Here is a 121,134-nt window from a genome sequence, read left to right as displayed (position 1 = left end):
ACACATGCCTAAAACCAATGGGAGGTTAGTTATTGTAGTTTGGCAGTTGCAGCAGCAGTGGTTGTGACACATAGCACTAAGAGGCAATTAAGGTACTTCAGGCGGTCACACTGCCTTGAGGTCATAACTCTGTCAAATTTGAACATACAGACACAATACACACATTTTAATTCAGTGTGACTTATACTTTTTGAATATTGGTGGGGGGTTGCAGTTGTCTCGATTTTGTCTGAGCACAGTGTCAGACTTTGGAAACCCCTTTACTAAGATAAGCTAACCGTTTCCTGGCTGTAGCTTCATATTTAGCGCACAGATGATCAATCTTCTCATCTAAATCTTGGGAGAAAAGTGTACTTCTCAAAATTTTGAAGTACACTTACATGCCATTCGTCTTTTTTGCCTTTTCGATCTACATGGTAGAAAAAGTTCTCACATCCTCTGACTTCTGCTTCCCTACATACATAACACCGGCTTTCCTGCCTGTAATTAAGTCAGCTCAGTTATTGACAAGAGAAAGCTAGCGTGGGAGCTTACTGAGCAGCAAGAACCTCAATCCCTGTCTCTTTTCTTACAAAGCTGGCTTCACAGCACAGCACGCTAGATTTGCTTTGGACTCTGCTGATCAATGACATTTTCACGGCTCTCACCATGAAATATGACAAATCACTTTATTAGATAGTTTAGTGCTAAAAGTGCATCCTGAAGCACTACAGGATCAAATACACATAACTTTGATGCTTGTTTGAGTATCAGTAATTCCCATTTATTCTCACAACATCCTTGATATAAAAGTATATATAAACGGCCTTAGGAGAATTTTATCAGAGACTGGCTCCCTTCTTTCAAGACTTTTTGTCTATAAATATACCGGACCATCTTTTCAGAGGGTGCTTTCTCTCTACTGAAGGTTCATGTGATGTGCAGGAAGACTTGCATGGTGCTTAATAATGCCCTCTTCCCCAAATCAGTTGGTGTAGCACAAAATGTTCCTTGGAATATGTAAATGTCTTTGTCAAGGCTAGCTAGGTGCTACAGTGTTGAAAAAAAGTATACATAAATATGTATGTATCTCTACTATCACCTCACTTTGTCTTAATACATTTCTCTATTGTAATAAAGTGAAAATTGGTGATTAAAACACAACAGTCTCCATAAATCTTAATTGTATTAAGACTCCAAATGACTCCAAACTTTCTTGTTATAGTCACAGCTGTTCTGTCTTCCCATGTAATTCTTCCTGTCTTCCTGTCTGAGTGTTTTTATTCTCTATACCTCACCTGTCCTACTGGCGCCCTCACTGGTCTCTCTTGTGATTTACACCTGCTGCTCATTTGTAATCGGCTCTCATCTGCTGCCTGCCTCCCCAGCTGCACTTCATTTCCATTTAGAGGGTAGTTTGTGCGTGATTTTATCATGTCATCATATCATGTTGTTTGTAAAGTTCTGGTTGTCTGACAATTCTGTTTCGTTACCCTGATTACAGTTGCCACTTGTAACCCTGAAATTGTATTATGTACCTGCGTTTAATCCCGTCTGCCAAGTCTGTCTGCATTTAGGTTTTCATTCCTATTGCAAAGTTCATGGATTGTGAGACTTTCTGTTGCAACAGTTTCAGATCGTTGCACCTATCTAGACATGTGTAAAACAATATTTTGTACACTTCTTTTCTTGACCCAGGAAACTATTTATAAACCATCACAGAGTAGAAAGCACTTTTCCCACCACCAAAAGACATCGTCATTGGATCACCAATGAAAACCTACCTTTACAACTATATTAAACTTCACAAATTGATTTTACAGTGAGTCCATTTACAAAAATTGCGAGCCTCGAGTCCTTAAGTCCACTGTGTGCCACATCACACACTTGCACACTTATTCATTTATTCAGTCAGCCAGCATGGGACGTTCACTCTTCTTGACGGGCTCTTTGGTCTGGTCAGTAAAAATATTTGGCTGCTCGCTCTCTACTGAAATATGACGCTTCATGTGCAACCTGGCAGTGATACTGATGTGCTGGGGAAGCTGCCAGTTGTTGTGTTTAATTTAAACCCCTTGTATATTTTTTGATCTGCCTGAATGTGTATTTCTTTGTCTGTTTAGTCTTGCTTTGCAGTTGAAAAACAGAGCTTCGGCATTTATCTTTGTGCAAATAAACTACCAATTACACTTTGTGACCTGTGCTGGTAGGTTATAAGCACTGAGAATAAGGCCATACTCAGACCAAATCAGGCGGTGCGGCGCACAGCCACAGGGTTGAACTGAGGTGTGGGCGTGTTTATGTGTGCTCAAGAACGTAACCTTTGTTAAACAATCAGAAAATAGCGTTTTATTGATCTGATTCACCGGCTGTCTCGCTACCAATACTCCCTCTCTTCATTTTCTCTCTAGCTCACTTGACGATAGCTGCTCTTGCTCTCTCTCTCTCTCTCGCTTGTGCTCTCAGCTCTCTCTCTCTTGTCTTTTTTTTAAATGAGTTAGGAAGCCAACAACAAAGTCTAACTTTACTTTTAATGTTATCAAACGAAGAGAAATGTCCTCTCCTCGTCCTAGTAACATCTTTGTCCTCTCTCATGGTTTACAGCTCTGATCAGTCTGATCTCCGGCTGTGATTGACCCCCGCAGCCTTCAGCCGCAGTGATGTTGAGTTGCATTTCTCCAAAAGTTGATTCTGGCTCAACTTTTCAGCTGCAGTCTGGTGCGACACCACTGCGACTAAAACGCCCGCAGCCAAAACACACTACCCCCATTCAAATGAATGGGAGGACCGGTGTTAACACCGCACCGCCTGATTTGGTCTGAATACAGCCTTAGGAAGATGACATTCTTACAACTTACATCACTGGCTTATTGATTACACTATCATATTGAATTATTGGAAGTTGGCTTATTGGAAGTTTACATGTAATTATTTAGACCAGAGGAATCCTATCAAGAAGAGACAGGAAAGAAGATAGAGGGGATGAAAGATGAAAACACACACACACACACATACACATTAGCAGGGGTATCTTTTAGCAGACCTGCTATGATCCACAGACATATCTTTGTCTAGCTGTAAGGGTCAAAAATGGTTCATGTGGCGGTCACCCAACCATGATGACCTCAGACAGCCCTGGTTACAGAAACTCAGTTTGAGAGAGAGAGAAAGGAAAGACTGAAGGGACTAGCATGACAATAAAGGCTGAGGGATGTGAGAGACCAACACTACATATGCTAACAGGTACAATATTTTGGGTATGCGGAGAGATGGCTGGAGCTGGTTGCTGAGGATTGTATGAGCAAGCAGGTAATGTGGGTGTGTGACAACCCTGGCAATCTTGCACATTCTGCCTGTGACTCAATTATCAAACTAAACCACTAATAATGTTCTTTCATGGAAGGGTTGGTGGTACAAAAGAATAACGCAGGCTCAAAATGGTAGCAGGGAGATATGGAGGGAAAGTGATTGTTGCCACAGCAGGGGACTTTGGCCAATCACTCCCACTTCAGGCAACAGAACAAGTCCCCTGAAACAACCCTTTGGTTTGATAGAAGGCTCCGTAACTGGATAAATTCCTGTGGAAGAAATCCTTTTAGAGCAATGTCTGACATCCTAATTGGGCCCCCTGTTGGATTATTACATTTACACTTTAGGCATTAAACTGATATTCTTAGCATGTGGCCTGATATTCCGATGGCCACATGCCTGCTATCTGATGACTGCTATCTCACCAGCAGTGGGTTCACTGCTTCCAAACAATGACTCATCATAAAGGATGTTTGAATAGGAAATTCAAGATGCATGACTTTATGAGACTTTGAATGCATTGTTTGGTAATCAAACCTGGTCTTTCAGAATTTACAAGATACAATCTGGAGACCATATGTAGAAATCCATCTTTTAACATCAACTCACAAATCCCTGGAATGGATATGCTTCAGGTCATATTCCACCGTGGTAAGCTATGAACACCAAGACAAGGTTATAGTGGGCTCAACAAAAACAGACACTACGAGTGGAAATATGCCACCTCATCGGACGAATCACACTTTCTGTTGTGGCAATAAAAGTGTACTGTATGTGCAAATGTAAGGAATGCGTAGCAAGTGATGAATGTACAAATCCTTTCCTCTCTGTTGGCGCGAAAAAAATATCCAGAGCACAGACAGTTGACAGCAGCAGTGACATCTGGTGGTTTGTAGAGGATATAGCAGCTGTTTAATCATTCCCTAAGCTTAAAGGATAGGTTTACAATTTTTCAAGTCTGTCTTAAAACAACAGTCAGGTTCCCAAATGAACATTGAAACAGCTTTTGTTTGCTGTAATCATTCCTCCTGTTACCATACTGCAATTAGAAGATCTCCTTCCAATGCGCTTTCGATGTAAATAATGGGAGACAAAATCCACAGTTGTTTTGATCAATAATGTATTTAAAAGTTTATTTGAAGATATTGAAGTGAAGTGGAAATACATAAGTCAAATAAAGTGGATGTCTTCCACACTTAGTAGTAAAAAATTCCCTCTTTGTGTCTGGACGGACAGTGTTTTCCTGTTCAGCTGCAGTGGAAGTATAGTAAAAAAAAATGGGAATTTGGCACTAAAAAGACTGTAGCTGATAGATATTGACTTGATTTGACTAACTCAGACAACTAAAGCCTCATATTAGCTTCAAATAAACTTTTGAACAATTTTTTTTTCATGGAAGGAGGGCTGTGAATTTTGTCTCTCATCACTTACACTGAAAGTACATTATGAACAGATCTCTTAATGACCAGTATGATTATAAAATTGTGAACCTATCTTTTAACCTTTGCCTAACCTGCCCTATACCATAACTATTTGAACCTTAACCATACCATTGTTGCCATCCCCAGAGTCACCACCTCAATATAATAAAGATGAATGGAGTTTATCTTATGGTTCTCACAGCTTTGAGAAATAGAGATATAAGTCTATTTTCTCCCATTTTCTGTATGTAACTGCTACAGTGATTGTATATTAGGCCAAAACGTGGCTGACCGGCATAACAGTAATGTGTCTGTATGCATCTTGTGCTGTGTAGAGACTTACAGAGGACTGAAGTTGCTGATGCTGCACTGCTGACATGCTGCTTTCACTACACTACCTGTATAGAAACTGTTTGGTTTTGGCATCAGCCTATATCATCATACAGTAGAGCCGTGCCTGCCCATGGCTCAGCGACATCTGAAACTTCAGATGTTATCATTGCAGGATAATTCATTATTTAATCCAAGCTCCAACTGTGTTGCGGCGATAAGCTTTGCAGGGCTGAAACAAGCATTGATACCTCTGTATCAAGCAGCCATCGTTGTATTGGCAAAAACTTGACAGCTACAGCATGATGCTGTTAAATCAGCACAGACCTAAATCTACAAGGAGCATTTCTAGCATTTGTTGAATCCCCGCTACAATATAACTCCAACTAAGTATAAAAGTATTTGCGTTGTTTCCCAGAAACAATTGTAATTTGTATGACTGATGCACAGCACAATTCATTCTCTGATGTTCTCATCTCCTTCCTGGTAATCGCTGTCTGACAATCAGAGAACCATTTACTTCCTTTAGAGCAGAAGCTGACTTGATTGCATTTCTTCGCTTTATTTTCCTCCATTTTGAGCCTGCATTATTCTTTTGTACCACAAACCCTTTCATCAAAGAACGTTATTAGTGGTTCAGTTTGACAGATGAGTCACAGGCAGAGTGGGCGAGATTGCCAGGGTTGTCACACACCCACATTACCTGCTCAGCAGGAGAGCGGCCACATCTGTAGACCTCCCACAAATACTAAAAAAACAGAACTAGGAATAGAATAAAGAGGATGGTGAATGTGGGATGAGTACTTGAGCAACTTTCTTGTTTGAAATAAGTAGCATCACCCAGTCAAAATCCTCCCATCACTTTCTAGAGAGCCAGGGTTTGACTGTCCCCATCTGTCACTCGGTGTCTCTTTTCAACTCATATTTGTCTGTGTGGCTGAGAGTGCTCAAGATCTTGGTCTGAGATCAGTTGGTGGCTGATGTAAGAATTTCAAAGAGCCAAGGGAGCGAGTTGGGCCACGTTTAGCAAAGATTGCTTTCTCATATTTTTGGAGGGGGGCTTGAACATTAAAGAATTTTTATGAAAAATCTTAGGTCACAACACATTTATTACAATATTATACTTGGGTAGTTGTGTGACACTGGGAGTAGAAACACATGTCAGTGATCTGGCGCACTGAAAATGAAGTGAAGCCTGTAAACTAGTCCAGGCAGTCAACTCTTCTCACTGTAATATGTATCCAACACACCATTTTGATTATCAAGCTGCTATAGTAGCAGTTCCCCTCTCCTCTAGAGCTTTATAACATCTTTCAGCTCATTTTTTGGATTTACAGCCCACAACTTAACTGTTTGTTTCACTCTGACCACTATTATCAGCATTGTTTCCAGATGCCCAGCACCAAACAACACACAAACAACCCAGCCGGCATTTCATTGTTTATTCACGAGTGAATCAATGTTGTGGATCAAGGTTGAATCACTGTTGAATTTTGTTTCGATTTTGTAAAGTTGTCTCAAAATCTTACTTTTCAGCATGAGTAAATTAAGGTCTTGTGTTATTGTTGAATTAACACTGAATTAAGTATTGATTTTGCAAACCGAATCAACGTTGAAATTGCAACTTTGTTTCAAGGTCTTACTTTTCAACATGGTATAAACTATAGATTGCGTTTCCTTTTTCTTTTGCATTCAATTATATTGTAACCTAGTTTGTGATTGGATCAACATAGTGAATGACACTACTGACTGTATCAGTGATTTATACATTCCATGTTTTCAATGCATTGTTCAAGTTTTGAATATGCAACTTGCTGTGCATACCTTGCAATTCTACTATCCCTATACCATATACACAAAAATAAACACCTCTAAATAACTCACTGGTAAAGCTTGAATGGGATCAAATGAGACTCCCTGGAATTAGAGATTATGGCACCTTCCTGAATAAATGTGAGGGAAAGCAGCTGTTACAATTTATCTTTCATAGATGGAAAGACGTTCTTTCACTGACAATAGTCAGACTTCCAAACTGCTCTATCTATAGTACAGGAATGAAATGTTCCATATTGTATGGGATAAAAAAAATTGTATAAGGTGCCAGAATGAAAAATGAAAACACAAACCACTTTTTTAGAATATATATATATATATATGGATAAATATTTTTTTATTCAGAGAGGGAGGAACTGCACAGGCGACAACAGTGAAACATGAAACTGTAACAAAACAAACAAAAAGAAGTTCCACTCTAGGCAATTATTTTGTGCAAAAATGGTATGTGGGAAAATATACTACAACAGCTAAATCCTGACTTTTGTTTACCCTGTGAATGCCTGAATGTTGTTAAAGCTAAATTTTAAACTGTTTAACACCAACATTAAAAGGAGACAAATATGGGTCTTTAAACCTTTAAAAAATATGTAAGTGGTATGGGTCTTTAAAGGAGAGTTTTCATTTCTTACAGCCACCACTACCCATCCTCTCTGGTGCATACTTGAGGTATTTTGCCATGGTATCCATTACTTTTGTGTGTGTTGTTTTGTATGTGCTGATGGCAGTGTCAGGAAAAACAAGCCACAGATTAGATCATAGTCAAAAATACTGTACGTTGTAGTCCATGTATAAAAAATCCTGCGTAGTGTATGTAGTTGTCAACCATTTTTCAAAGCTGTACCAACGTTGTTAAAGCAGGATTACATTTAGATCACATTTTGCATGTTAAGAAGCGCAAAGTGCGCAAACTTTCTTGATTTGTGAAGCCAGAAAACCACTTTGTTGTTGCTAGGTAACCACACTCCACTCAAATATGTCACTTGGATAGCTTCAACAGCATTTTTAGCCAGTTTCATTAAAACTTTGATCTATTATTGATCCAAAACTTGGATGGGAAGAAGACTCTCTTGGATAGTGTGTGACAAGTTCAAAAGTAAGGATTGATTGACAACCAGTTGATGAAGGGTGGTTTTCCATACATGTCAAATTAGGACCATGTTCTACTCACTGCACACCAAAAATGGCGGGGTGCCCAACCAAGAAACCTGTCTATTTGACTGCATGTATTAATGATAGAACTTCTTTTCATCAAAATTCATGGTTTTAATGTTTTTTAATGAGACGCATTTAAGCATGAATTAAAAGACCGCCATTAATTTAAGTTATGCTGAAGTTATATCACTGATGGGAAACTACAATTTGGGACTACTTAGTGAAATTGCATGTCATTTGGATAAGCACAGCCTGAATTATCACTAAAAACAGACACAAATGTCCTTAGGAGTTTTCCTCCTGCTCTTATTTTCAATTAACATTTTTTAAACTTACCACAGATGATCTGGCAAAGCAGAGACTGGGAAAATGGCAGCTTCCCACATTTTCCCTGTAAACTCATCTTAGCATACTTAATACTTAGGAGATTTTTTTTAATCATTCCCATGTCATCTGCACCTCCCAATCTTTTCAAATGTGCAAGTGTATGTGTGTGAGTAAAATACAAATATAAATAAATAAATAAAATAAAATCAGCTGGTCTGTAAGATGAGTGCTACCGGTACAACCAGTTTCTTTTCTTTCTAGTGATCATACTTGACCACTTGGGGCTCCAGCATAATGTGAAATTTGTTCATTGGAAACTCAAGATTTTAAAGTGGCCAACAGTTTAACACAATATATTATTACTCTTCTACTGCTGTCCCACTGGATTAGTGCATGTCAGGAGAATACAAGTAGTCAGAGAGTGGAGATTGTACATTTTGGCCTGAGGGTGATGCTTGAGGAAAAGTCATAGGTCATCAAAACTGAGAAGTTTCATCCACTGAGGACCGTGAAGTTGCTCACTAATTTTTGTGGTAATCCACCAAATAGATTTGAAATAGATATATTGTCCTGGAGTAAAGTGCTAAATGGACAACTGACACAGACATCTTTAGGCCCTGTGTGAGGAAACTCTTGCATTGTTGCAATATTTCCTATATATTCATGTGTAGAGTTAATTAAGACTGTGGACCAGATGAATTGTAGCTACACAAAAACATACAATACTAGGTGGCTTTATTCGCTTCACCTGAATATATATGCACAAAGATGATCATGAAGACGAATCATTTAGCTGGCTTTATCTGAAATGCTGTCTCATGAGTGGATCTGAAAGCAATTTTTATTTAATCTCTTATTTCCATGAGGATCTGAAACACTTCCTTCTGGAATTCTAGGATAAAGGGAAGTGATACAGATGTTATTTGGAAATGTAAGAATGTTATTTTTATTTGCACAAAAAAGGCACTTTTTTGGGTACTTAACACAACTTTAACGTACAACATAAAACCAAGTAGGGTGGGGGGGTAATACACTATCATTAACTCCTATAGGTACTATATACCTTAATACTCTGAAGGCTCAGTGAAGAGCAACACAAACACCACCTTGTGTTGGAATATGGTTCACAGCAGATATCACAGATTCAGCCTTTAAATACCCATTAAAACTTATCAAGCAAGTTTTTTCTTCATAATTTTGACAAACGTGGTGGTCAGTAGTACCATTTACAACGGCTACATTTCAGTAAATTCTAACAGTAACAAAATTTGGATACAACTCTGTGACCAAGTATAAGAAAACATTACCCAACAAGAGTCTGACACTAATTTCATTATTACGAGTCAGTAAAAGAGTGACTACTTACTTTCATCTGACAGAGGAAAGTTTGACGCCTTCAGTTTTGTGGTTGAGGTCTGTTGGCACACTTTAGAGCGAGCAGGCTCTGATCTGGCCTCATTGTTTTGGTATGGCATACACCGTGTGGACCTCACTCTTATCTTCTTGGACTTAAGTGGTGGGTGACTAATCGGATGCTACCTCAGGCTTCTCTCTAAACTCTTTGTACTCTGGCTGCCACTTATGGGGGGAAAAAACATCAATATACCAACAAATGTTTTAAAATAGGTCATGGTCTAAGAATTGTAAGGAGGCTGTTGTTAAAACAGTCAATTGAAATAATGGCTTAGCTCAGACTATTCACTGCTCTAAAGGCAGACACTATCTTACAAAGTTGCCAACAAATCTATACTGAGATGTATCTTTGGTGTATGCTTCTACATGTGGCTGTTGTGGATCCATCTAACTATCTAACTCTAAAGGAGGGAATCTCTGTATGTCTGTTTGTGTGTGTGTCCTTTGCGTATCTCGACAGTTCTCCATCTGATCAACTTCACACTTGGCAGGTGTATTGCTGGGCACCCAAGGAAGTGCAGTGTCAAGTCTGAAGTTGTTTGGATGAGTGGTTCTCGAGAAATATATAAAAATACCCTATAAACAACGTTGCCTCTGCTTCTACTTCTGCCTGTGGAGTCACAGGAGAAAAAAACAGGCAGAGGCAATAAAATTAGCCAATGGAAGAAGCGCAGACATATTTGATTAGCAGCAGAATCAACCACTGGAAGACCGTTAGCTGCTTGTGCGGTTCAACCTCAGTTTAGTCTCACAGGTGAAGTTTCTGTCTGGATTAAAACTATTTCATTTATTGATTCCTTATCATTTTAATCGATACGTTTGTCAATTGATACATATATATGTGGTTCTCAAGAAATAATAAGCAATCGGCCTGTTCCGAACAGGCATGTTTTGAATGGGTGCTGCACTAGTATTTAAAAATTCAGGAAGGTTTTCATCATAAAAATAACAAATGGAGTCGTCAGCACTCACAGATAAGTATATCTCACTTCTTTAATGATACACAGCAGAAAAAAAACTGACACATTTCAGCTCTAGGTTTTCCTCAGCATTACTGACACCACTGCAGGTTTGAACTCTATTAAACAGCAGCCAGGAACCTGCTGGTGATTAAAACCATCTGATACAAATTGTCCAAACAGGCATCATCAGAAAACTAGTACTAATAAAAAAAAGAAGAAAATTTAAGACAATTTAAGCCACCTGAGGAGATGTATCACATTATCTGATTGCAACAACCAAATAATGATTTATTTACATACTAACAATAAAAATACCATGTATGTGGGTCTACATATGTGACCTCATGATGTGCGGCATCTCCATAATAAATAACCTACAAATGCATGTACATAAATATTAACAACCATCCTCAAGAGACAAATATTAGTCAGAAAATTGGTAATAAAAATAGTAATATGATAAGAGGAAATATATCGCATTCTGTGATCACAACGGCCAGATAAGTACCAATAGAGCTACTCAATATTGTCATATAGGTTTTTGTCATATGTCAACACAGTGTTCCAGCGACAGGCTCACGTCTTACTGCCCTCTCTGTATTTATCACAGGAGGCCAATTTACTGCTGCAAATTTTGCTTCACCTGCATAAAAAGGTGTGCAGACCTGTATGGTTAGTTAGTATGGAAAATCAAATCTTACAATGACTGAATAACTTAAAATTGTGTTTTTTTTCTGCTTTTAATGTGTTTTGCCAGCTCAACCACTACTATACTGATGTACTCTTTGTGTTCCACTTATCATAAAGCGTTTTTGTTTCATTGTGGTAAAAATGATACTTCCATGTTGCACTCACAGAAATCAGGATTGATGCAGATACACTAACTGGCCGGTGATGTAACCAGTCGTAAGCCTCAGATCTCTATCAGTAACCAATCGCAGTCTGCTCACTCATTCATGTGTAAGCAGCTTCAGAATCGATCTCCGGATTGAACATTATTGACTGAATTACACCAATATTACCTCTCAGATGGATTCTTAACCTATGCTGTGGACTGATTATTACCCATAGTTCCAACATTCACAGTAAAGCATTTGACACAACATGCAGACACACACATGCATATCAATAAACTCTGTTGCAGCATCTAAGAATCTCCAGTCTCTTCTAGTCTGTTTTATTTTTATGTCAGTGGCTGTTATTTGAGACTATCCATTTATTTATGGACTAGCGTGTACAGTATTAATCGGCGGCTAGATCCCTGAAGCCAGATGCATTTCAGAACCTCCTTTCCCCGTGGGGGGACACACACCGCAGATTTCGATTACACCGAAATAAGCCTTTTTCAGCCTACTCAGAATGTCTTCCCAAGGTTGTAATCCCACTGATGGATTTTATCTGTGCCAGGCCACAACCCAAAGTTGCCCAAGAAAAATTTACTTGAAATTTACTAACCAACCACTGACATCAGTTTTTAATTTAACCTATCAGACTACACATCGAATTAAACCATTTTTCAGCTCACTTGATTTCTCTCTTTTCTGCATTTACAAACTTTATCAGTTTTGATGTCAGGGTGTCTGCGCACATGGTAACGCGCAGTCAGTACTCCCCAGACACTGAAATCTCATCTTATTCAAATATCAGATGTTTGCTGCCAAATTGCAGAAAATATAGTTTCTCTATGATTTTGTCAAACAAAGACATGGCAAGACAAAATTTCTCCAAAAAACAAGAACAAGAAGAAGAAGAACAACAAGAAAAAGGCAAATGCAAGCTTATAAAGTGTCCAACCAGAACTCAGATGGCAAAAGTAATTATTTGGAAGTCGAATATTAGGTCAATGTTGGAAAACAAGTAAAATGAGAAACTTGTATACAGTCTTAATAAAGAGCAGGACATATTTTTGTTTGTTTGTTTGCTGTTAACTGAACAGTTTTACGATTTGCCTAGCTTCATTCTTGTCACTGAATCACACTGTATCCAGAGGAGACTAATGCCCCACAGTTACAGTGGTGAGTATTGTATATTGCCAACCAACTGGTATTTTGTCCAGTACTATGACAATTTGAAGCAGCAAAATGGTATGGAATGGATCAGTGGATTCAATGGAACTTTTCTTTAAGAAGCTTCAGTCATATGATTTCTCATGTTCACAACTATATCACTGACGAAAACACGTCATATTCTTCATAAGATCACAAAATGCACCACTCACGTTTTTGATTTTTCTATTATTCTCAATCTACTCAATGTATGAGGCAGCCTTTTCAATTTATTCCATAATTGTCTCCTTTTAGAAGTCTAGGTTTTCCAATTATGTGAGCTATCGGATTATTTTGGGATTTCTACGACAAGCCCTCAACCACAGCTCCTCTCCTCCTATTGTTAGTATCTATATCAAGTCTTTAGACAGAGGAAATGTGAAATAGTGACTCAGAGGTGTACAAGAAAAGACCAGACAATGTGTTCAATAGCTTTCAATTTTTGAAGTGTGATTGTTTGAAGATCCCAGCTAAGCTTGGTGTCTGTCTGGAGGCTTAGTGAGTGGCACTTAGTGTGATAGAGGCTACAGGTTTTCTGGCCTTCATCTTCACTGGATTGCAGCATCTGCAGTCAGGCCACTGACTTTAATTTAAAGCTTTCAGGACACACTTTCACTTTCACATCAACCTAATGTTGCAGGGATGTTGTCAAGATGGTGTAAGTCAAGTCCAAGACAAGTCCAACACCAAACACAATCAAGTTTGAGTTACTGTTAGACCAAGTCAAAAACGGGAGACAGAAAAATCAAAATCTCTTTCAAGATTTCAAATTACCAAACAAGAACTGGAATTTTATTAATTTGTGGGTTTGATTCACCTATGAAGGGAAACCAACACAGGATGCATCCCAAGTCTTTCCACTTACGATGCAAAGAAGAGTTACATAGCTGTGAGGACAAAGTAATTGTTGAAATGACCCATCCTTTGCTCTCAAGATGTTGTGTAGCACTAATTTAGTAGCCTAAATATCAATGGAAAGTAAAGTGATAGGTACAGTAATTCTTAATAGAAAAGTGTTTCTGGGGTTTGCTTTCCGTATTCTAAGACAACTCAGCATCCACTATGGCAGTTGCTATAAGAAATGGAAAACTTTGTGATTTTAACAAGTTACTTTGTGAGCACAGAAAAAACAACAGCCCTCATAAAAAAACTACAAGCACAGCAGTGCAGGTACTTACATTATCCAAACTCAGTTTCGTCCACATCTGTAAAACTTACCAATGCTCTCTGCTATCTACAAACTTCTCCAGCGTTTGTTTCTCTCTGTGCTGCTGTTATTACAGACATGTCTGAACTAACCACGACCCCTTGACTCGCTCATGGACGCACCTTGCCGTTTATGCCGCATTCATGTCATGTTAGACTTACAGGAATTATGAGTTTCTGACTTGTACACAGTGTTCACGTCAACCTCCAAGTTGTAATTATGACTGGGAAACTGGCCTTCTTCTGACAGCTCTGATATATCCAACTTGGCACTTATAATACGGGTAGTGCCTGAAAACCAAGCAAATGTAGATGTCTCACATCAGCCAAAGTCTGTCACTCAGTGTAATGAAACCTTAATTTAATGGATATAATGTAATTTTGTCAATGCATAGTATTTTAAACCTTAAAACACATCCTATCTCCTTTTCCTATATTAAACCAAAATCATGATTTTTCCCTCACTTTAACAAAGTGCCTCAACATAACCAGAAAAACTGCTTAAGTTCTTTAGTTCAGGGGTTCTCAAACTTTTTGGGGCCAATGACCCTTACAGGGAAAGACCCCCTCATAACTGTAATACAGATCAAGCATATGCTTACTATCATTTGGAGTTCGTATATAGTATTGGAACTATTTGTATTCTAAATCTTTTCAACCTAAATACTTAAGACCTGTTTCATAGTGATAAACAGAAACACATTTCAATTTAAATCATGTTAATACCACTTATATACACTTTTAAACAGAGGGCTTCTTACTTTTAGCAATCCGTTGAACCACCAAATAAGAAGCACTCTGTGCTTTCTCTTCAGTTGTGGCCAGGTTCACCATACGTGTTTTCTAGCAGGTGTATTCCTCACTCTTTTGATAGAAAAATTATTTTGTTTTGCCCTCATATTCTGGGTGCTTTATAATCAAATGTTGCTTTTCCTTGGCTAGCTTCTTTGGCTTTGTTCGCTAGCACCTGAATACACATGATGCATTTTGGTTTCCTGTTGCTGTTCTCAATAAAACCAAACTTGATATAACTGTCGTCATTTTCTCAATTTAGCTAGTTCGGGCATCACTTGACAATGTGGACAGACTCAAATATTTCTCCATGCTCACAGGCTAGCTAGCTAGCTGGCTAATAAGCCATGCTAAGCAGCAGCAGGAATAGTTTGTTGTGCCTTGAGTTAAGTGAGTGATTCATGACAGACTGACATGACGTGTCACAATCATATCAGCGTTTCTATTGGCCCAAAGCTAACGTGGGTGGGATTAATGGACACAACACTGGTTATGTACGGTAATCCCAGATTCTATGAGTATAGGTTTACTCTATTGCACAGCTTGGGGCAAGTAGTCCCTATTTGTAGATATGCACTTTTTCATGATACAGCACAATTTTATTATTCATAACAAATTATTTTGTCTAATTATTTTGTTGTTTGTCCACTCTGAGAACCACTGCTTTAGTTGCTACAAGGAGATGTTGTAGAGCAAAAGCGGATATCATCAGGATTAGGGTTTTTACATTAATACACTGTCACTAAATATTTTGGAAATGTGTTCATTATCAACATTTTGTGATTTACCAGATTCATTATACTGATGAAAAACTATCTGATATTACATTTCTTTCAAAACACATTTGCTGTTAGAGATTAGTAGTATTTAAATGTAATTCCTAAGAGACAGCTTTGTTTTTTTGTTTTTTTTGAATATATAGCAGCAATGTATAACAGGAATGTTCTAAATACAGTCTAGTTTGTAATACAGTGGAATATGGTGATCACAGTTACAGTGATCAACCGCTTATATGGATCAAAAAGCTTGGGACAGAATCATTCCAATACAAATGCTGTTTAAATAACTTGCTTATAGTAATCAAGTAGTCTGCTGAAAGTGTTCGGTTATAATAATAATCAGCTTATAGTGATCATTTTGACCCGGACAGATGTGATCACTATAAGAGATTTCCATTGTACAAGTGAAATTCTGTTAGAAAAAGTAGTATTGAGGAATAAAAATGAATCAAGGCATGCAGAAGAGCTCTTTTCTTTGTGATTTAGCAGATGATTTTATTGTAACAGTGAATCAGCAAACAAAATATTTTAAGGAGAAACAATATTACACCTGAGTAGTTATGGATATTTGTCTTTTTGCACCATTTCACAAAACTGTGTTATAGTTTTAAGTCAGCCCTCTGTGATTTATCAGATCAGCAGCAACCAATTGCTAAGAGATTTCCAATGAAGCTGTGTGCCTACCTGATAAAGACTCTTGGCTCCCATCAATTTCTGGAACACATGAGGAGAACGGAGTGAAGAGATGAAAAAAGACAGAGGGTGAACCCACAGAGAGGCTGAGCTGTGGAACCAGTGATACATCAGAGAGAGCTGTGGACAGATAAGAGTGTTTACAGGGGGGCTTCCGAGGGCTGCAGGTGGGAATTAAAGCTGGGCATTTGTATGGTGGCGATGACAACATGGATGATGATGATGACAATGATGGAGATAAGGTGAAGATTGCGAGGGGCAGGTGAAGTCAAGAGAGCCAAACAAGAGACAGAATTATCGTCCCTGCAGCGCATTTTGAGCTAACCACCACAACCTGTAAAAAGGAAAAACTGGCCATTGGAAGCTGTGCCAGCCAAAGTAACCTTTAATAATCCACAAGTTTCATAAATGTCTGTTCATTAAAGCTGAAACTGCTGATCAGGAACAGTTAGAGATGAGTAGATGTTTACCTCTGACTCACAGGAAACTTCTACGTTTTAAGACGGAACTATAGATTTTATAGAAATGTGTCCATCTTCAGCTTAAAACTTCAACGCAAAATTGCTCAGAGGATAAGAAGTAACCTTAAACTCAAATTGTACTTTCTGCATTTGCATAGGCACAGAGGTGTGACATATTATCCCATTAGCTCATATCCATGAGGGTCTTGCACATGTGTGAGCATGTTTACACATGCAGACACACAATCTAGTATAGACAGAAGCATGTCTGTGGTTGGTCCATTCATAACATCCTGTGTTTTAAAATGCTCGGGTTTCCAGTGACAGCAGCCATTTCTGTCCTCAACCTTCAAACTTTTTGTAGTTGCTTTTTAGTTACTTTGGTAATTGCTAATTTGTGAGATCTGATTACAAGTACATTTGTAAAATTTGTAAATGGAATACAACACATTTTGTGAATATCACTGAAGCTGTAGGGGCAATCTGGTTTTCTCCTCTTTTGCTTCATCCCAGGGAGTAAAAATCTTCTTGTTTGTTTGTTTTGCATTAAGTCAGAGGAGACAGATTCATTTGTTTGTTCTTTTGGCCTTGGTTCACCTTGAATTATACTGATACATTGAATTCATTATATTGATACCATTTTACTTTTTTGTTGTAGTAAATTATTTATCTTTAATTGTAATTCAGTGTTCAGATTATGGTTTGGGGACTGGAGAGGGCATGACCTTTAAATTTGATGTCGCCTACCTGGAGGCGTAACACGAAGTCTGTCTTCTTTTTTTGTGCTACCTGCTTTTGATGATTAGTAAGTTGCTTCTTCTTTTGCTTTTGGTTGGAATTTTTTCTTTGTGTGTGGGGTTACAGTATGGAATTTTAATTGGCTGAATTCACAATAGTTCCACCATTGAAAAGTTGGACCGATTCACAAAAGGTGACTTGATTTTGATGGCAAGTTTCTTTGACATCTCAGTTCCATTGAACGCACACAAGGCAGAGATCGAAATTCTTGTCAGAGAAGTTGCTAAGTGTGGACACATTCCACTTGTGCCACAGTCCAACCCTATTTCCAGACAAGAATGTCAATATAAAGCGATTCTGCAGAACCCAAATTTGATCCAATACCAACATTCTTGCTCTCTACAATATTGTATAAGTTTGTTTTGTGTTTTTGCAGCAAACTTAGCAGCTGCAACTGCATGCTAAATGGTATTGTACAGTTCTGGAAATTCAGAAACACAACTAGTTTTTTGTCTATCTTTCCGCTCAAGCAGAGGTCAACAGCAATTTGGCTGCACCCACAAAGGTCAGCACGCCAAAGTTGAACAAATTTGAGCTTTTCAGCGCACCACTCGGCACGCTGCGGACATCTGTGCAGAGATGTCGCAACATACCGCATGCACAATGCTGGAGGCGATGATGTGAATCCTCCTTTGCTGCAAAAGGATACACTTCCTGCAATGGATGTAAATTTTGAGGTGTGGGTTCATCCAACATGAACAAAATTCCTTAGATACTGGGGTGTACAGTCTGCGCAGTCATAGATTTTGCTGGGGAAACCTTTGAACTTTAGCAGCTGATGAAATTTACATTCATGCACAGCCTCGCAGTCACATGGATGTGGAAATTACTTCACAAGAGTTAATAAAACAGGATGATTTGTTGAAGTTTGTGGAGCTGCTGTTAGTGCTGTGACATTAAACTACTGGAGCAAAACTGTAGCAAAGTGATCACTGGAAGAACTCTCAAACATTTCAATTTTTTAATATGTTTTTTCACGACTCATAAAAACAGGGATGATCTTAATAGTAATTACACTTTGCACAATTACACAGCGTTGTTGGATCAAAGATCTGTGTTGAGTTTATGAAAACTCAATGTTTTGCTCCATAAAATTTCCCCTGTCAGTTCCAGTTAACAGAACAAGGCTTCTCAGAACCAACATGAGGTTGCTCTTTTAAGGGAATGTGTTACAACACCAAGGTGTTTATTCTTTTTTACATCAGAACTGAGTCTAATAGTGTCAGGTTAGATTAGATCAAAAGAAAGCAGCCTGGCATTGTTTCGGGGTGACTATATGAGAAAGGATTGAGGGGATGTGTAATGGTACCAGCTTCGGTTATTTGATTACAAGACCTTGTATGGGGTTATGTGTGAATATGTGTCCAGTGAAATTATCCATAGTAAATTGATCTATTCAAGCATGAGCACAAACTATGGAATGCTTTCAAAGTCAGCCTGCTTTTCTTCACCAAGAGCAAATGATGAATAGAAGTACTGTCATCTGATGCCATCCTCAGAAAGACAAGAGATCCAAAAAAAGTACCACCACCAAGCCCCTGACCATCTGTAAGTGTTATTTAAGTTGCTGAGCTAAAAGGAGTAGAGTCCTGTTGTGTTATTAATGAGATGCTATACCACAGCAGCTTGCAATCCAAAAGACCACAGTTCATAAGGGAGACAAAAACTGAACATGAAACAGGAAGATGTGATCATGTCCTTTATGTAAGCTGACAACTGCTTTCCTTTTTTAGCTCTGAGGACAAGGCAGAAAGGATGGAGAGGTGGAGATTGAACTTTATTGGTTTGCATGTGGGAGAAGAAGTTTGATAAGATGAAACCTCACAGAAAACAACTTCAGGGTGCATTCCTACTCACCTCAGTAAGCATTATTAAAATACTGTGGGAGTGATATTAAAGGGAGTCGGATCAAATTGCAACATTAAAATAGGTCTCTATCCTACAGACATACGTTCCTTTTTATCCCATAATTTCATTTCAGTCTTGTACATCTTTAAAGTCCCTCCAGGTTTAAGATAAATTTACATTGCATATATCTCTGCTCTTTGTTAGATGATCTGTTGGCTATTGTCTTTAATATCCTCCCTCAGTCCAAAGACAAGAGAAATGTTGTTCTGCTTCCTCTTATTTTAATGCCAGTTTTATTGTGAATGCCCAGTCACGTCTTTCGGAGTGTTTTCAAACCTGTAGCTTATTTGCTGTGGTTGGAATCAGTGGATGAGTTGTTAAACATGTTGCATTTTTCCCCTTGATTTGGTTTCTTTTCACACAGGAAAAAGTTGAAGTGAACCAAAATGCATCACTAAAAGCTAACTGAAAACATTCACCTCATTGGTCAGATATGACTGGAGCAGGAGGAAGATTGATAACACAGAAAGAAGGTCCTGAAGAAAGTCCTATCTGCTCAAATATCAAGAAGGCACATGCCCTGTTGCTAGTCCAGGTTGGACCATGATTCATCCCAGTATGCAAAGCACACCTGGCTATGGGAGTCATTTAGCTGAAATTTGCAGAGTTCACCTTGAAGTTGGGTTGGATCGAGGTCGGACCATATTCCTACCACAAACTGCTCTAGAATATGTTTATGACTGAACTGACACCACTTCCTGTAAAGTTTTAAGAAAAAAAATATTTAAAAGTTTATCTTAAGATAATATCTGAGTCATCTGAGTTAGTTGAATAAGGTGGATATCTTCCAAAGTTAATCTTTTTAGGAGAAAAACAATTCTTCTTTGTGTTTCCTCAGACAGTTTCCTGTTCAGCTGCAGTGTAAGGATCATAACAAAAAAGAGGGAATTTGGCACACAAATGACTGTAACTTTGAAAGATATTGATATATTAATTATTGAGATACTTGACTAGTTTGGATGGCTGAAGCTTCATATAAGCCTCAAATAAATTTTTGCATGTAAGGAGGACTATGGATTTTGTCCCCCATCACTTACATTGTAAGTGCATTTTAAAGGGATCTTCTAATGGCCAGTATGAACAGGAGGAATGATTACATGAAGAAAAACTTGTGAACACGTCCTTTAAGGCTTATTTCACTACAGAGTTGGGCAGCCTTGACAGCAAAACCTTTAGACTTAAATTTAGATACAGGAAAAGTTTTAGAGGTACTGGAAGGCAGATTTTATTACCTTTGGACAACGCCTGGCTAGCTGTTTCCCCCTGTTTCCGGTCTTTATGCTAAGCTAAGCTAACCAGCTGCCAGCTCCAGCGTCATATTTACAGACATGAAAGTGAAATCAACCTTGTCACCTAACTCTCGGTTGTCCTTCCAGCTTTTATTCCCTTGTTGTAGTACAGGCAAACTAAGAACCGTGCTGCTTATATGCATATACTTGCTTGCTTAGTGTGTCCCCCCTAAAACCAGACAAAAGCTGTTCAGCATTTCTTGTGTTTGTCTTACCAGAGGCAGGATTCACCATCTAATCATCTACATAATATGTAATTTATCCAGAGCCACATCCTCAGTAATAGCCACCTTTGAGGTAGGAGACTGGCCCACATGTGGATATAGTGCTAGTTAATCCGGTGGTTGACAGGCAGGGAAGCTCTCATTAAGAAACCAGCCTCAGGATCCCAATGTGTCTGTAAGTGATCAGTTATCGTTAAAAAATCCATCAGTCAGATATTGAATCATGTCAGATCAGATGGAATGAATCAAAGCTATTAATCTCTTTGGAGACTGAGACACATACATGCTTACGTGTCTGAATGCAGGCATACGAGAACACAGGATCATACATATTCATACACAGAAGATAGACCTTGAGAGTTCTCAATTGCCACAGCTATCAAGAAAGTTTTGTGACTGTGCCATTATTAATTAACTCAGTTAAATGAGATGAGAAGAGATGGGGGTAATTGGAGAGGAAGTTTGGCCTTAAAACTCTGCTTCCACGTTTAGGCACCTCGAGAAAAAAAATTAATTGATGGATCCTCTCAGGAAAGCAGGTCCCCTCTGCAAGATTAAGGCCCTGAGGGAACACAATGGGTTCAAGGGTGGACATTTCATGAAGATCAGCCACTGCAGTTTCATTACGGACTTAAATTCCCAGGTGTCATTTAACTTTGGGCCAGCTAAAGGAAAAAAGGTGGTGCTGCTGGCAAATTCATCAGTCCTGGAGAGCTGTCTAGAGGATGTCAGGTTTTATAGCCCAGGAGCATTTGTAGGTGAAGGTCAAACACATGGTTATACATAACTAATATATGTCTGAAGCGTATCTGAAAAGTATCAGATGCTCTTAAAGTTCAGCTTTGCATGCACTTATGTGTAATTTAGGCTTTCAGTTTTGTTCCTTTGGCGGGTGGAACAGACGGAGAGCAATTAGGTTTCCTGCTGTTGCTGAGAGAAAACATTCAAACTCAGATTCTCCCAAAGGAATCCTGAACCACACAGGCACTAAAGTACACACAGCCGCTCACTGCATAGCAATTCTCTATAACCTACAGGTCTAGCACCCACTCACGTAATGGTCTGGTTTTTGTGTAGCTGTTGGTTTGCAGACTCTTTGTGCAGGAAAATGTTTTCTTTTTCTTCATATTTACTGAACACTTACCTTGTAAAAATTTAAATTTCCCAGAGAAAAAGGTCCAGGGGTTTCTTATCAGGAAATTGGTAAAATCTTATTTAATTTAAATGTCTAATAGCTAATGGGAAGTCCCTGCAGCTAGTTGTCATGGCAGCACGACCTGCAGTCAGAGCAGAGTGCTTTGATTGGTTTAAGTTTGTGGAAAAGGGAATGGGGAGTTGGCAAAGTGTGACAAATACTTGTTGAAGTTGTAATAGGAAGAATGAGAGTCATTACTGTCAAATCAATGGGATTCGTGTCAGGTTTTGGAAGAGTGGAAGAAGGAAAATAACCAGGGTGACAAAGGATATACAGCAATTTAGCTTAGCCCCAGAAGGTCCTACTTTTACTGCATTTCTAAAGACCAATAGTGAAATTGGGTGGTTTCATATGACAACAAAGTTTGCCAGATGAACTAATATTTTATTTCATATTTATTCCAATGTGAAGTTGATGAAATAATCAGTTCATTGAGACCCAAACATAATTCCTTAAACAGAGATCACTAAATCTCTATGTGATGTGCGTGACAACATAATGAAATACAACAGCAGATAACGAGACCCTGACTGCTTTTCCTTCCATAAATCTCTGTGCTGTAGTGCTGTGCTTTGAAAACCCCCAATGACCCATCATGACGTTTGCTTACAGTGGAGAGGAATTCACTGCTGCTGTTTTGTGGTTACAAATTATCCAGCTGGCTCGTTGGATGGGACTGATAATACAGATCTAATTTAAAGGGGTGTCTGATTTACAGGTCAGAGTAGCACCGTTTTGGGTCCTGAAGCACAGATCCTGCAGCAAAGTTTATAACTTGCATAGTTGTAAGAAACCCCAAAGTGATCACTATTAACTAAATAAATGTATTGTAAAGCAAATGAAAAAACAGTGAACTGACAGACATTAATATCAGTGAACCCCTTATCATGAAATGTTATGTTATCGTTTTTACACTATTTTCATTTTCATTTTTATTAGAATTTCCTTTTATTTAATCTATACTTATCTCAAGATAGAAAGCTAAATAACTGCTAATAAATTTAGCCAGTTAATTTCTGTTAGCTAGAGCAACAGAGGCTAAGTAATTCTGACTGAACCAACCAGCTGCCACTATAAACAAACAAGGTACATGGACACAATAACTTACTTGTCATTTTACTTAGCTTACAAAGGCTGTGCATGCTATCTGCCTAGCAAGCTAACTAATTAATCAAACTAAAAAGCCAGTATTAACGGCAGCAGTCAACTGGTTAATTCAGTTACCTTAGCAGTATTAATTTTAAAAATGTTTTTCAGTGAGAGACATGTCTTTCCCTGTGGTCACTCTAACCAGGAGCTAGCTAGCTAGCTGGCCACTAACACTCTCACAAAACATTTTGGAATAAAACATGCATTTCATGTTCAAACATTTAATGATTTATTGTTTATGCTATATTATTAGTTATATAGCTATTCATATGCTTATTTATTTGATAATATTAATTCAATATTGAACACTATGGAGCTATTTTTTTCTGGGAGGGACAATTTTTGCCTACTTTCCATGCTTATTACTACATTTTCTGAATTTTGTGATTACTTCCCCTGTTAATTCTATAACTGTATAAGCATGCATATAATAGGTGCATATGTTCAGCAGGCACATTGATACATATAACTATGGTATATTTTTCTCTTTTTTTACATTCAGATAACATAATCTTCACTGTTGCAACACTTCTGTTGTTGTGCTTTCTGAAACAACCTGCAAATTCCTCATCTGAAGACGAAATCTACTGTATCTTTCCTAATTTTTCCTCCTAATAAACTTATTTGTATTAACTTGCCACATTAACTTTCATTGAGATTAACAATTGCCATAGCAAAACATGAAAAAGAAAAATAGATGGCATATATTACAACAACACAGCAATAAACACAGAACATTGCAGGCCCTTCACATCAGTCATACTGTAAACGTGATATTTTCAGAATCTCATTGTCTGTTCTGAAAGTGTCTCAGAAGTGTGTACACCTATAGCATCAGCTCAAATAGCTACTTGAGTCCTGTTAGCGGCAGTGACTGCTTGACCACTTACATCTGACACTGATGACCTGCCATTATTTTTCTCTAACCACTTGGCTCTGAATGATACTTTGCTGTTACAGTACAGGCCTGTGTGGCTCTTACAGAAAATAGAAAATACAGAAAACATTGTATCAATAAAACTTGGGACCCTATTAAGATTGTGCTATATATAACTTATCATAATATATACATAACTTTATTTATATATCACTTCTCAAGTTACAAAGTGCTTTACAATAAAATCCAGACAGTATAAAAACACAATGAGATGAGCTACCATTGTAATGCATTGAAATGTTGATTTGGAAGCTGGGGATGAAGGAGGTTGAATATTGAATTGACACATGACTTTAGTTTTTTGAATGTTGACCTGGAGACCAAAGTACTGGTATAAGCTAGATATTGTGATTAGGGCATGCTCCATGGACTTTGGGCTATGTGCCAAAACAGCGCAGTCATTTGTGTATTGAAGCTCACAGATTAGGCAGGTCTTTGTCTTTGTATGGGCCCGGAGTCGCTGGATGTTCAGTAGACTTCCATCAAGACGATACTCCAGGTGAACTCCATCTCTGTGTCCCAGGGCATGGTGGAAGAGGCGGGTAATGGCTGAGAGAAGGAGAGAGAGATGCTCAGACAGTTGCAGCTTGCCACCTGGGGCTGGGAGGAGCAGACAATTTTTGGACCACCTTTTCCAGGTCCTTCCCTGTCAGTGGTGAGTAATGCAATTGAAGCTGCAGAGAAGACACCCTGCTCCATCCTGCAATCTCAGTGACCATCAAACCATTGCCGCCTGTGAGCATGGTTTGGCTTGGCACTCCTAGCCCCATCCTTGGCGTGTACCTGCCACCATTCCATATCGCCACAGGGCTTAAGGGGGGGTTTACAAGGGGCTAACGCAAGGAAATGATTAGAATGAGGGTGCACAGTCCTCATTCCCACCATCTTCACACTGCCACATAGACTTCCAGTGACATGAGCAGCCCATGACGACCTTCATCTGGCTGGAGCTGCAGGGAACTGTTGGTGGTCCAGTCTGTTGGACTCCGCCTGTGCCTATCCCCAACTGCTGATTTAAGCTCAGGGTTTGCTCCCCTAGCCATCATACCTCCCAGGGTTTACCCACATGACAGTGGGGCAGTGGTTGGTGGAACCATGTGGGTGGGTTCCTGTCTGAAAAATGATGTCAATGCAGAAGTGCCTTAAACTTGCATTCTTTCTAATGGCCAGCAGGGGGCAACTCCACTGGTTGCAAAGAGAATTCCTATTGTATGGAAGTCTATGAGAAAATGACCCTACTTCTCACTTGATTTATTACCTTGGTAAACACCTAAGTTTATTGTCTCAATCTCTAGTTTCAAGTCTTTTTGAATACAGCATGATGTTCATTTTGTAAATTCTGGTCCAATTTACAGCAAAATAGACAATAAAGCAGGGTATTTTATAGGGCGTGGCTACTTTGTGATTGACAAGTTGCTACCCCAATGACAACACTGATTATGTAACGTAACCATAGCGTAACCCCAGATTCACAGGGTATAGGCATAGCTGCCACTATTTCACAGTGTGTTTTCAGTTCATGAAAATTAATTGTAACATTTTAGTCAGTAATGCAGGTACAGGTCCGGAGCTTCAGTTAATGTTCACATCAAACATCGGAATGGGAAAACATTTCATCACAGTGATTTTGATGGTGGCATAATTGTTGATGCCAGATGGGCTAGTGTGACTATTTCTGAAACTACTGATCTACTGGGATTTTCACACACAACAGTCTCTAGAGTTTACTCAGGATGGTGCGAAAAATAAAAAACGTCCATGAGTGGCAGCTTTGTGGACGGGACCACCTTGTTCATGAGAAAGGTCAGAGGAGAATGGTCAGTGTCATGGAAATTTCTGTAATAAAGATGGATTCACAATGAGCAAACTGTCTTTCAGAGTTTATTGAACACATATGCAGATATGGACTCAAACTCTAAATCAGACTAAGAGCCCCAAACACAGTCAAGCAGACATACTTATACTTGCAGCCACGTCCACACAGAATGCTCTGGAACATCCCTTGACCTGTCAGTTACATGATCTCCGGCTGCATCCTTGCTTATTGCATCCCGTGCTGGTACTTGTCAGCAATTGTCAAACCACAAGATCAAATATCAGGCTGACATCCTCTAACAGGTTTCCGCTTCTGCATTCTTTCAGAGTCACAATATTGTGACTCTGCATCTGCATTCTTTCAAAGTCACAATATTAAGTTCCTTTTATTCTAATCACATTTGAATACAGAACATCTTCAGACATGGGAGTACACAATGATCGTTCAAGTTAAAATTGTCCATTACACATGCACATCTGACTACTAAACACATGTGTCACAAAGTATTACCATATAAGGAGCAAATTTTCCATTACACCGGACTGACAGAAAGGCTACAACAGTGGTGAGCAGAAAAGCATCTCAGAATGCACAACACATCCAACCTTGAAGCGGATGGGCTACATCAAGAGAAGACCATGGCGGGTTCCAACCCTGTCAGCCAAAAACAGAAATCTGAGGCTGCAGTGGGCACAGGATCGCTAAAACTGAACAGATGAAGACTGGAAAAATGTAGTCTGGTCTGATGAATCTCGGTTTCTGCTGAGGCACACAGATGGTAGGTCCAGAATTTGGCGTCAACAGCATGAATCCATGAACCTAACCTGCCTTGTGTCAACAGTCAAGGCTGGTGATGGTAGTGTAATGGTGTTTTCTTGGCACACTTTGGACCCCTTAATATCAATCAATCATCATTTTAATACCACAGTAATACCGTCTGAGTATTGTTGCTGATAATGTACATCCTGTTACCTGTCTTTGAATGGCTGTTTCCAGAATGATAATGCACCATTTCACAAAGTCTTAAACTGGTTTCATGAACATGTCAATGAGTTCAGTGTACTTTAATGGCCCCCACTGAATCCAATTGAAAACCTTTGAGATGTGGTAGAAAGGGAGATTCACAGCATGAATGTGCAGCTGACAAATCTGCAGAAATTATGTGATGCAATCATGTCAACCTGGACCAGAATCTCAGAGGAATTTTTATAACATCTTGTGGAATCCAAACCATGAAGAATAGAGGCTGTTTTGAGAGCAAAGGAAGGCTCTACCCAGAATTAGTATGGTGTTCCTAATTAAGTGCTTGGTGAATGTATACTGAACACATTTTCACATTTAATCTTTCTCAAATAAACAATAAATGCTCAATAATTTGTTTGCATTCAGCCCTGATGTGGTATTTGAACTCCTCCACATTTGTTTCTAGGAAATCCACATTTCATTACAATAAATCAAATATTTCAAATGTCAATATACCTCAAATAGAAAAATTTCCAAGGGTTTCCAAGCAACATCATCCATGAGATGCACGCTCAGGTGGGAAGCAGAGAGCAAACCAGAGCTTATGAGAAGATCAACACTATATCAGTGCTACTAGCTGCTGTTTCTCACTGGAATATGTGTCACATGTAGGTAAGAAGAGCTGACAGGTGTCTGTCAAAGGTAGCTGTGTGCAATCTGCCCACTGTTTAAAAACCTTAAAGCTTTTATAATCCCATATTCCTGCCGCATAATCTAAGACAAGACAGACACATGTTTGGATACGGTTTGGAAGTTGTAAAATAGACCATATCTCTCAGCATTTTAGTTTTTCCCATAATACCTCCCAAGGCCCTACTTGTGAAGTCTGTTAGAACTGATGCACCATGTAAAAATGACATCTAGAGAGACATTCTTTCATCTGCTTATATCTCTCTGTAAACTCAAGTTTTCACTCACCAACACAGAAGTGAAAACTACTTCTTTCCTTATGGTTTTCGAAAAAATATATGTTTTTTCCTGATTGATGCTGTGTCCACATCATCCAACACGTATCATCACTTGTAAATCTTCCTCACCAGCAAAATAATACCAATATAATAAAGAAGGAGAGAAGGAAGGATAGAAAGAAGGATTTAAGTACATGACCACATAATACCCCTTTCCCCAGCTGCTTTAGCTCTCCTGCCAGATCATTAATCATTAATAAAAACAGCAAATAACGTTGGTGATAAAACATCAACCTGTTGAACTAATAGTCATTTACTTTTGCACAGGCAACAGGAGCTCTACACAAACAAGCACTTACAACTCAACCTTTGCATCAGGCCTCGTGGAGTTTTGAAAAGAGCAAAATAACCACCAAGAATAAGGCCATAAGTATTTAAATATTTATGTAAATGTCTGTATGAGTGAGTGTGAGTGCATGTTTGTAGGCATTTAAGACCATCACTGACTCAAAGGTTGTTAATTGTCTCATTGCTACGAATTCAGATGTTATAAAACTTGTGCCAAGTTGAACACCTGTTCCTCTTCACGTTCCACCTGGCCATCTGCAAATCATTTTAACACAGATGAGAATTTATATCTAGTGGTCAAATATACTTGTCATCTTTTTGGGCCTGATCATTTATATTATATTGCATGTTGTGTTTGGAGTACCTGCACTCACAAGGCTATGATAAAGAGACTGATTGTTTTCATCACTCTGCATTTGTTACCAAGGCAGCCATATCCGAGAAACAGCGCCAGCAGGAAAAAACTTTATTCACAGACTGACAGAATGGCTTAATGCTGCTCAGTCATTGCCAGAGGAATTTAAGAAATTAGGGATTTTTTAAAACCTTTATTTAGGAAAAGTCATCTTAGGCTGGGTGTCATAGCTTTTCCCCAGACACACGGATAAATCTGAAAAATCTGGATTGTTTAAATACAGCATTTGTTTCCATATATCTCCCAGATCCCCCCACCCAGATATCCTTACTCCACCTGACAAATCTCTTTAACTCTTCTCTATATGTCTGGTTTCTGGAATTTGACTTATCCAAAGACAGAAAATATTTTAAGATCACAGACACTACACTGCAAATTACTTTTAGGATGTCACAAGATTTAACTGTAATATTTCACAATAAATCATACTATTATCACTTTATAGGCTTTACCTGTGATATTTCACAATATAATATTGTATTCTGAATTTTACTGTGCGTCCTTGCAGGCATTGATGTTACATAGGAAGTTACTGTGAAATCTGAATTTGAACTTCACTGCACAGCACTGTGGGATTGACATCGTCATTTGGGACTTTAGTTCAGATACAGTGAGTAACGAAATCAGGTTTATTATCTAATTAACTGACAAGATAATGTATATTATTTTACCCTGTAATGGAATACTTGTAACAATGTTACATACTTGGGATTCAGAAAAAAAAGACATAATCAGATTACTGTTACATTTAGTAAAATTATTAGCAGAATTACAATTTGCTGATCATCCACGGTTTGACAATCTGTTAACAAGCCATGGACGGTTGGCAAGAGCACTTGTGCTTGCAGCCATGTCTCTCGCTCTGTCATCATGAAAGCTGCAGCGTGTAGTTGGCACGCCCACTATGCCTGCAGAGAGTGGAAGCAGACCGCTGCACACACACTGACGCACCAACAGTAGCTAACGTTATAGTAACTGCATGAGAAGATGTATTCCGTTTATTTGCTAAGTTTAAAGTAGTTTAAAATAAATAAACCTCTGACTCTGCTGTCATCTGCTGGCTGAACACTGAAACACACACTTAATAAAATTAAGTTAAACACAGAATTAGGTAAAAGTCATCTTATTGATATTTATTCTCTCTTTATCTGCATATTTGGTATTGAAGTAATACAAGAGTAACGGAAAGTAATCAAGTTACTTTACTATTATGATACTTGGATTAGGTTACTTATTATGTTTTTTAACAGGTAATTAGTAATTGTATTGGATTACATTTTAAAAGTAGCCCTCCCAACTCTAGCTGTTTGCCGTATGTGTATTTTTGAAGCTGGAGTGAAGAGTTAGCACATGGAGATATGGTAGCTAAGCTAACTGTCATCCGGTTAGCGTGAGCGCACTCACTTTTAAATAGGCTCATGTCTAACGTTATCTGCAACGTTAACCTAACTTTATTATGGTTTGTAGTAAAGAAATATTATCTAGCTAATCTGATTTTGGAAGCTCATTTTGAATGTTTTGAACATCATCTGTTAGCTTGTGTCAGTGCTGGCAGCATTCTCTCCTGCTGTTGTCCTCGTTACTGCAGCGCTTGACCCTGTGGAAACTGAAGACCGCTGGCTAAGGTAAGCAGAAAATTTAATGTTACGTAACGAGATTCAGCTTAACAATGTTAATTCTGGAGTGTGGGACTTTTGTCTTCCCCTTCTGGCAGTGAGAGTAAAAACACTGTTGACACGCGCTTACATCATGGGCTCCGCCATTGCCTACTCCGTTGCTACCGCTTTAGGTGTAAAACCGTGGATAAACTGTTTCGAGCATCACAACCCCCCCAAAATTACTTACTATCACTATCAGAATTTGATCCATTCGGTCCAATAACATTAGGAAAGTCTAGAAGAGCTGCACAATTAAATTATTTTATCCCCATTCAATTTATCAGAGGGCCAACCGGAAGTAAGCCAGCTCAGCCGGCAGAAGTCTCTAGTGCACATGTCCTGCCCATAGAGCATAGAGATTTAAAAACTCCATGTACTGTGATAGGCTTAATCAGCATTATGTGAATTCGTTTGGCAAGGGCTTGAATGTAACGGACATCCATTTAGATCCTTTAATATTTTGTAAAAGTTCCACACTGCAGGTTTAACACTAGTGCTTGTTCGAAGCTCCGTCCGCTGTGAGCGTGCGTGTGTGTGTGTGTGCTATGGCACAACTGCTGCTCTGTCTTATTAACTGAAAGGATGATCTTTCTGTTAAAGATATTTCTGAATTAAGTCTCCTGGTCTCTGTGGTGGAAAATCCCACCGCAGCAGATGTGCCACACGCCAGAAGTTTTCTGCCATATAAGGTTTCACCAAACTGCAGCTGTGTTTGGTTTGCAAATGCAAGAACTTAATCACTGAGTTTGACTTGTAGTTATTTGTGGCTGTTCAGATTTGTAATTATTGGGTTTTTTATCAGCTATTGTGACGCTATTATGTATGTTAAAGTCATCTTACAGCCGTATTGACCAGACTGGTGATGAAGTAATCTATTCAGCCGCCATGCTTGACTGCTGGTGAAATACAACTGTTAACAACAGTTGTCTGGTAGAGATCTCATGTGTCTCTCAAGTTCTGTAAATGCATATGCTGGTTCACTTTTAACTGGCTCAGTATTTTTTGGTATTTTTGCTTTGGGATCCCACTCTGTTTCAACTTGGTGTTATTTAGGCAAAGCTAAAAGCAGCTCTATATTCTAAGGTAAATGCTAAAATACCATATGTGCAGAATGTCACAGTTCAGTTTTATTTTGCAGGCTAGTGCCACAGCCACTGATGTCCAGTGTACTGTGGCAGCAGGTAAACCTAGCTTTATTGTCCAAGGTAATGTTGATATTTAATATATACCTCATATTGCCAGTCTTTGCATAGTAAGATAAGATGGGTACATCCTGTTTAGTTTAAAAGGTCATAATGAAGCTGAGGGCTTGGATGACATCTATTGAAGGTCAAGTGCTTGTGGGACCTCAGGACTTCACCAGTGGTTTGGCACCTTCTTTGCAAGCTACTACAATTTCATTCTGCACTATGCCGAAGATGCCTCATGCACTTAGAATTCATCAAAAGGTAATGTAATAATCTTTAAAATAATATTGTACTTTGAGTGCTGGCTAGTTCTCTTAACATTCCAGCTTACGTTTCCACTGCTTTTGGCTTGCTGCTAACTATGAGTTGGTTGGTTGTTGGTTGGTAGGGGTGGCTGGATGACTGGCTTTCTTTGTGGCATTCAGTCCTGACATTTAGAACAGAGTAATTCAGTCCTGACATTTAGACCAGAGTAATTATCACCACATAACTTTTGCTCTGTTGTTGTCCAAAAACTATGAAAAGCACGTCAGTGAGCCACACCGCTATACTGGGTAACGTGTTCCTTCATCACTGAAGACAGTGGCTATGGTAGCTTGTTTAGAAACGGCTTCAAAGACTAAAAATCATCACCCACAACAGTGTGGCTCATGAAGTTCTTTTAATAGTTTTTTTGGAAAAAAAATTGAGCTCTGCAGCACAGGTGAATAAGATAGATCAGGCTTTGGATACACACATGACACTTGTAAGTAGGATGAATTCATTGTTGGTTTGGCTCCACATATGAAATTTGTTGACAATAAAATCTAGCTGGTCAAGGAGCATGAACCAGTTAGTAGTGACCTTCATCTGATTAGATGTCACTCTTAACCCTTTCATGTATAGTGGTCACTACAGTGGACAGATATTCAAAAGCTGTTTTCTTGTATATGCATGGGTTTTGATGGTATAGTTGTACATTAGCCACCACAGTGGATACTATTGCATCATCCTGTACCCTGCCCCCCACTGGCCAGCCGTTGTAAGTGCAACATAAATTTCTCAAAACCAAGATGGCCGACAGACAGCCAGGAAAATATCTTGTCAATCCTTCTATAGTAGGAGACCTTTGCAGGTAAATAAAATATGGTAACATCAAGTAACAACTTAGGAGTAAAACAGTTGTTGAATTATAGTATTGATAAGTATTAAGTAAATTAAGTATTGATTTTATGTTGGGAGAAAACTATGATTAATCATCTGGACATCATGCATCACTGGCTATTTTTCAGCTACAATTCATACTATTACTACAACTTTGTTGTTCTTTGAAAAAAATTCATTTGCAGTAATTTTTTGACTAATATCATTTTTTTCTGAACCAATTGATTTATGTTACAGTATTATAATGTAACTTGCATGTTTTTTTTTTTAAACAAAAACAATATGTTAGGTAGATTTGTTCCATTATGTGAGTAACAGTTAGTGTCTTTATATTTTGTAGAGGTCAAGCACAGTGCATGATAGAAAGGCCTACAGGATAGTGGCACAAGTACCATCTGAGTCAAGTGAGGATGATGCTAGCGGCAGTGATGATGACTGGCTGCCAGAAAAAAAAGGATTAGCAAATGCCAGCAGTAGTGACAGTGGAGATGAGGATACTGAGGGAGCTGAGAATGTTGACGGAACGGAGGATGTGCCACCTGACAGAGCTCAAGGACAGAAAAGAAGCAGAATGTCTGGAAAAACAAAGACAATCAATATGAGGGATACTTGCCTCCTTTTTTAGGAGAGCGTAAAGTGAATGTTGAGGGAATAGAGCCAATAGATTTCTTTATTTATCTATTTCCTGAAGACCTAATAAATGAAATAGTGCACAATACAAATCTGTGTGCACTCCAAAATGGAAAAGAAAATCTGGCCTTGACAAAAGAAGAAATGAAGAAATTTCTAGGAGTCAATATGGTCATGTCATACCTCAGATACCCAAGATCAAGAATGTGCTGGTCATCTGAGGAAGGGCTGCGTCTTGATTTGATAGCAAATGCCATGCCAGTGAACAGAGTTGAGCAGATTCTGAGGTACATTCACTTTGTTGATAATTACTCAAAGGAGCCAAGCAATGCTGATAAGCTGTTCAAGCTCAGACCAGTGTTAGATACACTCGAGAAAACCTTCCATTCAGCAGTCGATCCTGAAGAATTTCAATCAATTGATGAGCAGATCGTTCCTTTCAAGGGCCACCTGTCTCTCAAGCAGTACATTCCCCAAAAAACCAAACCCTGGGGTGTGAAAGTGTGGGTGTGAGCAGGGACCTCTGGATACATGTACAGATTTGAAGTGTATCAGGGTTCAGCTGGACGTGGTCAGGTCAGTCAGTTGGGAATGGCTGCAGATGTAGTCATGCGCCTTTGTGATGATATACAGCACAAAAATCGAAGGTGTTTTTTGACAACTTCTTTTGCACCATTCCGCTCCTTCAGGCATTGCAACAACAGGGCATCTATGGCACTGGCACATGCAGAATCAACAGACTGCAGAGAGCACAACTGAAACTGAAGAGTGAAAAGCAACTCAACAATGAAGGAAGAGGAGCTTGCTCTGTTGTCAGCTATGCTTAAAACATCACTGCCACACATTGGCTGGATAGTTCAGTGATACACATGGTCTCTTCCAGATTTGGCCCAGAGATGGAGCAAGAAATAAAAAAAGATGCTTGACATCCAAAGGCCATTTTCCGTGAAGCTGTACAATCAGCATATGGGAGGAGTAGATCTCATGGATCAGTGTGTCGCAATGTATCCCCACAGACGCAAAAAAAACAAAAAATGGTGGTGCTTACGAGTGTTCTTTCACTTCTTGGATGTGACCATTGTGAATGCCTGGCACCTCTACAGAATGTCTGGATTGGAAAAGAGGAATCTTTTGCATTTCAAGGTATCTGTAGCCCGTGCGCTAATAAATGCAGGTTCCATCCAGACACACACAAGAAGAAGACCCAGTGCCACCCCACCTCCTTTGAAGCACAGAGCAGTGTCCAAAGCACCCGCTGAGATCAGGTTTGGCTCTGGAAACCACTGGCCCTTGTCTTTTGTTAACAGGTCCTTCTTGGGCCCACAGACAGACAAGCTCAAAGTTAAAGAGGCAGCATGGACACATTAACTAATAAGTACATTAATTAGAAAAGCTATTGACTTTGAGTGGATGTCATTGTAGACATGCCGTAACAGGACAGTGCAGACTTGCATGTAACACAAGATTTCTTCTTTTGGTGTTTTGTCAGAATGAGTGGTTTAAAGATTATATATATGGTTGTTTTTGTGTGTTTCATAATTTCACTGTTCACTTTTCTTGAATGAACTCTGAATGATCAATTGGCAGTACCTAAACCCCTTAAAGCTTTATTAGGGGAGTGCGTGACCACTAAGCTGATTCAAAAACAAACTCATAGCAACAGCCCTGATAAATACTGATACCTGACCCTGATACTCCATGAAGTCACAGCATACTGCAGCTTTCTGGATAGGCAGGCTTTTGAAATTAGAGGGTGCCGTTTGATTTAGTGTTCATTTAAAACGTATTTAATAGAGGATGATAGTGAGGCTCAGCTTCAGTTTCATTTAGTGTTTACTGAGAGTGAAAGCAAGATGGAACAGGAACAGCAGCAACTCTGTGTTGCTGCTTTTCTTGGCCAGGTCTCCCTTGTAAGAGATATTTGATCTCAATGGGACAGACCTGGTTAAATAAAGGCTAAAAAAACAGGTTGATGAAAAACTGCAAAAATATTATTGAGGATATTAACTAATTCATCCTTTTTCAGTTATTTATATCTTATTTTATTTTCTTATTTTATAACTTTAATGAATATTTCAGACTTAGTAGAGAACTATGTTGTTAATCAGTTTCCTTCCAGACATACACAAGGCACATCTTACACTGCCCAGCATCAGGTCTGAAAGGATATGTTCACATTTTTCAAGTCTGTCATTAAACAATACTGACATGTCCTTGTTGTTATGGAATTTTCCATCTTTAGGGGTTACAAATTGAGTTATATTGGGTCAAGCCTGGGCCTTGGGGTCACACTGTAATTCTTAATCAGGAAGGAGATATTTTCTCCTCTCCTTGAGACTTCAGCTGTCTTTGATGTTTTGGGGAAAGCAGAAACCTCTCTGATAGAGGATGAATCAGCGTTGCCATGGTCACCAAGGTCAGAGGAGACTTTCCTAGACAACACAGATAGGTGGATGCGTAGATTCAATTGACACAGTCAGACATTCAAACCTAAACTGCTGAAGTTCCATGCAACGTGACGTGAGCTGACACGGGAAAAATGCAGTTCCTTGTTTAGAAACTAGTGAACCAATTAGACTATTTTTTCATATTGTACGCTGATAAAGACTAGGACTCAGACCTTCAGAGGACAGAACGGAAAGAGACAGCATCCGAGTTGCAGATGACTTTGACGTTCGCTATTTCAGTTCTCCTTGATCAAATACTTCAATAAACCTTTTCAGCGTTAAGACGTCAAAGGCTCGTGTCCACCTTTCTCCACTGAGGTGCTGACCATCGCTCAAAATATCCACAACACTTGTGTATCTTGAAAAAGCTGTTGGTTGTTTTAATTCTTCCCTCTGTCCACACTGGAAGAGAAGAGATTCTAAAGCAATTCCTATGAAAGTGATGGAGGACAAAGAGGGAATTTTGTACTAACTCATACTGATGAATTCTCATATTATCTTCAGCTGAACTTTGGAAGTAGTTCCTGCACAGAATGAGGACTTTGGATTTGTCCCTCATGTCTTGTATTGCAATTATATCAGGAGGGGATTTTTTCATGGCCAGTGTAGACAGGAGGAATGGGTACAGCGCACAATAACTCAAAGTACTGCAATATACAAATGGTTATGTGAGAATTGTTTTCAGACTTGAAAAATGTGAACCTATCCTTTCATTTATGGTACATTCAATTTTACTGTGACTGCAAATAGTTTTATATTGCGTTGGTAAATACCTTTCCAAATTGAAAACACAGTAAAACAGTATTTGGGAGAGTGACTGATTGAAAGAGATTCACATTTATTCTCTATTTTGTTTACAAAAAAACAGAACTGCATTAACCTGTTGATGTTCTTGCAAATTGTCACACTCACAAGCCAGTGGAATTGTTTACGGCATGTGTGCACATGACACAAACCAGCGCAGAATATCTAACAACAGAGCATTGCTCAGCTTTAGCTTATAGTTCAGAGTGACAGATCAAACTTTGGGATTCCAAATGATGGTATAACAACGGTAAGATAAGTATTATTGGTTGTTGAATGTTCCATCAGTGAAAATGAGTTAACATAAATGATGAATAGATAGATAATGGTTTGCTACAGGTGGTAGCTGGCCAGCTAATCTTAGATTTGTGCTCAGCAAGTACACGTTTAGCCTATGAATTCAAAGTAATGTAAATGTGAAAAAGGTTACTCCAGTCTCCCGACAACAGACTCCAGTCTGACTGGTTTCACATAAAATAATCTTCAGACCTGGTCTACATGATGGAGTGAGGTGTGTTCATTATGGCTAATGTTAGTCCAGCTGCTGGAAACAGCTGCTCAGCTGCAACAGATGGACAAATAGTGCTGCTCCAACTTTGTCAGCCCACTTACTGCATTTCTACTCAGAGCAGGGGAGTGTTGCTTACACAGTTCATCACTTTTGTGTTGATTTCGTTGGAAGCAAGTGTAGTCCTGGAGTCCTGCTGTCTGACACTCAACTCTCAGCCTGCATTAACTGAGCAGCTGCTTCTATTCAAGATGCTAGTTTAGTGTTAGCCTCAGATAGCTAAACCGCAAAGCCACCAGACAAAAACTCTGTGGAGTTTTCACAACTTTATGCTTCAGAGTTCATCAACACAACTACCACAGTGAGGCACACTGCGACTTTTTTCTTCCTCCAAAGGCAGGGAAGGTAGTTTGTTTTATAGTTTGTGCGGCCCTTATGGGTGGTCACTCAACACACCTGTAACTCAATCTCATTAAAAAAGTAAGAGGCTGCACCTGGTGGCACAACTGCATACTGCAGCAAATCAATGCTACCTCGTACCTCGTCTGCTGCATTATTGGTTAATATATTTTTAATCGGTTGAATTATTAACAGCAATTAACCATTATCAACCCCAGTTAATAAATCTTGTATTTCTATCAGAATGAAACTTACTAATAGACCCACATACAATATATTTCTGTATGATAACCTTTATTTTTTATCATGAAAATATGCAAATTAGGCAAAGTCATGAAATAAGTCAGAACAAATATGGTAATTTCAGGTGTGTTGTCTTCCCTTAATCTTATATATATAATAGTTAATAAGAAAGATAAAAACTTATGTACTGAAAAGTTATGTGGCTGTTTGATTATCTGAAAGAGTAAAAACTGAGGTAATCTTTGCAAAAAAGAAAAAGTATCAGTTTCAGTTCAGAGACAAAAAAGAAAAAAAACACCTTGACTTAAAACACTACTGCTCGAGTATTTAAACTTCATGGCTGCATTAGAGATCATGGTCATGTGTGGAGTGGTGCTGAAATCTCAATTTTACATATTGTGTTATTTGTTAAGCAGGCGTCAAGTAGTGTGACCTGTAACATGTTTTACAGATCGCAGATGGGGAATATGCTGCGCTGGAAAAAAGATTTCAGTCAAAAGATTCTTTTTTTTTTTTTTTGCTTTAATCTCTCTCTCTCTCTGTCTGTCTGTCTGTCTGTCTGTCTTTCTTTCTCTTCTAAAATATAACATAAGCTGTGTTTTCTATCTGATTTGTCAGTTGTTGTGCATATTGTGTTTTCATTTTGTTTGATGTACTTTATTGTATAGTGGATGCAATGCACTTTCCATCTTTGTCACCTCTTTCACCCCTGATGAGCTTGCACCCCTGATTATTATTCAGTCTGACATTCTGAGGTCTGGAGATAGATAAACCTAGACACAAGGTATTGTACAACTGTGGAGGTAAACAAGACTTCGAGTGTGTTCCAATAGTGGATCAACAAGCCCTCACTGACTTCCACTTAGCACTTTCCCTTGGGGGAGTTCCTCTCAGCATCTTAAGTAACATTCCAATACTCAAGTGGACTTGTGTGAAAGTGATCTTAAGAGGTCTGAAGGACTGTGTGAACAAGTGTTTAAAGGATAATTCTATTATCCTACTATTATAAACCAGGTTTTATTTAAAGGTGGCCTTTGTTTTTAATGGTTGTGATAACACTGTAGCCTACTCACCAAAATAAATGCTAAGATTTGTGACATCACTACATCAAACTCCAAAGAGGTGAGGAATAACTTTACTTGGGGGTTAAACCAAGTTGGCGCAAGCAAAATGTTGCTAACAAGCCCTCATCCCAAAACTGTTTGCACTACACTACAGCAGGTATGAAGAGTCAAAGTTTAACCAAGATGTTAGTCTGCAAACATTGATAGATGTTTAAGATGGCAGCTTGAGTAATAATTTCAATTTTTTATTTATTTATTTAAATCTACAATAACCTTTTGATATGGAGCAACATTAGCATTTAATTGGAGTTGTGTTTGTGTCCATGTGATCAACGTAGCTGTGATTTGCTCTCCACCAACCCTTGAGAAAAGCAGGGGCACTGAAATAATGAGCTGAAAAAGCTATATACTCTGTAGAGCTGAGGTGATGATTATCTCTCAGTTTTTCACTAGGAGTAATCCCTTTCACATTATACTTTGTCACGTCTGTACAAATAACTGAATCAACAAGTAAATTGAAACTGATGCTGACAGCTGATCCATTGATACTGACAAATGATGCAATGTAATCTCCAGTAAATGCCCACTGACAGGTTTCCTTGCTGGCAAAAATCATAAGTTCTTTAAAAGTATAATGTGTAGGAATTACACATTATACCCCCCACACACCACCCCATCACCAATATCACTCTCTGAATATAGAGTCAAGACATCAAAATGCTACGGAGACGTTAGAGCCAGCAGTAAATTACCAAAAAGCTGCATAGATGAGAAAGCGGCTGCACCACAGAGATAAGTTACATCATAATGTTAAGTTACAACTAGATAGTTACAGACACGCCCCTAGGATAGGTATAAATCATACAATGTCACAGAACTCACTAATGGTAAAATTGCTGCCATTTTACCCCACAGTAATCCAATAGAGACCTAATTTATTGATATATTTCAATATGGATCCAGCTAACTACAATGTGCTATGATGCCAAATGGCTCATCCCAGTTTACACATAGCTGGTGCATCGGATCATTTGACATGACCACGTGGTGTCTCCCCATTTGCAGCAGCAGCCTGCTGCTCCGACGTCGGTGCAACTTTCCAAATAGGCGTTATTTGGATAAACTGACCACATACTGGGAGTCTACATGGTTATTTTCCTGCCTGAAAATATATTAAAATTTAACGAAGTGACATATTAACAGTCCTGTGGCAAAAATTTCAACAGCATTCAGCCTGGTTCCACCATTACTGCTCTGGCTCTGGACAGCTGTACTTCTTCCTCCTCTCATGTTGGACTGTGGGCAGACCGGACGCGACAGTGACTCACCATCATCCCTCAGTTACAAAGTGGTATTAAGAGACAGTACAGGCCGAAGCTAGCTGGTTAGCATGCTAACTTCAGTAGATATCTCTGCAACACAATACATATAGGTCTATGACATAACGTCTGATCTGTTATTTTGTCACATTCTCTTGGTAATTTTAGGGAATGTTTTGAACTAAAATTCTAGGCAGTTAAGGTCCAATGCTAGGAGATAAGTGCAAGACTGTTCAGTCTGTCCTGGGACATTGCTAATCCCAGGTTGTTTGAACTTGCTGAAAACCCATTCAACCTCAGCAGCAGTCACAGAGTACAATACAAACTCTGTAGTTGCATCTTACAGTTAGCATTAAGTTTAGTTCAAGAGGAGACAGTGTATTTGGAAATGTGGCTTTATATATTGTTTTTAGGTGGAGTGTTTTTGTTTCATTTTCTAAGTCTGCTTTGAGATCCTTCTGATATTTTCTTATCAGTGCCCTGCATGTTTTCCTTCTGTTAAGCTTTAAAATGGGGGCAAATTTTTCGCAAGTGTTCACTGTGATCCAGAACCTTGCACTCAAGTCACTGATGATGCTGTCAATCGCAGCAAAGAATATGTTATTTTCTGAATGCACTCTCATCTTCTGTTATGCCATCATGCATGCGTTTCCTTTTCCTTTTTCTTTTCTTTGAAACTTAACAGATTTCCATTGAGTTTGCAGCTAGAGAAGTCACAGCAACCAGGGAGTCCCATTCATTGTGAATATGTGACATTTCCTCTTGGAGTGAGTTAATGTTTGCAGCCTCAATATCCAAAGAAATAAGAATAAGAATCAGGTTTCGTTTCTCAATGCACTGTTCAACTTTTACCCACACAGTGATAAGGACAATAGCGTCAAAGGTCTGGTGATAATTCTTCAGCCCATTTGCTTCAGACTTTGCATGACTAGTCAAATTGTATGTGGTTAAGCCACATTCTAGTGCTTCAGTAATTGAGGGTAAGTGATTTGCCACAAGTTGTACAACAGCAATTCGGGCCCATTGAGTGTCAGAGACAGTGAAGAGAACATCCTGTTTTTTTCCTGTAAGACGGCCCATTGCTCTGGACTACCACTTAAAAAGACTGTAGAGACAGTTCACAGAGCCAAAAAAGCTGAGACCTCAGAACATGTCTAAGCTGCATGGACACCTACCTGATTGAGGGTACTGGACACACAGAGGAAGTATGTCGTAAGTGGATTGGCTTTTAAAACCTGAGTTTGCAGTCCTTGACTCCATTGTCTAACTTTGTCCATTACATTCTTCCAGTGGCATACCACTTTCTTGTAATGTTTCTTCAGTCATCTCTGAGATTTCTTCGCTGGCCTTTTTGTAAGTCTTCAAACTGAATAAACCTTTCAGTTATCCTCCACATGCAACTGTCTTTGTCTTGATGTATACCTCACCAACAGCATAATTTCTTCAGTGTGGGGTATGTCACATCTGCTGCCTTCTTTTATCTTACTTTTTCTAAGTGCTCGTAAAAGGGGACCATGATGGGACAACAACTCTGGAGCGCTGAGATAACTACCATTATGAACATTATCTAAATCTGAGAATTTCTTGACACCAAGCAAAGGGTCACATCCAGCTGAAGACTTTTGCTTTGGAAATAGTACTGTTAATGGGGTTTGTGTATGTGTGAGTGAGAGAGAGAGAGAGAGAGAGAGAGAGAGAGAGAGAGAGAGCAGTGGTGGCAGAGTCTCTGTGTAGTGAATGAATAGAGGGAGTGGCGGTAGCGAGAACAAAGCAGTGAGTCACACAAATAAAACATTTTCTGATTGTTTTGGAAGGTGCAGCATTGCCAGATTTTGTGTGAATGCAGAGCATCATCCTGTCCACTGTGGTCTCTCTGCTCTGCCCTCTCTTTATACATCCAGGACACAGAGAAAGGGAGCGGAGCAGAGGAGAGAGATGAAGACAGCAATGTAACCTGGTCACTTCTCTACGAGTCCCGACCTCAGACCGTGCATTGCTGGGCGCTACACAGCCACTGCCCAAAGGATGATGCCCAGAAGTATCCCCAGCACAGCAAACTAATAAGAAAATACAGGCAGAGGGCAGGGTGTCTGTAGATACATACACCGCCACACACTTCTAGTGGGTCGTAAGTGATGATTGAGAGGGATTATACATTGTTTATATGTTTATATATGTTTTCTATACATTGTTTTTTTTAGGAAAATCCTTTGATTAACACCCTGCTGTTCAGTGCATTTGTGGATGACTATCTGTTCATGAGAGAAACAAAGACAAGGGATGCAGTACAAAGTCTGTACACTCACTATAAATAATCAACCAATCAGCTGACTAGTTCATTTCTCTTCCACATTTCGGTTAAATCTACTTTTTCTGCATTTCTGTTAGGAAGTTTTTGGACAGTTATATTGGACAATTAAGCAATTGGACAAATACTCTTTGTTGAGCAGAAAACAAAAAAATAAACCGCTGTGCAGTGTTTTGGCGTCTGATAAGCCTTATACACATTAAAGGTAGAAACAGTCATTACAGAGAAAGATTGTTGATATTTGAACTAAACTCCCAAACAAATACACCCCTCCCCTCATGCTCTTTCAGAAGCTCCACCACCCTATATTCATGGATGCGCATTGCCAAGGCGACGACAATAAGAGAAATACGGTGGAATTCAGAGCAATGGTCAGCTGTAGAGTCACTTCTGCACCTCTTACATTATCATGAGTGGAAAAACAATTTTGTCTCATATGAGCACAACAGTCCATCCGCACTCTCCGCCTCTCTGCAGCCTCCCCACTCGACCTGCGTTCAGCATCTCTGTCCACTGAAGCAGCCGTCTGTCAGCTGCAGCGCTTGGGGAGCTGAGAGGACAGTGGCTGGCCGGCCAGCTGACAGACAGCAGGAAATGTTATGCTAGTCACCCCTCTATATCAAAGAGCCACTAGAAATCTCTCATTTTCCTTTACACAGACTTTAAAAGCCCTAGCCTTTTATCTGAAGAGCAGCTCCATGAAACACTTCGAGGTTACAAGCCTTGATCAAGGGTGTCTTGAGTTACTGAAGGAGGAGTGAGCATTAATTTACTTAGTTGTTTTCCCCAACAACATTTTAGCTCCCACATCAGACCACCAAACCCTCAAGGCCATGTGTTTGGATCACGTGTACCTGCAAGTTTACCTAACCTCATGTGTACTATAGTTACACATATGAGGGCATAGATTATTTGCCTGAGTGCATGTATTGTGCCCAGCATGGTGATGAAGTGTGTCTAGTAACCAATTTAAAGTAGCTCATTAGAGCTGTAGCTGAATATTTGCTCATCTCCACTGGGGATTGGCTGTCAATATCACTTATTGCAGTATAATATTGAGCTATGCTCCATTTTAATGGTATAAGTTCTTTGCTTGCAGGTTAATTAACGGTGAATATAGTAACTATAGCATGTGGAGGTGTTGAACCAGGCAAACAACCAGCAAAGCCATTGCCCTATGAATCCAAATTACATTGATCAGATGTAGTTAATTTTGTTCTATTTTCTGCTTCAGACCTGTAAAGTTACTGTAGAGCATGCATGGTCCGGAAATGCTGATCAGCACTGTATCCCTTGGGATGCCAGTTAAAAGACTGCACTCAGCAAAGACAGAGAGAGAGAGCACTCAGCACTTTGTGCTATAAAGTTGAGCACACTTTGCATGAAGTAAATTTATCTGTTACGCTTTGTTTTGCTAATGCCTCGTGATAAAAAGTGATATGCTGGAGCTGCTCAGGCTTATATGGCTTTTCATGTTAATTATATCTTTGCTCTTGGCATCAGAAATATACTTTAGTTTTCCATCTGGTCATAATATACAATCTGAATAAATCACATTAACTATTGCTACATTTACATCCATCACATTAATTTGACAGATATCTAAAATTCCTTACATGCTGCTGGGTATTCATGATTAAGACAACACCAATACATCAAGTGAAGGCAAAGAAATAATGCCAATGATTAAAATCTACAGGCTATGGGCTATGGCTAGTCCCTGTACTCTGGGATCACATGTACATCATATTAGCTCCAGTCCACTCCATCCATCTAAGGACAATATCACGAAAACATGTGACCCGGTTTCTCCAAAACTTAGAGGATTATACTCAGGTGCGCCCCCCTCTGCTTTTATCCCTTTGTATATGTTGATAGTCACCTTGCAGCCTCCAACAATAACCCGCTGGCTTGCCGTAGGGCCCCCCTCAAACTCCTTTCTCTTTCAGGAGCCTGGTGGTTGATTTGGCCACAAAACCTTTGCAACCCACCTCCACTGGGAGCATTCATGCTCTTCAGCCTCGCTGCACAGCTTCAGCTGATATATATGTGTATTTCAATTTTTGACGGTCATACGCTTCACCCACTGCGGCCTCCCATGGCACAGTTACCCTGTGTTTTGACAGCAAGCATATCAAACACGTTTTTTACGTGCAAATCAGACACAGCAGATACACTCTCATTGCAATAAATGCAGCTGTCTGCACCAGCTCCATGCAGGCTTGTGTCTCATGGGCATACCACAACCTGCAGCATCTATTTGCGCGACAAGTATATTTTTTCGACAATATATATATGTGCATAAACACAAGTTTGATGCCCAATAAAAAGGCACTGAATAAATATAGTTATCTACATTTTGCAACCTAGGCTATCCGTTATTTCAAACTGCATGGGTGTACTTCAGTTTACTGTATATTTTAAGGTTTTATCATTGTAATAATTAAACTTTTATCACATTATCTTCATTTTCCTGTTATTATGTGACCTTGGTCTATGATTTTATTGTTTCTGATGGCATTGTTTTCTCCATTATTGCGGTTTATTTATGTGTTGTGTAATCCTTATCGAAAATTTTTCGAAAAGTATAATTGACATAGGCCTAATTTACATTCATCATTGTTTGATTATAGACAAGAGCCTATTTATGGGTCCTCTTGATTCCTTATGATTTTCTCTCTTCTCTCAAACTTTATCAGAGACTATAGGATTATGAGGGGAAACATTGTCTAAATGTGAGATTATCATCTAGCGGTCAAAATAATGAAGGCCTACTTGCCCAGGCTCAGAGAAAGCTGCCCCCCAACACACGCACACACACACACACACACACACCTGTTTTGCAGCATGTGCAATAAAGGGGATGGGGATGGGTGAAAAAAGCACAGAATCCCAAACCTAATCAACCATGGACAATGTGAAATTGATTGTCGAAGTGGAGACGTACAAAGTGTTGTACGACCCAAAGAACCCATTCTACAAAGACAATACCAGGAAAGATGTGGCATAGAATGCCATTGCAGCAGTGCTTGAAGCAGCAGCTGAGTACCTTTGTGATGGAAAGTCGTTATTACTTTAGCGACCTAGCCTACATAGCAGTCAGACAGGTGTGCACAGATCACAGGGCATCAGCTTGATTACAAAAGGCAATTATGTCACAGCTTCTTACAATATATGTTATATAGATGCTGATTAGACGTCAGTTTCTAAACTGTCTGGCTTGTCTGGTAACACCTGTTATCAAGCACTTATTTATTTTAGGGTTTATGCTCTTAAATTCTGCTTCACTTACGATGTTGATTGCTGTTATGTTTGACGCATTTCAGGATTCACTGTTTAAATACTGAGTTTTTATGTTGCTGTACCCTGCCCCGTCTAACTTAAATAAATGAAACTTGTAGGCCCACACATACGCTATCAAATAAGGACTGACATCACTGACATCACGTCCATTCAGAGTATGTGGCTCTGTGAATATCATGTACACAACTTATTTGTGGCCCCTCAGTTAAGCAAAGAAACTAACAGTAATGTCACAAAGTATCACTAAAATGTACAGGCCTTGTAAATGCCAATTTCAAATATAACAAACACAAGAAATAACTCTGATCAAATCACAGAACGATTTTACTATGACAATACAAAAGAAGGCATGAAATGATAACAGTGTTGCCAATATGGATTATTACAAAAGGAAAAACTATGACATTCAGAACTTAAACTCAACCTACTCATAATGCTATTTACATATTTAGAGCAGTCACCAGTCCCTTTGCCAACACATTTCACCTGTTTTATCATACTGTCCTGCCATGACACACTGCCCTGTGGTGAGTTAAAATATGTACAAGATCTCCCTTACATCAAAGGCAGCCATTTAGCCCCCATTTCCCCCCATGTTTTTGACAGTACGCATCTGCATCCCCATCTGCTGTCCTTCATTTAATAGTCTTTGTGAGTCACTTGGTGTCAGCAAGAAGTTATGGAGGATGCAAGCAGCCATAAGAAGTGTGTTCACTCTGTCAGGTTTCAGCTTGATTCTCTGGTAGTATACCCTCCACCTTGATGCCAAATGCATTCTCAACCACCATTCGTGCCTGAGACAACCGATAGCTGAACATCCTCTTCTCTTTTGTGAGGTTGTGGCAAGGGTACGGTCTCATAAGATACTGTTTCAGTGGGAAAGCAGTGTCTGCCACTATGGTGAATGGCACATCACCAAGTCTGTCTGCACCAGGCATAGGGCAATTGGTGGCACATGAAGGGATCCTCCGCAAGTCTCCAACTTGGATCACTATCAGCCGTAATTTATAGTCTGCATCAACAAAATTTCTTCTTGTAGTCGAAAAACTTGCTGCCTGACAGAGACGGTGTCTGCATCTGCACATTTTTTCCATCCACCCATTGCCCCAAGGCAATTTGGGAAGTTCCAATTCTCCCAAAACCTGCAATGCTACTCCATGTCTCTTCATTTGGCTTAGGTAGATCAATATTCATAAATGTTTCTATGGCCTCACACACCAGGTGTACTGAGTCTGCTACAGTCTGAACACCAAGTCATTAGCTGAAAGCAAGGCTCCAAAATGACTCCTGTAGCAATGAACCTAGAGAGGAAAAATGGGGGGGAGTTAATTATGCGTGTATTCACACTTTTTTGTTCACTTTCAGCAGCTGACTGCAAGATTAGATGGAAGTGTCTCAGAGATGCACCTGTCCACAAAAAAGATCCTGCCAAGTGGGTTGGGGGTAGACACACAGAAAGAGTGGCCATACTTCTAGGTGATGTCTTCCCTGCTGCCCTATTTGCAGCCAAGAAAGTAAATGTGCTCTTTATGAGTTGCAACACTAAATTATTTGTAATCATAATTCTGTACAATATAGAATATAACATAATGAAATATATAAACACACCTCTCTGTCTCTCTTTATCTCTCTGTATGTGGCCCCAGTGAACAACAGGCTGATGATGAGGAAAGAAAAAGAAATACTACTTTGTCCTTAGTTTGGTGCCAATATTAAACCAGGTAGACTGAGAGGGTAAAATGAGGCAAAAATCAGGATTTTAAATTTGCTGGATGACACTGAGTCATCCTCCTCCACCCTTGCCCAAGTTCCTGCTGCTCACCCACCTCCATTACAGCACTGGCAACAGTATAAATTCCAGCCAATTCCCAGTACCTCTTCTGTAAATTACCCATGTGTTCCAATAGAACCTATGACAAGGCAACTGCTAGTCCCAAGTGGGCCTGGGAAGTACAGGACTTAAGCAAAGACTGTGGGAGATTGTAAAGGCTGTGCCTAATATCTTTTTTAATGCTGTGTAGTGCCCTTCGATGTATATTTTGCAATGTAAATAGTTATTATTTCATGTAAATAGTTATTCTATGTGTTTATGATGCCCTCAACTTATTTTCCACATTGTTTAAAATGAAATAATTTTTAAGGGCTGTTTTATATTTGGTTTATAACAAGGCTATGGTAATATGATATGTTTTTATAGCTATGACAGACGAATTGCTTTTGTAAACAGTAGCCTCTGGCTTTATAATGTAGGTTAAAATATGAAAATAGCCCGTGTCACTGTCAGGTTCAGTGTAAAATTATGAATAACTTAAGTGTCAACCATATGCATCAGTGTTGATGGCAAAATAGATCAGGAATACTCACACATATCAAAGGAAAACTGCACACTGCAAGTTTGGCTGCTCCTTTGCTGCTTGACGCTTTGAAGTGCACAGACAAGATGGACCCAGTATAGACAGTCACTTCAGTGATGCGTGAACACTGTTGTCACTGACGTGACACGTGCTGTCTAGACACAGGGTTAGCTCCACAATGCATAGAGCCCTTAGTAAGGTAGACAACAAGACCAGCTCTGGCCTGAGATTTGTTATATCATGTTTGTCATGATCTCTGGTGGAAAGATGAGCTTGTGGCAGGCTTGCTTCCTTCCTTGTAGTGGAAGCTTTGGGAGTCGTCCTGCTGGTACGAGGGTAGTGGTGTGCCAGTTGTTTGGGGAGATAGAGCATTGGCAACAATTCTCTTTTGCACCAGGATGTTTGCCAGTTGCTGGAGAACCTGATTGTGTTTCCAGGTATAGTGGCCTTGGGAAAGACTGGTTTTGCTGCCGGTAAGGATGTGCCTTAGAGTTGCCTTTTTTTTCAGAACGGACATGATGGCACCATAAAGCACCATTGTTAAGCATGAAGGTTTCACATCTGCTCTGGTTTTCTTTTCATGTAGCAGAAACATGGCAACAAATGGTTTCTTAAAGAGGAAAAGAAAACCAGTGACACAGTCTTGACAAATATATAAAAAACAAAAACAGCTCTTGTTTATCTACTTTTTATTGTAATTTCTTTTACAATGACTGAGAATAAATGCAGTGTGATTTATTGCTGCATCTCATTTTCTTTTTTCATCATCATCTTCAAATTTGTTTCTGCATTTCGTAGTCTCTCTCAGAGCAATTGTGCTTTTCTCTGTGATTTTTATTTCCTTCTCTCCAGTCAGACGTCAGCACATCTTGGCTGGATACGTGATAATGAAGAATACTTCATAGGACATTTTTTGTTGCACCATTATGGATGCTGAGCGGGTTTCTTCAGATAACCCCTCACTGGTACAATGTAAAATAAGAATTATGATTAACCCAATTAATTACAGAGATTAACATCTGTTCTACCAAGGACACAGAGACACTGAGTCAGAGAGGTCAAACAGGTTTTTTAATAAGAGCGCACATAATTTACATCACTCGTTGTCTTTAGTTATAACAGAATAACAGCATCAGTTTGCACTATAGCTCCAGGTATTATGTCATCCACAGGGAGAATGCAATTAAAGATAAATACAACATCAGCCAAGGGCAGACAAAACCCTCGTGACCCGACTGTGTGTCTATTCCTTTATTTTCTCCTAATACAGCCTAATTAAATAGGATTAGATTTACTCAGTGTACTAAAGAGTTGTCTGCAGCAAATATTAGCAGTTTCAAGCTGAATGTCCCCAGTGACTATTAACATGCATGGAGAGGTGTTCTTAAGCCTGTTGTTCATGCAGCCCAAAATTGTTTTGGTAGAGATATAAACCATATATGGTAGCTGAAAAAACCAGCTTAAGCATTGTGCAACATTGTTGGGAAACCTGGCTGAAAGACTGGAAAATTCCTTCTGTAACTATTTTTGGCTTGAAGGGGATTTGATTGACGAGTGGGTCTTAATTTAACCACATATGACATTAACTATTAGTTGGAAGTTTTATTTTGAAGAGAAAAGCTGGAAAATTGTTATAACAATATATTTAGCACTGATGCTATTCTTCATTAACAATCGGTTCTGCAGCTCTGTGCAACCTTTAGCTCATTTGGGTTTTGCCACACATAGTATGATTGAGTGTCCGCTCTCATCAGTCACCTTGAATTAAAGTGTAGTCATTTCCAGCAAACAAGCTCAGACAGAGAACTCTACCTGCTCAGCAACAAAATGGCAGAGAGCTTAAGAACATGAGTTACTGGTGAAGAAGAAGCAGTTACTGTCAATAGGAGGATAGTTGCTCTGTGTCTGCTGTATGTATTAGCCAAGCAGGGTTTTCTAACCGTAGTGCTATTTTTTTCTCTTGCCTCCAAGTAATCAAGAATAACTAAATACAGCCTGAGATTAAAGGTACCCCATGGAGTTTTCTTGTAAACAAACAGTGCGGTGTTTCTCACCAAAATAGGCTACCAACTGTGTTGAGTGCATGTCCTTCCTGTAAAACATTTAGCCTACAAATCCAGCAATAATTACAGCTATGTTTGCTTGTTAGCATTCTTTTCTCTTCACAGTTTTCTTTTTTTTGTGACATTACTTCATTTGTTGTTTGTCAGCAGAATAGTGTGTAACAGACAATAGGATGTGAATTGTGTTGCTTTCACATGTGTCCTTGTGCATATGCATGATGCAAACAAAAAGGGGACCCACTTGTCAAAACATTGCTCCATAGATTGGTAGAAAATTCCACAGGGTACCTTTAACTGTATGTCTTTTCTCATTCTTTGTGTTTCTTTCTTTCTTTCTCTCTCTCTTTTTTTTTTTTTTTTTTTTTTAAAAAAAGCACACTATGAAGAGATTCAATTCTTTCAGAAAGTTAAAATGTATAGCCGGACAGCTTTCTGATATGGTGGCTTCTAACTTGTCATGATGATGCTGACTCACTCAGAGATCTCAGGAGCATAATGGAAATTAATGTAACTAAACAAGGTTTGGATGAAACATCTGCAATTTTTTAAAAAAACAGTAAGTTACAGCAGCAGAACAAAAGTGCTGATTTTGGTCCATTGTAGAGGACAATTTCCTCTAAATCAAATAAGCCAAATCTATTGTATAAAATAATGTATTATAATCTATGATAAAGTAGAAATTGATTTACAACAAACAGTTTAATTGATAAATTGAAATGCATGTAATTTGCGCTTAAAGAGGTGTTGAGTTGTGCAGGTGGTTTTCAAAAGTTCTCTGCATAAATGGACTACATCTACAAAGCGCCTTTCTACCGTCATGGACAAAGAGCTTTACAATGTACTTCTCAATCACCCACACACACTCATACACCAATAGCTTTGGAGCTACTGTGCATTGTGCTGGCCTGTCCATTGGGACTCAGTGCCCTCAGGGATCAGTTTCCCCCTGAAGGACATGTGGACAGGACTGAACCACCAGCCCTGCTTTTAGTGGACGACCTGATCTATCTGCTGAGCCACAACCACCCTAATAAATGTAATTATATGGATTTCTCTTGGGCAGGTTATGGTAGGTCACTGGTTATGCAACTTGTTGTTAATGGTTGTTAATGAAACAGTGTCACAAGGCCTTGCATGAATAATAATGCGGACATTACATGGTGTAGAATTTACAGTTTTGTTTTATATCCGTGACAATGCAGGTACAAACCAAATTGTATGCGTTTAAAGTATATGTAAGATTTACAGCTCAGTTATTCAGATGCAAGGAATGAGGCTCAGGACTACTGTTAGGATTATCACTCATTTTCTTGTATTCCAAGTAACCTACTGCTCCATCACAGAGGATAGAAAGCAACCAAACCTTTTCATTCTTTTTGGCTGACAGGCAGTTGAATGGCCAAAAGATATTGTGTAAATTGGTTTATTTACAACGTGGGAGACTCAATCACTTTGAGTCACATATGAAATCTGGCTTTACTCCAGTATATATCAGCATAGCCAGTGTTGGTTTCTCACGTGTCTATATACAGTACAGTGTGCATGTATACAAAGCCAGCAGCCTACATCTAAAGGCTTTTGAACATATTTAGATCCCATGGTGAGATCTGTGTAAATTTCACCAATTTTTAAAGCTCCTGCATACAAATCCTCTCAAATCCAAGAACACGATTTCTTCAGAGGATACAATGGTTAAAAATGCATCATTCAAGCAATGTTTGTAGCTTGTCTCCTGCTGCTCTGGGAGTTCAATCAATAGAGATGTAACAACTTGGCTCCTACCTGCAACTCTGCCTACGCTCTTTGTATTCTTTTTTGTATTCAAATTGAAGCCATAACATGATCAAACTGGTCAAGGATGACACCAGAGGTCTCAGAGGAGCCTAACGGATCTGAGAAAACACACAAAAAGCGTGTTCGGCTTTTCAGCTTTTAGTTTGGATGTTGTAGAAATCTGTGGTATTGCACAGTAGCATTAAATAGCAATATTGACATGCAAAAGGAATTAAAATATCTGTAAACGGATGAAACACATCAGATGAAATACACCAGCAACAATATTTATACGGGGGAAATTGTTTTTTTCCTCAACCAATATATTAAATTTTGATTTCTTTTTTTTTTTTTACAATTTCTTTAAAAATATTCAAAGCAAGGTGAGGACAAGGCTGGCATTATTTCATATTTCCCTATTTTCTCGACAAATCTCATGAAAAGACCAAACCCACAATGTGTGTCAGTCTGTCTCTTAATACTTTACGACTTCCCCACACTGTCTGTGGCACTCAGCCTCAAACACATTCTTTCCAACTGAAGACATAAATCTTTAAAAACAGGTCTCAGATATATTATCATATAACATTATATTTTTAAAAAGCCTCAATAATTTCCTAAAACAGTCGGGCACTGTAGTTTTTAGCTAACTACTTTCAGCTGCGGATTAGTACATATTTTCTAATAAGTAATTATTTACAGCACCAGGACAGTGAAGAGTATGTGAGATTGACTCAAAATAAACTACAGAGCCTAAGTTTATGGTAATGAAGGAACATTGAAGACTGTTACCCAGTGCAACAGTGTGGCTCATTAATGTATTTTTAATCGTTTTTTAGCTGAGCTAAAGGTATGGTTCCAAAGATGGCAATTTTGGTCTGTCAGTCTACTGTATAGACAATACACATAGGATCAATTCATTGTTGGTTTTGGTCTTTCCATTGGATTTGTTGACAATAAGAAAAAAAAAACAAACAGAATATCCCCAGCTCTTCCGGGAGTTCAGACTGAAAACAGCACTGCGTTAAAAAAGTACAAGGGGCTGCGTTAGTAGCATAGTGTTTCTTCAGGCACTGGAGACATACTATAATGTAATCTAGAAAGTCTGACCAATAGATCAATGTGTAATCAAGGCTAATCGGACTCTATTAATTATGACTCTTGAAAGTCATCACGGTGATGAACATCTGTCGTTGTGACGATCATCAGGTAAACTGCAGAAATCTGGCATTCATATTATAAAGACCCCATTTACATTAAGTCACTTCATGCGTGTTTGGAGGATGGAATAACTATCTGTTATCTAAAAAAAAATAAAAAAAAATTTGATAATTATTTAATCATTCTGAGTCATTTTTTAAGAAAAAATGTCAAAATTCTCTGGTTCCAGCTTCTTAAGTGTGAATATTTTCTGGGGGTTTTTTGTCTTCTTTGATAATAAACAGAATATCTTTGGGATATGGACTGTTGACTGGGACACAAAAAGATGTGTGACGACGTCACCTTGGGCTTTGGGAAACAGTGATCTCCATTTTTCACCATTTTCTTACATCGTATCATATTGTATCGCTTCTATTGTATAGCCTGTAGTTTGTTGCATGGTCTGTTGACATAGCCTTTGGAAGTCTGAGGGGATGCTTCCAAAGCTGGCCAATCAGAAGAGAGTGGGCTCATCGAGAGGGGGGCCTTAAAGAGACAGGAGCTAAAAAAACCTGTTGAAGACAGATGCTGAACTAAGGGGCTGCAGAGTATTTTTAAACTGTAAACCATGCAAAGATATTCCAATAGAGCCCCAGATGAAATATATAGACCTGGACATGTACATAATATAGCCCCTTTAATCTTCTGCCATTTTTGGCAGAAACCAAACAGCTTCAAGTGTATTACCACTTCCATCTGGACTGGAGTAGAGTTAAACCTGATTTGCGGCTAGTCTGGGTCTGGAAAAATCAACATAGATTGCAATCAAATTTGTGACACATACCGTATATGTGGTTAAACTTAAATTAAAGTGTTCTAAATCTCATATGGATTTTATCTAGATACTTGAAGACACATGAAATGACAAGTGTAAATGGGGCCAAAGTAATCTACCAGGACTGTGTGCTTGCTTTTATGTAATCAGCAGAGTTGTGCCAGCTTCAACTTTTTTGCTTGACGACTCTGCGGTCGATGCAGTGATCCCATTCAAAAGAATGAGGGGGGCTGTGTGTTTTTTATGCAGTGCTGTTGTCTGCCTGAACACTGCTTTGCCCTTAAAATAAGAAAGGTATGTCCCAGTATGTCCTCCAAAAGCAATCATCTGCTACCACTGCAGCAATCATGCACTTTTTATCCGTCATGAATTAAAAACATCACATGCCAGACTCGACTGACATTACCATATGATAATCTTTTTTTGTAAATCAAACCACTGATGGCTCGATACTGTTGTCCTTACCTCACTTGTGCGTCAACAGCATTACTCCCCTATTGTTACTGTGTACACAATTGCCCTCAATCACCAAAAAAAGACAATTTCAGAGACACTTTCACATGCAGGCCCACACAATGCACCGTGAGAAGGAGGGGGTAAACATTAGAGTTAGCATAAAAGTTGAAAAGTCTTTCCCTCATGTCACAAGAAGTTCTGGGAGCGACAAATAAATACAGACATGAGGGGATCTACTTTGTACACAGTCTCAAACAGCAGCAGCTCCTGGCTTCTTGTTCCGTTTCCGCTGGTGCTCATACATGTGATTGTGTCCACATGTATTGAACTGCAGCTACGTCTTCTTTCACAGTTGTGGTGATGAAGAGTTCAGGGTCTGCTGCTGTTTGTGTCATCTTCTTTCCTTTCTTCCTCTTCCTCAGCCAGAACAGCTCAGTCACATCTATCAGGGAGAGACAGGACACAGCGTGCCTATTAATACTGTGGTTGTAATTGCTCTAAACACACACACACACACACACACACACACACACACACACACACACACACAAACATTTAAAGAGCATGTACTGTTAGGAAACAGCATGCGGGTAAAAATAGAAAAGAATCAGTTATCAGTTCCTGTGTGCATTTAGGAAGGTATGCATAGTTTATTTTGGATTGCCCAAACACACACACACACACACACACACATATATATATACACAGTATTCAATCTCAAAGACATCATTATAGTGTGATTTAGAGAGCATGGTTAACAGGATTGCCTGGCAGTATCAGATTAGCTGTGAACAGTGTCTGAGGTGTCTTTGGTTTCACTGCCATCATCCCTCAGGTATCATTTTTATACCAAAACATAGTTTATCCTCATGCATTACGACATTATAACTGCCTCAGATGAACCAAATCTCTCCAGAATGGAGTTTTTCTAGTCGTAATACAGTCTTTGCATCAAACTCAGATGTCCCTATGTGAGTTTTTTTCAGACAGAAGAAAATGTATCTCTTGTTGTTAGTTTCTCAAACTTTTATCTCAAAATACTGATCCACATTTTATGTGGGTTGGATCACAGAGTTTCAAAGGCTGGCTCCTACTGGGTGCTTCGTAAGACTGGAATTGAAAAGAAATTTATCATAAGGGCTCTCAACCTGTGTTGCTTAGTGCGGTTGTATGGGACTCTGGTTGGTTCTCCCCCTTTGTGTCATTCATTTGGGCACATCTGAACACTGCAATTGTACGCATGTGTGAACCAAAACAACCACACTGAGACCATTAAGGGGAAGTGGTCTCGGTGTGGTCACAGACGAATCTTGGAGCAGTTTGTTTGTGTTAGGAATGCGATCCGACCTTGATCTGATCCAACTACAAGATGTACTCTGTGAGTTTGAGATAAAAGGCTCCTGTAGCCAGGTGCGCTTCGCATATTGGTCTGATCTGGACTAGCAATGAAGTACGTTTCCTCCTTGATTATGGGCAGATACGACCTTCCTCGGGATCTTCTTTCTGTGTTTATGTTCTCGCTTTCATCCGAGACACATCTGAGCAATGAGCACAGTGAACATTCTCACCTGGCTTTTAGTGATGCAGTTTGGTTTGCTTGAGTTTTTAGGCTTTTTTTAAAAAAAGAGTTTGGGGTCTATGCTGCCCTCAGATGGTTAGGAAGGCTGTTCCACAAGTGTAGTGCAGCAGAGCAGAAGGCTCAATCCTGGGTCCAGGGTGGGCTTTTGAAGTGGGGGCGGATGACTGTGACCTTGAGGGCAGATGGACCACTACCAGTTTGAGGGGAGAGGTTGACAGTTTGAGTGATCATGGGGCTGAGAATGGGGATGTATGATTTGAGCAGAGCTGTGGCAATGGGGTCCAGGGCACAAGTATAGGTTTACCAACTCATCCATTGATTTTGATGTGGACAGGTGTGGAAATCTGTCAATATAACTCTGGTGCAGACTAAACAAGACCACTGAAAAAAAGTTGTGCGGACCAACCACAGGACTGTGTGTGAGTAGTTATGTCATTTCAGCATGAATTCAAAAGATAAACTACGATTAAATCTATCTGCTAGTCGTGAATTGAAAAGAGGGATCTTTCCATCTGTAGGCTATAAGCATTGTATAGCCTATATCTGTGCAAGAACATTTGGTAACCATGGTAACATATGCATGAGTATGGGGATTTTTCCATGGTCAATGAGAAAATAAAAAGACATCAAAATAGAGGTTTGTCGAGCTTGTGTCCTCTTTTAGCAGTTAGTGAGTAAAACGCAACATATAGTGACCCTCCCCCTAATATTATGATACAAAATGCATCTTTATTGTTCTATTTCTATCAGTTCATTACAATATATACACTATATGATATACGAGGTCCAGCTGCAGTCTCAACTAATAATTCTAATCATTTAGTGTATTTCTCCATGAGTACATTGTCATGCCACTGAAGATAATTATATACATCAGGTTCACTTAAGTGCTGCACGGCTCGCTGTCAGTCACAGCAAATTGATTTCCCCTCATGGGTCCATGTCCAATCAATGAATTACTTGTCAGTCCATATGTCTTCATGCCTACATCTCTGGGTTTGTTTGTAATAACCCAGCTGTGAACATGCTATATGAGAGAAAAAAAAATCTGGTGGTGAGCATTATTAATTCGAGACTGCAACTCAATTCTCAAGATCACAGTTAAACAATTGAATTTAAAAAAAAAGATATGCCGCTTACCCAGATTGCTTATAAGATCACTGTCATTGACAGTTCACTCTCACTTTTAGGATTGACGGGTAGTTTAGCTTTTTATTTCGTTCTAAAATCACATATCTACTATCATAAAATCCTGTGGTCTGTTTTGCTTTCAGACCACACAGAACTGCACCCGAGTCTGTGTGGAAGCAAGCCGAGACCATCCTTTTCAGTTTCGGTCCAGTTCTTTACTCTGCATCACGCTGCCAGCTTTCACACCAGCCCCGACAAAACCAACATAATGGACAAAGTCACCAAAGTTTGTCGTAAAGAACGGGTTACGAGTGAAAGCACCGTACATCATCCTGCCTGAGGAAAGTTGGTCTAATTCTGTATCACAACTTTAAATGTCCTCTCACAGCTCACTTTTATGCAACTGTGTCTGCATATTACAACTCCCTCTTGCTTATTCAAATCAAATGGAAATGGGTCAGATGCAAATTCATTCATTCAGTAATCATCCCTCTTTTTCACAAGAATCATTCCCACTACATAAATAGTAAACCAACAGTCTCTCGATTTGAAATGCACAAATGCTAGTGTGTGCAATGCCTTCTCACATCGAACATTATCAACTATTAATCAACAACAGTACCTTCTGTATAATAAGAAACTGGAAAAAAATTAATGAAATGCCAATTGACATTAGTCATTTTAGGTATTGCTGCTGGATATATTTAGGACCCATCTAATTTCTGGTTCTATTTCTGTCAGCGGGGTTCAAGTCAGATCATTTCAATCAAAGAACAGGTACATATCGCTACGCTTCCTTTTGATCACAGGAACTCTTAAGTGAAATGAAATTGGAGTGCAATAACGGAAACCTCAGACATATTAATTCATTTACTGATTGCTGCACTTCAGTGAAGCAATTCATTAATGAAAGGGGGTTGTTTCTTTCAACATCTGCAAAAAAGCATGATAATATAATCAACACTCCAGACAAGAAAAAAAGGGCTAAGATGGATGATCACCATATTGATTTGAATAATATTTGTCCTTGATATGCAGTTTAAGTTTAATATTGCTCAGTTAATTTCATCACTGCATGAGATTGTAAAATAAATAATAAATAAAAGAAAGGATCTGTCATTATTTCTGTTAATGAAAAACTAAATTGCAAAGATACAACTGGAAAAAGGGTGTACAAAGTATTAATGATGATGATGATGTTGGGTATTGCTGCACTGGTCTAATTTCTGGCTCTACTTCCTTTAGCTGGACTCATGTCTGGAATTTTCCTAGTTGAACAAAGGTACCTATTATTTAGTGTTTGAAACATATATTCCATTAGCAACACTCAATATGATGGTACCACTCTCATGTGTGTATTTTAAACATGTAGACCAGCATAAAGGCTGGAAACAGCTAACTGGTTGCTGGAAGTAGCTTCATATTTAGTGTACAGACATGAGAGTGGTATCAATCTTATATCAAATAAGCATATTTCTCAAAATGTCGAACCATTCCTTTAAGTTCAACGGCAATACATAACATTGTTCACAAATCAGAAGAGAATTAAACGAAAGAACAATTAACTGATGTTTTGAACTGCATACTGGGCTCTCTGATTCATCACTTATATATCTCTCAAAATCTTATTTTTCCTCAGCACACTCGTTTTGTCTGCCTCTCCCTCCTCCCACACAAACATTTATGGAATCGTTATGTCTCCCAAAGACATCAAATCACTCTGGCATTAACTATTGCACAGTGACTGACTCGTGCCTTTATCCTCCCTGATATTCAATACAATTTGGAGTTGAAAGAACTGGAGTTATGACTCAGATGTGTTTTAGCCACACAAAGTCTCCCTCTAATACACAGTTCACAGCAACCACAAAAATCACATCTCATGGTCTATTAACTGTTTGACAGAGTCTAGCGCCATGCAAGCAGCTCCGTGTTCTACTTAGGCACAGTGGTGCTGAGATGCCAACATGCTCACACTGACAATGCTAATATGCTGGTGTTTAGCGGGTTTAATGCCATGTTCACCCTCTAGTTTAATGTGTTGGCATGTTAAAATTAGCTAATTAAAATTAAACACAAAATTGTTTCTAGGTTTTTAGTCATAAATGCAACTGTTGGACACAAAAATTGGCAAATTGACTAAAGATGATGTTAGATGAAAAGTGAAGGAGCCATTTATGTCTGTATCAAATTTCAGTAGTTGCTAAGATATTTCATTTTGGACCAAAGTGATGGCCAATATGTAATCCCTTGATGCACACTAAAAGTATGGCTAAAAGTTCATAACATACTATATATAACACCACAGTTTATCTGACATCATGTCTAGCTGATATACTGGAATGTACAGGTACTTTCAACTAAATGTGTGTGTGTGTGTGTGTGTGTGTGTGTGTGTGTGTGTGTGTTAGCACGAGCAGATGCTGTTTGAAGTGATGTTCACGTCACTCTTTCCACATTGGATTTACAGGACTCACTCACTGGAACATCTAGCATCACCCTGCCCAGTAAATGTGAGAGGTCTATCATTAAAAGATACAGAATACAAGTTGCCCCACAGAAGCAGCTCCATTATAGACTTTTCCCACTCTACACTGCTGTTACTGTTGGCATGAAATAGCTGAAAGAGAATGATAGACACTTTTTCATTCAACATCTTTCTTTAACTGTGTTTATCTATTACAGAATGTTGCAATCAGAGCTGCAGTTCACATACGGTATTTTGCTTTCATGATTACTTTAATGAATAAATCTGATACTGATTTAATTTATGCTAAACCTAAAGGCCTTTGGAGCAAAGCTGTATGATCAATCAATGTCTGAATGTTTTACTTTCCTCTTACTAAAAACAACTTTCCTGGGTGAGAAACATTTTCGATGATGCACAGAGGATTAATGAGCTTAGTTATGTTAACTATTTATTCAACAGACTTCAGGGCACAATGCAGAAGGATTCTTTAAGGAATACACTGGGTTGGCGGGAAAATGGTATTTTAAAATCCAAACAGCCACAATGAACACAAATACTGTCAGGATCTCTATTGCAATCATTCATGTTGCGCTGATCCATCATATTACTCTATGATGTGATCTTGTGTGACTGGCTCAGTATGTTCAACAATTCGCTTGCTGGTGAGCAGTGTAAAGAACTGTTTATATATGTGGGCAGAGTCATTTTTGGCTCATAATTTGTTTGTTCAGTGCATTAAATGGCTTAGCAATGGTTCAGTAGCTCACATAGCAAACTAATCCTTCAGCTGTTGGTAGCAGCACCAGTGAATCACTTCGTATTAACTCTGTTGGTTACAAAACACCATCAGAGATGCTTTATCTATGCTATCTGTTTTTGTGTCTTTTTTTGTTACAGTAATTCAATTCATTATTATTGGAAAATGTTTAGTTATTTAATAACCTTGGTGCTTCCAACCTTCAGTCTTAAACTAAATGCATTCCAGCCTGACATCTTACAATAGTCGGTTGGAAACTGTATCAACAAGGATTTTGATGTGTATGTTTCATCAGTTCAGGGGAACGATTTTCTTTTCTTTCTCTGTTTTTTCACATGAGAGATTTCAGTATTTGTGTTTGTGTCATTGCTGTTGTTGTTTATTTCATTTTTGTTGCGTTGTGGTTTGACATTGCCGTACAGAAGAATAGGTTGACGATTCAGTCAGAGTACAGACTACACAATAACACCCACTGTGAGTCCTGCTGATCACAAAGAGAAAGCGAGAGATAAAGAAAGCGAGACAACATTGATTTTTGTCACACCACATCACACACGGTGCATACTGATGATTCTGTGATCAATGAAATTCATACAAGTCATCATGGCCAAAATATTCATAAGTGTTGATAAGCCTGGATAGCTCAACCCTATTGCCAGCACATCTCTGTTAACTGGAGATAATGTTTTTGCAATCAATGCCAACATTTTTAACATTCTCACCTTCTACAATATCAGTTGTGTTGTGTTATAGTAATACAACACATCTCACATGGTGACTATGGTAGGGTTATGGTAAGGGAATTTGGGTATGCTTAATGTTAGGCAACTAAAAATGCACAGATTCTTTTTTTTAAGTCTTTTACATGAGACCTGCTACATGCCCATGACCTTCACGCACTGTCTGCATCACTACATAAAGGATATGCTTCATCCAGCATTGGCACTTGGGCAGAAATCATGAGGTTCAGAATCATCCAATATGAATGTAACTCCTCGGATAATGGCTTGGATAGCTGCAGCTCAAAATAGCACAGTAGACTATGCACCTTGCGCTGTCTTTTTTTAATCTGGCGAGACTAAACAAGCAATACAAAACCTTAGTAACACTGACACTCACCCCACTGTGCCTTTTGTCCCACTTGGGCACGGTAAAGTTCATGGCAAATCACCAAAATACCAAGCGTGTGCAGGTTAGCATAAATCCTAACATCATGGAAACAGACCCCTGAGACTGACAGTCCTAACTGCCAGCGTTAGAGTTGCAAACGATGAATGGAATGAGTTCTCCTTGTTTATAGCTTATGATATGTAAGCTTTTCATTTAACGCCTTTTATTACCTCTGCCTGCAGAGTTGGAGGAAGTTCTTGTTTTCACCTCAGCTCATTATGATGTGTGCATCTCCTAATAGTGGAATTATTGTTGAAAATCCATCATATGGAGCTGGCATATCTTCATGCTTCTATAGCATTGGTGGAGGTCTGCACTTTACAACTCCACTCTCAGTAGATTCCCTCTGAATTTTGTACTCTGCGGCTATCACCCTTTCTCTTGCTGTTGTTCTCTCCTCAGTTTCTATATTTCTTCCTACTTCTTACTCTTGGTTAAAGGCCCTGAAAATATTTCTTTTTCAATCAGCTTCTTATTATGAGCTATGGGGTTCTAAATTAATGCAATTTATTGCCAAAGTTACAACAATTTTGGTCATTTCAATTGAGAGACATCTGTTTTTGTCTGTGCTCTTCTGAGTGGTTTGAAGTGGGCGCACTCAGTTGGAAAAAGATAATGTGCAATTTCTTGCACCAATCAGAATTTAACAATATTTAAATAAAAATGTGATGACAGTCATCCAACTCACGTGGAATAGATTATATTTAAATGCAGAATATGTACAGCATTTCTGTTTGGTGTCTAGGCTCTCCCCCCCAGCGCGAGATAAACTCAGAGCCTTCAGGTGGATGCTGCGGCGGAGGTGGGGCTTTTGAAACATTATATGAATGGCAGTGGCAGCCATAGAAGCAAGCAACAGCAAAGTGTGTGTGTGGCTGCAGCAATGGTTATCGGCAGCTGCTTTAATTGAGCGTTTGCTAAGCCATGTCCCGTGTAGTAACTTTTGCACCTGTCAAGGTCTCCCTTGATTGGCCTGCTGTGCCTAGTTATAGTTGCTAAGCTATGATTGATCAAGGAGGGGAGGAGTTTAGTGATTGCATGAGTGGCTTGCCAACTTGTAAGTAGGTTACCTAGCTAGTTTTCCTGTTCAATGTCTGATGCTTTGACTGCTTTACCAAGTCATATCCTGAGCTGAAGAACCCGAACTTTAAACTGCCTTCATGCCGCCCTTTTCTTTACATCATCTCACTCAAGTTATATCCCACTGGGCAAAAAAGATAAAGGATATAAATCTTCACCTCCTTTATGAACAGCAATTTGGACATGAATGTTTGAGCCATATGATGATAGTGTGCTCACACGGGGGTTTAAGTATGTATTCATGTGTGTCTATCCTCCTCTAGAGGCTGTATCATTTATGTATTGCAAGTTATATGGCTTTGAGGGGCTTAAGTCACTCCTTGTCCCCAATGCTCGCAGCAGTAGAGTCATGTTTGAATAGCAGTGGGCAGAAAATAGAAACATGAATGACTCTGCTCCCCCAGCATTCTGTCCAGCTGCTCATTGGGCACCTGTTGACTTGAGATTGCTATGCATTTGGCTCTGTGCCCTACCACTGATGTCTTTCCTTCATTACCCCCTCCACCCCCTCTCATTTTTGCCACTGTCCTGTTCCATTAGACCTCCCTCACTCCCTCAGTCACAGCCAAACCACCTTATGGCCTGCTTGGCAGCAGCCATCAGGCGGCAAACTGCATATTAGCCCCTCTTGGCCAAGGCCTCATCATCAAGAATTCATCAGGGAACATGAATGGTTCTCAATATGCTGAGGAAGTAAGGCTTCATTGACTGAGAGTGGTTTCCTCTGTCGTTTCCAGTAGCTCCACAGATGTAAATTATTCGGCTAGGTCAAAAAAGTTGGAAGGAGTGTCTAGCTACTAGGAATTCTGTAATGTTGACTGCAAAACGAAACATATTAGCAGCGGAACAGTATAAATCACTACGGCAGAGCTGTGTGAAAGATTTACAGGGTAATTATCGTGGTTATCAGCATTGTTATTGTTATGTATTTCACATACCATGGACCAGATTCAACTTGGATGGCAGCCAATTTAAATTTGGAATAGATTAGTGCACTTTTGGATGATTTGTTTGAGAGGTCCAGAGTGTTTAATTGTATGTGTGTTTGGGCCTGGGTGTGATATTGGCTGAATATCTGGGTAAAAGATGGGGGTAAAAGCAGAATTTATGTTCCAGTGTTACACCATGAGGACTTGTGAGTCAATGCTGCTGGTTCCCCAGCTATTAAGGCTTCTGTCTCTCACTTGCTCCCTCTCTGGCAGGACATACAGACCTAGCTTATCCCACCTGGCTTAACACGCAACACACTGGCTGGTTCTTATCTCAGGCTTGCAGCACTGCAGGCCTCATCCAGACATGCAGTCACACCAATGCACACAGACCAATAATAATGAGAGGATGTCGATAGTGTGTGTGTGTGTGTGTGTGTGTGTGTGTGTGTGTGTGTGTGTGTGTGTGCGTGTGTGTGCACGTGTACCTCTGTTTACACATATGTGCTTTTGCTCAGGGTAAAATTAGTTTTTTATTTGTCTTCAGTAATTCATATTCAAACTATCCACTGCATAAATACTTTATACTAAGCTGGTGAAAGACTTACATAGTATCTTAGAATACTTGCAGCAAAACCGCAAATTTATTTTATTTTAACTTTATAAATTAGTAATCTGAAAAATATCAGCTTCCCACTCCAGGCATATGTTGATATATATTTATCATACTTATTTCAGCATACTAATTATCCTCAAAATTAATTCTGCACAATCCTGATAACCAGCCACAGTAGGATACGCACATATTTCACATGGTAGTGCTCAGGAAAGCCATGTCTGTAGTTCCAACAAGTGGGAGACGTCACAGTTGGCTGCCTTTGCTGATAGATGCAGCCATGAAGCATTTCACCTTGGTAATGTTTGCTAGGCTAAACTGGCAGGATGAGAAAATGTTGCCACTGGAGTAGCAAGAAGAGAAGCTTGCTGAAACAAATGGCTAATAGCTCTGTGAGTACTTAGGCAAAGTAATTAAAATAAATGCTAACATTAATATGCTAACATGCTCACAATGTAATACTACCAAGTTGATGTTTACCAGGTATTGTATTAACTATGTTCTCTATCTTAGTTTAGTATGTTCGCATGCTAACATTTATTAATTAGCACCAAAGTCCAGCTGAGAATGGTGGGAATGTCAATTTCCCAGGTATGTGGTCATAGACCAAAGTATTGGACAAACTGATATTTTGACCTAATCATGGTGCTATATGAAAAGTTAAGAATTCATTCATTCTTATGATTCATCCTGCGGGGGAGCATAAATGTATGTACCAAATTTTACTGTAATCTGTCCTGTAGTTGTTGAGACATTTAACAATTCTTGAAGATGTCTCCTCATTTTGTCACCTCATGATGGCACTTTCAGTCAGGGGATCATCAAAGTTAATAGGCTTCATCCTCTGCAGACCATGAATGTCTGTACAAAAGTTAATGGCAATCTATCTAATAGTTGTTAAAATATTTCAGCCTGGACTAAAATTATGGACATTACCAGTCCTAGAGCCATGCCAGTGTGAATACAAATGAATGAAATTGAGTTGAGAAGTTGCTTTTTTAGTTTTATATATGTATGTGATTAGTGTTATATTTACACTGTTAATTTTACTGCCTACTATATAACAACTCTGAAGTGCTGTGCAAAGTGCAGATTAAAACATTCTATAAAAAGCATTTAACTGTTATTATTCCTGCATAATATCATTTCAAGACCCCCACTGCAACTGTCTCTGTAAATTAATATACTGTATGTGTAACACAAATGCAAAGCTGACACATTTGGGAATCAAATTAATATTTGCATCTCAGCTTATGCAGTTTTACGAAAACAGATGGAGGGATTAGACTGGTAATTACAATGTGTGCATACAGATACAGTATGCCTTTATGGAGGCTTCTGTAGATGGTATCTTTTGAACAAAACATGATAAAAGAATAGGATTATGGGAGCTTATAGCCCACTGATAGCTGGATGAAAGGCATCCCGCTTTGGGAAAAGTGCCAGATAGTCATGAAAGTGAAAACTGTAAACAAAAATAACTGAAAAGGCTGCTGGGATGCTTTTATGACACAATGTATCAAAAGTAACACGTAGTTATTCTGCACAACACAGAACCTGTAACATTAGAGGTGTTAATTAAATAAGGTTGATCTCTCCACAAACTATTGACTAATATGCTATTATACTATGGATGCCTCTATAATTAATTCAAAGTGAGTATCCAGGTCAAGAAAAAACAATTTTACTTTTAATTTTAATTTTACTGAATTTTAATTGTTAAATATTAGTAATACATATTTGGGATAAACAACACAACTGTTTGATCATTTCAGTGAGGTAAACCATATTAAAACTGAGAATTTTATGTGGCGAAATACATGTGCCTCATTGGAGCTGTGTATATGTATTATTTTGATCACAACTTAGTCTTTGTCTCCTGTAGTGTTGGGGAATGTTATATAGAGGGCATGTCTTTGTGCAGCAACATGTGACTATGCGAGTACATGTGCCGAAACCTTCTCATGAGACTCCAAGTAACTAACTACAGGGGCATTATACTGCACTCATCTCTCTCTTCCATGAGCCTGAACAGCCCCTATGTAAGCAATAAAGATCAGAAGACTACTGTATATCTCCCTGGATGCTCTTACAGGGTGCCACAGTATGGCTGAGATTTTGTTCTGGAAGAGAACAAAGGGAGGTAAGGAAAGGTCTCTGAAAAGGCTTTCTTTAAAAGTAGGATGGAAGGAAAATTATAATGATGCCTGCATCACAGGAAGATGGGACAGAGCATGGAGTTGTTTCACTCCAGGGATATGTCAAAGACAAGCCCCTGATGTTGCAGCAAGGACAACCCTTTGATCCTGTCCCATATTTATATGTCACTTCATCAAACTCCAGTACATCAACAGGAGATCTCAGCACACACGTCTCCTTGTATAAATTCCAAGTTTCTCACACTTTGTTTTGGTGCTTTTAATGTATACTATGTGTCCCAGAGCAAATCTGTGAGTCAAAGCAAGTTTGATGAGCCAGGCTCGACTGTTGATAAGGCTCCCCACAGAACTGTTTGCGATCTTTATTGTGTTAGTATCAGCTTGTGCACACTTGAAACTGAAAAATTGTATTATTTTTTTAATTATTATTATTATTATGAAAGCCTGTTACTCTTGCTGAACAGCAGCCACTGTGGCCACAAGTTGTAATTACAAGATATTGACAAATTGAAACAACAGGGAACATGAATGTCTTCTTGGGACATACAGTGTCTTTGTTTAGTGTCTTTTACACTTGATAAAACCTAATGTTTATGACATGCTAAGTGTAACAGTAGGTGAATTACGTAGACTCAAAAAGTTAGAGAACTGACTTGGTAATGTTAGTTACATTAGCATCTGGCCACCCGCAAAAGTAAAGCTGTAGCAGGAAAACCCCTGAGTGTATTTAATTAAGGATGGGTGAGTTTTATTGCTTACACATTACATCTTTCAATGGTGTACTATTTCTTCATTTAAAAGTGATATTAACTTACTTTAAACCTGACATAAATTTTCTTTTGGCAAGCTGCAAACAGAACACTGACATATTCTCACCTTTTTAAGTTGCTATGGTGAACCTGTTAGCAAACACTTGCCTATTTACACATCAAGCAGCTATGCAGCAACATAGCATTCATTTGGAGTCATGTTTCTGTCCACTTAGCAATTGTAAGTCCTACATTCACTCTTCTTTTAGCTCTGTTTTGGTCACCACCAACTCCTAAGGAAATATTCAACTCAACTATGTTCACCAGCTAGTTGATAACTTTGTTTGCTGTTTGGTGCTGGACAAGTAGCATACACATGGTTTTTAGAGCTTTTACATTGGAAACAGCTGTCTGCGAGGCTGAAAATGATGTCATTTGATCCAGTTTTAATATTGAAATATTGATTAAAGCTACTACTAAGTTCTGTTTGTTTACAATGAGTCTTAGGTAGGATATAGGCTAGTGTTTGGGTTGGTACATTTACATTGATACTGTTATAGTCTTTGGGAACTTGATTTAAATGGAAACAGCAAGATTAGTTAAATGGATGTGAATGCTTAATGTTACAAGTTTTTGCTACACTGTAAGGTATTATTCATAGAATAATAAAAAAGGAAATGATTGCTAAGCCCCCTTATTGGAGTTGGTTATTTTGATATTGTTTCTTGACATCATAACACAGTATTATACTATCATTGATGTTGAAATCTTAATGTTTTGCAGCTACATTTTATCACCCCTCCTACCTTTCACTCAAAAGCCTACAAGTGTGACAGTCTTACGCATGTATGTGCTACCAACCTCCCACACTCACCCTTCAGCCATGCACTCCCTGTGACCTCACACCTCTTCTCACGACCGCTTCTTTTGGATTTTGAAAAAGTCACACAGTGGGGTGCTGAAGGGCTAAAACTGAGATTATCTCTTTCCTTTAAAGTCCCGAATAGAATATCAGATAGAAGCTCTCGACCTCTTAACAACCTTGTTTTAAGGGGAGCATTTGGAAGATTGCTGACTATTCAGTAGTATATATAACCAAACTGTATGCAGACCACTGCTGAGCAATGTGTCGAAACAGTTTTTACGACATGACATGGCTATACTTATAGTGCCTTGATTTTTATGTTTAATCTGTAATTTGTCCTTGTTGCTTTCCAAGAAAATGTAAAAGCCAACCCAAATTTACTAAACCTGATCAAAGCACACTTGCCAGCAGTGACATAAACGTGGAAAACATAGGAGAACTTTCCCTCCTCTGGATTTGCCAGCAAACCCACGTTACCTCTCTCGTCTCCTCCATTAACCATTCTTTAAGTCTTTGTTCCACACCTGTTGCCCAACTGTTCTGTTCTGCCTTCTGATTTCACTCACAGGTTAGTTTTATTAGTTCCCTTTTATCCCCTCTCCCTCCCTCCTTGCTCTCTCATACACCCTTTCCTCAGTGTGTGTGCTCATTCCATAATTTTCTCCTTGGCTATTTGTGTCAAGGTGGAAGAATATAGCATGGATATCTTTATATCCTCGTGTCACATTTCACTTGACCAAAAGGAAATGAGACTGGACAAGACTTGCAAGCACAGCATGATGACTTCGAACACCTTGATCTTCTTGCAGAACAACAGAGTCCGAATTTCCAAGAATCATCCTCACGATATTTCTGATAAAACAGCAGGCTGAACGGCAGCACCAACCGACTTGCAAATTGTCTTGATCACAGTCTTCTATTCATTTTTTTGTCAGTTTCATTCTGTTGACCTCTTAAGAATGTTTTCCTCTGATCCTCTGAATCTGGAGGCTAATGGATGCTGATTGAACCAAGCTTTCTTGGTCCCTTTTAATACTCAGTACTTTGCAGGGGTAGTGGTAACAAAAGCAGCTCCTTGAAAGCAGCAGCAGCAGCAGCAGCAGCATTAGCAACAGCAAGCAGAGAGGCTGGATGCAGGAGATAAACAGAAAGCAGTGGGGGATCTGTGATTGTGTTTGCTCCATTGCTGGCTGTTGACAAGATTACTGTTAAAATGCTTATTTGTTGTCATTGTTCAAGAAAATCCCATTCAAATTTCATGTTAATTTGACAATGATTTCATTCTGTGGCGGAATTAGTTGTTCTTTTAATTCAATTTAATTGCTTTTGTTTGACTCTGATTTACGTACTTCTATTGTAATTTTTGTGTTGAATTCATTAGTTATTCATTTTGATTGGCTTCATGCTGTAATAGACTTTGAGATATAGCCAATTAGACCAGAGTCCTTGAGGAACAGTCTTTGAAAAGCGCTAGTGAATGTTGTGTGCTTAGATGACTTTCTGTTTGACTGAAGTGCTTCCATCATACACATCAAGTTATGCAGTGTGGTCATCTCTACTTCTACATGCAATATCTATGTGCTTTTTATGATACAGTTTTTATTCAGTCACTTTAAATGGCCAAAGGCAGCCCTGCTTTTTAGTTGCCTGTCAAATGTAATACCTGTGTGTTCATGTCCAGGCTTTCGTTGTGCACAGTAACAGACGGCCTTTCATCAGGTTTTGTTTCTGTGTCAGTTGTGCTGGTGCCCGTGATGTCGGGCTGCCTGTAATGGAACAAAGCTGCCTGGCCGAAACATTTTCCATTACTCTGTGCTTTTAAAAGCTTAACTCCAAATTGTTGCTTTATCCTCCCGCTGTGGCTGTCACTGTCAAAATCAGTGTTTGTAAAATCAAGGTATGAATTAAGTATGAAGTGATAAAAGTATATGTGCAATGCATTTGTCATAAGTTAGAAAAATATTTTACATATTTTCAATGACTTTTTTAGAATTTTAGAGGCGGTGTGATGGCATACAAAGTCAACGTTAGGATGCGGTAAGACATAAATTTGCCCAGGGTGGCATGAATTGACACGAGGACTGACCATGTGAGATGGAAATGTTTTAACTGAAGCGAAATCCTAAAGTTTTGTCAATCTACTTCATAAATGTACAAAGATGAGAGGAAAGAGAACAGTAAGAAACTGAGTTTCTTGTGAGTTCTGAGATCAGTCAGAGGCTGAGTTGGACACAAATACAGACATAGACAGTCTACCACACACAGGTACATTGGCTGTTCTGGATGAGTCAAGACAGACTGCATATACAGTCCAGCAGTCCAATTTGTGAGGTGAAGTGAGGGTCTGGGCTCACTTTCTGTCTGAACACATCTGAGTTGCATCCATGTCATATTCGGTCTAATTAGCTTGGGTCCTGTTACATTGCCACATGTCTTAGGTGTGTAGATCCAAGCTGACTCGACATAAGCTCTGATCATGTGGTGCGTGATAGTCATCGCAGGGGAAAATCATTGCTGTTCTTTTTGACCACAGCTGCTTATGAATTGGTGGTTCGTCATGCAGCTGCCGGTGTTGATATTCTCTCTCTGTTTATGTCTGTTTGGGTCAACCGCATTTTGGATTAGGTCTAATTATCCTCCAGTCTATTTTGGTCCAGTTTTGACTGCCCCATGGTCCCTTTCAGGTCTTCCCTTTGAAAATTAATTCAAGCATGTTGGATTCAGGTTGGTTTTCCACGGGTCTGTTTTGGATCATGTCCAAAATTTTGGAGTCATTAAGACCTCTATTCACAATGCATCATATAAATGTCATATTTGCAAGTAACATTTACCCTATAGTAGAGTAAAACAGGTTAAGATAAGACTGCAAAAAAAGAAAAAAAAAAGAAAAAAGTTTGTCCTCAGACTTCTAAAACGCCATAATGCTTGAAAGCTGTGTTAATTAGCATTCCTTAGTTGTCAGTTTTTATTATTGCAAGTACACCTAGCTAAAAATAATGCATGTCAGCCTAATGAATGACAATAAACCCTACCTTCATGAAGGAAGAAAAGAATGCTTAGTTTTGTTGAAACTGATATGTGCTGCTTCAAATTTATGGTCATTTTGGCGGTTGTACTCTGTGGTCATGTTGATTTGTATTGCGTTTTATTCAAACTGGTGTTTCTAATATTTTTTCAACCCCATTTACTACTAACAATGACTATAATTACTACATCTGATCTGAAAGGGGTCACTCATATGGACAAGTCCATTTGATGAACCTCATTTTCAGCAGCGGCAGACAGCTGCTTTTAGGGAAAAAAAAAGCTCTGATATAACCACTGTACACCAACTGCCAAGCACCAGATGACAAACAGACAATGTTAGCAAGGAGCTGATGAAGAAAGCTAAAAATTGATTCATGCTGCTTTATGATAGAAAGCTGATACTGTATGTCTGATTAACACATATGTGTAGGCACATACACTGATACAAATATATACATAAAATATGAATTGTGCTAGCTGAGCTGGATCCTTAAATATGTTATCATGACAACACTTAAGTTTAGTCATTTCCTCTATACTGTTTTGTCATTGTGGTTTTGTGGGAAACCTGACCCAGATCACGTCCTATCCACAGCAGTGATGAATCCGAGCAGACATTCCTCCACAATGCCGATGATTCAGCTCTGGCTCGCCATCACTGGAGGGAACTGAGCCACCGTTTGATTTGGTAATGAAAGGAAAATAAGTTCATGTTCCTCATTCCTGAGGATTTAGCTTCCCCTTCAACCCATAACCAGAAATCACAAAGCTCATTCTGTGCATCCCACTGCGTGTACTGAATAAAGCCTGTGATCAATTACAGTTACATGTGTAGCTGTAAAGCCTCACAAGTAATTGCATCCACTTGCATACCACCCCCATCATCAGTCTAGGGCAGGTTGCAATTATTCTATAATGTTAAGGCACACTAGCCCTCAAGCACTTACTTTTGAACACTTGCCTTGTGACATCCTATTGACTGACTCCTTTCATTACTGCTTTGTGTCTCAATCTTGATTGCAGAGAAAAGAAAAAAAAATCTCCATATCCTGACTATTTATCTCTGCAGGAATGCTTCCTCTGTGCTCACGTTTGTTTATACTAACAAACTGTATAATTGACTTTTTGTTCTTTTAGCAAGCCAGTAGGTAAATAACGTTGCATTTTGTGTTGTAATAGAAGAAACTCATGCATATCAAACATTCTTCCATTGCAGAGGTATCTGGTAAGTATAATGAAACAAATCCATGTCGCCTCTGCAAGGTACGTGCATATGAATTAATGACATTTTTCCACACAAACCGATGGCATTTCCAATTAATTATTTCAGCACATTGTGGTATGCGTAGTGTGTACATGTCCTGATGTGTCTGCAGAAGTGTGTCCCTAATTAAGGTCTCTCTACTGATGACCTTGCTCTTGTCTGAAATGGCACACCGTAATATGCTTCTCACTGATAACATTCCAGTGTTGCTGTTGTGACACTCCTAATCAAGAACTTTCCAGTTGGAAAGGAAGTCATTACACAGAGGAAGCTTCTGAACACTTGACAGAGCATAAAAATTATTAATGTATGTATTATGTATGTAAAATGTATTAATGTAAACATAATTAATTATATGAATCAGACTAGTGAAGAAGTTAAGATTGCTTCGGCTGATCTTCAGTCTTTCCTTTTCCTATAAAGTCGATCTCAGATTTAAATACATTTTTGCTAAGAAACCAGTATATCTTTGGTACGTGTTTTCACTTGTGAAAAAATTGTTTTAACCATTTTTTTGTTTTATTAAAATCTGGTATTATGGCCTTTTTTGACTAATTTTTATAAATACTGAGTCTTTTATAAACCTATTTGCGACATTTTTATTCACCAAAAGTTGTTTAGATTTCTCCATCTTTCCATCTCCATCAAATCCATCTTTCCTTACAGCCCAGATTCCCCTCTGTCCTTCAGCAGGCTGTTTTGGAAGCTATTTACATAAAATTGGTATTATTAATGACCACTTACTCCAACTGGCAGGAGATGTGTCCCTCACCTTTACTCTCAACCAATCAAAATACAACGTAATGAATAATGCAAGTTCCCTTACATCTTTACCTGGCTGTTGCTGGAGACTTTAGACCATATTTAGCGATCTGTGAGTGGGAATCTGATCATGAATTGGAAAGGGAAGAACTTGTTGCACAGTTGAGATTTCAATAGGATGTTTCAGAACGGTAAGATCGTGTCTACGTTTCCTGACAAAGTGAAAGTAATTTTTTTCAAATGTAGCCGGAGATCAATGGTTTAGCTTTAGCAATTATGTTTGAGTGCATTTTTTTTAAAAGTTCATCCAAAGATTGAAGATTAAAAAGTAGAACATCCTGTGGCATATTGAATCTCATTAAGCAGACAGTTGGCTTTAATGTGTGGAACACACACACACACACACACACACACACACACACACACACACACACGCACACACACACTTGCCGATAACGGAGGGAAGATTGCCTCCAAAAATGAATTTCAGTCATTCCTGGCATAAATTTCCATCCTCTGGAAGGCTGTAGAGACTTTTTAGCTGCTGAACAACCAGGAATACTTCCAGTGTCCTGCTTTGCTCATCATCCAGCTGAAATGCAAACTCTGACTACAGAAGTTACTGCAGGTGTGGGCTCATGCTAAAGCTTTGTAGCATATATTATTTGACTTTCTGGTGTGACGGTACATGGCCATGGCTTTTGAGTCGCGAATTTCAAAATTTCAAATAACTTGAAAAGAGAAAAAGGAAATAGAATAGAGTACAGCACAGGAGGGCCCCCACCATCACCCTAATCCATCCCAAAGCTCATTTTTCTTGCTTTCCACAATACCAGCCCTTTCATTTTTTTCGCTGTGATAGCACCCTCAACATTTGTGTTCTCCAGGGGCCGTAATTTTTGGTGTCACTGATGATTTCAGTCCTCGGTCTAATTCTTGTGTGGGTGGGCATTGAAAATAGTTTGTAATATCAGTTCAATTTCTGCAGGGTAGTTAAGAGGTAGTTAACCAGCTGGGCCAGTGTTGTTACCTGTGGCTCCATGTGCAATGTGAGCACTCCTACACTACTCTGTTGACTTTATTTGTGTAGTTACTCTACATCATGACTCAAATCACAGGGTAACGTACAGAGTGCTGAGGTTACAGCCCATTGTCTGGTCATATGTCATCACTACAGTTGGACCCATGAGAGACAGCTAATGCTAGTTGGACTCCCTCTTTTAGATCGTGTGGGATGAAAACAACACTAAGTATGCAGGAGCTGCAAATGACTCAGCGGCTTTTGAAATACCATGAACGAAAAGCTAACGTCTAGTGGGCTAACTAGCCTATAATTTCAGAATAGAGGCTAGTTAACCTAGCTCAATGCACAATGGAGCTTTGCAAATGCTGAATATTATGGGTGGATAGCTTAAATTGCTAATGTTGTATAACCAATGCTATATTGTCTGTTGAAAATGGAGAAAAAATGTCCATGAATGTTTGTGGGCTATACAGAGCTGTAGTGCGCCCCAGCCAGTAGAGCAACACAGAAGTTGACAGCATGTAACTAGCCCTCAAATGTCGTTAAATTGCCACCATGGGAAACGCCCACCCAGAGGCTTGAAGCTTAGGTGCTTTCACAAATATGTCCAAAAGTCTTAATCCTCTTTTGAAATAGGTAAAAAATATGCACAGTAGCTGCAGTATCATCATAGTTTATATGTACTTTAACAACATGGGAGAAAATTTGAAATTTGCTGTAACACTTTTTGTTACACTGTTTTTTCTGTCAAATTCTTACCTTTGAGATTTCGAAGGACTGTGATCAATGAGACAATACATTTTATAATACAATTTCCTTTAGCTCTTAACTGAGCACATGAAATGTCAGTTGCATTTTTATGTATTATGATTGCTTGTGAAGAAAGGTGGGTATACATCATCAACACACCAAGTTAATAAAAGATAAACCCTGCTGTCACTGAACTCATTATCTTTGAAGTGGCTGAGTCTGCACATGAGGAATTGCTCCATGCCTGGAAGACTGAGATGACATTCTGCAAACATGGTGCCTCTGGCTTTTGAAGGTCTTCCGCTGTCTGATACAGTGTTACAACAAAGTGACAGAAAAGAGAGGCTGTCCTGACAGGAAGCAGCTTCAGTATACCACCAGATCAATGCAATAGCACTCCGGATGACCCCATGAATAACACCAGGAAGAAATTGCCTGTGACGCTTCCTGTAGCACAGTACAAAGTGTACCCTTAACTTCCTTTATTCTTTCAAAAGGCAAAGTTGTGTTAAAAGAGTTGACTACATACTTCAAAAGTCAACAGGCTTAACTCCCACAACTCCTTACAGTTTTTGAGGCTGCTTTCGTCACTCAGTTGTAACAGACAGTAACTTTTGTTGAAACGTTATCTGTCATCTTATGAATCTTCAAAACATGATAGAAATAAGAGATACAGCTTTGCAATTTTTCTTCACAGTCTAAAACCTATAGCATAGAAAAACTGCTTTACATAGGAAAGAAGTAAAAGTATTGTACCTCATTGACAAGGACTTGTTTAAAGGGGCACTCCACTCGTCATAGGGAGTACTACTCAATCTGTGAAAACAGTTGTAAAATGTCCTTTTTGGCTCTTGGAGGAGCTTTCTAAAGTTTGAGAAAATAATTTTGATGTCATCAGGATTATCTTGGCTTGGGATTAAAGACTACCACTTTTTATCAGCCTGCGTTACAAGCTGAGGCCTAGAACTTTTATCAGGCAGGGATAGTGTAACAAAAGATGCTATTCAGTTGCATTATGGGAAATATGTAGTAAATGGAGGACTAGAGATAGTCCAGTTGTTACTTCAAAAATGCATACAAAAAAGAACAGTAGAAAAAAAGGGTTGATTGGCCGCCTGTGCAGAGGTGAGAAAGAAACCAAGTGCGACATTGTGAATGCCCTCCAAAAGAAAATGTGCGTCGTTATCCCGTATTCAAAGGATATCATGTTTAGCCATTTGCTATGACGGTCTGCTTTTTACTCTGCCTTCAAGTGTGGCTGTTTGAAGCATAAAGAGTTTGGGTTTCTGACATGGTCGAACAGCACATCACACAAACTAGTTCTGATCAAGCATAAACTGACCATTACGTTAATTCTGTCTTTTGGATAGTAAACTCAAAACAGAGTCCTTTCAGAAGGAAGCAGCATCACGACTATAATCAAAAGGGTTCAAGATTAGTAACCAGTTTATTTTGGGTAGGTCATTTTCAGGTTTGTGCACAAAAAATGGGCAATTGTTAAAGGAAAACCCAACATTAAGTATTCTAAGTAAGGTTTTGGGCCACCACAACAGCTTAAATGCTTCTTGGAACAGATTTTCCAAGTCTCTGAGTCATTTGGTGTTTTGATGATGGTGGTGGAGATTGCTAACACATTGCTACAAAATCTCACATAGGTGTTCAACTTTATGCCAACCAACCAGTCCTGAACTTTGGACAGGTAAAGAGGTGATTTGTTAGTGTTGTTGTGGTGGAACCAGGGAAACCCAGGGAGGCCAATGTTCTCAGAGATGTCCCAGAGGCCACAAACACACCACTTGTAAGGGTTTCAGGCATTTCCTGTAATGATTATTCAAGCGCTTAGACACACATCCTGCCTCACTGTTAAAATGACCATAAAAAGAAAGGGAGAAAATATTGAATGAATGAAATGGTTTAAGGATGTGCTATAGCAATGAATAGTTGACCTATAACAGAAAAGCTCCAACCTCCTTTTGAGTAAAACTATCTCTGTCTCTCCACGGGCAGAGCTGCTGTTAAGTCTTTCTGTCACAGTGCAGCACAGTTTCAAGCGTCTGGATGAAACACTGATAATTTCATGCTGACAAACTAAGTGTGCGCCTGAATGTGGGGTAAGGCATCTGCCACGTGTTTTGGTTTGTTTGTGTGTTTTGGCTCTGTGTTAAAGGAACCTCTGTGGGGAGCTGGGAAAAGTTCCCATCAAGCAAACTGTGCAATCCGCCCTACCTTCGCCCTGTGTGATCCGATTGTAATAAGCCCTGCATCTGTCTACCATCGGCCTCTCCTCCCTCAAGCCTTTCTCCTCCTCCGCTTCTCTTCCTCACTCTCCTGCTGTGTACTCATCTTTCAATAGGCTTGGTCCACCTCTCACATATGGTCTCATCATCCCTAACTGCTTCAACTCAGAACTTAATTCTGACGGGTAATCTATTTACGTGCAAAATGAAGACTGGCAGGATGTTTATGAGATTTTATCATGCCTGGTTTGACAACAAGAATGTTTAGCTGCAATATAGCATCTGCATGCACCTAATTGAGAAGCAACATGCTGAGTGTGTCTACAGATTTATGCATATGCAAAGTTTTTGTGGCACATGCACACATGGTATGTGTTTGTGTGTGTGGGAGAGTCTGATAGACAGTAATCCACAGTGTCAGGGAGTTATTGCTGTAATCAGGCCCCATAAAGACTTTTAATCTCTGAAGGACCTGATCTTTGAAGGGCCCTGCTGGCTCAGCAGGCGAAGGTGTACAGGATGTACTTGAAATGTCCCTTCAAATATGGCTTACGCTCTGTGTTGAATGTCATTCTCCCTCCCTGTGTGCTATCTAATAAAGCACCAGAGAGCAGAAATGTCTGAAAGGAGGTAAGTACATAAAAAGGGTTTAAATTTATAATCTCAATATTCACCAATTCAAAATCTCTAATTGCAGAGGTACTAAGTGCACGTTATTAGCCATTACCCATTAGGATCCTAGGTCCATCATACCTTTCAGCACACAATAACTTACAATCAGCCTGTGAGCCAAAACTCTCAAGACAACAGTTATTACAGACTATTGATGATTCCTTTCACTCTCTTATGAAATAAATGTAATAATAAAAATATTTAATAATAAAAATATTATGAAATTCAAACCAAGAAAACTGGAACAAAATGTGGACTTTAAAGTTGAATTTACTCATCATGTTACTAAGCCTGGGAAAACTCTTGTATAATGTCTTTTGTGTCTCTAAAGAATTGTTTGCCTTGCCTTTTTTGGTTTTAGTTTCAACATTTTTGTTTTTTTATCATTGGCATTGCATTTGCCACAGATATCCATGGTGCACACAGGATGGATTCTTGTGACTTTGGTGGTCCTCCGACATTTCATCTAGCACCACCAGCAGGTCTACCTATCCAGTGAAATATCTCCACATCTACTTGATGGATTAGTAAAAATTTTGGTGCATGCATGCATGGTCCCCAGTTGATGAATCCCAATGACTTTGGTGATCTCTTCCTCTGGAGGCACCAACAGATTGACATTTGTGGTTCAGGGTGAGATATCTCAACAGCTGATTTTGCCACCTATTTTTTACTTTGTTGTCACATAAGGAAGGGATTGGTTCATGGCCAGTATGGACAGGAGGACTGATTATAGAGACCCATAACTCTCTCAAGATACAGCGCATGTGGCATGAGAGAATTGTATTAAGATAAACCAGCTATGATTTGGCAACTCTTTGTAATCAGAAAAATGCACGATTTCTATTCAAAGAAAACAAGAAGTTTGCACCTAAAAGGACACTGAAAAATTCACATGCAGCATCACTCATGATAATGTCCTGTAGACGGCTGGGAATGGTACTTTATGAGTTGTGCCAGAATTCAGTGACGTAAGTAAACTGAGGCCACATTCTCACGAGTTGGGATGTTTTAAATTCCATTAGGTAGACCCATCATGATTGAGACGTCCTTAGGGTGTCTGCGGCTAAATGAATATATTGTTAATGTTCAATACAACAAGTTTTGAAGCTTGTTCTGTCTCAAAATATCTTTCTACAATACCAAACAAGTAACAAGTGAAAATATTTCACCCCATTGATTAATTTTAATAAAACAATTAGAGATACAAACAGGCTAATGACAGTGGGATTTAAGATTAGCCTGAGTGCATTTCGGGTTACTTATTTGTATGTGTGTATGTGTGTGTGTGTGCTTGTGGGAAACTAAGAATGTGTGATCCTTCTATTTGTGAATCCTTCTATTGGTATTTGTAGACATGGCACACTAATTGCAGCCGTGGCCTACCCAGAGCAAATGAGTCTCACAGCACAATTAGTAGTCTGTGAGAATCATCAGTAAGAGACATTTAATCTCAGACTTTGATGAATGCCAAACATTGAAAAATTCAGCATTATTAATCATCCAGATCTAACCCTGTGGGCGTTCTTTCCTGGCTTTCATTCGTTGTTTTAGACATTTATTTCTCTGGTTACGGGTCTTAGACTCCATGCCAGATATCCTTAATCCTTCCCCTCACCACTTCAAATGTCTCAATTACTTTTCTTCCACTTACTCTCACTCTGTTGCGTCTTCTGTCTTTCACTCCCCACTTTGTGTCCACCCTGGCTAGTTTGTGTGGAAGAGTGTTTTATGAGGTCAAAAGGTCTATGCATGGGGCTGCGGTCTGCACAGACATCATTTGTCTTCTCCTCGATTGGCTCCAGCTCCATCTATCATTGTTGCCTTTCTGGAGCCCCTAATGTCAAAAGCACCTGAGTGTGTATGAGAGAAAGAATCTGTTTTGAGTGTGTTTTGTTCACACACGCCCTCCACATCCTTTCCACATCACAAACAGCCTCAGGATTGGTTCACTTTCCACAGGAGAAAAGAACATCAGCAAACTCTGAGCTTTACTGCTCGCTAGCAGCAGGACTCAAGGGATGGCAGTGTCAGTCGGTCAGTCTACAATTTTGGTCCAGACTTAAATATCACAAGATCTTGTGTCTCCCTAACCTGCTGCCACTCCCTAAGTAGCTCAATCCCTCTTTCTCCCTGTGTGTGATTTTTTGAGTGGAGATAGGTGTGTTGGAGTCAGAGCAGAGCCGCACCAGCTTCATCACTTCTCAGAAATCAAGCCTTCTTCAAATACTCAGCCCTGCCACTTCCACTCTGTCAGATTGCTGCCTCTGTTTCCAAGGACGAAATCCTCAATCAGACTTTGGGGGGGGGCCGAGTGGGGAGTGACTGTGTGTGTGTGTGTGTGTGTTGAAGTTTTAATACCACAGACTTCATTTCACTGAAATATTTGACTTTGAAAACCTTCTTTCTGAATTTTGACTTTGTGAAATTCTCAATTGTCACTTCTAAGTTGTGCAATTCCAAAAGCTTCATTTCCAGTATATATTTATTTGAAGGGTTCTCAAATTCAGATAGAGAATTCACGTGCCATCCATCCCTTATGTTCAGATCTGAATTTTAGCATCTGAATTTCACCAAGCATATTTGAGCAACCAGTTTTAGAGTTTTTGACTTGATTTGAATTTTTCCATCTGATTTGAGCCAATCAAGCAACTTGAATACAGCTTTTGAATATTAGGGAGATTAATTTTCCATCTGAATTTGAGAACCATAAAATATATACTGGAAACAAAGTTTTTGAAATTAAACAACACACATAAATTCAGAAAGGTGGTTTTCAAAGTCAAACATTTCAGCGCAATAAATTCAGTGGTATTTTACAACATTAAAGTATTAAGTAGTGATAAAATTTCAAAATGTGGTATTGAATAACTGACATAATATTGGCAGCACTTCAAAAATTGTCCTGACAGAACCTGTGAAATGATGTTTGGGATAATGTAAAAGCCTGTGGTGCTGTCCATGGGTGATATTTCAGCTTTTGTACATCTGAGTACAGATTCAAAGCAAAAGACTATGAAGCTCTCAAAGTTCCCACACTGTGTGTGACACTGAAGTTACAGACTTTTATTTATTAAAGCAAGCCCATAATCATGCTTCTAACTTTAATATATCATATATTAAAGTATATATAATATATCATATATATTTAATTAAAGAGAAAAAGCATCCAACTGCAACTGAAATAATAAAAAGGATGAGTGTCAAACTGTTAAATTTAACATGAACTAAACTGCAAAAAACAGACAGAAGACATTTCACGGGTTAATGAGGTTATTGTTTTTGTTTCCTTTAGGATGATATTTTATTTGGTAACTCACCTCTGTCTCTGCTACACTGTCATCCCTTTCCTTCTTGCTGTGTCCTGAGACTACATGCTGATTCTGCTAAATGAATTACAGCAGAAGTTGCATAATAGTGAGATAAAAAAAGCAGACTTTCCCGGACAATTCTGTTCATCCTAGGACAGAGAAATGTGTGCACATTGGATATAGATATGTGATTCACATGAGCCAATGTGTAACTTGAGATGCCCACAGGTACAGGCACACTAAATGAAAGTTCTGTTAATTCATGTTGAGATTTTACATCTGTTTTCACTCACTTGTTCATCTCCTGACTGCTCTATAAATTGCAGGTATGCGTATTATATTGGGTAGTTATTCATCATCTATTTCAGTTTTGTAATTAGGATGATTGAGGCAAAAACAGAGAATGAAAAGAATCAGTGCAAATTAACCACTTGCATGGAGTTCATATTAAGTGCATAACTGCCTTTAATTGCCAAGACATTCTTTCCCTCTTTGCCAATGCTATGTGATAATGAAATCATCCTTAACAATGCTAAAAAAATTGTGGAACTCACTTGTCTTTTAGGCTGTTTTGTAAAGAAATACCTTATATCTGCCCCTTCCTCTTCCCTAGCAACTCACTCATAGTTGCTGAGTGATAGAGGATCAAATCATTTATGCACTGACAAACAAGAACCATATACATAAAACTAACATTATTATGCCTGCCTGTTAGGTATATAAACAGTCTCCTTTTAAGGAAGGTGTGCACGCACATATACACACACACACACACACACGAGCATGGAGTATCTTCTTCTTTTGTTTTTTTTGTGGGACACCACTAGGCACTAGTACAATCAATGCTACCTCCTGGAAGCTCTTACCAGCTTCCAGCCCGAGCCTCAGCCCCATGTTCCCAGCTTCCAGCCCAAGCTGGACCTGTGCTAAAGCTTCCTGTATATTTGATTTGTTCTTCTCAGAGTGAGGTACTAACGAGGTCTGCCTCAATGCCGCTGGTTCCACAGCCACAAATTTCAAAATTTCAAATAACATAAAGAGACTGAGGAGATAGAAATGAGTAATTTTACAGTACAGGAAAGCCCCCACCATCAGTCTAATCCATTCCAAAGTTCATTTTTCTTGTTCTCCACAATACCTACACACGCATTTTAACATTGTCATTGTGAGCATATCAGCATGGCCACCGCCACCATTTTTTACATTTACTTCACAGTGACTGCAAAGGATCAAATAACAATCTTTGAATTTAAACTTCAGGGCTGCAACCAATGACTATCTTTATTAATTCATTTTTACAATTATTTTGTCAATAAATTATTTGTGTGGTCTAAAAGATAAAATAAAAATAGTGAATAGTTAAAAAACTTGGCATTGGTGATGCCGTCACATTGCTTGTTTTGTCTGACCAACAGTCCAAAACCAAAAGATATTCAGTGCATCATCTCATTACACAGAGAAAAGTAGAAAAAATGTCACATTGGAGCATCTGCAACAAGATGATGTTTGAATTTTTTGCTTAATAAATTGGATAAATTGTTGCTCGATTATCAAAATAGTCTATTATAATCGATTAGTATTGTCCATAACATGTGCTGTACCATACTCTCAATTTTGCGGATGCAAAAATTGCTGTCAGATGATACAAAAAGATGACCACAAGCATTGTAAACTATTAAATGTCTATCATATTGGGAATATAATTGGGAGTCTGTTTTGTTATTACTAGGTGTGTACTGTAATTATGCGAGATGAAGTAGGGTAAATGTCTACTTTTGGTTGTTTGATAGATAAAAATACTGTCACAAATATACTTGTTGTCTGTGTAACAACTGATGGCTGTTGAACTAAATTATGAATAGAAATCATCATATCCTCATGTTCTCTGGTTCCTCTGCTTTCACCTAAGTGATGCTTATGGTGGACCAAAGAGTACAGACAACACTGTACAGCACACTCAGCATCAACTAATTAGGCACATCTACTAATTTATTCAAACAGCTCAAATGCCCAGACAGTGACTCATGTATAAATAAAGCATGAGTATGAAAAATGCAGGCAGGGTGAAGAGGTGCAGTAAAGCTGGGAATACACCACACGACTTAAAATCTGCGTTGATTTTGGCAAGGATGGTGCTCACAATGGGATTGGGATTTTGGCATTCACAGATTCACTCAACTGCAAATGTTAAAGAAGAACAGAGAAACTTATTATAAATATACAGTATTTAACATATTATAGCATACAATGTGCAACTGAAAAGCAGTGATAATTAACACAGTGAGAAGATGAAAACTGTAAAAATACTTAAGTCAGGTTGAAATTGTTTTTATGAGACTGTGGCCAAAATGCTTTGCTGATGACACCACTGAGAGAATAAAAATTCAAGCAAACAGGAAGTATTCGGCAACATTTTAGTACAACTGAGATGTGCAGAGAAGTAGCACAACTCATCAAACTCCCTCCTGTTCTTTTTGTTCCCTTCATAGTGAAAAGACATGAGAGTCAACTCACTGCAACTTATCTTTGTGGGGAGGATCAAAGCACCATTCAGGAAAGTTTAGGAGTGATTTGACAGACTGGAGAGACACAAACAGATTTAGAGAGGGAAGAAAGAGGTGGTTCGATAGAGCAGAGGTTTAATGTTGGAGAAATTTATAATAATAAACATATACATTGATTTATTTTATACATATTTCATTGCTCATTTATTTATTTATGTAAATAATTGTCTTAATTGTTTCATTTAGGGAGAGGTATTTATATTTTTTTATTTATTTCATTCATCTATCAATTGATTTATTTACATAATTGTCTATTTTATTAATATAATTATTACCCATCTTGTCTTCCATACTTTTGAAGCAGGCAAAATGTCAACTTGAGTCTCATTGCCATCCTTTTCTCCCTGCAACATATATCTAACGCACGCTTTTGATCATGGCAGTGTACTTAAGCTGTCGGTGGTTGCCTCACTCTTTTGCTGCATTACTGCTGCCACACCTGGAAGCCATGCTGTAATACTGCTCTTCATATATTGTAGCATTTCACAAGCCCCAACCCCACTCCAGCATATTAACTGTAACAGCAATCTTTCCCTGACTTTAACCATACTGTAGTTGCCATTTGTAGATACAGTAGAAAGTGAGAATTTTGAAAACGCTGGCAGATGTAAAATAACTGAATGCAATTTTTGTTTTGTAGAATTGTCCAGTATCAGCGTCTTCTGGTGATATGATTATTGTCACTCCCCATTCCCTGCTGTGCTGAGTTTGGAGCTTCCTTGTGGGGAGTGATGAGGTAAGAGCCTAGAGGCCATAGATCAACACAATACATATTCTTAATTCACATAATAATCTATGTCACATGGGCTTGTTGACTGAAATACTGTAGTTGTGTGGCAATACAACAAAAACACTAAAACTGGTAATTGCAATACAAAAATTAATACAGAGCCAAGAGAAATGAGATAAGACAGAACAACTACAAACAATATGCTAGTCCTTGTGTTGTATTTCTAGTTTGGAGTGTTTAAACCAACACATGCTTACCATTTATTTTTTATTGTTCGAAAGCCTTTTGATAGAAGTTAACAAAGCACTTGTATTACCTTATAAAGTTCAATGGAGAGCTTTCTTTGTGATTTAGAATAATAGTGATCGAGCTGTTACCCTATGCTGTAATTCTCTGTGAAAATAAACAATGAATCAAATACACTTTGCTACACAGACAAGTCATTTTTTCCCAGTTAAACCATATCCACAGAATCAGACTGAGGGAAAATGACTCCACTATATATAATATACAGTATATATCAAGGGTACATTCATGATTGCTTTAGTGTATTGAGGCCTGGTGATGGTGATGATAATCTGGAGTCAAATCAAGCCAGCACTTGATACAAAAAAAAAAGAATGAAAAAGAAAAAGGTTATGTAGAGTTTCAGATAATTTTCCATTTTACTGATTCAAATTGTGAATTTAAATGTTTTCGTTTCTATTTTGACATTTTCATATCGCCATTTCATTACCTGTTTTATATCTGTTTTAATATCAAATTTAAATGTCCCATTTTGTGTCATGTTATTATGAACTGAATATCTGGATAGTAGGGAATAGATCTTTTTCAAATGGAAACTTCCATCAGAATAACGTGCTCAGGAATGATTTTGCTTGCAGATTTCAAACCAAAAAAGGCATTCCAGATGAGTCCAGGAGGACCAGGATGCGGCCTCTGTGTATTGTCAGCAAATACTAAATGATGTTATTGAGTCAGCATGGCCCAAGGTCTCTGTGCTACGTTTCAAACAGCAGCATGCCTAAAGGTTTCCAGGCTGCTGTAAAACTCTGTCCAACATGATTCTAACAAGGTAAATTTGTTAGTAGCTGTCCACGCTTTGGCTCTGGACCAATACCAACCACTGCCAATGACAGGGAAATCTGACCATATACATACAGTGGCTGTAGTGCCTTTAATAAAAGCAGCAACATCTCATTAAACCTTAAGTGTACATGTTTCCACTTTTAAGCTCAGTACATATTGGACTTGTTGGAAGTTTCCAGGTAATGGATCACTTGACCCCTTTATTTGCTGACTTAAGGTGACAGAGCAATTTGTATTCTGTCTCCGAGGTATGAACACATCACTGAACTGGAGGATGGAGGTCAATAAGAGAGACAAGGGACAAAGACAGAACATGGAAACATAAAATGCAAAAAAAGTAGAAGTGGATAAGAGAGAACAGCAATTGGTAACTCATTCCAGTAAGGGACTGTATGAAAATTAGGGAACGAAAAGGGCGTTCAGAAAAGGGGAAGATCAAATTAACAAAAAATAATATGAATAATAAAAAATACTTTTGAGGTTAAATGTTAAGATTAAGGTCAGGGTCTACCATCTTAAATGCTTTATTCTTTGCCTCCTTGTTATTGATTGGTGAATTGAATTGTACTGATATATTATTTTGAGGTATTGGGTGGAGGGAAGTCAAAAGCAGGCCTCTCTTGAGCTGTGTGGGGTTTTTGCTTTTTTAAAAAGTGAAACATAAGGTTCTGTCCCCCTCCCCACCCTGATAACTTTCATACTGTCCCTAACCTAACTTTACCTGCATTTATCTTTACTGTTATCTTTCAGACAAGTGAAATAGGCCAAGTGTGTGCTACTGTTATTAGAAATACATTTGGTATTTGGTCAGGCAGAACTGCAGTGTTTTTCTCCATATTTACACTCAGAAATGTAATTGCTTCATGTTGCATTAACTGTCTGTTTTATACTGCACTGCTTTTGTTCTTATCCTATCCTTTTTTACTGTTCAGCTGCAGTTTTCTGTTTGTCTGAGCGCTTGTTTAAATCCTCTGAACAGTTGAAAACAATCTCTTTGCAAAAGCATCAGTAAACACTTGAGAGCACAAAGCAAATTAAATTTAAGATCTGGGTCTTTAAAAGAGAAGTCTGTTGTTTACAACCTTATCTTTAACTCGTAGGAATGACTGTCTAGCTTAGTGTATTCATTGGTGCAAGCTTGATTTGTTTTAGCTCCTTGTCTGTGTGTTCAGGTTTGAATATGAGCAGCAATTAAACTGAGAATCCTCAGTAACAGCTTTGTAATCGTCTAATGAGTAATCAGACACTGCAACAGCTTGCTGGAAGCAGGATTTCACATGTTGTGATAGTAAAGGTGAGCCACATGACACTATGAAAAACTGAAACACAAGGCAGTTTTTTAATGCCATTAGAATTTCAATAACTTTTAATGTTTACTTTCTTTTTCACTTCTGAATACACTATACAGTCTACTTTGGTTCTGGGGATGTTTTTCCTGATTTCTGCTAGGCCCCTTAGTTTCAGTTAAGGAAAATCTTACTGCTACAACACACGATGGTATTTGTAGCAACAATTTTGGGAAGGCCCTTTCCTGTCCCACATGGCAATGCCCCACATACAAAGCCAGGTCCATAAAGAAATGTTTCTCCCAGTTTGGTATGGAAGAACTTGAGTGGACTGAAGAGTCCTGACCTCAACCTCATCCAACACCTTTGTGTGTACGAAGCAGATACCGAGTTTTATCATAGTTTGCATTGTTTTAATTTTGATCAGAGGGAAGACCATGGGCCCTATTTTAACCATGCAAGTGCAACAAGTGCAAGGTGGCAAGTCTTGGGTGCACGGACTATGTGGGCATCTCCATGTGCACTTGTTATTTTGGCTCATGTATGTGCAGCAGCGCACCGTGCAAAAGGGCTGAGTGAAGGTGAATATTGATCAGGGGGTGTGGTGACTACTTTTCAATATTTACCAATGACATACCTTATGTTTTGGATGAGTGCAATGTTACTCTATTTGCAGATGATACAACTATATATTTTGCATCAAATACCATAACTGAGTTAAGGAACACACTTCAATTTGAACTGCAATTATTACTTGACTGGATATGTGAGAATAGACTTGTTTTGAATGTAGCAAAAAAGAAAAAAGAATGCTGTTCAGGGCCAAATATGCCATTAATAATGATAATCAGCTGTGCCTATCACTCAGAGGCTTCAGATTCAAGAGGAAATTTTGCTTGGTGTCACACTCGATGGACAGCTATCATGGGAGAAACATACTGAAAATATTGTTAAGAAAATGAGTAGAGGAATATCATGCATGAAGATGTTCCTCTTCTCTTTCCCTTGCCTCTAGAGTGCTTGTGACACATTCGATAGTTTTATCTCACCTTGATTACTGCACAAGAGTCTGTAGGGTGCAGCCAAAAAGATTTGTCTGAGCTCCAAATAGCCCAGAATAAAGCTGCAAGGCTCGCAGTGCCCTGGCCGTTAGGATTGAGGCAGAGTACATGCCAGTCTCTCATGGCTCATAGTAGGGGAAAGGTTGGCATGTGATCTAGTGGGTTTCTTTAGGAATACCTGTTGTAATAAACAACCAAGTTGTCTGTACTCACAAATAAATTATGTGAGAGATTAGCATAGTCACAATACCAGGGAGGCTAATAGGGGTTAAACCAAAACCCAGAACAGATGCAGTGTGCAGATCTTCAATGTATAGGGCCATCATAATGTGCAACAAGTTATGAATTATGATCATTAAAGCATCCAGTAAGTCAAGTTTTAAGAAAATACTGAATTACATGAAACATGAATTAACTGACCTGAACAACTAGGATGGAATGCAATTTGATGAGTTGTGATGTTTAGGTTTTTTATTTGACTTTTACTTGTCCTGAACATGTTGTTATTGAGACTTGTTACATGTGTTATATGTCTTGTTATATGTTGTTTTGTTGTGTTTGGACCCCAGAAAGAGTAGCTGCTACCTTAGTGGCAGCTAATGGGGATCCAAATGAAGAATAAAAATAAGAATGGTTCAGAGTGCCATGAACATGCATCACCACAAATCTGCATCCAAAGACAGATGGATTAGTTTTTTCATCAGTTAGTTACTATAATCACAATAGAAATAAAAAGAAATTGATTTGGTACTGATGCTTTTGCATTTATATGATTATATCGAACCAATGTTATTTCTGCAATAATTCTAATGTATCTCACTTCGTACATGGTCACATAGTTTAGTGATTAATGTTATGCAACAGTGTTCCACGGTGGCTGATAAGGGCAAACGTGCTGCAACTTAAGAAAACACATGCAAACGACCACACATGCACAGCAGTTAGAAAACACGCTGCAAATACAAGAACACAAATGGAAGTGTTTCCAGAGGACACTTAAGAGTGATGAACATGTCAATAACTCATAAGCGAAACATTGTTAAAACACAAACAAGGCCTCTTTCCTACCATAGTGAGGTAGACAACGAGCTACAACCTTATTTTTACCAAAACAGGTGTACCCTGAGCTGGACTAATAACATTGTTCTCTGTGTACAGCCGGCTGTGAGACGAGTGCAAAGGGACTGTCTAAAAAGTTCAACGATGAAAAAAGAAACTTTAAACAATATTCAAGTCGGAGGACGCTCGTTTTGGTGAAAATAAGGTTGTTGCTTGTTATCTTCCTCACTATGGTAGGAGTTTGTGTCGTGGTATGTTGTGGTATTTGCAGCGTGTTTTCCAAATGCTGCACATGTGTTGTCAAATTGATTAAGATGTTTCCTTAATTTGCTAGTATTTTGTCTATTTGCATGTGTTTTCTTAAGTAGGAGTGTGTTTGCCTTTGTTGGGCACTGTAGTGTTTGCATCACAGTGTGTCAAGAATAAAACATGAGATGCTACTTTTGCTAAAAAGAAAGTTGGAAAAGTGGCTGATGGCTGCTAACCCGACGTCTCCCTCATGAAAAAGCTGAATAGAAAAGAGTTATAACCAACCAGTCTGATGTGTGTAGAAGTGTGTGTGGTTATACTGTAACAGCCTGGTGTCAATTTCAGGCAATTTAGTGAAGATAAACACAGGGAACGGTCGTGCGTAACGGCACTGCGCTCTGGTGCTGCATTTCTCAGAGGCTGCAGATTTATCAACACATCAGTCCTGCTGTCTTCAGACGCTGCAGGGATTTAATGAAACTGAAGGAGAAGCTCATACAGTATAAACAGCTGTGGATAACAGATACTGTAAGAATCACCCACATTCATTTATAGATCGATGCAGACTGATTAACTGACTTGCCTATTTTAAAAACATTAAACGTTATTTTCTGTCCTCAGTGTTTAATTGAAATCAATTATTTATATTTTAAGCATTAATCTGTTGTTGCAGCACGTCTGCAGCAAGTATTTTTAATCTGTATGTTTAATCTTGTTGATAAAATCACCAAAGCAACAGCTGATTGACGGTGCGCCAGAAACAGACTTGGTTATGAGATGTTTATCTTCAGGGCAACATCTAAGACGTGTGCTGTGTGCTCTGCGCTGGTCACCAAAATACCACACAGACACGCAAAGCGAGTTTCAAGGTCAGGAAAATACCAAATCGTCTGAGTGCTGCTTGCGCTGGTCGTTGCACCTCCATGAAAGTATGGCCGCATGTCACTAACTGGAGAAACATAACAACTGTTTCACAATTACAAAACAGCTGGATTTCTGGAGAATTTTAACTGATAATAAAATGGAGTTTATTTAAACAACATTATATGCTAATCATCAGTCAGACTTTTATCAATGTATTATGTTGCATTACTTGACTGTATTTGTGATTAAATTCTGAAATGGTTCTGAACATGACAACTATATGACTTCAGTTAATCTGCCTCCATTTAAATTTAGTTCATGATAAAAACATGAGTTAATTTAACATATTTACAAAGTTTTACAGTGTAGAGGAGCATGGTATAAAATAAACATGGAATGAACTCAGACATTTGGTTTTCTGGCATTCCAGCTGCATGACATTCTGTTTAGATTCACTAAAACTATACACAAAGACTGAAATATGCATACACATTCTTTTCATCAGAATTATAAAACTGTGAGTACATGTGGTTCTGTTTTATAAATCTCAATCATTGTGGAACTGGGCGGCTGTGCACCAGTCTCATTTCCACTCTCACAGCTAACCATAAATGGACATAGACACACCCTTAATCACCTGTTTGCATATCAATAGTTCTGTTTGCTCCAGCAGAATTTTATAGAATTTTGTGTCACATAGGTGCTTATGTCATTATGCCCGATCATTATATGTTTATAGCTGTTTGTAGCTCTTTATAGCCCCATTATCACTAATTTATCATATGTACCTTTTAACTATCACTGACAGTCAACAACCATTAGTAAACCTCTGAAGGGTAATCAATGATTTAGTTTATATCACTCATATCAAAACAGACTTTACAAAGTGATTCACAATAAAGAATAAAATTAAAAGAACATTAACACAAGGACATAAAATGATGCATCCAAAGTAAATAAAAAGAATAGGACTGATTGAAAAAAAAATATAGTCAAAATCAAGTTCATAAATATGCCTTTAATTGGCATTTTACAGGTTGTTTTAGCCTGCAAAAGTGAAATTGGCTAACCAAACTAAACAGTGTTTGATTATTCAGATTCCATCTTTCACCTTTTTCATCTCCACCATATCACATCAGTCTAGGATTACTCTAGAGGTCTGCACACCCTGTTTTTAAAAATACCCTACAGTTGGTCTGGGAAATGGCATATGCATGTTTTTTATGCAGACACATAGTTTATGCATCTTTTGTTGACCAAGTCAAGTCAAATTTTATTTGTATAGCCCAGTATCACAAATCACAAATTTCACTCAGGGTGCTTTACAATCTGCACAGCAATACAACATCCTCTATCATAAGACCCTCAATATGAATAAGGAAATACTCCCTAAAAAAAAAACTTTTAAGAGGGAAAAAATGGAAGAAACCTCAGGAAGAGCAAGGGAGGAGGGATCCCTCTTCTAGATCGGACACATGTGCAATAGAGATTGTGTCTACTAGAGCTGTCACTTTTTATTTGAAATTCGAACTTTGCTTCAAACATGGGGAAAAATTAAGTATTTAAACTGTAATGACCTGTTTTAATTCAAAATCTGTAAGTGCAACAGACTGTTTGAAGTAGTTTGTCCCATGATCCAGCAGAAGGTATTAAGCCTGATCTATCGCATGCTCTTTGACATAACAGTAAACTAAACTAATAAATAAAAATGGAGGACACTAGCGAGCAAAGCCGTGCTGATTGGATAATCACATCACCGAAGCATATGAAAAGCAGTGTGTGGAGGTATTTCAGGGACAAAATTACCAACAAAGGTCAGGCTATTTGCCAACTTTGTAAAAAGCAGCTGCCTTACTCTACAATGATGACAAATCTGAGGATTTACCAGGTAGCTTATCACACAAGTGAGGCAGCAGAGTCATCAAACGAGCGGAGCAATGTCAACTCTACAACCTTGTCTGACATAGTGCAATCTCAACAGAAATACAGCAGATGTATGACACCACATGGGAAAATATAAAAACTATACTGAAAGGTAGGATGCTCCTTGTGGCTGCTGACGGATGGACATTGCTGGATATATATATGCTTATGAACTTGACTTTTTGAGAAAGTGACAGCCCAAGTGTGTACAGAATAACCCAGATAGCAAAATTATAGAAATACAGAATGGAAAGCAGGATGACAAAAGTATAGATAAATACATAACATACCTACCAATTTGGTTTGTTGGCAAAACTTTGTTTTTCAAGTCCTAACAGATTGTAATTCTTTATTTTTAAAGAAATTAAGTCCACTTTTTTTTTTTTTACAGTGTGCTTTGTTCTGGTGTCCACATTATTTTGGCCATGCAGTGTAGGTGGGCGAGAGACAGAGAGAGAGAGAGAAAGAGAGAGAGAGAGAAAGAGAAAGCTTCTCTGTGAGCACGCATCCAGACATCCTATTGATTGTATCAGCTTTTTATGACCAGTAGATGACCGTGATTTACTGCCTTAGATTAGCCTGGGCAGAGTGTAGGTCCCTCCGCAAACAGCCACACACAAACAAATGCAAATACATCTTGGTTTACTGTAATGGATGATCTCTTTGTTCCCATGGATACCGGTTCAACCCTCCAGCAGTGATGAGAACGGGAATTCACGTGTGAGTGGAGCTCTTTGGTACCCCTGTTCAACCTGTCCTTCAATAAGCCTGATTGATTTTGTGTTTGAACAGGGAGATGGAGACACACAAGATAGGCAGCTGAACCGAAAGAGAGATAGAGACAACGACAGAGAGAAGACAGAAACAGTAAAAAGTGATACAAAAAAGGTGCAGCTGGGTGAGAAGAATTCACAGGACTATGGAGAGGTAAACAGGGAACACTTGGTTTCTGGACAGTTTAAATAATGCATCCTCCTCATTTAGTCTTCCTGGTCTCAGACATATGATCAAACGTGAGGGATGAAGGTGTCAGGTCTTAACCCTGCCTGGCCTTGGGGAGGCCGTTACAGCCGAATGCACTTGATTCAGAAGAATCCTTTTCCATGATAAATAATGCATTCATTTTGACATGATCTCTGTAAAACTTCAAAATCGTGGTCCTGTACCAACCATTTGATATCTCATGGACAAGCTTCACCGTCTCCCAAAAGTGTTCCGACAATTCTACAGTAGGGTTTACTTTCAAGGCCATCACAGCCCTCTTTTCATGGTAGACACTTTGACATATCTTCGCAGAAAAAACACAGGTGTAACTAAATAACATTAGTGATGGTCGTATCATATTCATGGATGCCTGTTCTAGGGCCACGCTAGAGGGACGCTTAGGGGGACAATTAAATAGCATGGAGCCTTCATTAATGCTATTAGTTACACCTGTGCTTTTTCTTCTTGGACAAGTCAGTATGTCAGCTATGAAAAAGGCCTAAGCTGTATCTAAAATCAGTCGTTCCTTCACTATTCCCTACATTATAAACACTCAATAATTAACTATATACTAGAATTTCACATTAAATGTACTTTTCATTTCTGTGAACACTGAACACTGCTGCACATTTACGATGACTACAAAACACTGCTGTTAGAGTTTTAAGGCCTGGACACACTATGATGAAAAATGTCTTGACAGTGCTGATCTTTGAATGGACGGAGACTCCAAAATGTGTTGCACCATTCACTTTTATTTAAAGATCATCTCCAGATATATAAAATATTCTGCTTGGAATAATAATTTATGTGTGATATGGTGTTACTGAGAAAAGCTCAATAACTCTACTTATTCTCCTTCATTGCAAAATACAGAATCTATGAATATGCAAATAATTTGAATATTTAACTGCTGAACACAAGATGTCTCCTACTTCACTGTAAAGTCCACTCTCAGTTTTTGTACACTGGAGGCTTCAAGTTTCCACATCGTTCTTGTGTAAATTGCATCCTGGACTATGACTGACTTGCACACTACTTATGGTGTGATAGATCCTGCTATATACACAATTATGTCTTAAACTGTGAGTGTCATTGTCCCGTTTATGACCGAGCTAAGCTAATGCGCTAACGGGTTTGCTAACTGACCATTAGTAAGCTCATTAGCATGGAGAGCTTTATATTCCCTCTTCAATAACTTTTTATTGAACAAACAAAAAGCTGCAGTTACTGCGGCCTCAAACTATGTACTACTTTACCAGACAATCTGATCACTTGGGGCATTTTAGGAAGAATCTGGCTTTTAAATAAGTTCTGTTCTTCAGAGTTTCACTTTTTTATTTCCCTCACTTTCCTTCTTGTCAACATTTTAATTATGTTCTTTATTTCTGCATTTAATTCATTTCCTTATAGTTATGTATAATGTCACTTTTTTTTGTTTTAGCCTTACTATGTTCTCTTATTTTAATCCAATGGTAACTTCAAAATTTAGATAGTGTTAAGCAAATAAAGCTATTATTATTGAAGCATTATCTTTTGGTATGTTTAGTAGAAAGTAGTGTGTATGCTATGGACATCACTTTGTTTTGTTCCGCTAACAATGGCACTATGTAATGCATATGTTTCACACTTTGAATTTGGACAATAATAAATACATATAGTGCGTGGGGCTCCAAGTGGCATCAAAAACAGCAAATGTGCTATTTTCAGATGCACATTTGCAGAATATCCAATATTTGCAGAAACATACTGTTTGGCCAGTGGCCTGGGAGAAAAGAGGATGTTACAAACGTTTACTGTCAGGGAAAAGGACTACGGTGCATCCATCCCAGATTGTAAGCCTGAGCATGAAAAACTGATGGTTGCATTTACTGCTGTTATGAGGCGCAATCATTATTCACAATGATTGACACTGCTGCAGCGGGAATCTTCACAGCTCAAGTCACAAATTCAGTGTAGCGGTGATAGATAGCGATGGAAAGCAAAAATTGGTTAAAATGCTAAATTTCTGTCATGGTCCTCTGGCATTGGAACGTTCTGTAGCACCTTCCACTGAGCTATATCATCCTCTTCTTCTGTGGTGAAACACAAACATTCCCATTATGACAGGAGGACAGGAGCACAAAGGGAAACAGCAGGAGATGAAGGAGACAACAACAACAAGCCAACTGCAGGATTTAGAGGTGTTCAATGCAGTAGACGTGGATTAACACGAATGAGCACAGGACTGATTTTAGTGTTGCTTGTGTAAGTGTTTTAATGCCCTCTCCTAGTCTGGGATGCCAAATTGTGTGCAGATGCCAAACACTTTTGCCCAGGGTCAGAGGATAAGTATTTACAAGCATGTGTGCAGCCGAGGACCTGAGGACTATAAACACACACAGCTGTCCTGGGTCAGTCACATCATTCAGCGCGTGCACGCACACATACACACACAAACACACGCAGACACCCACATCAATACTTACACACAATTCTAATCCATATTCTTCTTATAGCTTCATCACTCAAAAGTCTCTCATCTATGTATAGAATGCCAGCTTTTCTATTCCTCACTGACACAGAAATTTCATCTATTTTCTTGTCTTCTCGCTGAATCTATTTTTTGCCTCTCTCCCCTTCCTTTTACATCATTCTTTTTCATGACATGAGATCAGCAGAACAAATCAAAAAAAGAGCTCACCTGTCCTCATCTTTCTGTTAAAATTTATACCATACTCTCACCCTCTCTATCTTCCTCTCCCCATGCTTATCTCTGCTTGCCTTCATTTTGCCCCGGTCCAAACCAAGGACCAAATCCTCATAGCAGCAGCCGCTAACATCTCCTGAAGTGCTTAAGGGCATGTAGGTATTTTGCATGCAATGAGAGAACCAGGGCTTAAAGTGCTCAAGGAATAGCTTGCTATCACTTAAGCCACCGTGTCCCTAAGCCCTCTTCTTTCTTTTTTTTCTTTTTTTTTTCTCGGAAAAGAGCCAGCAGCCAGTGGACTTATATGTTTTTCCTTCTGCAGTAGTGTGGCATACTGTACCCATGCTGTCACACTACAGCAAGTTTTTCCATACAGTCTGGATTCAGTACAGTGCACTTATACAGCAGCCATATCTTTTGTGATTGATACCATTTTACCAAGGCTGGATTATCAACCAGGAAAATGGACAACTGCCCTGGGCTCCCAGACCCCAAGGCCCCTGGGGATCCCAAAAGACATAAGTTTACTGAGTGTCAGTGTCAGTGTGTCTTGTACTGGTGCTATATTGTTTTAAAGGAAGATTCTGGTATTGTTCAACCTGAGTCTTATTCTTATAGCATCATGCTAAACATCCCAATGTGAGACAATGGAAAAAGTCATGTGAGCCTCCTAAAGCTTTTCAAAAAAAAGTTGATTTTACATAAAGGAGCTAAATCAAATGGAAAGACAAAGTGACCGCACAAGACAATATACCTCAAGGAACAGTTACGTTCCTGTTGTCACTGCTCTGAGGAGGAAAACTTTGCTGCTAATGCCATATCCATGTCATACTGGAGTCATTGTAATTATGAGATTCTGACTTGTAAGCAGCCAACTTCCCAGTCGTAATTTTGACTGGAAAATGCTGACCTTTCTTAAAGCTTCAATATATCCAACTTGACAATTCATAATATGGAAGTACCTGAACATCTAGCAAACAGGGATGCCTCACATCAGTATTTTAACTCTCATTCAACCGACTTTGTAATCATACAACTGTCTTGAGTTGTCTGATGATGTAAATGCTTGTAAATATATGGGAATCTTTCCCATATGAGGTGAACGTGGCAAAACAGTGGTACTAGTTGATGTCAGACTTGGAAAATCTAGGCCAGCTGTGTAACTATAAAAAATGAATTCACTGGTCTGATCAACGACGTTGGCTGGACCAAATGGTCAGCTCTCTGTACACCATTACAAAGCAATCAAACGCTTTCAGGATATCTTTGCAACATCTGTTTTTACTTCTGTTGAAATAGAATCATGCTAAGTATGAAATGGTGATTAATAAATGCTACTGCAAAAGAATAGATAGCTTTGTTTGGATAGGTGTTTCCCCAGACATAGATCACTATGCAGTTAGCTGCAATAGCTAATCCAATGAGCTAATTTCTGTGTTTGTTTTTGATTGGACACAGAGACGATAATTTCAAATGACTTCCGTAAAATTGAACTTTATTTAGAGAGTTTAAGGTGGCTTGGGCTCCTGAATCTCTACAATGAAGGTAGCAAGTGCAAAGTTAGCATGACCCATTAGTCAAAATGGACAAAATTTTGAGAATAAGACCCAGGATGAAAAATACTGGGATTTTCCTTGTACCCTCAGACCTTATCTTAGTCTATATTATGCCCTCATTGTGCATATTCCTAAATAAATGTGTGTTTAAAAATTTGCCTCCAACTACTCAAGAACTTGGAGCCGAGTAGTATACCAGCATGTTGTTTGTGGTTTTTGGTATTTGGGAAAATCACAAAGCTGCCCTGTATGGTATGCACTGTACTTGATGGGAACACAATGCATAGAGGATGGGAGGTAGGGGAGCATTGATAGGGGCCCAATGCCTAATAACAAATTTTTGCCCCCAGCCCCTCTAATGGGTTAATCTGGCCCTGCAGCTTACTCAAAGGTTACTGGGTAGGAAAAGTGGTTCTACTGGGTCTACTGGGTGGATAATTGCAATTGGAAACTGGAAGTATACAATTTATGCCCTGCACAGGCAGGCCTATACACTGCATAAGCCATATGGGAGTTGTAGAGATGCAGAAAATTCAAGAAATTGCTGTCTATGAGTTTCATAACTAACACTTTTATCTCCTCCTGCTTGCTTACTTTGCTAAACTCTGCACAAACTGTCATTCATTCTCCATTCACATGAGATGTCTGACTGGAATCTGAGAGGTAAAAGAGTCAAGTGCTAAAATTTATGTGCTCTAATCTAATGAGGCTAAAGGAGTGTGACCCAAGAAAAAAAAAGTATATGTAATACATTTATGTGCATCAAATCATCAGAGAAGCCCAAGTTTCATCAGCTTAAGACCTTTCTGAATGAGGGTTGTAACATTAAATTGAACCCTGCTAAGATAAGGGGGCACTCGATCAATCCCAGTCTCTATATAATCTTGTAGAACAGCAGTGGAGGGTGAGCTAAGGTGCTTATTGATCACAGCGGGGACTTTCCCAGACAATACAGCGTTTAGCTATTATAGACAAAGCTTCCTATCACCTATGATGAGAGGAGAACAGCAATTCCCATTTCCAATTCCCAAAATGAACCAAGTCAATGTAATCAGCTTCCAGATATATGGCTTGGAGATCAATAGTCCACTAAAGTTAGTGTGTATATGTGTGTCTCTGGATAACCTTTACAGAGGTGACCTCTGCTTTATTCAGCCAAGAGACCCTTAGTCTGACTGCTATTTCATTTGGCAGCTGAGATGGAAGTTCTATGGGAAAAGGCTATAATATGATAACCAAGTTAATGAGTCCTCTATCAATATTTCTATAACATGCTCTGCCATAGCCTGTGACAGATGAGGAGGGCTTTAAAGTGGGGCTGACATGTGCAGCTCTAGACATGGATTAAAGGAATTATAATTAAAGATGGAGCATGTCTGGTCTGTGAGGGAATGATTATTTCATAGCCAGTTTTAATAGTGGTCAAGGCCTCTCTCTCTTTTGAACTTTATGGAATTAATGGGGCAAGATTTCTGCATAGCTACATGCACAGGCTATGAACACGTATAAAATCTCCCATAGGTGTTCAGTTGGATTGAGATCTGGTGACTGTAAAGGCCATAGTATATGATTCACATCATTTTCATACTCATCAAACCATTCAGTGACCCCTCGTGCCCTGTGAATTGGGGCATTGTCATACTGGAAGAGACCACTCCCATCAGGATAGAAATGTTTCATCATAGGATAAAGGTCATCACTCAGAATAACTTTATATTGATTTGCAGTGACCCTTCCCTCTAAGGGGACAAGTGGACCCAAACCATGCCAGCAAAATGCCCACCACAGCATAACAGAGCCCCCGGATCCCCTCACTGTAGAGATCAAGCATTCAGACCTGTATCAGTTTTTCCTTTAATATATCACCCATCTGTATATGCTAAGATAGCCAAAAACATTTAAATGGTGAATAAAGCACAGTGTACTAGAGAACATTTGCGTTTTAGTTTTGATGTAAAAGATTTTGTGTCAAACCATCTTGTAGATGTGGAGATATTTCACTAAATAAGTGAAAACTTGCCATTCCTAAAGCCAATCCAATCAACGTTTATTCATATAAAATACTGAAAGGTAACGGTTTAAAATTAATAAATAATGTATATGGTATGTAGAAGTGTTTCTATTGTAGTAGTTTTTTTTAGAAATTTTTGTATGAATTATTCACTTTTTTCCAATGAAGCAAGGCTGACACAGAGGAAATATTACTTGAAAATCTTTTCTTTGATTGAAATGTCCACTTCCTTTGCTAAGTAATTTCCTCTCGTTATCTGGGAGGAAAAGGGTAAGCATTTAGATATGTCACTATGACAATGAAAATGCAAGATATATTACTATGTTTTGAGGACATGCAACATACAGTAGGGATTATTCATAATCACAGAGGCACAGATTATTTGAATGTTATACAGTGTGTAATAGCCTGGACTCTGGTGTTTTTTTTTATCCAGACACTGTCCCAGTGAACCTTAATCTTTTTTATTTATAGATAACCGATATGGGTGCACAAAGTTTCCATAGATGGGAACAACAGGCAATACAAAAGAGACTAAACCAATGTCCTTCTTATCCCAATTAATTTCCTGGGACACTTTAACAGCACATTTCAGGGCAATCTAAGACCTGTGTTTGGAGAATATTCATCTTTTTCATGTATGAATTAATTAAACATGTGGATGGGGAGATTCCATATGCCCTTGCTGCTGTGGTGAATATAAAACCACCACCTTGTAAAACTAGACTATACAGAATGTGTTTTCCACAGTAAGTGCAAAAATGCTCAGTTCCTACCATTTCCTGCGTCCAGTGGCTGCTTCCTGGTGTGGCTTGGGTTGCAGTAAGCATGTGATGCTATCAGCCTGCATCAAGACTTAGAGCACTTCCTCACAGCCTGCCAGGCAGCTGTCACTATGTGGACCCATGAGTTTAGCCTGCAACTTTTTATTGAGGAAACATTTACAGGTCACTCTAGAATTTGGCAATAGAAAGTTTTCGCCTATGCTCATGCACCATCAAGGGACTCTTTCACAAAAATCCTCCAATTACTGAAAGGACGTTTGTGGAAACCAATAAAGAGAAAGGTGTAAGTTTTAAATAATTTTAAGAAGGTAAAATATCATACTGCTCAATTTTCATGAGCCGTTGAGTTTTCCAATAGGTAATTCATTCCAAAAGTAATTTTCCAAAGGTTGCTGTGGTAAAATCAGTCCCCCTGAGCCAGCCTTTGTGTGCACCACTTTCCAAAAGTCACCAGAAGTGAGCAGAACCAAGAGTGGAGCATGAGGTGACCTTCAAGGAAGGGAGGGGTGGCTGCTGCTATCCCAGGATTAATAATTTAATAATGAATAAAATGTGGAGTAGAAATAGATAAGATTTGCCTGGTTTTACATATTTTTATTAGTCAGCTAAACATTTATCTATCATACAGAGATAATATATCTCTTTTTTTCTTTGCAGAGAAAGAGCAAATTATAGTATAGCTTCATGCTCAAAGACACCAGTCCTATCTTTGCACTGTCTCCCCAGGTCATTTAACCATGGTGGCTGCAATTCCACAGCAGGATTATATGAAATCAATCCAGACTCTCAGTTTGATATTATGGCTTCCTTGTTTTGCTTCTCATGTCCCTCACTATAAAATCAAATGAGAGGATTATCCAGCTGGTGGGTTGCCAAGTTTCTGATAGCTGTAAAATCATGCTGTGGAGGGTAGATACATTGTTTATGTCATTATAATTAAAGCCTTGCACTATATATTGTTATTGATGAATTAAAACAGTGATTTGATGCTACCCCCTTGTTGGTTTAAATCGAAGCACATTGGATTGTGATTGCTTAGAAGAAAGATTGGGCTGAGCAATGACCTTCAGAGTAGCTGATGAACAGGACTTTATACAGCAATTCAGGTTTATATGAGATCGTTTTTTGAAAAGAGGGTCCTACTCAGAAATATATCTTTCACTTGATCTAACTGTTCATCTGTCACAGAATGTTTTTGGCCATTCGGCCTTTGCACTGAAACTGCGCCTTGGGTGCATTCACATCTGCACTTTTGATTGGATCACCCAAGACGCATTTTAATGCCAGGTGTGAACAGGGCCATAGTGATGGACTGACTGCTGCTAGTATGGCTAAAAACACATACACGCATAGTCTTGGACTGAGTTTGGTGGTGAGTGTTTTGGAGACACACTGTGTGCACACCTTTGTGTGTGTGTGTGTGTGTGTGTGTGTGCAGGCACAAATATGGAGCCATATTCTCTGCCCTTGTGAATTATGGTAGGTGTCACTCAGCACATTGTATTCCAAGGCAGATAGTAATATATGACTCACTGCTACTCTCTCTCTCTGCAGGCAGCCTGGAAACACACCACCCAGTAATCAAGGGTAAAGCACTAACAATATATTAGCGCAAGTGCAAAGTTACGGACGGGATTGTAAATATTGGATTTTTCCTTCTTTTTTCCCTCTTGTGGGATGAATCAGAATGAAAAGTGATATTGTGGGACATAAAATATGCTAGTTTCATTGGAGAGTTATGGGGGAAAAAAAGGTAAACACTCAGCTATAATATCCTGCTGTGTCAATCTGGACTTAGTTATGATCCATGTGCTAAAATTATTTATTTAATCATTTATTTAGCAGATACTAACATCTGCAAAAGAGCAAAAAATCCTGTGTTGTATGTCAGCGGGCTTTTTCACTGTATGACAGATATATGGCTGTGCAACCATACTCTCTAAGTGGCAAGTTAATGTGTGTGCGTGTGTGTTTGTGTGAGTCCAGCCACCCCACCCCACCTCACCCCTCCCCTCCTCGTCCTGCTCTTCACCCTCTGTTCCCCTCCACTGCACTGTGATTCATCCCACCAGCTTCCTCTGCAAGGAACATTTGTGACCAACATCTAAAACCTATTTAATATATGAGACAGTGATGGCAGACACATGCATAAATGCACACAAAATACTTTCAAATGCATACAAAATACTGTTGCAAAAATTGGGACACACAGTGATGGTGCAGAGCTGAGAAATAATAAAACTTTATACAGATTTGAAACAAGAGCCTACATTCAGTCCTTGAATAAAGTAACAGAATTGTTAAACTTAACCTCTGACAGTTTAAAACTAGTAGAATCTGACAAATATTCATATTGTTAAATAAAAAGGAATGGAAACCTTAGGGAGAAGAGTTCCACATGTAAAATAACAACTATAAAGGATAATATTTCAGTCAAAGAGTACTTTGTAGCTTTTCTCAAGGCAATAAAAATATCTTGGTAATATCCTACATAATTGAGAGATGGAAGTTAAGCTGGAAAATCCAATTGCTACATGATTTTACACTTTGATACTGTGCATGTAGAATGAAGTGTTCTATTAATAATGTATTTAGTTATGTTTATAAACTGGAAATATTCAGAAAAGTTTACCAGTCGTAGAAAGGTAGAAAAGCATTTAACAAGACAATGCAGTTTAATGTATGAGCATGGAAGTTAATTCTTGGTCTTTGGGTACAGTATGAGTTACAAAATAATCATCAATTTGAGGAAGTTGTTTAATTGCCATTTTTCTGACCATATTGCTTAAAGGGGACTTGTAATGCTTTTCCTTATATTCTGTCATATATATAATGTTACAATGTTGGATGTTCATATTAAACGTGGCCAAAGTGTCAAATAATGAGGTAAACATATGTTGAAATAATCCCTGTGAGCAAAAAGCACCGGCTTCAGACTGCTCTGAACACTTGATTTCCAACATTTTTTTCTACTTTCAGCCTGAACTGACGTCAGCTAGTGACAGATTTTTTATATGGTCAACAGCTCCATGCACAGCGTGCTAGTTCTGCTCGGTTCCACTAACATTATGCCAATTTTCCATTGTTTTGGTGGTGGTCATGCCAAACCATGACTCGAGTCATGCTGGCACGCTGTGAATGTTTTTCCATTACACAACACGGCAAAGAAAATAAGTTGTTTACCTGCTGGTCTTCTGCAGCGCATCATCACTGTGGCTGTTTCTGCTTGTATTCTTCCATCCTACATTATTTCAAACTACTTCAACAAAGAGCTCCAAATATGTCCATATGTTGTTGTGTAGAAATGTTTTTATTGCAGAATAGCGGCTGCTAACAAAGCTCTGCTAATTCATCCTATAAATTCTTCACAATAAATGTCTCCCATCATTTAGTCATTTAAAAGCTGTTAATATGAAGCAGCAAAAGCAGGAAATGTTGGATTTTCATCAGCAGTAACTTAACATGACTCTGCCCCTCCGCAGGCCTTGAAGAGACAGGAACTAAAGCTGCCCATTAGAGACAGAGGCTGAACTGAGGGGCTGCATAAAGGGCCAGTATATAATAAATAAGGAGTTTTTTGAATTACGAATCATGCAAAGCTACTCTAGTGGAGTCCCAGAATAAAAATATAGAGCTGGAAATGAGCATAATAGCTCCCTTTTAAACTTCACCCCAAAAAGCATTTTTCCTCACATGCAAACTTAAATTGTTATTCTTTTCTTTGATTAAACTACAGGCCTCTATTTATGCTCCATGTAGTATTAAACAAGATATGATTGTGTGAAGCATAAACACAAATTTATCTTGTTTCTACATGAATAGAAGCAGATAAAATGATACAGTTGCTTGTGGCTGAGATCCTCCCAGGGTCAGTTAAAGAAGTCAACTTCTAAGTACTGCTTGCATACTTGCATAGCTTTCTATAGAAAAAAGAGCAATTAGCTCACATTTATTAAGGTATTACTCTAGTGGTACACCTAAAATTACTAAACAATACTCAAATACAATCATGAATCAATAAGACATCTATTTATTAATAACAGTCTGAAAATGTTTGATATGGGACTGACAATCCCATCAGTTGAAAGCTCTGCACTGTAGCTGTTTAAGCTAATGTAAAGGTTTCACAGGACTGAGAGCGTCACAACCATGAATCCCAGAGGCCCTGATTCGAAGTGTTTTTACTGCGAAACGTTTAAAATTGTGCTATGATGTGCTTTAAAGTTTAACTAGTAGGTTTCTACATCCACCAGCTCTCACTGATTTATACATGGCAACTACCAAGCTACCCGCTAACATCCTCTTTAAAATTGGCATGAGGCGATGATTCAACAGTAATTATCTGCAGCTGAGAAAATTTGCTAGTGAGAGTTGTCATTATAGCTAATGAAATCAACTGTTGCCAGATTTAACTTTCACTTGTATAGCTTATTAAGACATTGTCAGTCATTACAGTTCTAACTAAAATTGTGGCTTTCAAATCTCACTCTTTCAATTCATGATTTTGATATAAAAACAATTAATCATCTTCTAAGCGGATAGATTATTTAGTTACACTGTTACTTACACGGTTTGATGTAGGCCTATGATTAATTCACAGCAGTATAGTGTCAGGTAGTGACATGCTGTTATGGAAGTGTAGAAAAATAGAAGATTGTTAAATAATTTTTGATTAATGATCTTTGTGCATTCTATTAAAAGGAATCAAGCTGCTGACCTAAACCTTCTGAATTTCCCATGTAATTGAATATTTATTGTTGCTGAACATGTTTCACCAGCTCACCCAGTTCCATACATAAACATCAAGAGGCATCAGTTGTCCCATATGGACGTGTTTACGCTACATACCAGGAAATAGGAAGCCCAAACAGACATGTTTTCAGAGGGCCGCAAATCAGTGCCATCTGTTATCACATAGTATATCTCAAGACTTTCCTCTGATAGAAAGCACCAGTCTAAAACATCCTGTGGCTCTCAGGCTATAAGGCATAATTGTTAGAAGAAAGATGAAAAAATTACTGTATCACTGGGCTGTATTAAGGGAACGTCTTAGGATGTGGTTTAGAAATTGTCATACTTTGCTCCTTGGTGAACAAAATGAGAAATATTAGTCATAAATATCTGCTCCTACCTCACAAACTGCTGTTATGTGCGCGCAGGGAGGCGGTGTGCGTGAGCATAAAGCTTTCGGTACACTGTTGACTGCTGGATGACGGCGACCTGCGTGGTGAACGCTGAAAACGACTCCTCCTGCTGAAGTAGCTGCCAGCCATCCAGGACCGCTTGTGCTTCCTCAAGTACTCCTTGTAGTTCTTGGTGAGCAGTGTGTAGAGGAATGGGTTGATGCAACTGTTGGAGTACGTCAGGCATGTGGTCAGGTAGTTGATGTTGCGCTTGGCTTTGATGGAGAGGGACAGTGATGGGTTGAACTGACCCAGCAGCTGCCAGATCCAGAAGGGCAGGAAGCATGCCCAGAAGAGGAGCACGATGGTGAAAATCAGGTACAGCACCTTTAGGAAGAATAGACCATAGAGATGCATCACTAATGAGCATCAGATTTCACTTAGTGGGGTGCCTGTTTCCTAACAAAATGTAATCATTTGGATACTGAGGTAAATGATTAGATTAACTATATGCATGTAGATCAAACTACACACAGATAATGACAGTTCAGAAAAACTCAAGTTGTCTTTTTGAAGGATCTTTGTGGTTTGATAAAATGCTGAAATCAAAAGATCAAATGTGGACAATTAACACATCCTCATAAAAAACCGACAATATAGGTCTAAAATTCAGACAGGCAAAAACAACCTATAGTTACGTTTATACCATCAAGTGGCCGTAGTAATGCACTCTTGCTTTCCAAAACCATTACAAATCACTATTAAAAAATAATTATGTTTTATGGTGTGGCACAAAAATCACATGGTTAAGGTTAGGGAGAAATCATGGTTTGGGTTAACATGATCACTGAAAGGTGGTTTATACTTCATTAGTCATGTAACCTTTGTCATCATGGCAACAGTAAACACCACATTGTTATGGTTTTTAAAAAAATGACTCGCAGTTGGAAACATGACACTTGTGGTTGGAGACGGGAAGTAAACAGCAGTCTCCTGGAGCAAAGTCCACTATCCATCCACCCAACCTACCCCCTCCAAAAGAGGCAAAAATCATCTTATCAAGTCACCTTATCAAGTCATTTTATATTAACTTCATCTGAACTGTGTCACTTCCCCGGTTCATAATTACCACGGCCGCTAGATGGCATAAATGGAACTATAGGTCTTTTTTGCCAGCTTGAATTTTAGAGCTGACAATTAAATATAACAAATAACACACCCTACCATAGTAATGGTAACATTATCATAACCTTAGTTCTCTGAATGTAGCTGGAGTCTTGGGGTGGAGCTCTTTTGGCTTGATGACTCATCTTCAAAGATCCATGCACTGTAAATATTGTGTACATGGTTTTTTTCAGCAAATCAGTTTGAGCCTATTCAAACCTATGAAAACTAGACTTATTAGGGGTTGAGCTGTCCTTACTCATTTCTCTCCAGTGATCAGTACTATGAAATCCAAAGATGGTTTAACAAACCCTGCATCTCTCATCCCAGCATGATCCTAGCCATGGATCCACAATTACACAGCATTGGTCGGGACAGAGAGGTTTATTTATTCGTGCAACAATTAGCTGCACGTTTGAAAGTTGAACAGTGTGCATTCTCCCTTGCTCCAAGATACAAGTAAATCCTATCAATAACCCTTAATACAACTGAGGTGCAACATTCACCACATTGTTAATCACACCGATAAGAAGTATGAACTCGTTTTAAGCCCTGCTATGAAGTAAATTGGGACGGGTTTTGTCTCATCGTGGGCAAAGAGCAAGAGAGGAATGGAAAACAAAGAACCTGCAGCAGCAGGGAGGGGATTGATAGCAGAATGCTGTAAGCACAGAGCCAAACTGGTGCTGCTACACTCCATTAGCATACTCCTAAATAGCAACTGTTTATCTGTTATGATGACAGAGTTGTTGGCAAACCTTTGCCCAAACAGAAGCTCTCACAATAGCTGGGAGAAAGAATGTCACAAGCCTATGGGCTACATAATAGGATCCCTCCCCTCAGGAGTTAACACTCTCCATGAGGAGTATGACTGAATCAACAGTCTCGGTGAGTGGAATGTCTGTGGTGGTTTGTAACGTAGCGTCGTTCCTGCCTATTCATCAGGTTCGACCTGATGGATGTGTCTGGGTCCATCTCCAGTTGAGTTACAGACTGGAATAGACATGAGGGACAGGGTCTAGGGTGATGCTGGCCACCAAAAAAGGAAAACTGAGAATCGGGCCCCAAATTGGTTTGGAGAGACTGTCCTCCCAAAAAAAACAACCGCATTAGATGTTGTTATAGAGCCACAAAGTCCTCAGAGGTCAAAATTTTACACAGGGGACCTCTGTTCATTTCCCATCTCTTACTGACAGTGGATGTTTATTTAACATGACCACAAATGTTCCCCAGTTTTAATCCAATTGTTCTTTTTACCCAAACCACAATCTTTCCCCAGCCCTTACCAAGTAATTTCAATGCCTAACCTAATCTTAAGCATAGAGGTGCCAGATTTATTTTTGCAACAGTCATTTGAAACGGTTTTGAAAAGCACTGACACATGATGTCATCCTCTCAATAAGGGCATCAGATCAGCAATTCCAAATAATGTATTCTGTCATTTAATTAGTAGGGCTTGGGTTAGGCTTCAAATAGGGTTGTCAAATGTTTGAACACATACATGCAAATATTCAATGTGTTAATTTTTAAAGTTGAGTAGTTAAGCCTAAAGAACATCATCAGAATGCATGTGTGTGTGAAACAGAACAGACTGTATCCCATAAAAGACTATCTTGTGATGCACTGACCTTTTGATTGGGAAGTTTCTTGGTCTGTTTGAAGGTCTCCGTCTGTGAAACCCAATAAGTGCGGGCGAGTTGGATGTAGAGATAGCCAATGATCAGACCTGGAGCAACAATGCTAGTGCAAAACAGGAAGGAGATGTAAAACTTGTAGGAGATTTCTGACAAGGTGGGCTGACACATAAGCTTGTTTCCCACCTTCATCAGCTGGATGCTCACACTCATTGGTAGAGTCAGGATGAGAGAAACAGCCCAGACCAGCAGAGCGATGGCCTTCCTGTAACTTTTAGACCTCTTGACTGTGTCAAGCGGCTTGAGCACTGCAAAGTAGCGCTCCGTGCTCATGATTGTCAGTGTGAAGATACTGGCATGCATGGTCAGGAAGTCTATGCTGAACAGAAGCCGACACCCTGCGTCCCCAAAGTACCATCCCTTTAGAAAGTGTGTGCAGACAACGAATGGGATTGAAAGCAGATACAGCAGATCTGCCAAAGCTAAGTTTATGATATAGATGTACATCGAGGCTGCAGTCCTCATGGAGTGGCACATAACCACCAGGGTGTAGATGTTCCCTGAGACTCCCACAAGGCACATTATGGACAGGATGGTGCCAATGGTGAAGGTGGCAGCTAAGTCCTCATGCGAGTTCAGAGGGGGGTCAGTGGCATTGGCGCCCCTTTCCACCAGGACTCCTACAGGCTCCATGGACACTGTGGTCATCTCTGGATGGGAGGAAGAGAAATGGAGGGGGTGAGGGTGGCAACTTTACAAAAAAATTGACATTTTTTGTTCAACTCTTGTCCTCTAATTTCAACTGGTTGTTTAACTATTATTTAAATGACAGTAAATGTTAAGTAATGGGAACTATTATAGTCAGAGAAACTATTCTGGCCTGTTTCATTTCATTCATATTCTCCGTATGTGAGAGAGGAAGTGATTAGGGAAGGTCTAAATGAGCTTGCTTTTAATGCAAAACTTCTTTTAGCTTCCATCTCTGCTACACAGACATTTGCAGACTCTGCATCTTTCAGCTGAAGTATTTCTGCTTGAATATTGGCAGAGTTGGAGACCGACCGTGACCAACAGTTATAGTGAGGAAAATGAAATCCCTCATTTTACCCATGGCTTAGAAAGCAGCTCTGAAAACAGCTATGAGCTCATGCCAATCAAATTAAAATTTTATTTGCAGTAAAAAACACCATGAACTTTGTTATTGTAAGTTTGCACAAGTTTTTTCCAAATTGTTCATGAAATGAGATACTGGACAAGTTTTGAAACAGTTAGTGACTTTTTTTCTGACCCTAGGTTTTCAAATGGAACAGCTGTCTCGAGTGACTGTGAACAGAAGTGCCCCAGTCTGATTCAGAGATTGGTTTGGAAAACATTTAACAAAATGACAGTAAAGCACAGGAAAAAGAAATATTCTGAAAATTGTATTTTGATTGCTTAATGCTGATAAAATATTACGCAGACAAAGACTTAATGTGATACTCAGTTCTGATGGAAATGAGAGCGACAGTTAATGAGTAATTTTCAATATGAGTATGATTTACGTCAGCAGAATTCCAGAGGGCCGGTGATGAAATTCATCCTCTCTGTCTGACAGTATACAGGCAAAAATATGTAAGATTTTGTGATGCACACACCCATGGTGTTCATTAAAAAATAAAAAGAGCCAAATGTATCATAGTTGAGGCAACTGTAAAAGGAACACAATGAACTTTTTACTCAGTCACAGAGGTCTCCCTTTGTTCTGGCAATTACCAAGCTATCAAGACTCAGACAGAAATCATTGAGAAAGTATTTTGTCTTTGGACAACAGGGCTTACGCTGCTCCAAAACCACCAGGGGCAGAGATGAAGTCAGACAGGGTTAATGTTACATTTCAGCCCTCACTAATAGATCTGTCTGGTATGCTCCGATAATCAGCCATTAGTACATGCTTATAAATGTATCTTTATGGAACATTACAAATCTGGGCATGCAAATTACTGAATAAAACTATTCATAGTCTTACCTGGGCTGCCTCCCTGGACAGAAGGGTTCAATACTCAACTGCAGTTCCATCAGCCATGATTTGTCTCACTTTGCTCCTCCAAACTTCGCACTTACTGCAAAAATTTCACACTCCATAAAAGTCCAAACAGATTCTACAGAGTGTCTGAGAGGTGAAACATGCAGGTGGAACAAAAGAAAAAAAAAATCTATATCCAGCAGTCTTCAGGGAGGAAATAACCTAAATGAGTCATCCACTACAACAAAAATCTTCCCATTGTTGACTGGTCTCTCAGCAGTAGATAAACCAGCCCAGGGTGTCTAGATTCAAAAGAAATGTGCGCTGATAGCAGCCTTAAAAGTTCTCTTGGATTCCCTCTACCTTTTGTGCACCTTGCACCACGCACTGCATGTGAGCTGTGACATCGGCAGCAGAGAAATTTAATTCAGAGGAAAAAATATTTTTTAAAAAGAGAACATCAGTGAAAGGATGATGAGAAGTGAGGATCACACTAACCTACGGCTAGTTACGGAGAATCCCCTCTTTGACTGAGAGAGAGTAAGAGAGAGAGAGACTGTGTGTGTGCCAGAGGTAGAGAGGGAGCAAGAGAGGGGAGAGGGAGAGAGACAGGAGCATGTTGCTAGTGAGGCACACTCGCTCAGAAGCCCAAAGTGGGAGGGAGAAGACGGAGAGTACGGGCAAGAGAGAGGTATGCAGGAAATGTGTTCCGCACTCTCTCTCTAACCCCTGTGCCATCTATTTCCATGCAATGGGGGCGTGTGCCATAAACTGATATGCAACATGGGAACATGCAGTATAAAACAATACCTCTAAAAGACAGCCAACACTCCCCATTTGTTCTAGCATGGGATATCCAGTATCCATTATTTTAAATGGATAGTGCCAGGGTCAATGTCACCTACCACTGCGGCAATTCTCCTAAGCACAGTCATCAAACATATCTGCTGCAGGGGGGCCGATCCAAACTAAACAATGTGTTTGGCCTTCTGTCACTGTTTGTACAGGCTACAGAGGGACAATGCACTCGTAAAGTTGTATGCTGAAGACAAGCCTTTCTTGCTTTTGCTGTTCCTCATTGCCATTTTAAAATGGAAATTGAAAACCTTTTTTGCTTCATTATGAAGTAAATGTTGACTGCACAGTATAATGACTATAGAATAATGACACGATCTACGTTTAGATTGGTTTCCTGTAAGCCTCGCTTTCATTATGCAATTCTGTCTGCCACCGGGAAAATGAGGGCTCAGTTTAGGACACAAAAGACGTGCGTCAACAATTGCACAACCAAAAAGAGGAAGAGGATAGCACTTTAAGCTATATGATGAATTAATGGATTGCAATAATGGACAGGCAAATCTGATAACACACTACTTATACCTGTGTACACTACATTTTAGTTGCATTGAGTAAACTACCTGAATAAACTTGTCTTTTTATTTCTAGAGGGCTTTCTTCCCGTTAGCTACCGTAGCTAAGTTAGCTAACCTAGCAGCCCTACAGCCACAAAATACTGGATCAGTATCCAGTCAGGCTGGCTGTCAGGCTGATCTACTTGTTCATATGAAAATCAACGGACAGAAAATATGTTATCACGCACTGTGCACTGTCTTTTATTTTGTAAAAACATAAACCAACCCAGTTCTCTTTTCTCAACACATACTAAAAAATGTCTTTCTGCTTTCATGTCTCCATTATAGAATGAACAAACTCACACTTTTTCTCCATATGTTCAAATGTTACTCACCCCTCCACCATGACGCCAACCCAGGCAGTTAGTGCGAAGCAATAACGTCACTCAAACTGTTATTACTATGCAATGCACATCACTGCAATAGCTTTTGCCTGTTCCCAAATTCAATATAGAATTGTGACAATTTCAATTTACCTCTTCAGTGAATATGCTTCTTTCCTCTCTCTTGTTTCAGGAGTGGTTTTGACCATTTCTTCAGGGAGCTAAGCTCTGACAAAAATGGAAAGCCATCTGGTCGTCTTTGCAACAGCAGCACAAGCAATAATACCACTTGAAAACGTTAGGGGGGGGGATGTCTGTTTCCACTTGAAGTGATAATTAAAATGAAGGTAAAATATATTGAAACATGCATCAGTGTGTAAAAAATGAATTTCTCACTTTCAGACAGAACGCAGTGAATTTTAGCTTAGATGATCACTATACAAAGTCAATGGGAAGACATGAATTTGCCTGGCAAATTTTAGTGAAAGCATTGCGGAAGCATTGCGGAAGAGAATGCAAAGACACAAGGGAACATACACATGACTTTGTGCTGGTGTTGTGCAAATTGAGGGGAAAATGCGTGTTTTAACTTAAAAAAAAAATTACATGTATCCTGAAGCTTTAGGACACCACTTCATAAAAAAGAGAAAATGTATGGTGTCTGGAAGAAAATAACAAAAAGAACTGGAGTTCCCTGAAGGCTAAGCTTCCACTTAAACACAGCACAGACACACAACACTTTGTCGGTGCATACGCTGCTAGCCAGCAACAGCTAATGTCTCTACAGTCCGCTTCTTGTCTGTTTGGGGGGAATAAACAAAGACTACAAAAAAAAAGAAAAAAAAAAGAAAAAAAAACTCAGTAGTCAAATTTGCATGAATAACAAGGTGAAAATCTGCTTCACATTCACCCTGAATTAGTACAAGCTAATCTCACACAGAATGTTTAAACTAAATTAACTAGACTGAATTAACATTGTCATTGACTGACTCAGGAGTCTTTAGCAGTGGAGCTCCCCTCACTGGTGAATGAAAGCGTCATTGTCAACTCAGCTGGCCATATCGGCAAACAGTATGTTACTGCCTGGTTAGAAGCGTACTGAAAGACTGCAAAAGCTGCAACTATCCTCATGTGATAACTGTTGCAAAAGTGGCTGCTGAACTACAGTACTAACAGTATAAACAGTTCTTGGATAGGCTTGAGGCAACATACTGACCTGACCACTGGACTGAAGACAGTAAGAAGCTTACTGGTTTATATGCAAAGTGATTTGTAATTTCCCTTAATTCTCGATAGAGGGCAGTGCTCATTGTGCATTGCTGTCTTTCATGGTGTCTTTTTTGATACTACCACTAGGGAGGCACCAAGGTCTGAAATTTTCAAATCCTTCATATAAGGGGCTCTAAGTTGGTGTCCTTTTTGTAACATAGGCTATTTTCAATAATAGCCTGTTGATTGTTATTCTGTAGTAGATGAATCTTAAGTATTTGTAGGTATGTTGACTGTATTGATGTGGAAAGAGCTGGTTTTAGTTTTTACTATCTTGAACTGCTGATGTTTTTTGAAAAATCACCACAAAACAGACGCCAAATGAGAGAAAAATCCAATCCAATCTAATACATATACTTATTATTTTATCAACATTTCCCAGAGGGCAGCTTTTAATTACGGGCAGTCCAGCCATTTTTTGCTCACTTACATTGCCATTTTAGGTGAAACATTTTACTAAAATACAAATCAAACATGCATGAGTGTAAAAATGTTAATCATCTTTATAGATTAAACCATCAGCTAATGGGCCAAATTGTTGTAATTCTAAAGCCAACCACAAAGAAACTGCAGCAGATAAATGTCAGTATTTGTTTGTAAAATTTACTCTGTTGGTAATAAAATAACTGATGGTTTTAGTTTCTATCATCTTGAACTGGTGATAGGTCAGCTGTGTGCTTTGACACCTATTTGACAAAAAAACAAAAAAGAAAAATCAACACCCAATCTGATGGCAAGTCGGAGAAAAATCAAATCCACACATGCTCTAATTCATTATTACTAGTAGGAGGCTAATATGAACAGTCTTTCCCGGTGGGCAGCTCACAATTACGGTCAGTTCTGCCTGATGTGAATACAGCTTTATCCTCCTGTTCTGCCTGTCATTTGCCACTTATCTAATCAGAGCCAGCCCCTGGGCAGACTGATTTTATGCAGAAATGGACACTCAGACAAGCCTTTTATGCTTCTGTATTTACAGCTGTAACCTTTTAACCTCACCAACTCCATTTATAACAATAGATCCTTTCTTTGTAGCTAGTCAATATGTTCAGCCACTCAAAAGGGCCGATAAACTGTTACTGTTTTCAACCAAGTGGTTGGCTGTCCTGATGTAGTATTCATGAAACTACAGCGAATGCATAATGGTAGCAGGACTGATGTGATAAATGGTTGCTGGAATAGACACTTGATGCACAAGAGAGACACAAATCTTTCTGACATCATGCATTTGCTTTTATGAATGAATTAAATGTCAAACAATTCCTATCAGAGTCCAGCAGGTGTAACTAGATGTAAACATGTCAGTCGGAAAGCAAGCAGGCTTTTTCTCTGCATTCTTTACAAATGATTGAACATAAATTATTGGCTGTTATGTAATACCCTGCAAAATTTAGTGTGTGTGTGTGTTTGTGTCTGTGTCTGTGTCTGTGTCTGTGTGCGTGCAGGGTTGTGTGTACGTGTGTGAGGGTTTACATGGAATGTAGTCCATGAGGGTCGTCTCTGGGATCTTATCACAGAAGGGGTCACATTGCTTCTGCATGGCGTGTGTGTGTGTGTGTGTGTGTGTGTTCAGAGGTCACCCTCATAAAATTAGAGGCTATCTGTAAAATGATTAAGGGAGCACTGATGAGCAGCTATTACAGCCAGATCAGGACTGGATATCTGCTGCTTACACAGTAAATGATGCAGTGCAACCGCCTGTCACAGTCATAAGAGACGTTACAAGACAACACCCACCTACACCTCATTAGCCATCACACACACATCCACAGAGGGAAGGAGAAAGGGAAATAGAGAAGGAAGGAAAAGGAACTGGAGAAACAGAAAGAGAGATTATTATCCCTATAAGTGGTGGCTCTGATGCATATGCGTCTGTGTGTCTGCATGTGTTAGTGTGTTTATCCCTTTTTAGCATGCTAAATGCCAGGCCAGTTGTTATTGGGCAGCTGCATCAATCAGCTGCTTGGAAAATCACACACTTTATCATATTAGCCTTAAGCCTATGGTAAATAGCAATTTGACTGAATGCATAAATGCATCTTCAAAGTGCACTCACATTCATGATGGCATGCGAGCAAGTGTGTGTAATGACAGGTGTGTGTGGTTCTGTGCGCCATTTGATGTTGTAAGAGTGCACAACATGCATAATGCATCCTCGTTCCGAAGCAATGAGCAGCAGTGCTGCGGTGACTGCTGTCTGCTTTTCATTTGTTCTGTGGATGAAAGGATATGGTTTGTCAATGTAGCAGACAGAGAAGAGGAGAGAAGAAATGATAGAACAATGGAGGAATACCAATAAGGAAGAGTTCAAAATGAATGCACATCAAATAAACAGCTACGGTATAACACAATCCTAAAAATGACAGTAGGGATAACAAGAACAATGAGAGCAATAATAAAAATGTGATCAGATAGCTTACTTGGGTATAAACAACAATATCACAATATGAAAGTATTCAATTACAAGAAAAACCCCTGCATTCAAAATTATTTTATATTTCAAGTATTGTCAGCAAAATGTACTTTTATACCTTAATATTTTTGCTATGTTTGATTTGGTGACAGCTGTGGTTACTGGTAGTAACAGCCAGTGGATTTAATTCTTTCCCCAGGAATGTTTTTTTCCCCATACACAATCATTACAAAAGAAATGGCTGAAAGAGCAACACTATGAAATGACATCTTGTATTATAACAATTTGAGACATTAGGTCATAGAGATTATGATGCACATTCTTTGTGCTATTAATGTGTGTGGGGAGACAGCAGAAAGTCTAGACTCCACTGTACAAACTCTGTGGGCTCAAAAACGCAGAAGCCTGAAGAACTTTTTTGGCATATCAGTCCAATGAGCAGCTTTTCATGGAATGACTGGGGTGCTATCTTAGAACACGGTTTTCCATTCTCTTAATACAGCCATGGTTTGGGGCGTCCTGGTGGCTTTGGTGTTTAAGAGCCTGAACATATAATCCTAACATCCATAATAAGAGTCCTGCCTCCTCTCTGCTGTCTGCTATCAAAGTAAGGGCAAAAATGCAATGCAGGGGTAACTTATGCATCTTTTTCACCTGGTTCACCCTGGTGATGCTGTTACTCCTCCCATCTCCGCAGTGTCTCCTCCACCTATGTCCAGCGCTAGTCGTGCAACTTGTCATTCTACCACAAGGAACAACTGCCATAGGATGCTGCAAGAGGCCATCATCAAACGATCTGGAGGTCTTCCCCAGGCTGAGCCTCCTCTCCCCTGTCCGTCTGTGCAGACCATCCAGACTGAACCGCTGTCTTCAGTGCAGATGGATGCAGCTGAACGTCGGCTATCCTGTCCAGGTAGCTCTCACATACCATCTCCTTGTCCTCTTATCCCCCCCACTACATTAATCATTGGAGATTCTATAACCAGGGATATCCGTTTCATAAATGCCATAACACACTGCTCCCCTGGTGCCACAGTCCTCATCATTTTAGATAAACTCTTGGACCTACTGCCCTCACTATTACATTAAAAGAATAGTGCGCTATGTTGGGATAAATGACACATCACGCTGGGAGTCTGAGCACATCAAAAATTATTTTAAGCTCTTTTTAAAGTTTTAATAGACTGTGGAAAGTCTATATTTATCTCTGGCCGGATTCCCACACTTGGTTGTGGAGCTGATCATTTTAGTTGTATTCTCATCCTGCACCCCTGGCTCCTGTCCACATGCAGATTTCACAACATGGATTTTATTGATAATTTTAACTTGTTCTGGAATCCTGTCTCCCTCAAAGGAGACAGGATTCATCCCAATAAGTGAGGTGGCCAAACACTGTCTGCTAACATTCAACAAAGTGGTCCAGTCCTCTCCACATACATGACTGTTTATACAGCACACACCCACCCCAACACCCACACCCCCCTCTCCCTCTTGTGTCTCATCTCTAAGCACGGTCTTCTGTGCCAGCGCCCCCTACTGTCTTCCCCTGGCATTAACCACCCCAGCTCTCTCACCTGTCCCATTTGAGGAATGTGCAGAATGGAAGGCCAGGCGGACCAAAAATGCCCCATCCTAGTTATTAAAAATCACAGAACTTGTAGACATTGAGTGTCTGAAGGCAGACATCGTCAGGGAGCGGACACCTGTCACCTTTGCCTGCCGTCTCTGGCCTCTGCTGGAGCCCCTCAGGTGGCGGGATCTGTTTTGAAGATGGCCCTGGTGAATGCAAGATTGATCTTGAACAGGACTTTTATTCTTAATGATCTTTTTAAATCTCGTGATTTGAATTTTTTATTTCTATGTGAGACCTGGGTGAATGCTGGTCAGTTGAGTGCTTTAACTGAACTTTCTCCTGAGGACTGTAGCTATTTTAATTCATGAGGTTATCTGGCAGAGATGGAGGATCAAACTCGAAAACAGAACAGAACAGACTCGATATGCCCCTGCTCTGTGCTGTGGTATACAGTCCACCTAGAGCAAGTGGTAACTTTATACAAGACTTCTCAGATTTTCTTAGTATGACTGTGCCCAAATGGGATAGGATTTTAATTCAGGGGGATTTTAATATTCACAGTCTGTGACCCAGTCTGTTTCTGGGCCGACACATGAGCATGGACACACACTTGATCTGGTTTTATCATATGGTTTTGATATCAGTAATTGCCAAATATGCACCACTTGAATTTCTGATCATATGCCAATTGTTTTTAATGCTCACATCCCGCGTCTTACTTGCAATAATTACCCTCCACCCCGCTACTTAAGGGCTATCAATAATCAAACGGCAACCCGTTTTGCCAGTGCTTTCATCACAACCCTTTCCGCAACCACTCTGGAAAACCCATTAATAGACCGGACCCTAGACAAGCTTGTGAATGTTTTTAATTCCTCCTGTCAAACCATCATTGACTCAGCGGCCCCCCTTAAGTATATGCAACCTAAAGCCAAGTCTCAACCTTGGTTTGATGATACCACCAGGGCCCTTAGATGTGACTGCAGAAGAACAGAAAGAAAGGAAGAAAGATGGCTTCAAGTATCATATGAGATTTTAAAACATTCCCTAACAGTTTTCCATGAGGCTGTTAAGTCCGCTAGAGCAAAATATTTTGCTGACCTGGTAGCAAAATCACAACCACCAGCCAAGAGTTCTTTTCAACACTTTAAGCACCCTAATCAACCCCCATGACAGCAACATCACTAACATATCCTTACTGAGCTGTGATAGTTTTCTTAATTTCTTTTTCAATAAGATCTCTACTATCCAAGCTCATGTATGTTCCGTGGTAGTGGTAGCTTCACCAGTGAACACTCCTTCTTTTACTAATTCCATTCCAGCACAGATACAAGATACAACATACAGATATAGATACAACTTTCCACTTTTAAGAGAAGTGCAAGGACTGTGCAATATTATTATTGTTAGATCTCAGCGCCGCCTTTGACACAGTGGACCACCACATTCCTCTAGAGCACCCTAGAGCACTGGGTGGGCATCTAAGGCACTGCACCCAAACAAGGGGTGCAACGACTCACAAAACTTACGGTTCAGATCGTATCACGATTTTTAGTCATGGATCAGATCATGTTTTGGATCAACAAAAAAAAAAAAAGGAGACAAATGCTTTCCATTTATTAACAATTATTAACTAAACAATTAAAGCAAGGAACTTGTTGAGTCTTAAATAAAAACAACATTCAAGATGTCCAGTGTTGAAATAAAAATAAAATATATAATAAATAATAAATAAAATAAAATATTCAATACTCAATTGTTAACTAAAAGTGCAATCTGAGGCATGATACCTTCTGCCTTTAAACATGGTAGTGAATAAAAATTAGCCTGTGTCCACATCATCAAAAAAAGTTTAAAAAAAAAAAAAAAAAAAAAAGAAAGAAAGCAAAGCAGACCTGACCTTATAACTTCAAATTCTTTTTCAAAAACATAAGGATGTCTACATTGTCTGGGGAGAGGGTAGACCTCTTTGCAGTCACAATGTCCCCTGCCGTGGAGAACACCCTCTCGCTAGGACTTGAAGTGCCAGACACAGCGAGGTAGTGTCTTACCATCATGGCAATGTGAGGGTATTCACACTCATTGCTTTTCCACCATTCCAGTGGATCACCATCCACTGGAATGCCACCTCCTCTTCGATGATGTTGGCAAACGTCTTTCCTGTGTCCTTGCTTGCAAAGGTCTCCCCAAAAAGCTCCTGCATGGCCGACTTCTTTTGTGGAGGAGATGCCTCTGAGTCTGCTCCTGTCGGCTCTGTGGCTTGACCCCGCAGAAAAAATGACTTGATCTATTAAACTAACTAATTATTTATTTTCATATTTCATAGAACTGTAATTTTGGCAATAACATTAAATAAAAGCCATTATTATTCAAAATCAGAAATTTATAATTCTTATAGCAGTTACATGGACTAAGACTAGACTGCAATATATTTTTTATTTAAGTAATTCACAGATTTTTTTTTTACCTCTTCAGTGCCCACAATCTCAGTTGTTAGATCACAGTATGTCCTCTGGCATAGGGCAGGGTCTAGGTGAGACAGGGACTTGAACCTTGGATCCAGTGTAGTAGATCTATGAAGGTAGTGCTGTAGAATAGGGGGGTCAGTGTATCTGGGGTTCAGGTCCTCTCTAATGGCAGCCTTGACATCTCTAGTGATGGTGTTGTCTTCCTCACTTGGGGCCATGGATTGTAGAGTTCTTGTTTTCAAAGGAAGGATCATGGATATAGATGGTGTAGTTTCTGTGCTCAATAGGGTTGTAACCATTTTGAGGGATTTGAACACCTGGAGGACCTCCTCTGCCAATTTCACATCATTATCAGACAAGGTGACGATGTCTATTTTTTTCAGGGTCTTGTCTGTCATTGCAGAGTATATATCTGCCTGCTGCTCAAGATAGCGCTTGAGTTGAGTTCCATCTTGTTGTGACATTGTGTATGAGCTTATGAGTTGGTAGCTGTAGCATTTCTTGCTTGGTCTTAAGCTCATTAGCGGCTGTTGTGCTTCGGTGGAAGTAGGAAACCACCTTCCTGATCCTCCCAAGGAGGCGGTCCATCTGTTTCACTGAGATTCCCCTTTGGGACGCTAAATTGATCACATGTGCAAAGCACCCTATCTGTGGCCCCAGTCCAGCGTCTATCACTGCATTTACTTGGTACTTGGCATTATCTGTGGTGACTGGGATATTGCTGTTGGGCCTCTCTAACTTCCACTCTGCTACTGCTCCTATCAGTACCTGCGCCAGATTTGTGGCTGTGTGACTCTCATAGAGGGGGCATGTTTGCAGCACTGGACTTCTCATCTCCCACTCCGCTGTGATGTAGTGAGCAGTCACAGTCACGTAGCTTTCAGTTGCCCTGGAAGTCCACCCATCTGTGGTGAGGGCAACAGAGGATGCCTTCGATAATTCGCAGACAATTTTGATTTTTTTCCTAGTCATAAAGGTCTGGCGTGATCTTCATAGTGAGGTGGGTGCGCGAGGGGATTTCGTAGCGTGGCTCAAGCACTTTCACCATACTTTTAAACCCTTCGTTTTCCACAACGGAGTATGGCATCATGTCTGCAGCAATAAACACCCCAGTAGATTTGGTAATAGCTTTAGCCCGGTCTGATTCTGCAGCAAAGGGCTGCTTAAATGCCACAGTGAGAAGTTGTTGCTGAGCATCATTGCTCTTGGCTCCCATCACACACCAGGGTGATGTCGCTTCAATTGCATGGCCATGCTCGATGTATTGCCATTCTCATATGGCTTTCTCGTGGCACAATGTCGGCACACCGTAATGGGAGGCTTCTCAAGTTCTTCCGCTCCTTCGCTAGCCATGACTGCCACTGCACTTAAATCATTGGGAATCAACATACCCCCTTCATGTGAACACACACGTTTGTTTTTTTTGTATAATCAACCAATCATTGAGTAAAACACAGCATGTATCTATCATGTCTCTCAACTCAACTCTCGAGAGTTAGGGAATTATTACTTTACGTGTAACAACAGCGTTAAAACTGTATTTCACACTATGTTGGTTAAATTTTGCAATTAATTTGCGGTTCACGTATACCAAACCATGGGGGGTGATCCGTATGGATCACGGATCAACTGTGATCCACTGCACACCTAACTCAAATGGTCCATCTCCTCCCTAGAAAAGAGATCCTTTTCAGTTTCTTTTAGTGGATCATCGTTTTCCCCTTCCCCCCCTCTTGTATGGTGTTCCACAAGGATCAGTGCTTAGCTGTATTTTATTTTCATTATACATGTTACCCCTAAGCCACATTATGAAAAAGCATGGAGTGTGCCATCACTGTTATGCCGATGACACGCAGTTGTACCTCCCTTTAAGACCTGGTGTTACCGGCATGCTAAATTGCCTGTTTGACTGCCTAAATGACATTTAACATTGAATGACGAGCAAGTTCGTAGAAGAAAACCTTATTTATCTTATACTGGCCCTTTATGCAGCCTCTCAGTT

The 121,134-nt window shown here is 39.1% G+C and overlaps 1 protein-coding gene and 1 long non-coding RNA gene across 2 annotated transcripts; both read right to left on the bottom strand.

The window, feature by feature from the left end:
- Nucleotides 1-46,036: 46,036 nt before the first annotated feature.
- On the bottom strand, nucleotides 46,037-48,808 carry LOC137171983 (uncharacterized). Its single transcript, XR_010924852.1, has 2 exons — nucleotides 48,093-48,808; nucleotides 46,037-47,029 (listed from the first exon to the last, which is right to left on the bottom strand). It is a non-coding gene; the product is annotated as an uncharacterized lncRNA (long non-coding RNA).
- A 323-nt stretch (nucleotides 48,809-49,131) lies between these two features.
- LOC137171982 (urotensin-2 receptor) lies at nucleotides 49,132-110,916 on the bottom strand. The gene is made up of 4 exons (XM_067576221.1): nucleotides 109,678-110,916; nucleotides 107,667-108,382; nucleotides 104,883-105,261; nucleotides 49,132-54,791 (listed from the first exon to the last, which is right to left on the bottom strand). The coding sequence occupies exons 2-3, from the start codon at nucleotides 108,378-108,380 to the stop codon at nucleotides 104,884-104,886; spliced, it is 1,092 nt and encodes a 363-aa protein (XP_067432322.1). The 5' UTR covers nucleotides 108,381-108,382; nucleotides 109,678-110,916; the 3' UTR covers nucleotides 49,132-54,791; nucleotide 104,883.
- Nucleotides 110,917-121,134: the final 10,218 nt, after the last annotated feature.

Source organism: Thunnus thynnus, chromosome 20 (assembly GCF_963924715.1).
Source record: "Thunnus thynnus chromosome 20, fThuThy2.1, whole genome shotgun sequence".
Classification (NCBI taxonomy): domain Eukaryota; kingdom Metazoa; phylum Chordata; class Actinopteri; order Scombriformes; family Scombridae; genus Thunnus; species Thunnus thynnus.
Note: the sequence above shows the minus strand (reverse complement) of the source record. Positions and strands in the feature narration are given on the sequence as shown.

Coding starts and splice junctions, on each gene's coding strand:
- LOC137171982 (XM_067576221.1), bottom strand. CDS start 108,380: ATGACCACAGTGTCCATGGAGCCTGTAGGAGTCCTGGTGGAAAGGGGC. Junction 105,262..107,666: donor AGAAACTTCCCAATCAAAAG/GTCAGTGCATCA, acceptor TTCTTCCTAAAG/GTGCTGTACCTGATTTTCAC.